The sequence below is a fragment of the Serinus canaria genome, chromosome 1A, assembly GCF_022539315.1.
Source record: "Serinus canaria isolate serCan28SL12 chromosome 1A, serCan2020, whole genome shotgun sequence".
NCBI lineage: Eukaryota > Metazoa > Chordata > Aves > Passeriformes > Fringillidae > Serinus > Serinus canaria.
The window spans coordinates 47,299,838-47,440,179 of NC_066314.1; the positions used below are offsets into that span (position 1 = coordinate 47,299,838).

The 140,342-nt window shown below is 41.4% G+C and overlaps 7 protein-coding genes and 2 non-coding genes across 16 annotated transcripts in view; 6 read left to right on the forward strand and 3 right to left on the reverse strand.

The window, feature by feature from the left end:
* The first annotated feature begins 633 nt into the window (after window positions 1-633).
* Window positions 634-53,843, forward strand: UBN2 (ubinuclein 2). Of its 3 annotated transcripts, XR_007776625.1 has the most exons (18): window positions 635-1,272; window positions 5,370-5,462; window positions 11,145-11,246; window positions 19,963-20,100; window positions 21,210-21,322; window positions 22,334-22,832; window positions 26,092-26,162; window positions 26,838-26,967; window positions 28,295-28,413; window positions 29,048-29,161; window positions 30,337-30,480; window positions 35,005-35,055; window positions 36,402-36,444; window positions 37,084-38,616; window positions 42,573-42,819; window positions 43,551-43,640; window positions 44,599-46,005; window positions 46,686-53,843. XR_007776625.1 is itself a non-coding variant. In XM_050970121.1 (17 exons), exons 1-17 carry the CDS (start codon window positions 853-855, stop codon window positions 44,646-44,648), a joined length of 3,954 nt encoding a protein of 1,317 aa, XP_050826078.1. In that variant the 5' UTR covers window positions 634-852; the 3' UTR covers window positions 44,649-53,843. The 3 variants fall into 3 exon arrangements, 2 of the variants coding, with proteins under 2 accessions (XP_050826078.1, XP_018765560.2); XM_050970121.1 differs by having other exon boundaries at window positions 634-1,272; window positions 5,373-5,462; window positions 44,599-53,843; XM_018910015.3 differs by having other exon boundaries at window positions 44,599-53,843.
* A 412-nt stretch (window positions 53,844-54,255) lies between these two features.
* On the forward strand, window positions 54,256-54,328 carry TRNAR-CCU (transfer RNA arginine (anticodon CCU)). The gene has a single exon. It is a non-coding gene; the product is annotated as a tRNA-Arg (tRNA).
* A 379-nt stretch (window positions 54,329-54,707) lies between these two features.
* On the forward strand, window positions 54,708-55,257 carry FMC1 (formation of mitochondrial complex V assembly factor 1 homolog). The gene is made up of 2 exons (XM_009086573.3): window positions 54,708-54,906; window positions 54,998-55,257. The coding sequence occupies exons 1-2, from the start codon at window positions 54,778-54,780 to the stop codon at window positions 55,190-55,192; spliced, it is 324 nt and encodes a 107-aa protein (XP_009084821.1). The 5' UTR covers window positions 54,708-54,777; the 3' UTR covers window positions 55,193-55,257.
* Window positions 55,258-57,524: 2,267 nt separating this feature from the next.
* On the forward strand, window positions 57,525-87,609 carry LUC7L2 (LUC7 like 2, pre-mRNA splicing factor). 3 transcript variants are annotated; one of them, XM_009086569.3, is made up of 10 exons: window positions 57,525-57,891; window positions 68,367-68,461; window positions 77,394-77,492; window positions 78,337-78,447; window positions 79,109-79,252; window positions 80,306-80,482; window positions 82,518-82,609; window positions 83,449-83,478; window positions 84,428-84,622; window positions 86,583-87,609. In XM_009086569.3, the coding sequence occupies exons 1-10, from the start codon at window positions 57,831-57,833 to the stop codon at window positions 86,773-86,775; spliced, it is 1,197 nt and encodes a 398-aa protein (XP_009084817.1). In that variant the 5' UTR covers window positions 57,525-57,830; the 3' UTR covers window positions 86,776-87,609. The 3 variants fall into 3 exon arrangements, with proteins under 3 accessions (XP_009084817.1, XP_018765556.1, XP_030093775.1); XM_030237915.2 differs by lacking the exon at window positions 57,525-57,891 and adding an exon at window positions 66,672-66,689; XM_018910011.2 differs by lacking the exon at window positions 83,449-83,478.
* Window positions 87,610-92,101: 4,492 nt separating this feature from the next.
* LOC103813317 (cytoglobin-1-like) lies at window positions 92,102-100,302 on the reverse strand. 2 transcript variants are annotated; one of them, XM_050970245.1, is made up of 4 exons: window positions 100,288-100,302; window positions 97,145-97,207; window positions 96,833-97,036; window positions 92,102-94,974 (listed from the first exon to the last, which is right to left on the reverse strand). In XM_050970245.1, the coding sequence occupies exons 2-4, from the start codon at window positions 97,147-97,149 to the stop codon at window positions 94,710-94,712; spliced, it is 474 nt and encodes a 157-aa protein (XP_050826202.1). In that variant the 5' UTR covers window positions 97,150-97,207; window positions 100,288-100,302; the 3' UTR covers window positions 92,102-94,709. The 2 variants fall into 2 exon arrangements, with proteins under 2 accessions (XP_050826202.1, XP_009084816.2); XM_009086568.4 differs by lacking the exon at window positions 100,288-100,302 and having other exon boundaries at window positions 92,120-93,568; window positions 94,743-94,974.
* Window positions 100,303-100,994: 692 nt separating this feature from the next.
* Window positions 100,995-106,568, reverse strand: LOC103813624 (heat shock 70 kDa protein 12A-like). Its single transcript, XM_009086957.4, has 4 exons — window positions 106,153-106,568; window positions 104,751-104,975; window positions 104,221-104,392; window positions 100,995-103,321 (listed from the first exon to the last, which is right to left on the reverse strand). Exons 1-4 carry the CDS (start codon window positions 106,432-106,434, stop codon window positions 102,261-102,263), a joined length of 1,740 nt encoding a protein of 579 aa, XP_009085205.1. The 5' UTR covers window positions 106,435-106,568; the 3' UTR covers window positions 100,995-102,260.
* A 48-nt stretch (window positions 106,569-106,616) lies between these two features.
* LOC103813623 (uncharacterized) lies at window positions 106,617-112,774 on the forward strand. The gene is made up of 8 exons (XM_009086956.4): window positions 106,617-107,155; window positions 108,464-108,610; window positions 109,064-109,117; window positions 109,409-109,498; window positions 109,975-110,155; window positions 110,784-110,867; window positions 111,427-111,504; window positions 112,526-112,774. The coding sequence occupies exons 1-8, from the start codon at window positions 106,761-106,763 to the stop codon at window positions 112,757-112,759; spliced, it is 1,263 nt and encodes a 420-aa protein (XP_009085204.4). The 5' UTR covers window positions 106,617-106,760; the 3' UTR covers window positions 112,760-112,774.
* A 16,093-nt stretch (window positions 112,775-128,867) lies between these two features.
* On the reverse strand, window positions 128,868-129,016 carry LOC115485274 (U12 minor spliceosomal RNA). Its single transcript, XR_003946034.2, has one exon. It is a non-coding gene; the product is annotated as a U12 minor spliceosomal RNA (small nuclear RNA).
* A 255-nt stretch (window positions 129,017-129,271) lies between these two features.
* POLDIP3 (DNA polymerase delta interacting protein 3) overlaps window positions 129,272-140,342 on the forward strand; it is a 15,375-nt gene continuing 4,304 nt past the window's right edge. Inside the window, exons 1-5 of one of the 3 annotated variants that reach the window (XM_009086566.4) lie at window positions 129,272-129,428; window positions 132,779-133,166; window positions 135,510-135,587; window positions 137,454-137,549; window positions 139,322-139,504. In XM_009086566.4, the coding sequence (XP_009084814.1) occupies window positions 129,370-129,428; window positions 132,779-133,166; window positions 135,510-135,587; window positions 137,454-137,549; window positions 139,322-139,504 (804 nt within the window). In that variant the 5' untranslated portion in view covers window positions 129,272-129,369. Of the gene's footprint in view, window positions 129,429-129,613; window positions 130,154-132,778; window positions 133,167-135,509; window positions 135,588-137,453; window positions 137,550-139,321; window positions 139,505-140,342 lie in introns of those variants that run through there. The other 2 variants (XM_018910005.3, XM_018910006.3) reach the window with 2 other exon arrangements.

Sequence of the window (140,342 nt, forward strand, 5' to 3'; positions counted from 1 at the left end):
CTCCTGCTCATGAGGGAAGTCTCGCTGCTGCTCAAACCCTGCCTTCCAAGCGTCGTCCCCTCTCTCTCTCTCGCAGCTCTTCCCAACAAGCCACAACTGCTCCCTGTAGCCAGAGCTGGTGCCCTACAGACCAGGCATGGCCGCTGAACAAGCTCCGTGCCTCCGAGAGGAGACCGGCATCCCGGGCAGCGGCTGCTCTTCTGTAGGAACAAGCTGCGATCAACTCCGCCATACGGCACGGCACGGTTTTGTAAAACCCCGATGTCCTCTGCTGTTCCACTCAGCGTGGGCTGATGCTACCGAGACTCCGTGCGTCCGCGCCGTTCTGGCTGGGAACGGCCGCTCTCCCCGCACGGGTGGCTTTTCTCTGGTGACTGACCCGCAGCCGCCGACTTCTAGGGACCTCAGCGAACCTTTCCCTCAGCAGGCCCGCGGCCCCCGCAGCCTGCCCGCGCTGCCCCAGGAGGACGAGCGCTGCGCAGCCCCCGCGGCTGCAGGCGGCGGCGGGCCCGGCGTGCGCATCGCCCCGGCAACCGGGGGCGGGCCCGGCGCCCGCGGCGTGTGGGCGGTGGCGGCCGCGCTGACGTCCGGGGGAAGCTGAGCAATAACAGCAGCGACGCGGGCCCGGCTGCGCCTGCGCGGGCTGCGGGGCTGCTCTATTTATGTGGGGGGGCGCCAAGATGGCGGGGGCGGCGAGGAGAACGTAGGGGTAGCTCCGACCGGGCGGCGGAGCAGGAGGAGGGAGAGGGAGGAGCCGGGGCCGGTGGGAGGGAGCGCGGAGAGCGGTGTCACCGAACGTGTGAGGCGGGGGCCGGCGGACGGCGGGCGGGGGGGGGGCGCCGGCGGCGGAGGATGGCGGAGCCGCGCCGGGTGCCGTTCATTAGCCTGTCACCCGTGCGGCGCCGCGAGGGCGAGAGCCCGGCGCTGGAGCGAGAGCCGGCGGGCCGCGACCCGGAGCCACCTCCGGCGGGCCGTGAGGCACCACCGCCGGAGCCGCCGCCGCACGAACCGCCCAGCGACAGCGCTGCTCGCCCGGAGCCGCCCCGCGACCCTGGCCGGCCCGAGCAGCCGCCTCAGCGGGAGCCCCCACGGCCCGAGCCACCGCCGCTGCCGCCACCGCCGCGCCAGAGCGGGCGGCAGGAGCCGCCGCCGCCGCGGGAGGCGCTCCCACTCCGCCACACGGTCCGCCTGGAGGTGGTGCTGAAGGACCCCACCGAGGAGGGCTGCGTGGAATTCAGCTACCCGGAGCTGCTGCTGTGCGGGGACTCGCGGGTACGGGACCTCCCCTTCCCCTTCTTCCCTCCCCTCCCGCCGGCACGGGCTCCGCCGCCCTTCCTCCTCCTCCTCCTCCTCTCGGCTGCCGGCGGCCCCGGCCTTGCCGCTAGTGTTACCGGTTACCCCTTGCTGCTCGGGGGTGGTCCCGGTACGGCGGGAGGGGCGGTGTCCTGGAGGGAAGTCCGGCTGCCTTGCCGTCGCTGCGGGCTCCTCCTGGTGCTGAGGCTGCGCCTGTGCCCGTGGGGGGAAGGGGAGGCTTCCCACTTGTCCCTGAGCTGGCCAAGGGCTCCTGGCTTCTGCTGCGGGCTGAGGCAGAGAAGCGCCACTGTCTTCGGTCCTGCTTACCCCGGCTCACCTCCCTGCCGGTCCCCTTCCCTGCCCCGAGAGGTGTTGCATCCTCCCTTCCTGGGAGCCCTTTACCGGCAGCTGAACGAAACTCTGACCGCGTCTGTCTGTATTCCGGGTTGTCCCTAGGGTGTGTGCAGGTAAATAAAGAAAGCTCGGCTCTGCTATAAGCCTCGAGAAGTAGGGAAGTGATCATTAGCAGACTTGGAGAGGAGTTTTTGTAGTCTTAGAGGAGACAGGGATAAATGAGAGTTAATATTGAACCGGTAACCACACTTGTAAGTGTTTGGAACTTAATTCAAGGAAAAAAACCTAAGTGTTCTTTCTTTGCTTGTTCCTCCCAAGCAGAAAGTGTTTGATACTTGAACTACTTTGTTTTTTTAAGGATAAAGCTTCTGCAGACAACTTTAGAAAGCAAGCAGTGTTAGCCAGGCAACAGGGATCCAAGCAGGAAGGAGAGACGCATGTCCTTAAGCTGATTACACTGAGTTGCTCATTCTTAGTTGAGTGAAGTTGAACTTGATTTAAATAGTTCTGGCTTCTCTTTAATCCAGTGTGCAGTTTTACAGAAAGCTTTTCTCTTACTGGAAAAGGCAGAGGGCAAGTAAGTAACTACTACTTAGAAGGTTGTGGTAGATCTGGTGATAAAAGCAAGTATCAAATACCAGTGCAGATACTGCCATGGGATTTTTACATCCAGCACAAACTTGAATATGGTTAAGGTTTTCTTCTGAACCAAAGTGTTTCTAGGAGATGATGGTAGTGTAGCTATACTTAGCGAGCTGCTCACTTTTTCTGCTGTAGGAGGGATATACACACTGGCTTGTGTTCAAATGTGGAAGGCAGAAAAATCAGTGACTGATTTTAATCCCTCAGATCTTGTCATGCAAGTTAAAAGGTTCCTTCTGTTCATCCTGTCCTACAGCTGTTGTGGGCAAACAGTGCCAGTAATGACTCCTCAGAATTAGTGTAGCATAATCATGCTGCTCTCTGAAGTGCAATATTTCTGAGCAGTTCTGTGAAGGTGAAAATTGTGTTAGTGTTTAGAAGTGGTTCAGTACTTGAAGGCTGACTTTTCCCTTTGGCAGTTCCCAGTTCCATAACTGCCTTTTATTTTGAAGGTTGCCAGTATCTTAATCACATACTCAGGGAAAACAGGCTCTTTCTGATGTAGTTCTGATGCAAATTCCATGTCTTCTGGGGGTGGGAGAGCATTGATTTAGGGGATTTTGGTACAAGTGGGATCAGAAACTGCTTTTACAGCACAGACAGTGATAGTAATGCTTTATAAGAAACTTTGTATATTTTTCAGCTCTGCAGAGTCCAAATTAAAATGAATGGATCATAATGGCACTTCTGTTACTGGGTTGGAGAATAATCAGCTGATTTACTATGTAAAACAGTGTCATAAATTAGGATCCTTTTCAAGTGATTCTGGACTTTTACTCATTTTTAAAACCTGATGTATACTTGGCCTGTCAGTTTAATTTCTTGCTTGTTATATGGTAGAACCTGGAAAAGCTACTCTAATATTAGGGAAGATTTAAAATTTTGACATTTACTTTTTCACAGTAGGTTGTAATTAATTGGTAGTTAATTTTGTGGTTTTAAAATAGAGTTTTAGATTTCAAAATTCATTGTTTTAGTAATGTTTCAATTTAAAATTAACAGTTCAGATACTTTACTATGCAAATTTTTTTGTAGGAGTAAAGATTGATTTGGTTTTCTGGAAACTGTTGTTGACTCCTCCCTTATAAGAAGCTGCTGAACTTTTTAATAGCATTTCCCATTAAAATTTAACATTACAAAGTCAAGAGCTTGTCTTTCTATCTTGTAGTATTCTTGGAAATGTCACAACCAAGAAAAGCTCTCCAAAGGAAGGCAAGAACTGGTGCACAGACATAACTTCAAATATGGCTTTAATGGGCCATGATAATAGTAGTTATATAATAATGAAGTGATAGAGAATCCCAAAACTGATTTGACAGTGCAACTTCTGTCTTTTTTTTTCAATTCCAAATTTAGGTTCTGATGCTGAATCAGAAGCTAGTGGAAATGTTTATTTTAAAAACTTGTGCTGTCTTTGTCCTTTTTTGCCTTGATGAAGAGAACATTCTTTGATAGAGTTGGTTGTAGAGTTCATCTTCTGGGAGGAATTATGTAAAGTTTTGAATGTGAGTAATAAGTTTGTGTGGTTGAAGGGTTTATTTGCCTCTTAAATGCTGGCAGAAGTAAAAGTGCGCTCCCATTTCTTTTGGGGTGACTGAGGCTTGGTGCATAAAACCCAAGTCTAAGTGGATGAGCCAGAAGCTCAAGTTGGCTTCTGTTGAACAAGCTCCAAAGGTGCTGAAGTAGTAATGTCTTAGTTCAAGAGCCATCCATCCCTTAGAAGCAGCCAAAACTAAAATTTGCTTCGATTTGAGTTTTCAGTACTGCTTAACTAAACAAATAGTCAGCTTTGAGTGTTTGATGAAGAGAGGCAAGTTAACATTTAAGTACTAAGTTTTATTGATCTTTAGGCTCAACCGTGTCTCCTTTCACAGTTAGAAAAAAGCTACAAATGCCTAGCAGAAGATGAGGAATACCTTTCCCCAGCTAAAAGTAGAGAAAATGATGTTTCATGAATTGAGCAGTATTTTGTATTTAATTATGCCTGCAGAAAATAAGTAAGTGGCTTTAATTTATGTTTTAGGAGTAACTATAGCCTCTATTAATTTTTTTCTCCAAATACTCAGTCTGGAAAATGTATTGTAATTATGTGGTGTTTGCAGTTTTGCTTAGCTTACCTTCCTCATTACATTGGTCTTGATGCTAATGAGCTGGTTTGGTCACCATTTAGTCAATATTCTGGCTTCTTAAACTCTGGAGGAAAGATCTTGCTTTTCTGAACTTAGTTTTTTTTATTCTTCATAAATCTTCATTTATTCATTGGTGAGTAGTCCATGTGCAGTAAAATCAGTTGCTATCCATAAAGTTCTGCAAAATGGAATTCCATTTCACCATATTTTAGCATCCTGGTACCTTCCCCCTTCTGGCAATTACTGTATTTATGTAAACTCCAGTTTGAAGGAGGGCAGCCCTGTTTTTCTGCCATCACCTATTAAAAAAACCAAAAGCACTATGTATACCCTATTCATTGACTTTGTCTCAGTGAAAACCTCTTTCCTAAAAAACACCAAAAAAGTAAGGGGCTACTCCCTCCTTGTATGTATAGCTCGATTATGAATTCACTTTTTTGGCTAACATAGCTATGATTACTGAAGTTAACTCTTGCACTGTATTTTTTTTATTTCAATAAAAAACTTACATTAATTATGGTTATAATTTACTGAGCTTTTTAGTCTTCTGGCAGCTTCCTTCCTGGTTAACACACCATGTACATCCTGTCTGTTGTATCTAGAAGAATCATAACAGCTGTTAGAGGGGTCAGTGAGTGGAAGCAGAGGTAAAGAGGAGTTGTGATTAGAGAGAGTTTTTTCTAAAAAAATAATCTCTCTTACGCTTAGACTTTTAATTGAGGTTGTTGTGGAATGGTTGGGAAAATACAAATCTGAGTATTTATCTTAATTCTGGTTTTTTTGTCATCAGAAGAAAAGTAGATGGTAATTCAATTATCAAAATAATTTTTAGAGATTAAGTATAAGTTCTGACTACTTAGTCATCAGAGTATTGTTTTTTGACATTGAATAGGTTTTGAGATGCAGTCTGTATTTCTTATGGAATGAATGTGTAACTTTTGCATTTTTCAGAAGAAATCGGTTCATTTAGAGGATCCATATAATGATGAACAACGCGAGCGACATGAAGTAGAAATGCTTGCCAAGAAGTTTGAGGCAAAATACGTGAGTTACTGCACTTTGTTAAAAAATACAAATATTTAAAAATGGTAACAGATAATGGTGGTGGTTCTTTTCCTGAATAAGGTTGCTAATGTAGTGTCAAAAAACTTCTGTACATTTGGCGATAACTGTCTCCCAGTATTTCATTTAAGTCCCTTGAAGCTGCCACAAGCTTATCACACAAGTCTGCTAAATAGATTTGTCTATAGATGTTATAGCTTGTGAAGCTATTCTTGGAAGAGAATAATCTTTGTAATCTTGGTAGTAGATGCGGGTCAATATTCATGCTCTAACACTGTGCTGGAGGAAAAAGTTTTTATGCAATGCTGTTGTGCATTATTGAACAGGTCTTTACTTTGGGCTAAATACTGATGAATCTTGATGTCCTGACTAGTTTGGAATGTTTCCATAGGAAGTTATTCGTTAAATAGTAAATCATTGCTCGATGAATGTCTGGTAGCTGCCAACGCCTAAAGATACTGTACTGGCTCTGGAAAGTGTAGTGTGAGTGACTTGAACAACACTAGCTAGCAACATAAAGAGCCTTTCACTAGTAAATGGAGGTAGAAATCAGAAAATGTTGACAAAAACCACACCCAAACAGGTCTTTAAGAATTCGTATGGGTAGGGTTGGGTGATTAAGTCTGAGCTGGCAATCAGTGCTCATCATCATGCCGAGGCATGTTGATACTCTGGATTAAGAATAGAACACCTCAATAATAAGGAAGGGAAACAAGAGCAGTCATTTGTATCTTTTGCTATTAATATACATATTAAAACCTTTTTTGTCTGACTTGGATTTTTTTTTTCTGGCAGAGGCAGATTTTTCTAAGTGCTCAGTCTGTATAGTCTGTAGAAGGAATTACTACTTCAAGGCATGTTAGCTGTGATACATAAAATCAGCTCTTAAACTGAAAAGAATCATTCTCATCTTTTGGAGAGCTTGAGAGAATCCAGTACTAATTGAGAAGGCTGTTACAAAATGCTGTTTGCTTTTAATTTGAATTATAAATAATTTTTTGAATGTGACAGTAAAATGTTTCATTCACACTTTTCTAGAAAACTCATTTCTGCTATTAAGGTGTTAAGGATTTTATAATGTCTGAAACAAGTTGCTTAACTACAGTTGATGAAAGTCAGTGGAAGGATGTAAAGCAATATAGGTAGGAGGGAGTGGTAGTGGAAGTAATCTCATTTTACATATATGTTATGCATCCATCAAAGCTGAACCTGTACATTTATGGACAAAACATGTTATTAGACTTAAGAAAACCACAGTTCAGTGTCTAGTCACAGAAAGGGGTGAATAGATGCTTGTAACAAAAAAATTACAATTTTCAACAGTTTAAATTTGTGGTGCACTTGAATCTTCATTACTACTTGCACTTCTGATTCCTTGCCTTTCTTTCTCTGCCTTTTGTCCCTTCCAACCCCATGAAAGGGAACCACTATATAAAGAACCTCTATATAAAGAACCACTTACTAGGTTAGAGCCACTAAGCATGAAGGGTGATGAGGGATTAAGATTCCTTGTGTTAGAAACTCCCTCTCCTTTCTCTTCCAATGTAAGAGCCATCAGCCTCTACTTGCCATCCATGCTCAGATGAATTGCATCTCTGAACGCTGACCCAGTACAATTGCTCATGTTCTGACAGCATCCAGCCATCTTCTGCTTCTTGTGGTGAGACATTCACTGCAGAGCTTCAAGTGGAGCAGGGATCCCATGTAGTAGATGGCCATTCTCCTCAAGTGAATGACCAGCTGCAGGATACTCTTTGTAGCTGGAGTTACACTGTAACACTCCTTAACAGTTCTTTATTGTAAATGTAATCAGTGATGTATGAGAAAAAAAAATAAAAGTTTTTTTTCAGGTTTGCAGGAAGTGCTATATCCTCCTTTAATTAGGTATTACTTATCTAAGATAGCTGTTTAAAATGGAGTCAAAAATTGGTTTTAATCATAACATATGACAGTACTTCTGGAAAATTTAATGCATGAAGAGCAGTCTGCTTTGAAGACTTTTTACTTCTTTTCAGATAAATTGCTGTACTCATAACCAGATCAGTACAGTTTGATATATTTTGTGCATACTAAGAAAAGCCTATGAAAAACTGTATTTTTGTAAAACAAAATGCATAAAGTACCATTTGTTTACCTGATTATTCAGAACTCTCCTGTAATTGCTGCACATACTAAACATCAGCATGAAAAACCTGCTGTGAAGGATTCCCATTTTCATTGTTTTGATTGCTGTTACTCTTTAGATAAAATCAAACGCTGTTGTGAACACATGATACTGAACCTGGGACAGTACTGTACATATGTCAGAGCTTTTCTTGGATCAAAACGAAGATCCATCTCATGGATGGTAGCCTAGTCTCTGACACTAGTAGAATCTCATACTTGAAAGTATAATAGAGCAAGTGTTGATTGATATTACTTCACTGTGTCTGTCTGGCAGTCTGTGTTGTATCTTAATTTCTCTCAAAGCCAAAGGTCACATGTTTAATCTTTTTAAAGCTTTCTGCCAGAAATCTACCAGATTGTGACCTTATTTGTGTGTTCCACAGCACTGGAGCATCATGGTTACTGTCATATAAAAACACACTGTGTTTAAACCTGATGAGTTCTTGTAGTGTTCCATAGTTTCTGTATTGTAAGAAACAGAGAAACACTTCCAGTTCTTCTGCACATTGCACGTGATTTTGATGTTATCATCTAAATCCAGCCCTTTAGTTCTCCAGCTGTAGTGTCTTAACATTATTGTATGGAAGTGGTGGTTTTTATCTTTAAGCATCCTTGTTGGCTTTCTGTTGTCTTTTTTGTTCTAATTGCCTTTTTTAAATGAAAGGATATTAATGGTATGGTGCCCTGATATTTCAGTGTTACAATGATGACTTCTAGTTTAGTTCTCTGTTCCTTTTTTATTCTATAAGTCCCAACTCATTTTTTTGACCATTCTTGATTAAGCAAATATCTGAACTGTGCCTTAAAACTCCAGTGGTTCCTGAGCAGCATAACAAATTTGCAGCATGCTATATATATTTTTTTTTCCCTTAGGTTGTACTTACTTTATGTGGATTACCTTGCTCTATTGATGCTGAATTTAACTGCCTGTTTATCATACTAAATTTAGAGCATCTGTAAGGTCTTTATTGATTCTTCAGTTGTTTTTTTTTCCTTTACTTTCCTCAGTAAATTGTCATTGTAGACCCCTGTCCTTCTCCAAATCTTTACCTGCTGTGTTGCTTCTAAAGGTGAATGAATGCATATTCCCTAATAATTTTGCTGATCACTCTTTGCCAAAATGAGATACCTATTCTTACCTTTTCTTTATTAGCTGTAGATCAGACATCAGTTTAAGTGGACCTTCCTTATCTCATGACAATTTCTTGTTTTTAAAGATGTTTGGCACATTTTTAAAGCATTTGAAATACTTCATTTTACCAACATTTGTTCCTGCTCTGTATGTTCTTGTGTCTGCTGGTTCTGTTGTTTATAGCTTTTATTAACTTATCCACCACAATGATCAGATCTACTGTTTTATAGATTCTTCTTTTCAAGATTCTTCAAGTATTGGCATTTTATTTGCCACCTACCTTCTAGTCCTGTTGGGCAAAGGTTGTTTAAATGCAACAAACTTGCAAACAAAGGTTTAATGACACAGTTAATATCCTAAAGTCATCTTTGGCTTTTCTGAACACTTGCATGTGTAGTATTTGCAGCTGCAGGAACTGGGCACCTTAATTTGCTCTAGTATTGTGACTACTTATGTTCTGGGACAAAAAGGTTGGAGGAAAGCTGCAGTTACAAAAGTTCCCTGAAGTGCTGCATGGTGGACACTGACACAGATAATCCCTTCATTCTTCTGCTGCAGTCTTGAATCCTTAACATCTTGATCATGTGAAATCTCAACACAGTTCCTTAAACAGAACTGGGTAGAGCCAGGCCTGAAGGAAAATCTCTTAATTATACACACAGTGGTTCAGATATTTTCATATGTCTGAATACAGGTAGTATTTGAAGACTGCTTTTGTTCATTCAGCTATTTTAAGACTTCTTTTTTTGTTGCTACTTTTGTTCTATATCTGGTTTTCTGACTATCGGACAGGAAGAATGTATTGGAAATTTAAATTTTTTGTATTGCCTTTGTATTATACTGAAATAATAGAATAACCATTGCTGCAAAAAGATTTTAGACTTTCAGACAAGGATGTTGATGGTTACTCGCAAGATATATGTAGTACAGAGAGATTGATTGCATTACACATTAGTGAGTTTAGTACAGGTGAGGTATGGTTTATGAAGCATTCTTAGCCTGCTGGCACCTGAGTCAGAATCATGAATTATATAAGCTTTTGCACTGGAGTTTAATAAAAATTATTAAGTGCTGCCTTTTTCTAACTTACTTTTTCTTCTCTCATCCATCTCATACAAACTTTCTTTTTTTAAAAAAGTACTGCATGTTTTGGAACTGTGCAGTCATTCAGAGGTTTTTCCAGATGAGTGATTGTAGGAGGGCATAGGAATACTTAGCTTGGAATGTAGCTTGGAAATGTGAATTAAAAGCTGAACTTACTTTTGAGGTTTTTCTCCTAGGACTATTGCATTTGTTTAAGTAAATGAGAGATTCCTGTTAGCTTGCAATAGCACATGGTTTACTTTGTTGCAAACTTGCATGCTCTCAGAATGTTGTTAAAATGGAGGTGTTGAGATGCTTACACCACTCATAAAGTACAGAAACCAGCTTTGGACAGTGGCTGCATTCTCATAGTAACCAATGGACTGTGATATTTGGATGTCACAGCTAGAAAGACTGACTTGCTCGAAGAATGCTCAGAGCTGTAGGGTGCAGACAGAGAAGTTTCAGGAGCAAGTCTTAAATTAATGGAAGCTACCATCTTAATGAAGGCAGTGCTTTTTTGAGAATTAAGACTTTTATTGATGATTTTGACAATATATGTGAGCTAGAAAACTATTCCTTATATCCTAAGAAGATTTTTGTGTAACCTTAAGTTTAGATTTCCTGAATATCTGAGCTAGCTGTGAGTCTTTACTCGACTTAACAATTAAATTTCCACATAAAAAGAATAATTGCAGATTAAAATTAATTTTACTGTCTCCTGGAGATAAGTTAATCCATCCATAGTTTTAATACTCAAGTATTAAAAGTAATCATCCATAGTTTTAATACTCAAGTAACATGTTTTAAAACTCAACTCTTTATGTGCTATAGAGAATTAATCCATTTTGTGTAGGGAAACACTTTAATGAACTCTAGGCTATCATCACTTTCCCTTGTAATGACACTGTAATATGACACTGAAAAAACTTCACACCTTCTAAATTATTCCAAGCCTTCTATCATTAGCAGTCCAATCACGATATACAATACACATAGGACAGGAAAACATCTCTAAATAGGAAATGTGAGGGAGATCTTGGTCTTTCAGAAGAAGGTAGCTAGTGACTGCCTTTCAGGGGTGATTCTGGTGAGGCATGTTTGCCAGAAGGTATCTCTGTGTGGAGGTTTTCATTAATCATCTAGACCATCTTCAGGGAAGCATTCAAGAAAGCAAAACTGCTAATTCCTTCAATGACTATTTCACCAATGCCTTATGCTTTGTAGGCTTTAGAACGTTGCTTTATGTTTCCCTAGTGATGTGACACTCGCTTTGTCTTCAGGGTGGCAAGCCCCACAAGCATCGGAAAGATCGCCTGCAGGATCTGATCGACATCGGTTACGGCTACGACGAGACGGACCCTTTCATTGATAACTCTGAAGCGGTAAGTAACCTTCACCACTGCAGCCAGAAACCATGAGGCAGTGCTTTATCTTTGCAATACAGAACAAAGGTAAGGGAAACTACTTTGTACCTGTCTGTAACTGATGTGAATCCAAAGGGCATGCTGCTTTGGGAGACCAATGAATTACTGTATTTGTAGTCTAACTCAAGATATTATGCACCAAAAAATTAAGAAAGATATTCCTATAAAATAATTTTCCAGCTTTAGAAATCAAATTTTTATTTGTGTGCTTTATTTACTGTTGACTGAAATGACACTGGCTCTGTTTAGTTTCTTGCACTCGCTCTCTGGATTATTAGTGGGTTACTGGCTTTAGATTTTCTGCTTTAGATCAGGAAGCTATTCTCCTCTTAAAAACCAGTAAAAATAGGATGGTTATTCTAAACACTGAATGTGTCTGAAAAATTTGAGACAAAACAGCTTAAACAGCAGTATATTGCTGCTTGCTTTGTCTGAATATTTTTTGAAATGAAAACACATCTTGAGGTAAAAGAAAAAAGGTATTAGTTTGGTGCAGGCAATATCAGGGATATCAGAAGCTTTGTACGAGGGCATTTGAAGATATCTTGGAGGTGATATATGAAATTACAAAAATGAGAAAAAAGCCTGGGAAAAAAAGTGGCTTATCTTAAAGCTCAGAAGCCTCCTATAATTCTTCCTTATTAAATGTCAGAAGTATGTGTACACTTTAGTCAAGTAAAAAAAAAAAAACCAAAAGTAAGAGCTGTCACTTGACAGCCTTCAATCTCCTCCAGTGCTGAGTGACACTGGACAAAACAGCAGTGATCTGCTGTGAGAAGGAGTGGGCTAGAATTGAGTGGGAGAGGAAAGATTATGAAAAGGAGTTGAGAGAAAAGAATAAGAAAAGCACATAAGTGCATTGCTTAGCATACATTATGTCAAGCCTTCATTTAAATTCTAAAACTGTACAGGAAAGAGCTGTAAACTGAGCTGTGAAGTTTCTAGCCCATAGATGTTGCAATGAGTGATCCTATGACCTGTGTGAGGTACACAGAAAGCGTCTGCAGAGTTGATACCTTTTTCAGCAGAAGTTGAGCAGTAAACCACAGTGCATAGCAGGCTGAGCTTATCTGTGTGCATTGGTAGTTTTTGAAGCAGGTCTGAAGTTGTGTGGAGAGAGAGCTTGCTGTCAGGTGCTTATTGTAACTTGCTAGTTTGTCATTTTTCATTGTCTAGAAACTTGAACCTGCCACTATTAAACTGTTCTGTCATTTTCCCACAACTTCTGGTTGTGCTGCTGGAGCAATATTGGGGTCTAAGCCTTCATATGTCTTTTCCAAAGGTCAGATTCAGCTCTCCAGCTTGGAAGGAACAGATGTGCTTCATTTCTGCTGAGAAACCGCTTGAGCCTATGGGTTTGTCTGGTTTCTCACTGTTGCTTAAGTTCATCATCTTTGCTTTTAAAATTTAATGGTACCCAACCCAAGTTCTAGCTAGGCTTGCCTGGATTTACTGTGACCCATCACAGATCTGATAGGAGATTTGGAACACTGGCAGTAATCATAGCACAGGTCTCTGTCAAAGTACAAGTCTGGTGTATTAGCATACTGTGCCTCCCTCCAGCACTGGTGGTGATACCAGCAGCAGATCTGGTAGATTTTCAGGAGCATGTACTTCTGTCTCTTGCCAGAATCCTTGCAAAATGTACAAAAGGCAGTTGTTGGAGGATCAGATGGTTGCATCATGTGCTAGCTGTGGAAGCTATTGGGGAGAAATGGTGTATTCTCTAAAGATTGCTCTCTCCTCAACAAATCGTGACACCTCATGTCTGCATTACAAATATGAACTAGTGAAAAAACATCTTTGTTTTGCTTCTATCCCCATTTTTATATAGAAAAGAAGAAAAAAAGTATAGTGGGCCACCTGCAGTCCATGTTGCTGTTGCAGAGCTTAAGGGTTTTGTAATGTAGGAGTTGAAGTTCAACAAAACCTCTAATTCCATCATTCTGCCTTGCATACAAGAGAAGTGTTCAGAAAGAAAAACTACATGGCTGGCTTGCTCATCTTCTGTATGGCCAGCTATGAAATTGCCGTGTACCCTGAGATGTGTTAGAGCCAGGCCCTGGACTACTTCTTAGAAGACACACTTTCTTACACATAAAAAGCTATAATATCCTGGGCACAAACACTTGAAAAGTGAATACGAGTGCTTCTTTAGTTGCTCCAGGACTAGCTTTTCTCTATCCCATAAAAAAAAAATTTGAAAGCTTCTTCAGAGTTTTAGTCCTTTTTCGTGTCATAGTTGTGAAAGAAATACTGAGCTCTTTGGCACTGAAACAGATTTATTCCATAGCTTTAGAGATACTTTCCTTTTAAAAACAGATTTTGAGGTAAATGCATTTGCAGGCAAGCAGGAAATCTATATGAGCAGCTATTCTTGAGTTGAGCATTTGGCTGTAGTCAGTGGATTGTGATAATTCCAATAAAGAAAGAAAATCACAACTGGCTAACTATTGTTTCTAACTGCTCTATAGGGGTTAGCCTAATGGCAAGTCCTAATCTTTGCTTATTTTAATGGACCTATACAAAATGTCCATAACCTGCGAAGAAAGCTGCCCCTCCTCAGTGTTTCCACTGCTATGATGTTGAAAATAGGTTTTGCTGTAGTTTAAGCTGCCCAGAACTGCATTCTTTGTGAAGTGGAATTCCTGTAGAATTTTTCACCTACTCTATTTTTCCTGCACACACATGCATGTCTGGCCAGATCAGGCTGATTACTTGCTCTTGTGATGACCTCTGATTATTTGGTCGGTTGAGTACTCTCCTGGCAATGGAAGCTTTATATAGGTAGAGACTTCAAGGGAACTCTGAGCTTTCTGTTATGCAATACAGAAGAGGGAATTTAAAACAATACATGGTGTTAATGAAAATCTATGCTGTTTTCTCTTACTTGATGATAACAAGGCTTGAATATCCAAACCAAAGACTTCCCCCATTTCAAGTAGATGAATGTAGAAAAAACTGTTGACCTACAAATCTATAGCAGTGTCTTTTGAAGCAGTGATACTAGATAGCCATACTGGCAGGAATTGAAGCTAAATGTGGATGCCAAGAGCAGTGGGAAGCAGGCAGTTTAGTTCTTCAGACACCCAGGCCCCTGTGTAAATATTTGATCTAGGCTGTTATATTCGTAGTTCCATAGTAGCCTTCTAAACACTGCTGTAAAAAGTCCTGTGCTGGTCACTAGAGAAAACCAGTGTATCAATGGTTTCTCGTACATGGAAAGTTTCTCCCAAAATGTACTTCACCTAAAAGGAAGATCTTACTTTTTCTTTAGCTACATCTTGCCTCAAGAGCTCAGATCATCTTTAAAGAAAATCTTTCAAAGATTTTGTGTTGGTTTTAATAATTCTGGACACACGGTTAAAAGCATTGCTCTGTTTGTATCTGGGTTCCCTAGAATACTTTTCCATAATTTAAGGACTTGGTCTCTGCAAATATTCTGTGTCATGAAACACAGTTTTCACATGTTTCCAGGATAAATTTGTCCTCATCTTGTATTCTCCAAACTTAAAAAGGTATGATAGATTTAATATTCTCTTCTCTCCTACCTTGGCTTGCCCCTAAAACCTGAAGCTGATGGGTTATCTTGGACAAAACTCTTGAATATCTGAGAAACTTTCTCCTAGCAAGACTAGTATCTCTTCAGGGAATGGCAGCTCAGTGTGTTAATGGAAATTTTACCATTTTTGAGAGGTTCTGGGCCAGATATAGTTTCAGGCCAGCTTGGTACTGTTCTCTCATTCTTCCTAACCTAAGGAGTTTGTTTTATGCTAACTATGGAAAGGAGTGTTGTTGTTTTAAAAAGATCACTGTCTCTTGAAAAATCCTAACAAAACAACCAAGCCGTCAACCTGCAAATGTTAGAGGCATTTACAGAAAAACGCTCCATAGGTTCCATTATTAAAAATACTTTCACGGTGTATTGAGAGAAGTTGAGCACTGTGGCATTTTTCATCTGGACAAGGCTGCCTTTGTTTACCTCAGTCGCAAACCAAACCTCATCCACACTGAATACACGAGGGTGCATGAAAGCTTCTGGTTTTAAGAGGTTCACTTGCAGAGTGTTTCATTGGCTCTGGATTGGTGTGTTTATATTAGTACTGTCTTCCTTGTTCATTGTCACTTTGCCCAGGCTTGGAAGTTGTGTGTTTGGGGAGCAGTGCTCGCTTTGCCGAGTGTGCGGTGTCACCTTTAATAACGTGCCGCGCAAGCTTCCCACGTGTCTTCAGGGGACACCTGCTGGCTGGCCCCTGACATATTCTCTGCATTCAAGTGAGTACAAGGACAAGTTACAATTTGGAGATTCTTTGCTTTTTATCCTTCTCACCGCAAAATACATCTTGGTATAAAGTGGAGTATCAAACCAGTAGATACAGATGTAAGAGCTACGCAGGTACAAGAACCAAAATGGCTAGAGGAACAAAGGTAGCTGAATTTGCAGAACATGTCTGATGTTTGTTAAAGCAATAGTAATGTTTTTGTGCTCCTTCTGCAAAAAGGCATGCCCTTCTTTAGGAAAGAATGAGAATAAACTGAATGAATTGAAAATTCAGCACCTGCATAGGTTCTTGAAAACACCTGAGACTTGTATCTGGCCTGTGTAGTACCACTCTTTAAATCTGTAGGAGAAGGAAATAATAATAAATAATAATGGTTGTTGCAGCATCTGGTATTTTGCTAGTTTTAATTTTTCAGAGAGCACAAAATCACTTTTCAAAGTAATCTGAGCTACTAGAGGAGTAGATCATGGCCTGGGATCAGCTATTCTTTGAGTAGATGAATTTGTTTAAGCAGCACAATGAACCTATGTGTTTCCCAAAAAATGCACAAACAATATGATTACTAATGTAATACAAAGGCAGGTTTATAGCATGCCAGAATAACATATCTTTGATTAAGAGCATTTGTCTTAAGTGTCTTGTATGGGAAATCTGCTCTTCATGTTAAATGAGGGGGAAAGGACAGTATAACTTCTTTTCTGCAGAATCTTCTAGTAGTTCTGTAACATTCAACCTGGAGAGCTTGAGCTCTGACCTGACCCACAATGAAAATCTAGTTCAGTGTTAAATAATTATGTAACATGTTACTTAAGCTCTCCAGGTTGAATGGCTGGTCATAGATTTTGTAACTTTGGCTGAAATATTTTCAAGGTGAGAAGAATGTAATCTCTGTGAAGTGAAGGTCACTTAAGCTAATAGCATAGCTCTGATGGCTGGTGGAAAGATATAAAAGGTGTTGGTCAAGATGGGAACAAAACAGGAGAGTAGATGTGTATTGGTACTTCTCTCAAGGTGCTCAGGTAGGCTGATGGATTATGATATTTTGACTACTAAACTGTGATTCTCCTTTGAGACTACCCTGGGCTAGGTATTATATATTTTATAATATCTTATGCTTTTTTCTTCTGTGCTCTGTCAGCTGTTGTTTTCCCCAGGGTTAAAAGAAAAACAAACCAGCCTGCCAACTTACCTGTGCATTTTGGAAGAGAAACCTTCTTTATCACAGGGAAGCTCCTTGTGCTTGCTTTTTGATGTCTCCTTGGATTAGCAAAGCAATGCATTGCTTCCCCTTAACCTTGTTCAAGATTTCCTTGTGGGTTTTATTATACTGTAGTTTTTGGAAAGATAATTATGTAGTTTTTTGAAAACTTAGCCTTAAAGGATGGAAAAGCCAAAGAGTGCATTTCAGCTCTGTGCATCTTGAAGCATAGAGATCAATCAATTCTGTATGTTTGAAGTATCTGAAGTGTGTAGTTTCAGGCCAACTTGGATATTTAGTCCATTTCACTGAAGGAACTGTATTTGACATGATTTCAGTAGCTTGGCCTTTATTCAGTGGGCTGCTGATGATCAGTATCAGTGAAACAGTTCCTTCTACCCCAAGCTGGTTAGACCTACCTCAAAAATAAACTAAGCAAGGTACAAAAATTATCCTTGCTAATCTTTTTTGCTAAGTATTATATGTTATACAACAAATAATAACAACAAGCTACATTTGTTAAACCATTTGGACGTGTTTGCACCAAATCTCATTTCCAAGACTTAGAAGTATTTAAAAACTTTTTCACTTCCAAACACTTTTTTGGAAGTTATTGTCTGGAAGGGAGGTGAATGAGGAGAAGGATCACAGTAGAATACCTGAGGATTGTGGTCAAAATACCTGGACTCGAGAGTAGACAATATTAATATAAGATACTGCTGTGGGTCTGGATTTCCGAACTAAACTGGTATAATCCATAAAAATTCACTGTTCTTGGTATAGTGATGAAGTTGAGGCCAGTTAACTTATTTTGTAAAAACTAAATTATTTTTCATACCAAAGCATTTAATTAGCTTAATAGCACTAAAAGCATAGTAATGTAGCTCAAGGATAATAGTTTAAAAATAACTTACATATGAACCTGCTTTTAGATGGTCAGACACTCAGTCAGTTTTGTTTTGTTATCTGCAGGATAGTTCCATAATCAGTTGTAGAACAAACCTGTGTTCACCGGAGTCAGTCAAGTCCTGTCTCTTTGTAGGACTGAGATTTTTTGATTCTTGCCCTTGAAATGTGTAAGGAAGAGCAAAACACTGTAAAGGGCTTTAAACTTATTTTTGTTCATAAGAGAAACTGTGTGGTTTCATACACAGAAAAACTAGTTTAAAGCAAAGGTCTTGAAAACAATAAGACTGAGAATTTGCAAGAGCCATGTTCCTTTTAACTGAGAGCTCTGGAACCACTTCAAAATGAAGCCTAATCTCTGTTACTAATACCTTATACAAACAGTCATTTTCTGTTTAGTTAGGGGACTAGAAAACAGTAAGCTTAGCTCAAAGAGGAGTGTACACGAGTTACACTGTGCTCTGCAGGCCCCTAAGTCTAAAATACAACATGGAGTTAAAAGTTATACCTTGTTCAGTAGGTTCAGGGTAAAAACAGATTTTGGTTAAAGAAAAATAGTCTTACTCAAGGGTTAAGAGGAACTGAATGTCAGAAAGGTCTCACTAAATTCATGGTCCTCAACAGAAGCTTTTGACACTTCATCTGCTTAGTTACACATCCACATCTTGCTGATCTTGCTTGCCTGTTGACTATTATGAAATACATTCTCTCTGTAAATTAAATGAATTCTGCCTTTCTTGTTGCCTTGTTCCAGTGGATCTGTGCCACACAGCATGTTGATCATTCAGATAATTTGCTGTGATTCATGTGATTCATGATTCCTCATTTGTGGACTGTCTTTAATCCTTACTTGTGAGTTACCCAGGCCTTCCTGTACTGCTCTGCATCTCAGTCTTAACTGTGTTAGCTTTTGCTTCCTCTGATAATGGTCCCAGCTTTGACTGTGTGCTTTTTCCTTCTAACCTGGCAACTGCTGTGTTCTTCAGTTTTGGGCTTTTTCTGCCCCACCCTTGCCAATTCAGTTCACACCCTGTCAGCTCAAGTGGGAAATGTCTGCTGTATCTGTTAAGCACTGTGGATAATAATTGCTTTTCTCTAGTTTTATTTTCCTTCCACCTAATGAAGCTGCTTCTGAGAGCTGTGGAAAAAGCATGAGTTTTCTCTGAAATTCCTGCACAACCTCCACTCTCAAGTTTTCTCTGCATGGTCCTCCTGGTCTTTTAAGATTAATGACAAATCCACTGTTAAGTCACTTCACTTTCATTTAGTTCTATTGATAGATTCTCTCACTTTCCTGTGCTAGCTTTTCAGATCATCTTAGGGTATTGTATAAATGCTGTCACCACTTTTCCCATTTTGTCTTTCTGTACTGCTTGTTAAGTTCTGTGTTCCAGGAAGATAAAAAGTGACGAGTCAGGGAAGTTTCTAACTACTTATTCAGATTAAATCCCTGGGTAGGACTCCAGATCAGGCTCTTTTTCCAGCTTCTTTGAAGTACATATTTACTGGTTTACTTTCCTGGATAATTCTTCTTCCTCTCTAAAAGTCTTAGGTAGCCTAGACTTTTCAGGTCTTAAACCATTTTATCTTCAGTATATTTTAGTATATTCAGCATGGAAGTTGTTGGTTGCATGTAATAATAGAATTAATATTGTCATCCACCATACTGATTGTTGACCACTTTTTTTGTCTTTGGATTTCAATATTTTTGAGATTCAGCTTTATAATTCTAACTTGGAAATTTCTTCATAAATACTAAGTACTTTTCAAAATAAACTATTTATAGTTTGAAACATTTTGTGGTTTTAAAATTGTCTGAACAAAGTGGGAATGTTTGCCTTCAAATGAAAAAAAGTCCTGGAATTGTGGTATTTAAGAGGTAATGTTGTATTAAACATCTAAGATTGGAAATAAGGTAAGAGATGCTGTGGTGAAGATTGTAATGTCTAGGATAGCATTTTAACAAAAGAAAATTTCAGAGGACTTTTTAAAAGAAATAGGGTTTTGAGCAGGGCACTGTGGTGAGTTGCCTTGAGAAAGCAGTAGTTTTAATGCTGTAATGCTGCTTTTTGTTAAAAAAAGAGCATTGTGTTGAAAGGATACTCTGTGTTATTAATGTTCTCTGCTTCAACCAGTTAATTTTCTCTAAAATTGCTCTCCTGTTTCTATTCTAGCAAGCTGTGCTGTGAATTGGTATATATATTTTTATATGTAGGGACTGGTGAATGAAATACATGTTTAGTTTATTAAGAAATGCTGATAAGTTCACCTTCCTTTTCCTGCCCAGTATGATGAATTGGTTCCTGCATCCCTGACAACCAAATATGGAGGGTTTTATATCAACACTGGTACACTGCAGTTTCGTCAGGCATCTGAATCAGAGGATGAAGACTTTGCAGAAGACAAAAAGCATAGGCCACCTAAAGTGAGTGATTTTAATTAATAAGGCTTTTTTACAGAAATAGAAGCTAGGTGGACATTGGAAATATTTGATACACTTAGAATGGCTCAGATGAAGAGTCCAAAAGCAGAATGATGCATGGTACTGTTCTTTGTATTTTCTGGTTTGTGGCTCATGTACTAGCGTTCAGTAACTAACTCAGGATGTCCACAGGCTGTTAAGTCTTGTAAGACTAAGCATCTCTTTAGGCAACCTGACAAGTTGTGCCCACCCACCTTGAACTGACAGATGATTCTGTAATTTTGTAAGAATTTTATTATACAAGATGAGACCTTAAATTCATCAATACTGTTTGTAATTATTTTGCACAAAGTTTGCATGATACAAAATTGTTCCCAATATTGAGAATTTTAAACCAAATTTAACCATACTTAACCATTAAACCATGTTTAAACTAAAACACCTGTTAAAATAAACTCAGTTAATAAGAATAGCTATATTGAAATTATATACACAATCTTTCCAAACAGCATGCAGTTCTATAAACTTTGACAAGTTACAGTCAATGCAAACATAATTGCAATATGACATTTACAAATTGCATGCTATTTCTGAGAACTTAGTGCTTCCTGGTGTCCTTTCCTGCTCTATAACACTTAAAATTAAGGTTCTTGTACTGACTGTCACTGTGATGCAGATAAAGTTCTTTCTAGCAGCCTGTATGATGCTATGGTTTTGATTTGTGACTAAAATGGTGTTGATAACTACACCAGAATTATGCGTGTTGCTGGCTAATGCTTGCACAGTCTGAAGGCTTTCTGTTTCCCTGCCCTGCTCCCTCAGATAACCTAAGGATCATTGGCCATACTGGCTGGGCAGCAGTCTGCATGTACCTTAGAGTATTTCTCTTACTGAAAACTCTAAATTTCATAAGTGTTTAAAAATGATTAACGATTAACACTTGTCAGTAACTGCACTTGCTGCTAGGAATCCATTGTAGCATTTGCCTTTACACATATTGAGGTGTTTTTCCTGGCTCTGAATTCACAAGTGTAAAGAAAACTGAATGTTTCTTGCTGTAGAAGTCCCTTAGGGTGGAAGAATCACTGTCCTTTATTTGATCTCTTTTCTAGATAGCAAAGTTGAAAGAAAGTGAAGATCGTGGAATGAAGAAACGCAAGCGAAAAGATGAAGGGACAGAAAAGGAGAAGAAGCCTCGGAAAATGAAAGTTCCTAAGCAGTTGGGGTGGGTTCTTTTTCTTTATAAGAACACTTCACTTACATTTGAGGTTTGGCTTCATGACTGTGTTGCCATACCAAGATCATTACAGCTCTTTTGAATTTTGTACTTTCAGACTGTAATTAATTGAATTTTGTACTTTCAGACTGTAATTAATAGCTTATAGATTTTGTTCCAGAATTTGTGTGAGAATTTTATATTACTCAGTCCTATGGACTAAATTTTTGTCCCCTGAAACTTTGCACCAGGAATAATAAGGAAAGACAAATCACAGAAAATAAATTTTGAGTATCGTGAATAGCATAAAGCATCATTGTCCTACCCACATCTAAGCTAGCACTAGGAATTGCATCTTCGATTGAAAAATAATTTTCTTCCTATCTCTTTGTTTCTCATCTGTAAAGCTGTAAATACAGTTTAATTATTATTACTACGTCTTTCTTATTGACTTTGTGCTTTCCTCAGTTCTGAGGCTAGCATAGAAAGATTAAGGAGGTGAGGCTAGATTAGGTGGCTACTAGAAAACTATTGCTGAGTGGATGGAGGCTGTCTTACTGTGAATATTCACATTAAATATTGAAAATTTATTGACCTCATTTTTCATCAAGGTGACAAACTGGTGGAATGTTCTCAGTTTAAATAAAATATAGATTTTGAGCCTAAAAATATAAATTTTTAGCAATGAAAAGAATTTTTTTAACATATATGCTGTACAGGCAACCTGCCAGCATTCAGCAGTATTGAGAGGCAAATTTAAGTATTTTAGTATTGTAAATCTGCTCTGACTTTTAACACTTGGGCCAACTTCTCCATAATTAAACAGAGAAATCAAAATGAAATAACCTTTGGCTTAATGTGTATAAAATGTAATTGATAAAATGGTCTGAAGAGAGAAGCAGGAAGTACTTGCTTCTTCCCCCTGATAAATTTTAATTGTACTAAACTTTGAGTTGTGCTGTTAAAGGTTACTAAGGCCTCAAAAGTCACACGCTAATGAAAGATTTCTTTCCTCTACAGAGTAATGGCCTTAAATTCACACAAGTCTGAGAAGAAGAAAAAGAAATTGTATAAAGACTCGCTCTCTCTGGCTGCCATGATCCGTAAATTTCAAAAGGAGAAGGAAGCCATGAGGAAGAAGGAGCCTAGTCCAAAACCTCCAGTGACTGTTGCAACCTCTACCCCTAGTAAAATTCCTTCCTCCTCTCTCAGTGCAGGAAATGATATCTCTGACTTGAATCTTAGGATCAATGATCCTGTCCTCTCAATTTTTGGTAGCACAAATGAACCTGAGCTCCTGCAAGAAACTGAAAGTGCCCTGGAGATGCTGGGGGACATTGACTTTGACAAGTTGCTTGATGGCACTTCTGATGGCAGCCCGGTCTCTGAGCTGTCAGGAGAGAATGGAAATGTCACTCAGGCAACCTACACCTCTCAGGTCATGACACCCAAGCAGGTGCCTGCCCTCCCTGAAGGTCTGCCTGTGCTACTTGAAAAGCGCATTGGAGACCTTCGAACAGTAAGTATGAATTCGCTGGTAGTGGATTGCATCCAAGAATCTGAGAGAACAAGGAAGAACAATTAGGACCTTGAGTGTCATCCTTGAATTGCTGGCTGAAACTTTAGAAATGAAGAACTGATGTTAATGGCAATCTTAAAGGCTGTGTTTATGCTCACATGAAAACAGGCAGAGATGATGCAGGTCAATTGTTTTAGCAGTGTTTGTTTCACATTGCAAACACGGTTTTCTAAATCTTTTATGTACAAAACTTGTAATTTTCATTTATTTATGGGTTTTTCTCCATAATGGAAATACCAGTGTTACTTTAACTTGAATTATTATTTGATAAAATGGAGTGGGTGTTCTCTTACTTTGGAGGAGGTTACCTGAAATATGACTGCAGCTTACAATTCCATGTATTTTGGATCCAGGTTTTTTGACATAAACTTGCCAGTTTAAAAAAAATTAAAAAAAAAAACACCAAAAAAAACCCAACCTAAGTGAAAAAAGCCACCAAAACCAGAAACCACCATCCAACTACAAAAAACAAACCAACAAACCACAAAACTGAACTTTTTCTTCTGGAAGGTTAGAATGGAATCTGAACTTGTCAAAAATGGGATGAAAGATGTTAAATTAACAAGTTATGAATATTCCAGTAAGTTATTGAAAGGGATCAGAGTTATTAAGGTATTACATACTCCTTGTTTCAGTTGTGGATGTTATCCTAAGTTGAGAATAAATCTGTTGCTTGTTCAGATTATTATATTAAAGCTTTTCCTTACTTAGAATAAAGTGCAGCTTTTCCTTATTTAGCATAAAGTTCAGCTTTTCTTTACTCATAGTTAACTGCTTTTTCAAAACTTACTTCATTTTTTGGACAAAAAATAATTTAAACAATTCCAGAGTTTGTTTTGCTCTTACCTGTATAGAAATGTCTTCTAGTTTTCTTCTTTATTTTTAAACATACCAAGCTAAATACAGCCAAGGAATTAATATTTACTGAAGTGAAGGGACTTCTATCTGCCTTTCAGTATGCAGGCTAATTTTGCTATGAATCGACAATAAGCTTCTAGCAAAAGTGCAGAAGTGGATTAGGCCAAAATTCAGGAAGTTAGTGACCTACCCTAAGTTAATTCATGTTGCTTCTCTGTATAACAATCTCAAACCAGTTGGGAGGCATCTTTAATTCAATGGCTCTTGGAAAAAATGACTCCTCATAGAATCATAAAATGGTTTGGGTTGGAAGGCCCTTTAGGATCATCCATTCCAATCCCCCTGCTGTGAGCAGGGACACCTTCCTCTAGACCAGCTGGAAACTCTTCCATTTTTGACAGTGTCTTCTGAAAGCTTCCTGGCTAAGCAGAGGAAGTTTAAGTTTATACTTGGGGAACAGCTAGACTGTATGTTGACTTAAAGATTGCAACTTCCATACTTCCTGTAAATTGCAAACTGACATCTTCAAAAAAGCACTAAAAATGAAAGTCTTGTCAAATGTTTACCCGACTCTTGCAGCTTTAGATCTCTTTAGCACAAAGAAAAAAAAAGTTTATAAAGCTGTAGGAAGAAGCCTATGCTCTGTGGGTGGGGTATAATATATCAAGATTAAAAAAATAAGTTTTGAAAGTCACTGACTAAAGGCAATAAAAACTTCCTGACTTCCTTTGGTAAATCCATGTGTTATAGTTCCCTGAGTGGATTATTCTGTACTACCATGACAGATGGCAACATTGTATACAAGCAGGAAAGTAAATAAAAGGGTTTCCTTCTATTTTGAAGGTCACTGTCAAGATAATCACTCTGGAAATAAAACCCAACCATAGTTTTAGTAATAGTGATGAAGTTTTTGAATCTGCCGGTGTTGCTCTCTTTAAAAGCCAGCAGTGCTGTCCAGCATAATAGTATAATGCTGGAATTGCCTTTCAAGGTCTACCTGGGATGAAAATGTCAAAGCTTTTTCCTTCTGCTTTATATAAACCAGATGAAACTAATCCTGGTGTTAATTAGGCATAAAGGTAGTGGGTTGAAGACTTTCTGACTTGTCTTTTTGGTACCCAATCACTTGCAGGCATCTATAACCTTTCTAATTCTTTTAGCAGGATAAATGCTTCAGTGTTCTTAAACAGAGATAGTACCTTCCCCTGAGCAGCTGTATTTGTGGTAGAAAGCAGTGAGTGGAATGCAGTCCTTGCAGGAACTTAAACTCCAGTATCACTGTTCATGACTGAAGTGATAAAGCATTCAGGCAATGGGCTACCATACAGCTTTGAGTGTCACACTCTTTTCCTGTGCAGTTCATACAGGAGGAGAGGTAGAAAACATTTATCTTTCAAATTTAAATGAGTCAGTTGCAAAGAGCAAGAACTGTAAGTATTTAATAGTAATAAATTAATCTAATCATGTTAACTCTTGGACTTAACTGTAGGTTTTAGTTATGTTGTTGCAAGTCACTATTCTATGGGATTTTTAAGGGCTCTTTTTTCTCGACTTCTGAATTTCTGCAGAGTAGATGTGCACTAGAGAAAGGTTCTTACTGACTTTTGTAAAATGGTACAGGGAATTGGCTTTGTCCAATAAGCTGTCATTCCTTGTGAAGAAAAGAAAAATGTATCTAGGTGATAAGAACAAAGATAAATGGATTCTGCATGGGAATTGCTGGGAGATCAGTAAAAACTTCTGATAAAAAGAACAAAAATGCCAGACAATACTAAAGATAGAGTCTAAAGATGGCAAGAATGCTGGACAGAAAAGAGGGATGAGGTATTCCTCTGGCTTATATAATCCTGTTGTAGAAATTGCAGTGAAGGTTTGAGAGAGCTCTAAGAAAGCTGGAAAGATGAAACTCGATGAGGCACATAACAGGTAGAAAAAGATGGAGTAAAAATGTGTTAGTTAATGCTGTTGCCTTCTTGACCTGTCAAACAATGCTTCTCTTTTTAAAACAGAGATAGTAGAGTGTTGGTGGTGGTGATGGTGATAAAACATCTACAATTTTCTTAATGGTTATTCAAAAGATGAATGTGTTAACATCAGTGATCCAGGCAGATCCTAAACAGAATGATTGTCTGCCCTAGAGCAAGGTGTGTATGTTTGAGGATAACAGTGACAATCCTCAACTTTTTCTAAACAGCTGAGAATAGCTTGGTTTTCATTATTCTTTTCCAAGTAATGTTTTCTGGGAAATAAGAATATGATGTGGCTGTAAAAGTAAAGATACAAAGATTGTTGGTTTAAAATACTCTGTGAACTTGAATGCTTTTTTTAATTGTATTTTTAGGCTGCCAAGATGTTTGATGAAGAAGGCAGGAAGAAGTTTTTCACACAAGACATGAATAATATTCTTCTGGAGTAAGTGCTTATCTGTAGAACCTTCCCTTTTTGGAAAGGGGGTGAAAGGAAAAGTACAGAAGAGGAAGTATTATTGAGGTTGTTCCAACAAATCCCTTAAAAGTCAATGAAGGTAGATCAGTCTAAGTGAGTTATTGGCTAAAGAGACTTACATATGCATACAATTCCTGTCATGCCTGTCTGTCTTTATCCAGTGTAAAGTGTTTTGTAGTGCACTGGTCCTTGCCTTTGTGTGTGAAATTCAACAACATTGCCTTTATTTACTCCTGTATCCCACTTCTGTTATTTAAAGGACCTTCAGCTTTCATGAGGGCAAACACCAGATTTTTTTTCTCTGTCATCTTCAATTAAGGGTTTAATGTAGAAAGTTCTGTGTTCATAATCTATGAAACAAAAGTCATCTCTAGAAGACTATCCCGAAGTGTATCAATTTTGATTCAGTGGTGGGTGTAAACTAAATTTGAATGAGAGTTCAATGTTGCTGGACAGCTGGTTTCTTGCCATTGATTAGGACTTCTCCTTTTATAAAAAAACTTATCTGAAAATATCCCAAGCTGCTCTTTTTAGTATGCATAACTAGAATGTTATGCTTCCAAAGCTTCCTTAGGGTTTTTGTTCAGATGTCATCTTTACCTTGGAGTGTGTTTGACTGAGTGTGTCCTGTTGGTTTGTCAGTATCGAGCTGCAGTTGCAGGAGGTGAGTCCTGCCATCCGCAGTGGAGTGTACTCACACCTGGAGGCTTTCGTGCCGTGCAATAAGGACACGCTGATAAAGCGCCTGAAGAAGTTACACCTCAATGTCCAGGTAAGCATGGGGAGAGCAGCAATTGCATGGCAGCAAGGAGGATGGACTGCAGCAGAGTAGAGCAGTAGCCACACAGCTTCAAATCAAGAAAAATGTTTTGCATCAGTTGCTAGATGAGTTTAAAAGCTTCTTTCCATATCGGTGATATTGTCACTATGTTAGGAACAAATATTTTAAGTATTTCAGAGTCTTTAGCTGAGAATTAAGTGCTTTCATCTTGAAAGCTGGCTACAGGCTATTAAGGAGTGTTTCTGCTGTCATGACTATGTATTACTGTACTCTTAGGGTACATATCAAAGCAGCAGAATTAGAAAGCCACAGTAATAATGGTTATGATAGGCTAAAAATACATACTTTTGTTTTCACTTTTGTGTCAAGAAAAAAGGAAGGCCGTGTGGATAATAGATGACCCAGCCTGGATTATTAGTTCAAATTTCCTTTTGTGGCTAGGTCTTACAAATACTTTGTATGCCATTTTCAGTTACTTTTCTTTTGAAGATTGTTTTCCTTTTGAATTGAAAAGTTATCTGTGCTCTGAAGTACCCTGACCAGATTTTTTAGGTAAAATCCAGGACTAAATCTTGCAGAGGACCTGAAGATGAATGCAGAGATCTTGGTGCTTGCTAATAAGGCAAACAGATTCAAATGCTATTTCTAAGCAGATAAACATAAAAGAATATTCTAGTTCTTTTCAATAAGCAATTAAAATTAATAATGTAAAGTCAGAAGATGTAGAAATTGAATTTAAAACATGTAGCGAAGTGTATAGTATATTACCTTAATGTTTGAAATTCTTAATATTTGAAGACAAGTCTAAGTACGTAGTCCTTACCTTTCAGGTACATAAATTAAATGTAATACCAATCTACTACTTGGAGAATATAATACATATTCATATTTTATTCATTACCTAGGATGCTTTTATACCACAGTTTTTGGAGCCCTGATTAATAGGCTGTTTATTTGCAAGTGTTGAGATATTGATTGGTCAGTTTATTTCACTTTTTCCCCCTAAAGTTTTTTTCCCCTTCCCTATTTTAATTTAAAAGCATTATTTAAAGAGATCATGCCATAATGTTTTGGGATGTTCATGACACATTTATTTGTGAATATCTTTTGTTGTTTCTCGTCTCAAGACTTACATGCATTTATATAATGCTGTTGCACCTAACAGGATTCAAGTGCCATGCAGAAGTATGTTTGTCACAGTCCATAAATAGTACTGGGAATGTTACCTTGGGAGTGATCCAGAAATTTTCATGAGACTATCTGAAATGCTCTTTATTTTACATCTAACAGGATTATTTTGCTACTCCTCTTTTCACAGGATGACCGCTTGAGAGAGCCACTGCAGAAGCTGAAGCTGGCTGTCAGTAACGTCATGCCTGAACAGTTATGCAAGTATCAAGAGGACTGTCAGGCCCGCAATCAAGCCAAGAATGCCAAGTAGGTTATTCTGGAGGCTGTGCAAGCCTGTTTAGAACCCAGCTGGAAGTTCGTATCCATGTTGTTTACTTCCTCACTTCAGAAAATCCCTCAGCTCCAGTTTAAGCGTGTCTTTTTTTTAATTGTACGAAATACTTAATTTTGTGTAAGTGTTATTGTCTGACATCAGAGAGAAATTTCATTAACTGAGATAGGTCTTGATAGAAAAAAATAACCTGAAGGATTATTGGTTGATTCCTAAAATGGTGGATTAATGGAGGAGGGTGGTATTGAGGTTATTGATATATTTTGTGCTTGTTCATTGTAATTGTTTTGATCATAGTTAAGTAATTTTAGACTTGGAGAGGTATTAATAGTTTGATAAGTTCCCTGCCAGTTCCCAGTAGACATTGTTTGAAGCTTATAGGGACATCAGTGAAAGCATCTGTACAGTGTGTCCTTTTCACTTGTCTGAGAACCAGAAAACAGTGGGGAGAGGGAGATTAAGCTGTTTATCCTATAAAGAAGTATAGTAAAATGTGAAAATAGGTTCTCTGTGGGTTATTTTTCCCCCCCAACACCTAGAATGACACTCTTTATGAAATATTTCGTCTGTGTAGTATAGTTCTAAAGAAAATAATTGTTCCAACTGTAGGTTGCAAGCAGAAGATGAACGAGAGAAAAATGGGTCAGAGGAAGATGATGATGAGAAACCTGGAAAGAGGGTTGTTGGACCCAGGAAGAAGTTTCACTGGGATGACACAGTGAGGTAAGACAAAACTAAATTTTCCACCAAGAATTTTCACTGACTTTATAAAGGGATCTCCAAGAGGATGTTATTACATGATGCTGTTGAATAAACAATTTTTCCCAGAATCACACCTTGGAGAAGTTTTGGAGACTGTAGGTGTAAAATGGGCAAACTGGAATTCTGTAATGGTGAAACATCTTCATCTTTAACTCGAAAGGAAAATCATCCTGTGTCCAACCCTTTTAAGTTTCACTGCTTGTTTTTCTGCTTTATCCAAATACATGACAATAATTGGAACAATTATTTTCTGACTTCAGGACTTTGAGCTTCTTTAGGCAAAGAACAGGTGTGTAAGCAGTGTAATAGCTGCTTCTCACCTTTCTAGACATTACAAAACACCAGTGAGGACTAGAGATTTCTGCCACAGAACAGGCCATCAAGATTGGTGATACTGATTTGGCAAGCCTCCCGATCCAACAACAACTAGAATAATGCATTAATCTTAGCTTCTTCTGTTCCCTCTGAACACAAATTGTTTATCTCTCAAGAGTAGCGCAGATTCTTATCTGAAGTGATCGGATACTAGAGTTTGGTTTCCTAGAACAGATTATTCTGAAAACTGAGATGACTACTATTTAAATAATCTAGATTTTTAAGCAAGTGTATCTTTCTAAATTAGAACTTTCTCATGCAAGATCTAAGATAATTTTAGTACAAGTGTGTGTGTGTGTGTATCTATTACTAAAAGGCGCTGATGGACTTCTCTCAATGAGTCTTTTTAGTATGTGAAGACAACAGGGAAGAAATCTTGATGAAATATGTACAAGCAATATAGCTTGGACTATATTGACCTGGAGGGGAGAGATAATAAATCTGTTGCTTTTCTCCTTCAAGAGGCTCTAATAGGATGATGTTACTTAACTGTGTGCACTTTTATATTTTTAAGAACAAAAGACAAAATCCCTGTCAGAAACAATCCTCTGAAGTACTCACTGTAGAATGGATTTCAATGGTAGAGCATAAGAGTTTGTAGTAGCAATACTCTGTGTAGTGGAAACTTCCAAAAAACATGGTTGGAACTGAACACTTCCTACAACTATCAGAAGACAGCAGCTTCAATTTCTTAGCCTTTTTCTTCTGAGTTTTTGAAAGGACTGTGTCTTTCAATATATTTATTTTGTTTCATTTTGCAGGTCTCTGTTGTGTAATCTTGTCAAGATCAAGCTGGGATGTTATGAGCTAGAGCCAAATAGAAGTCAGTCTGCAGAAGATTACCTCAAAACCTTTATGGAAACAGAAGTGAAACCACTTTGGCCTAAAGGCTGGATGCAGGCAAGGTAAGATAACTGCTTTAGGTCTCTACTCATTTTGGTGTTAATGATTTCTTCAGTTCCTTTTTGTCTTACATTGACTCAACCATGTACTATTGATGTTGGTTGGAACTTAGGAGTATGTCTGTGAAGTGAAATAGTTCAAAAGAACAAATATTTTTCTGAAATTAATTTTTTGTCTTGTTTGTAAGCCTGAGAGTGAAAAAACCCACTGTTTTCCTTGGACAGCTATTTGCTTTTATCATCTCCTAGACACTGAATTTGCTGCTGCTTCTAACACAGCATGAAGCTTCATTTGAGGAGAAGTATGAGGTGGGAGGGTAACAACTTGGAAAGTTATTTGTGATATGGGAAGTGATTGATAATGATCTGGAGATCAGTTTTGCCTGTATGTTGGAACACTGCATTATCAGACTGCTCACAGGCTTTAAAATTATAAGCTAGAATTTCGATAGCAGTGTTCACAACAGACTTAAGGTTCTTGCTTTCCATTTCTTGTTTGCAGTTGGGATGCTCTGTTTTACAGCAGTTAAAAATACACCACTTTCTATACTTGCTTCTTAGAGATGTAAGAAGAAACAATCACACAAAAGAGGGAGAAATAAAATGGGAACAATAGTAAACTATTGTGAAACACAGGTTTGGCAGAGATTTCTAATGGCTTGGAGTCAAAGAGGAGCAAGTATGGTTTGGCCTGCATTCTTTCTTTCTGTAGCACCCACTGCAAAAGATAATTTAATCAAACCTCAACCCCACTGTAAAAGCTTAATGATACAGCTACGTAACTTGCTCATTAATAGCTTGATTTTAGTTTAGTCAAATCTGTATCAAGCTGTAAAAATAACTCTACTGAGCTATTTCTAAGATCAGTTAGTGTAGAAATAGCTGGTTAAATAGTAACAAAAAGAACAAATAAAGTTTTACACTTCTGGCATATAGCTGACTTATTTTTGTTCAATTATTTAGTTTTTGTGCAAGTAGGCTAATGACTTTGATGTTATCTGTTATGAAGATTTTATTGAATTAGATGAGACAGAGAATCCCAGTTTAGTTTAAGGACAGAAAGATCACTGATGATAGTGGAGAAATAGTCAAGAGATAGTGTGAGGTGATTCAAGAATACATAGAAGTGAAGCACGCTGTGATGGTGTGGGCAAGCCAATCGGTGTTCAGATTTAATATTGGCACCTGGTTTGTCCACTGAGGGCATGGATACGCCTCTGAGAACACAGGGGGTTAAAAGCTGTGATCTCCCAGGGGAACTTCCTCTTTGAGTTTGGCTTGAGACTGAGCAGACCTCCCTGCCCAGCCAGAGCTGGGCGGGGGGGGGGAGGGGAGCCATGTGGCCGGAGAGAGAGAGGTAGGCCAGGCCTGGGCCCAAGGGTGGAGGAGAACATTGCAAGGGCTTCGGGCAGCCATCCTCCATTCCCCCCCTCCCGGAGAGAGAGGAGAGAGAGAGAGAGACAGGGCCCGTGCCTGTGATAGTGGGCCGGAGTGAAGGAGAAGGGGGTGTGGGGGTGCCCAGCAGGGCAGCCAAGCGTGGGAGTTGATGAACTAAACCAGCAGAGAGCCTGGGACTTTTAACCCCTCTGAGGAAGATGGGAACCTTGCTAATGCTGATTCCTCCTGAAGTTGATGAGATTGAGAAGATGTTGAGATCGAGAAGATGTTGAGAAGAATTCTAGGTGGGAGGAGATGGAGTGGCTTTGGGCTGGACTTTTCTTGTATAGCCACAGCAGAACCACTGGTGTTCCAGTGACACAGAGACTGCGTTCTAGGGGGAGGCGATGGCTCAGAGCCAAGAGAGTGCAGTGATGTGGAGGAGTGTGAACAAGAGACGATGGGTGAGGAGGGTGGTGGTGGTGCCCTCCGTCTTTGAAGAAGAGAGAAGAAGAAGATGATCTCTGTTCAAGAGACCCCTTGGCCCCAGGGGGTGAAATTTGGGGGGGACAAGTGTCCCAAAAGGAGAAGGACTGTGCTCTCTTTGGAACTGGACAAAGTATCCTTAAAATGAAAAACCCTAGAAGCAGCTCTGATCCATGTGCAGTGGTGAGAGCACTGGACATGGAAAGAATGTGGTGCAAGAGGGACTCCTCTCTCCTCGAGGAACTGAGAATTGGTTATCTAAAGGGTGGCAATGGAATTGGAAATTTGGTGGGGGAGGAGGAAGAATTTGGAAGGTTTTCATCTTGTGTTCTATGTGTTTTGTGTGTCTTCCTTTGTAGTTGTAGGTTAATAAATGTTTTTTCCCTTTTAACCTTAAGTTGGAGCCTGCTTTGCTCTGTCTCTGATCACATCTCACAGTGGGTGCCAGGGAAGGAGGTGATCTCGTGGGGGCACTGGCATTGCGCCAGGCTCAAACGATGACACACGCTAAAACTTTGAATTGGAACGCTATAAAACATGCAGTTGTCTCCTTTCCATTGGAAAAGTCTGCTGAAAATTTCCGTGAGCTTTTAAACTGTCCATACAATTAGCTTCAACAACAAAAGGCAAAAACTAAAAAAAAAAAAAATGCCCCCAAAACAAACCAAAACCACCAACAGACCAAACAAAACCCAAGAGGTGACAGATCATAACTTCCTGTTGACTAGCAAGACTTCATTTACTAACTGGGTGGTTTTAGTGCCATAATGATTTACAAATTGTCCTATATCTACTGGGTGGCACTTCTCTGCTCTCTGTTAAGGAAGTGATGTATTGTAATTTGTAGGCAAACAGGTTTGCATGGAAAGAGGAAAAGCAAGTATTTCCTGAAGTCTGGTAGTGGTAATTCCTAATACAGCACATAATTTGTGTTCTGAATGTTCATTTTGTTGGGATGTTAAGGATAATGCTGAAGGCTAATAATGTTTTCATTTTTATGTGGCCTCAAGTGAGAAGGAGCTATATAAACTTGAAAAAAAAATTAGGTATTTATTGCTAAAACTGATCTATTGACCATGTGTTTTTTAAGGAATTCTTACTGATCAGGATAGGTCTGTGGTACCAGAACTTTGTGCATTCAGCTTAGGAGAAAATTTCTTGCACTTTCAAAGTTAACTGTATTTAATGTTTCTTATAGCTATATAAGGAAGGAAGAGGTAAGGTATTGATCAAAACTGGAAATTACAGAATCAAAGGATTGTTAAAGAGTGGAAGGGACCTTATATATTGCTCTGTCCTTTCTTTGTACCATGCCTGATTTCTGTCCTTTTGTAGTACTTAAAATTTTGCCTTTAACCTTGAAGGATGATGCTACAAATTATGGGGGCCTGTGATTAATTTTGAATTTTCATTTCCAAATTGAAAAGATTAAGGAATGGCTAAAGCACCAAGAAGGAGGTGGGAAGGGAAATATTCTGAAGAAGCTGTATAGGTCAGGAGGTGGCACATTAAACATGTAACAAGGAATGTTGGTTTTGCTCCTTGATGTTCTTCATAGGTTTTCAGTAGTCTCTGATGGAACAATGCAATACAAATTTGGAGGTTAGTGTGGTGAAGAAAATGTGAAAATGGACCAGGAAGTAGAATCTGAGAAGTAAGGCACTGAACTGTAGTGAGAGGATCAGTGTTTTCTTACCAGATGACATGAGATTTTTGGATACTCAGATTTTTTGTGATTATTGCAGCTCTGCAGGTTGTATTATGAGTAGTGAAAAGCTCTTGTTTAGACAGCTGTTCATGATGTGGTCAGTGTCAATGTGATGGCAGTGCTGTAATAAAATGTTGTCTCTCCTAGTTTGCCTATCTGGAAACAAGGAAGGGGACCAAGTTTTCATTGTCTATTCATAGCTGCATTTGAATAGTAAGCTGTAGGATAGATACAGGTCAGCAATTATTTTCACTTTCCACTTGGCAACTAAGGAGCTGAAAACATTGAATAAAAGCACGGCAAGTATTGAGATTTGTCATACTGGCTCTTGCCATTCCTTGGCTCTGTAGTAATATGTATGTGTCAATCCAGTGTAACTGAAGTCAGAGAAATTACACACAATAACCTCAAGTTTTTCTTTTACTAAACTTTCAAAAACTTTTAATTTTTTTTTCAGTACTGAAAGTACTAAAGAAAGGTAGAAACAAGCTTGGCTACTGTGTTCTAACTTTTATCTTCTGTGCTTTAAAAAAACTCCACAAGAGATTAATAATCACAAACCCAAGCCTATGGATCAGTGTGTTGGACTGTAGTGAAGAGATTACAATAATCTTTTGTTTTATATTTGAACTATTTCATTAGTCTTTGAGGGGAGAGCATTCAAAGTGTATTTCTTCTGTCCAGTTGAAGAAAGTAATATTCTCCTTTGTTGATTTTTGCTTGGACGTTTACTGAGGTATTTTGAGCATAAATGCAAATTATAATTTTTTTAGATTTTCTGTTAATGGATGCCAAGACCTATACCACGACAGCACTGCAAAGTAATCATTAGTTCCCTTGGGGACAGATAATCAAAGGCTGGTTCTGAAAACCAAAGGATATTTGGGTATTTGGTGCTCATAGGCTGTTTGTCACTGTAGAATCATTTCATGTTTCTTTTCTCACCTCTCTTTTAGGATGCTTTTTAAGGAAAGCCGAAGTGTTCACAATCACCTCACTTCTGCTCCGTGAGTATAACAGGGACAACTTGCTTTACAAGGTCTTTAGGTTGTGTAGAGCATCTTTTCTGATCTGCCTGTTTTAGACAGAGGGAAGGAAAGGGAGGTACTTTGTGATTTGTTTGAAGATACTTACAGGGATGCTTATAATAGCTTTTATGCTTTAATTTAGGCATATAGATGTAACATTCTTGTGGCATTATATTTTAACTCACTTGTGTAGTGGCTAGATAACTCCAGGGGTATTAACTCTTGAATTAATACCTTTTACTCAAAGCATTAGACACTGCCTAAATTTTGACATCCAGCCTATTAAACTGAACTCAGACTGCAGTACTTCTTGCTTTTTCTTTTCCTCAAAAATCTCTAATCACAGAAGTCTGTGTATCTTAGTGGGATTTTATCTTCTTCATTTTCAGACAGCACTGTGTGCCTCTGGAGCTGTCCACATTCAGTCAAAATTCAAATAAATTGTTATGACTTTAAATAACACCCTAATTGCAACTTCTGTGATAAATATGATTAACATAGGATATTTTTCTACATAACATCAAAACTGAGTCATGGTCCACCTACAGTAAATCTTTTTTTAACCAGGTGTATTTCTAGTTGCTTAGGAAAGATTCAGAAATTACCTACAGATGTAAATTTGTTGATTGCCCTTGAAGAAATAAAACTGAACCTCTCAGTTGAAGCCAATAAGTAATAATCCTTAATGCTGTCCTTGCTTGCATAACTGCAGTCTGTGTACATTGCAGAAGAAAATATGAGAGTTTGCTAAATTACTTCTTGGTACAAACAAATTATATACAACTGTTTTAATAGTTTATAAGCAAAAAAACACTCTTGTGGGGGGAAGAAAAAACTGTTTTTATCCAGTTTGAAATAAATGAGAAGAGGAAGCATCCTCCTCAGGGAGAAAAATGTCAATGTAAAAAGTGAAATTATATTGCTATTCTAGAAGACTTCAGTGTAGACGAAGCTCTGATATGTAGGCAAACTAATAATATTAAGAGGCTGAAATTAATTGATATTTTGAAGTTCCTCTAAATCAGAAAAATAAAATCAGCTCTCTGGATTTACCCTGATCTATATGTCAGGTTATATCATCAATTCAGTTGATTTTGCAACTAATTTACATAGAGGTACATGACCAGAAAAATGAATTGATAGTGTGCTATTTTTCCTTCCCCCTATTTTTAAACCATTTTTCATTTCAAGGATGTTTTATTATTAAAGCTGGATTCCTGTAGCCATCATTCTAGTTTATTGGGGTATAATCAGGGTAACACTTAAAATGAAAATTACTTGCCCTTTTTTCGTCTTCTGATGTACATTTATCCCTTCTGTTTTAGGGCAAAGAAGAAGGTGATTCTGGCCCCTAAACCCAAAGTGAAGGTAAAAGCCTATTAAGATATCTGAATACCCATTTAATGGTCCAGTGTGACCATTTGATACAACCAGTTTCTGCCTCTGATGCTGAAGGTTTGTCAGGCAATGCTTGTATTGGCTTGGTGGTGCATTACTTCAAAGAATGTAGTACAAAATACCTCTGTATAACTTTGCCACTTTAGGCTATATAGTTTTTTTGAAAATTGGCTTTGAAGAGGTACTAGTTGCAGTGATGTTTCACATTTTTGAACGTGTGCTTTGTGCGTTTTCAGTTTGTGTTAAACTTAGCAACACTGGAAAACAGTGTGGTTGGACGGATACCTTAATATAGAGGTCCTCATTTGACATGACCAGGTGTTGTCTTAATTCAGTAGCAGTTTTACTAAGTGATTAGCTTACCCTGTTCTTCACGGTATGGGACACTTTTAGTTATGTGGAACAACAGTGCTGGATTTTTAAATCCAAATATGGAATTAGCACCAGGGCTCCAGCACCTAGATATCATAAGTATCTTTATATGAAAATTTCAGTAGTAGATCTTTGGTTTGTCTGAATTTACTGAATAAAAGTATTACACTAAAGATTACCTTAAATCAGTTTCAGAAAGACTGTTAAACCTGATGTTTCTTATCCCTTCATTTTCAGGACTCCAGTCCAAAAAAAGAACAGAAAACTTGTATGTCTTCAGTCAATTCAAGTTGTGCTCCTGTACTGAGTTCCAGTGCAGCTGTGTGCACCCCAGCCAGCTCTAGCTGCACAGCAGCTCCAGAGACCATCTGCTTGGATGACTCACTGGATGAAGACCTCTCTTTCCACCCACCCTCACTGGACTCTGTTTCTGATGCTCTGGCAGTTATCAATAATGGTGCCAAGGGATCACCTCTTGGGTCCACCATAGACACACCAACATCCAGACCTCGCCCTGGGCTGAGGGAAGAGAAACTAGCAAGCATTATGAGTAAGTTGCCTCTGGCAGCTTCAAAGAAAGTAGAGCCCACTCAAACATCCCATTCATCAAGTCTTATTGCTGGTCACACAGGGCCAGTACCAAAGAAACCCCAGGACTTAGTTCACACTGGTATCTCTTCAGGCCTTATTGCTGGATCTTCAATTCAAAATCCCAAGGTTTCTTTAGAGCCTTTGCCAGCCAAACTACTTCAACAAGGACTACAGAGGTCAAGTCAGATCCAAGCTGCTTCCTCCTCTTCTCAGACTCACGTTTCTTCCTCTAAGACTCAAGCAGCTATTTCCACCTCCTCTCAAAGAACCAAGGATATCTTGGTATCATCTGCTGATGCTCAAGGTGGTACTTCCTCAGCATCGCAAGTGACAAAGGTGCACCAGCATTCAGCTGTACAACAGAAATACGTATCTCCCTTACAAGCAACTATTAGTAAATCACAGACCAATCCTGTGGTGAAATTGAGTAGTAATCCCAAACTCTCTTGCTCATCACCAGTCATCAAGGCTCAAGAGAAGTCTGTAGTGTATCGCCTGCCTTTGTCTAATCCCTCATCCGGAAGTGGCTCTCAAGTGTCTCACCCACTGGTTTCTCGGACAACATCCAGCACCTCTACCTCTAGTAACTATTTAGCCAAGGCTATGGTGTCACAGGTTTCTTCCCAGGGTTTCAAGCCTCCCTTCTCCATGGCTGCCTCTCCCAAACCTGCTGCCTCTCCCAAGCCCAGTTCATCTAAGCCCTCTGTGACACCCAAGCCCAATGCAGCACCCAAGTTTTCATCCAAGTCCACCTCATCCCCCAGGCCTGCAACAACACCCAGTTCTTCCAGTTCAAGTGCACTAGTTTCCCAGAGTAGTCACTCCAGCAACAACCCCCTTCATAAACAGACCAGTGGTGTAAATATCAGCAGGCAGTCTCCCACAGTGAATTTGCTGTCCTCTAATCGCACCTCAGGCCTTCAGCCTGCAAAAAACCCTCAGGCTTCTTCAAAATTGCCCAACTCTTCTCCTTCTGGAACTGTTGGTAAAAATAATCTGGGTGGAGTTGGAATGAATGTACCTGCCAGCAGAGGCAGTAACCTTAACTCAAGTGGAGCTAGTAGGACTAGTCTGTCTGGGGGAGCAGGAAGTGGAACACAGGGTGCTACTAAACAATTGTCAACTCCACACAGACCATCTTCTGCCTCAGGGTCTCCAGTTGTAGCAGCCAGCGTGCAGGTATGCATCAAACAAGTTTACATTTGAGCCTTACATTAATGCTTATCACAATTATTTTGTAAACATTCTTAGGATGTTTTATCTTGATTTGTAAGTGCCGTAAGTTTAATTTTTTTGCTTTTCTAAGCATAATGCCAATACTGATGAAACTATTTCACGCTAAAGAATATGTATTTCCAACTGATGTGAAATGCAAGGAATCAGTGTGGAACAAATCCTCACTGTAAACTGTCAGTCTGTACTGTGGAAAAGAATTAACTTTTATTTTCTTTTAACAGCACTGGAAAAGGTAAGCTTTGTGTGACCATATTTTCAGGGGATGTGGTATGTACTTGCATTATTTGATTTGTGTATTCTCTCATATTTACATATTTGGAATGATGGTGGTCATTTAAAAGGTGTCTTTGTACATTTGTTGTCAGGCTTCATGATTACCCTCAAAACTAGAGTTCAGTTGTCTGTGGTTGAATGTAATTCAAGACTTGTAATTAACACTTGCAAGGGCTTTACTTTTGTATTGTGACTGTATTTTATTTTGTAGGATCTAGTCAAACTGAATGAGACACACCTTTATTATATAAACACCCTAGAAACTGCCAGCTTATACTATCACTAGAGATAAGACAAATCGAACAAAACAAATATTTTGAAAATACTGTTGTTTTAAAACATATAAACCTATTATTTACCCAGAAGACAACCTGCCCAGGTTGTGTTCTTCTTACTGGGAATGCTTAATTACTGAGATGATTTGATGTTTTCTTCTCTCTTGTGCTCTTTATGCTGAAGCCATCAATACTTTAAAAAAGTAGTATTGCTTTAAATTATATTCTTGGTGTACAGAAAATGAAAAACTTAGTATTATTCTAAATAGTGAAACATTTTGAAACATTGCTGTTGCATGGGAGGGATATATACTTGACTTCTGGCAATATTTTATAATCTTTTAGTTTGCCATCAAATTCTTCTTAATGCAGCTGAATAACAGGAGGAAGATGATTTTTACAAGACACTTCCATGGTCTTTGATCCTACTGTACTGACACAGTCAGCAGTAAAAGTCTGGCAGGCTCTGACACAGCATTCATCTACTCTGGGTGCTTTGAATGGCAGAAAGATCCACAGCCTGTATGCTGTGTACAGGCCACTGAGGTACCACACAGGGTCTGCAGAAGAGCTGAACCAATTGAGTACTCTTGAAGGTGCCTGGAGGAGACAAAAAGGGCTGCAATGAATGGACTGGGAAGACAGTTGTTTCTTCCTGGCGCAGTCAGCAGAATTGAGTAGATGCAATGGCTGTGATGTAGAGCAAAATATGAAATGGGTGTGGTAGTGTTTAAAGATGATGGAGAAGGGAAGTGAGCAGTGTTGTGCTGGATGATGAGATGAATTCTGGCAAACCCTCCTGTAGTTGAAGGCAAGTATTTTTTTTTTTTTTTGTTAGAAACACTGATCACCCGAGTAATGAAATGCATTTTGGCCACAGTCCTACAAAGGAGCACTGAATTGTGGGGGTGTATGGTGAATAATAAGTAATGTGAGTCTATTCTAAAATAAAGCAAAATAAGGTGTGTTGCTATATAGAAAGGGGTAAATCAGCTAAAGGTACTGAGCAGCATACGGTACCACTAAAATAATTATTGAGACCTTTCATGTGGGCTTTCTGACACTTCAGAAATTACTTTCATAACCTAAAAATGATTAAATCAAAGAAGATAAATTGTGGAATAAGGCTGTTGTTACTGTGCACTGTGAAGCTTAGTGGAGTACATTCAAGGAAAGATTAGAATTAAATTACCTCCCAGTTCAAGTATACTAAAGGGGAAGAGATTTGTGATAACAGAAGTTTTTATTTGGCTATAAAGGTCTAATGGCTGGCTGCTGAACCAACATCACTTCCAGATTAGTTTTTAGGAACAATGTACTAAGGACTTAGTTACTCCTCTTAGAACTTCACATAAGACTGAAAAGTGAATCTCCTTTCTCTTAAGGCCATAAGGATTTAATTCCTGTTTGAGATGCTGTTAGAAGATGAGAATGGTACCTGCATTGCTCCATTATAATATTCTGGTCTGCTTACATTAAAGATGAAATTAGACTATTTCATGTGATAATAAAGGTGTACTTAACTAGGAAGCTTCCAAGAAGTGCTTCCCTCCTTTCCACTTCTGACACCATTATTTGCCAGAATGAAAGTTTATACCTGCTGAAGCCTCATAGAAAATTACATCTTAAGGACACAAAGCCACAGAGTACATATGTGATTTCCTTAAAAAGCTCTACTTACCATTAGTACTCTTGAGCAGAATCTAGCTTAGACTTCTAAAGATCTTAATGACTCAGATCTACATGACCAGGATGAGCCCTTTTAAGAACTATTGTACATGAGTTAAATAGAAACATCTGAACTGCAGTTCCTTCAGGGTGTGCTCTGTAGCTCTTTCCTTCACTGTATTTATCTCTTCTTTTTGAGTGAGTAAGCAAGATGTGGGCAGAGCACTTTACATAGTTTGTTTTGAGCCATTTTTTCAACAAATTCTCAGTTGCAAAACATTACTGTATTGCTTTTATTTTGTTGCCCTTTACTAGATTATGTAGACAATGAACAGTTTTCAATTTTTTTGTACATAAGCTTATTATGAAATTAGTACTTTTAAAGGCAAAACAGAATAATAATGTGTTGATACTTTTCATTCTTTTTTTTTCTACTTGTGGGCTAGAGTATGTTGTGGAAGTTGGTAAGTTTAAGATGACCACATAAACACTTTCTAGGAACATCACCTGTAGGTAAATGCCCTTTATAGGGCCACTGTTTTAAATTCCTGTCTTTTCTCATAAGAAGAAACTGTCCTTTCTTTAGCTGCTTTCATTGGAATATCTTAAGACCAAAACTGGTAATAAACATTTATCCATGCTAGGAGATTTCATCACTTTGCTTTTTCTTTAAGTTATTACAGAACTCAGTGAAATGTTGTTTTCATTTTAAGCTCATGTGTTTACTTAAAGGATTCTAAATTTTGGGTTTAGTTGAGGCTTACTTGTAAAAGTGCCTTGTAAAAAAAATCATGTAAAAGATTTGAAATCCTATTCTCTCTGAGTCTTTTTAATTCAAATACCTACAATATCTGAGTTGGAGTCTGATTCAAAGTGCTTTCCATACTGTTTTGTAGGAGATCATTTGAGAACTGAACATCAGCATATGAAATTACTGTATATGCGGTGAAGGCAAGATTGTTAAACAAGAATGAGCTGATCTAATATTAGAGGAATTAAAGCAATTTGGGAGCTGTTGTAGCTAAAATGTTCTGGCTAATCTTGCATTTTTATTTTAAAGCTGCAGTGAATTTAACTTCATTTTGACTTTTAGAGTGGAGAGATTATTAGCCTTTGCCTTTTCCTCTGACATGTGCATACACACCTCTACATGTATGTATGCATTTTGCTAACCTGACTTCTTAAGTTTGGAGATTCTTACATATGAATCTTAATTTTCAGAATTCATTGTTTCTCTGCAACCTCTTTAGAAATAATGTTCTGTTAAGACCCAGATTTGGAAAGGGGAGAGGTGTAGCACTGTACTTCTGAAGAACTTCAGATCTGCCTTGGATAATTTCATATTTTTAATCTAATAGAAGATATTGCATTACGTTGTGACTGCAGGCCCAGTGCATAACAAGAAAGGAGATCAAGGAAATTAGCTGTAAGGCTGATGAGAAAAACATGACAGATGAACCATACTTTTATGTCTGAATCTGCAATATAATTATGCTTGGTTAGCAAATGAGCACTTGGAAGACTTCCTGGGTGGATAAGTGGATATTCATTAATAGTTTAATATACTTCTCAACAGAGCAACACTTAACAGAGAGTAGTTGATTTTTATACCCTTAAAGAATACAATTCAGATCTTTAAAAATCTTGAAGTATTGCCTTTCTTTTCTTTTTTTTTTCCCACAGTCAACAGCAGGAGCATCGTTACTGGCTAATGCCTCACCTCTGACTCTCATGGCATCACCCCTGTCTGTGACCAGTCAGAACGTGACGTCTGCACCATTAACTCCTTTTGGGATGCTGGGTGGCCTTGTTCCTGTGACTGTGCCCTTCCAGTTTCCCTTGGAGCTGCTTGGCTTTGGGACAGACACAGCTGGAGTGACAACCACCTCGGGATCTACCTCAGCGGCTTTCCACCACAGCCTAACTCAGAGTGCGTGCAATTTTGACACTGTGCTATGAGGAAAGATGCATCCTTAAAATGGAAATTGAGTAGGGAAGCAATAAAGTCCTGAGACACTCGGAATTGGTTCATAAAAATCCCTACGGGAGAGTAAATGGGATTCCTTCACTAGTAAAAACTTCTTTTACATAATAACTATGTGTTATAAATCACCTTTGATAAGCTTAACTTCGTTGTTATATTCATGGTATATGTTTAGTTTTAATTGAACTTTTTTTGGATTAACTTCTAATACCTTATTTTTAGAAAGGAGTATAGTTTAAAAGTCTTCAAATGTCACAATTCAAATAAGAGACTTAATATGGTGATTCCTCAAAGTAGCCTTAACTCAATCTGAGCTATCAAACAGCTCTCTTATGAAGAACTATCAACCACAATGGCATTTACTTTTTCTGATTGCTTATAAAGAAGCTATTTATGTTCTTAAGCCATATAAAATGTTGGTCTTTCTGCCAAACCAAATTATATGAAGTTGCATCGCAGTAGCAAGGCATGGTCCTTGCTCTGACTTTTGAATAACTATATTTGAATAGGTTTGTCTTTGTTGACTTATTCCGGCCATCAGAATGCTATCAGGTTTTTATTCTTTGTTGTTGGATAAGCTGCTACAGCTAGACTATAAAAACAAAAACTTGCTTCACAGAGACTGCCCTCTCCTCAAGATTTATTTTTTTTCTTTGCTCTCCCATTTTTCCCCCCAGACTTACTGAAGGGTTTACAGCCAGGTGCTCAGCATGCAGCAACGCTGTCTCACTCACCTCTGCCTGCTCACTTGCAGCAAGCTTACACAGGTAAAGACATGATATATTTCTTATTTTTAACTTATTTTAACTTAAAAGTCAGATTTCTGCCTTAGACTGAAATATAATGTACACTAGTACTTAATTTAGAGAAGACACAACACTTTGGGAGCAGCTGGCAGAACATACTCTATTGTAGCAGTATTTTTGGAACCTGAATGATTTTTTTCCCTACTTCTCTTCAATGTCAGGATCAAAAAAAAAATTCAAAAATTCAAGTGCTTTACTGCAATAATTATAGAAACTGAAGTGTACAAATTCAGCTAGTGGGGAAAAAAGAAATAGTACTTACTGGACAGTAACATGATTGTTTATAGGCTGCATAAAGTTTTTTTCCACTAAAAATTTTCATTTCCCCTTTGAAGGGGAAACTGACCTTCCAGCTAAAAGCTTTTTTTTGTGTGTGTTTTTTATAAGACTATATTCATGTGTGAATGGTGGGATGGTTTCTTAATGGAATGTCTGCTTTCCTTAGGAATTTTATGCTTGATAGGAGATAATTTAATTGAGAAGAGAAACTTGAAGCAGAACATTTTCTTTTCCTGTTATAAGGCTTAAAGCAGGAAAATTTTCAGAAAGCTTTAGAAGGTGCGGTTAGAGTGCACACTTTCTTTGTCACCTGTATGTGTTTTCTGGGAGCCAGGAGAAGGAATGGGAAGAGTGGCAGCAGCTTGGTGGGCATTCTTCATTCTTTGAGAGTTCTCAGTACCAGAAAAATAATTGGGCAGTGCTTTGGTATGAAGCTTGATATATCAGGTTTCAACAATGCTATTTCTAATAAATGAACTGCAGAAAAGATGCAAAGTATTCCACTCAGTAAAGACCATGTACTTTTTGGTGATGCTAAAGCTGAACCTGCCAAATTCCTGTGTCTCCTACTGCAAGTTACAAAAACAAAAGTTCGCTCATGCTTTTATTCTTCCTTTTTGTTTCTGTCTCTCAACTACAGATGGAGGCCAAAGTAAAGGGGACACTAAGTTACAGCGGAAAAACCAGTGACTTCTGGACAAGCAAGGGAGCTGAAGCAGTTCTGGTTGGCTGACAGAATCTGCCCAGTTGGGAAAGTGCTTATTGTCACAGGGCTGCTGTTTCTGTCAATGTTTACATATTCTGATCCTAAGCACTGTGGTGAGAGGAAGAAGAAAAATAAAACAATACTTGATCAAAGAGAGAAGGAAAAGGAGGACTGGTCCTCCTGGTCATGCAGACTGGTCATAGTTTGATATTGCCTAAAGAAACAACCTTTTTTTATCTGCTCTGATTGGCTCTTAAAAGAAATTGATCGTCAAACCCACAGCAGCACCAACATTTTGTTTCTGGGTGAAGTCCAATGAAAATTGGAAGTGGTGAAAGGTGGTAGAATAGGTTTCTCCATTCATTGCATAAGGTGGTATCATCCACTTCCTTAGTGCCCAAAGTGCCCAGTATAAGATTATGTGTAGGTCCTGAGTGTACTATATGGTTGTGGACCAAAGGCTATGTAGAATAGAGATGGTGCTGGGATACTTTGCATTATAATTAAATGTTCAGACAAAAGCAGTTTCTGATAATGGGCAGTTATCTAGCTTTAGAAGGCTGTTTGGCTTTAGGGAGCCTACAGATGTATGCAGTCTCAGTAGAGAATTGTCTTCAAAAACAGATCTCCTGGTATATCAATATGTGAGACACAGGCTATTTGATTTATTTTCAGGAGTTTTTTAGTACAAAAGTTCTTATTTAAGGGAGGAAGGGGATGGAAATTCATTTACATTAAAAGAAACCCACATTTTATTGGTCAGACTAGCATTTCTTTCCCACTTTTTTTTTTTTTTTGATCACACTAATGTTTCAGAATTTCCATTTGTTAAACTTTCTTTTACCTTGTGCTTATTTGCTACTGGAAAGATACTCTAGTCATGTCTTTCATGAACCACAACCAGTTCTTTTCTCATTATCAGGCTTCATCTTTTATCTAACTCCTCCCAGAAGCCATGCATTATATTGATTTGCTAGTTAAAGAAAGCTGATTGTGACCTATTCCAGAGTCAGATTAATACTGCTTCAGGCATTAGCCAAAGAGGAGTCGTTCAAAAGCGACCAGAGGTGCCTTCTCTTCTGGGGGCTGAATGGGTTGTCTCCAGCATTTCCAGCCCCTGCTGGCCTGGGGAGTTTGACCTGAACTCTTTCTTACATGGTAGCACAAGACTGCAGAGCTGGCTTTGTTGTTTAGTTGGTTTGTTTTTTTTTTTTTTTTTTCCCTTTGACAGCAATACATCAACCAGTTCACATGTAAGATCAGGAAGCATCCAGCACGTGTTGCACTTTCGATACTAGGACAGAACTTTGCTGTTGAGTCCCTTGAGCTGTCAGATACAAGGTGAGAATGGCAGAAACTAAAATAAGTCATAGGGAAAAGGAGCAAATAAATCAGTACGATGCCCTTCTCCTTCAACCCTGAAACATTCCTTTGACCAGAGATGCTGAAATTCTTAGTAGATAGTTTTTCTGGTAGTTTGACTCAGAGACTGAACCAGACTCTACTGGTTATCTCAACCTTTAGAGAGACTTTGACCCCTGAATAATGACTCTTCAATGTATTTTGCTAGATTACTTAGAGCTTGCAGGTTTCTCTTACATGTGATTTATTTTTCTTAGATCAGACAACAATTTCTTTTCTATTTAGAGCTCATTTTAATTTTATATAAATATATATACATAAATTTAAAATAATATATATTGTGTATTTAGTATAAAAATGTTGGGTTGAGCTCAGCAATAAATGTTTTTGCACAACACTTCTGTGAAAGACAGATTGAATTAAGATGCATTAGTTCATTAGTTTCACTCCACAGCATCTGCCAATTAAATGCTTTTGAGCTGGCATTAATGTTTTGTATGTGGTGTGTTGATCAGACAAGCTTGCATCTCCATCAAGGTTTAGAGTTGAAACACAAACACTATGTAGACCTTGGCATTAATACTGCACCAATTCTGTCAAAATACCATAAACTATTTAGAGTGCAAGCTTCATCTGATTTTTTTTTTTATTTTCTCCAGGAAGGGTTGAAGGAAGCCAACTTTGTTTTTTGAGGCCCAACAGTTCTGACAGGATGTTAATTCTCTGAACTCTGTCAAACCTGAGAACTTTAACAATGCATGTAGCTAAGGGAGTTGTGGCAGTGAGCCACTGGGCAGCAATATATTTAAAGGACCCTGTCCTAAGAGAGCTACCTCTTCCGTGTTTTCCTCATCAAGGCATCCCATTCAAATTGTCATCTTTTGTCTTCATGCTGAAATTTTAGATTGGGAGACTTGGAGCCCTTTATAACTACAGCACAAATTCCCTTTCAACATTCCTTTTTTCCTGGAAGTATGCTTCATCTTCAGTTGAAAAGTATCCTCTCTAAGTCTTGAGGGTAGGAGTAGTCCTACCTCTGTGTCCTATTGAGCTTCTCAGTCTTGGGAAACAAGTAAGCTAATACTTATTGTGGAAATAGATACTAGGGTGATGAAAATAAAGATGCCCATACATTGTTTGTGACATCAGTTGAAACAACTCCCCCAGCTGGTAACTCATTTCAGTCATTACACTCCTGTTAGTCATTCTGCTCCTGAGTGTCTTTTGAATGAACACTGGGGATAGGGACCCTTTACTTGCTGTGTTCAATTCTCCTTGGTTAAACCTAGCAAAGCCAAATCAAAGGAAAAAATAGGGTGGTTCCCAGAGACCTTTGCAGGTAGCATAGACAGAATGGGAAAGATTACTGCAACGTTCGAATGCAAAATTAGGTTAATGTTTTACTCTTTTCTGCACAGCAGCTCTTCTGAAGACTTTCCCCCCCAGGTTTTTACTACTTTTTAAGGGCCTTTGTTAATAAATAAGCTGTAGTTGTACTTACTAAATAAACCCTCAGTATTCACAAGCAATAAGAAAGCCAAGTAGAGCTGTCTTTTCAGGCAGCAGGGCTGAACTTGGTTTGGGGATTGTATATGAGCTAACGTGTCAAGCTCTCTGAAAGCCCCGAACAAATGCAAGCAATAACTTCAAACATAGGTTTTAGATGCTGAAACTGTCTGGGTAGTATTCCCTGCTACATGATCCAAAGTCCAAAAAACCATGGTAGCTATGTGAAATCATTAGAGACTCTTGCAAAGAAAGGTAGGCTAGATGAAAAACAGGCTGCAGTTTCCTGATACCTTGAACTATAACTGCAGTGTTCTCCCATTCCAGGACACAAATGGCCAAAGTCACTTTGTCTGGCCTTCTCTGTTGATTTGAGAAACATGTCTAAATACTGACCAACTGAGTCACAAGTGCGGATGCTGTGGGTTTCACATCTGTTTTCTGCTAATCAGAAGAAACTTTTAATTACTTGGGTTCTGCTTTGTGTTTGAATCTGATCAAAGTTGTCTGATGCATGGATTTAGGGATGGGACAGGTGTGCTTAAAGCCTGTCCCTTCCTGCAGTCCCATCACCTGACCCTTCCTCCACACTCCTTCTCCACTTGGTGCAAGACCCTTGAGGACGTGCAAACAGAGAAATCTGCAACTCTCCCAAGCTGCCATCAGTTGTGCGAACCAGTAACCCTCTGGGAGTCACCTGGGACTCCAACTAACTTTATCACATTTGCTGCTACATTTATAAAATGAACTTTTGGCTGTATTTATTAGCAAATTTTAATCTAGTTTACAAGGGGGTTTTGTTTTCTTTTGATTAGTTTTTGCCCACAGTTGGATTAGAAGCGTTCGGGTGTTTGGGTTGATGGATTTTTTGTTTTGTTTTTTTTTTTGTTTGTTTGTTTGTTTGTTTTTGAGTGAATTGGTGAAAGTACAGTGATCCCTCTACTGCTTTTGTTCTGGATTTTTTTGAAGATGGCATTGCAGGGAAAACCTACAGCCAAGCCAAACTGTGGAAGGCCTTCTCCCATACCTAACTTTCATCTTTTGCTGAACTGGGAGGAAAAAATCATTAAAGGGACACTTTGTTTTTCGTTTGGGCTTGTTAGTTGTTTTGGTTTGGTTTTGTTTTGTTTTGTTTTTTTTCCATAAAATGAACTAGAAGGTTAAAGCAGTAGGCAAACAACTGATTCATTAACACTTTATGCAATTTTAATTTTATAGAAATTTTTAAAAAGGTTGGTAGACTTTGGTCCAAGCTCTGGTGAAATGGCTGTTACCCTTCATGACTTACTTGATTCAGGCCTTTGTCCTTTGTTTAAGTGCCTTTTTTTGTTGTTTGGTTTTTTTGTTTTTTTGTTTTTTTTATTTCCCTACCTTCTTTAAACTTTTCTCAGCGATCCTGAAGTGCTGGAAAGCATTTTGGAGGAAAATCTTAAGCTTGCCAAGATGGCTTTATGCTGTTAAACTGGGGTTTATTTCCCTTCTGTAAAGAAAAAAACAAAACCAAGTGTGTAATGTGTGTAACTTCATAGCTGCTGTACTGTGGCATTGGTTCTGTGTGCTTGTGCATTCTCTCTCACACGTGCACACACACACACAAACACACACACACACAAGCAATATTCCTGAAACCTGTTCATCTTTCTCCATTCTCCTGGCTCTGTTAAATGCTACTTCAAGGTTGAACATTTGTGCAAAGATGACAGTACAATAAAAGAGTGTGTGCATGAGTGTGTGTAAATGTGCATGAGAGAAAGGAAGTGGCCAACAGGAATGAAACTTACTGCATTTTTCTCTGAAGGTTTTGAATTTGTTTCTTAATTAGGTCATGAGTAAAACATGGGCCCTGTAGGCAACCTTATTAATGACGGGACTGTTTCACACAGTCACTGAGTCTGAGGCAGAGATGTGTGGCTGACAGCCCCAAGGAGCTGGGGGGTAAATAAAGTTAAAATAGCAGCTTGCAGCATATTTGAATTAACTGCAAGAATCTTGTGTGCAGCTGGTCATATCTGCTTGATACCTGTTACTGCAAGGATTCTCATATTTACCAAAGTTGTCACTTTCCACCATGCATCCTAAGTAAGAAAGAATTCAGTAAAACCTGCAAGAGTGCAGCTGCTAGTTGAGTTTAAAGCTAGCTATGCTTCACATGCTGCCTAAGTCACTCATCATGACGTACTTTCCAATTTGTACTTCTCAATTTGTTGAGATTTCATTAGTGGTTTCTTCTCTTACTATAATGAACAGTAAGTTCATGTGATCTTAGCTGCAGATAAACCCACATAATAGTATCCGTGCTTGTTTTCTTCTTATCAGACAAAATTAGCTATCTGCAATAGATGATCTAGTGATTTTAACAGCTTTGTGCTGACGATCTGTCTAATTTATGATTATTATAAACATGAATACCTGAAATTAGCACTTCATTTGTGGACGAAGTGCTAAACTTAAGGTAACATGCATGTGCATCACTAGACTGTTCTAGTTCTGTGATGTGCTTCCCCTGGGGAAGATCTAATTTTGAGTTGCAATATGAAAAGGAAGCATTTATTTTACAGAGTTGAAATGGAATGATGAGTCCTTCATGGGTGGAGAACCAGTGTGGAAGACAGAAAAGACGGTACCAAATACCTTCTGTGGCAGAGAATAGCCTAACTCAGTTCTTGGCTTGTCTTCACAAATTCAAGTTAACCCATTAGGCAAACTTATGCCATAAGTGGATTTCTCCTACCAATCTCATGGTGCCAGTCAAAGATAGGACTAACTGCTTGTAGCTCAGCCAGTTGGAGTGGTAGTTGAGGGTGCTTCTTAATCTGTCGTAGGTGCATCAGTGAAGTTACTTCAGTAAAGTCTACCACATTCACCAATTATGTTGTTTAATTCCTTTTGAATACACATGCTCTTCATCCTGGGCTGATCTGTGGGATGAGGAATCTACAGCTGGTGATGATGGCAGACTGTTGCAGTCTTTAACAAATGTAGCTGTTGTAAAAATCTATGTGTCTACTGCTTAAGAAATCACTGCCAAAATAAGCAGCCAGAAGTATGCTTACTGGGCCACTGGAAAAATAACATTGTGTAGGGGAATGCTTTGTTTGTGGAAACTTCTGGTGAGGCTTCATCATCCTTTTTCTATGATGCAGTGATCCCTTACTGCTGTAATAGCCTTTTGGGGCTCTAGAAAGCCCTGGTGCTGCTGTGAGTTATGCTGAGAGATCAACATGGCCTGGAACTGGCCCAAAACTGGGGAAGTACAAAGATTCCCTGCAACTGTTTTTGCACACTCATAAGTAAAACTGCTATTCTTGTCAGTAGTCAAGGATATAGTCCTGTCTTTTGTAGCGATTTTTGACAGTTGTAGTTCTACCCCCAACCACCACCAGGTTTTGTATCTAGAAGTGTGTGTCAGTCTCTTCCATTGCTGTCATCTGCTGCTTAAACAAATAACCATTAGCTACTAAGTTTTTCTTTATGGTGAAGTAATCCCAACCAAGCAGTGTACGCTATATTTGGCTCCTATCATGCGCAACACTAAAAGGGTTTTTTGTTTCTTCCTAGCAATGTGTGCAGATGCATTTTATCAATAAATAGTCCTATTTGCTATTGTCTAGTACCAAGAGAAAAAGAGTGGGAGAGAATCAACCAAAACCAGTCAGACGATGTCAATATCATACGCCAAACTGAGCAGTTACTGAAGTAGACAGAGCTTCATTGAGACTTAGCAGATTTCACCAGAGTGGGGGAAGAAACTTCTTTGTGTTCTCAGCTTTTTCCAGCTAAGGCCTTAGTTTGATTAGTAGTCACTAATATCAACTATGCAGATAAGTATTTACGTGTTTCAGTGTTACATGCATTCCTTTCCCCAGCTATCCCTCTTAACACATATTGAAATTTTACCCAAAGAAAATGGAGTATTTTTGAATGTCTGTAATCCAGAACTTTTTGCTAACATGAAAAAAAATATGTATTTTAAAAAAGAAGCCCTTTCACTGGTGCAACATGTAGTGTCAAATGTCATGAAGTTGCTTGAGAGGGAAGCTAAAATCACTTCTTGTGACAGGTTTTAGTCTGAGAGTTTTGTTGAATATTCAGCTCTCATAATTGGATTAAGAAGCTGCGGAAATGTTTTTTAATGTACAGATTGGATTTGGGAAGAAACTCATGAGACGTCCCAGGTTTCTTTCCAGCATCAGAAGTGAATTTAATTAATTTCTCAGTGAAATGAAGTTGCTTCTAAACAAGGGGAGTTACCAGCTAAATAAAAACTAAATCCCAGTCCCCAGCTATTTCTCACTGGTCTTTTAGTCTTGTTGTATGTAACTACGAATAACAGTTTAGCTCAGAGGTGAGAATTGTAGTATGTGTTTTATTGCCGGTGATTCCATCATGTAGCAGTTAGTACCATGTTCTTGCATAGTTATCAAGATCTGTACTGGAAATAGATGGAGAAATTTTATTTTTGGACTACTGTTAAAAAAAAATTAACTACTACTTTTTACCCCCCAAAAGTCTACTGAGGAGCACTATATTTTAGCAGTTAAACTAGTATCCTCGTTAATGTGATTTGTCTCTTGTAGTCATTTACTGAGAGTTAGAAGCATTTAATGAGTAATCCTTAAAAAGTTGGCCATTCTCTAGCTTAAGGTCAGGTGCTAATAATAAAAGGGCATCTGTGATGATAACTTCTGATGATACAAAATCTCTATGTTCAGAACACTTCATTGGGGAAGAAGAACCAGGTGAGGGTACAAGTCCTTTTACGCCTGCCTGTTAAAAGAGGGTCAGTGAAGAAGAGTTCCCTGCACAGCTAATTGCAGTGGGGAACAAAAATCCCCTCAAAAGCAGTTTGGCCTCCATATCCTTTGTTTGGTGTAACTTTTTATATATATATATATATATATATATATATATATAAGCACGTTTGGATATTGTTTAATTCTACCTGACTTGCTTTGATTGCCCAGACAGTGAAAGGCTGAGAAACTATTTTGCTGCCTTTCAGAACAAAAAGCTGGAGGAATTTTTTTTGTTACTAACACGTGTTAAATCACAGCTAGAATTCTTTGCATTCCTCAGCTTCAAACAAAGGAGTGCACAGTTACTACGAGATGGCAAACCTGTTTGAGTTGGTGATTCCTGTGATGCTTTCCTCAGTCCAGCACAAATTTGTACAAGGTCACCTTCCTCCTTTTAACACATGCGTTCCGGATCATAGGGCTTAGCAATGGGGAGAGGATCCCAATAGCCTTGTGCTTACCTGATGAGCTCTCCAGGAAAACTGCCCGTGAAATGCTCCCCTCTTGTGACAACAAGCCTGAACAACCAAATGCAGCCACATTTGGGTGGTAAGCACCACTTTCATTTGGATTTTTTAGGGAGGTGTGTTCCAATAACTTCGAGGGATACTGTGTTTTAAATGTGTGGTTTCTTTCCTCTCTCCTTATAAAACTGGACCTGAACACAAGTTTTGAGTTGTTGGGGTTTGTTTTTGTTTTGGGTTGTTTTTTTTTTTTTTGTAATAATCTCAGGACCTGAAAGATTGTAGCATTTAGTGTGTCTTAAAAATGATGTACTGTACCAGCCATGGATTTTGTAAATACACCTGTCTCCCTTTTTTGTATTTTAATTTTTTAAAAGTGTGTAAGGCTCTTTGCCAGAGGAACTGGTGCCTGCTTTATCTCCATCCTGAACTGAAGCAGGAAAAGGAAGAAACTGCTGCCTCAAAAGCCTGTGTCAGTTCCAATGCATATATTGTTCTGGTCAGTTTAATGGCTGTTAGTCTTTTGTTAATTGGGAAGCTGGTTAGTTCCCTGCACATTCCCGTTGTGGCTAGCAGAGCCCTGTCAGGGAGGCTAATTTTAACTCTCTTCTGTGTGACTACTTGACGTCTTCACTCCTTCCAGGTACTCAGGTTTCCTATCCCTGAGCAGTCCAATGTTTTCAGAGGTCAGGACTATTGGCCCTCTGTGAGAATAACTGGAGAGCATTTCATTTTATCAGTGCTCTGATCCAAACACAGTCATGGGGTTCGTACCCTGCAAACCTTGCGGGGAGCGCTGCCTTCCCCTGTTCCGGAAGGGACTTGTCCTTTTCTGCTTCCCTGAAAGGAGCGTGAGCTTTTTTAGGCAGCAGACTTTGCTCTGGGATCCACCCTTGCCGGCAGACCCCTGTTCTGCAGTAGGAGCCTTACTCAATTTGGCGTAGCTGTTCCCTGTCCCTGACTGCGACAGGCTTTTTCATGAGTGTACTTTTCTGTTTTTCTATGTGTCACGTGTCTGTGCTGTATTAAATAAAGAGGAATGTACATATTAGCCCTGCGTCTGTGATTTCTCATAAAAAATAAAAACAGGAAAAGGTTTCACTTGAAGGGCTGGCCCTCTTGGGGCTTTTTGTCGGGGTTTTCTGCTTCGGTGTGGGGGCCTCCTTCGGTTAAGGCAACCACCCGAGCAAGGGTGACACTGTGTGCAAAGACCAGCGCTTACAAACCGCCAAAGGGTCGGTATGGAAGGGAGCGCTTCCCTGTGGGAACACAGCGTTTTGCCCAGGCACAGCCTCGCAACGCCATTGAGGGACCTCGGCCCCGCCTGGCCCCGGCTCCCAGGGGGCCGCGCGGGACCGCGCCGGGCGATGCCGCCCAATCACGGGCCTCCAATACATGCCATAAAAGGAAAGGGGGCTGGGATAGTAGTTAAGTAAGTACACAGACAACACTTTCTCGCGGCAGCCCCAGTGGCCTAATGGATAAGGCATTGGCCTCCTAAGCCAGGGATTGTGGGTTCGAGTCCCATCTGGGGTGGGTTTTTTTTTTTTTGGCACTCGAACCGCGCCGCTTATTCTGACGTCTGTAGGCCGCTGGCTGTCTCAGGTCTACGGCTCCTGGGCTTCTTCCTGGGCGTCCCCTTCTGGCTCCAGCGGGACCCGAAGCGCCTTTTAAACGGAGAGCCCAGAAACTGGCGGGGACGCGCCCGCAGCCCAAGCCGGTTTCCTGCCGTATGATGCGCCTCTCGGACGGCTCCCGGTGCTCCCGCTCCGTTACCACAGGCTGGCTACGAGGCGTAGAGCCCAGGCCTCGGCGCTCGACCCCCGGCACTTGACCACCGCCGACTGCAATGGCGGAGGAGGGCGGCAGAGAGTAGGAGGAGGCGATCGTTCGCTCGGCGCTCGACTGCCCGCACTGCCGGGGCGCGAGGGCGAGGCCCGGCGGCCGCCCTCGATTGGCCGGCACGCCGGCGCGCGGCTCGGAAAATGGCGGCTCTGGGAGCCCCGCTGCGGACCTTGCGCGCGCTTCTGCGCGAGCTGCGCCACGCCGCCGGCCGCTCCTATCGCGACAGCCCCGCCTATCGGCACGTGCTCGCGGCCTTCCGCGCGCACCGGGTACGCGCGGCCTTCCCCTCCCCGCCTCCTCCCCGGCAGCCCCCGGGGCTCGGCGAGGCTCCGGGGTCGTCCTGACCGCCGCTCTCCGCAGGTGACCAGCGAGAAGCTGTGCCGGGCCCAGCAGGAGCTGCACTTCCAGGCCGCCACCTACCTGTGCCTGCTCCGCAGCGTCCGCGAGCACGAAGCCCTGCACCGCGAGTACCACGGCAGGGGCGAGCGCTCCCCCCAGGAGGTCGCCGGACTGGTGGGCTTCAGACTGCCTCAGCAGCCGGGAGGGAAGGGCTGAGACGGGCCTGCTGTGCTCAATGTTTATTTCTCAATAAATAAATATCCTAGAGCTACAGGAATGGGCTGGGGTCTCTAGCAGGTGTCTTTTGTCAATTTTAGGTTATGGTGTGAAAGGCGCAACTGGGGACAGCCACCCCCCTCTGCCTTTATCAGGCTTCCCAGACACCCACCCCGACCTTGTGAATGTGTGTTATGACGGGCACCCTTCCAAGGGTTGGCAGAGAGGTTGTTTGTAGTGGGAAAACACGTCAGCCTTCACTGATTAACTGCTTGTCCAAGGGGTGACTGGGGTTCGTGGTTCCCCCACGTGGTTCAAAAGCGGTAGGTGAGAGAATTTGTCCGGTGTTTACTGCAGCGCTTCCCAGCGATGTTCTGTGTATGTGGAATTCCCTACTCTCCCAAGAACAAAGGTCTCTTCTGTGAGACCTCCTTCTCTCATCTCTGGTGAGCACTACAGTAGCACAAACCTCTTCCACCTTAAAAGATTTTTTTGGTTTTTACGGTGGTGGTGAGTGAGCCGTAGCGATTCAGAGAGAGGAATTCTTAATGAGTTCCATGTTTCTCCCTGTCCCTGAGAAGTTGACTGTGCGACTGCCGCCTTCCTGTGCTTCCCTCTCCCTCTGAATCTCAGAGAAGCTGAGGGGAACTGGCTGTAGCCAGTCACAGGAGGCACAAAAACGGGACTGCGTTTTCTCGCTCACCTCACAAATCCGGAGCAGTGACTTTCTTTTTATAAAAGGCCTTGAATTGTTGCTGTTAACAGGAGAGTGTTGAATTGTGTGCAAGATATGTAAGAAATCTATAACAAGAATGAGTGGCTAAAAATATGTTTATCTGGGGAGAAGCCTGAAGCAATTCTAAGAAAATTAGAGTGTGTTTGTTGGTTTTTTTTTACTGTCAGGGAAAATGGTGTCCTGTCAGAAAAGCATTGCAAAGAGAATCAGTTCATCTAAGTCTACCAATTCCTTCCCCTGAATTTAAAACTTGGGGATGGTTTAATCCCCACCGTATAGTGGATAGGCACAGCAGATTCTTAAAACAGGGAAAATTTGGGCTGCTTAGGGAAGGCAAGGAGATGTGAACTACAAGTTTTATGGTTCTGTTGACCAGAATTCCAGTTTCACAGCGTCTCAGTAGTTAAATGGTGGGTTTTCTTTGAAAGCCTTGATATAATGGGTGGAAAAGTATTAACCTATTTTCAGCACAGTAGATCAGAGTTGTGGGATGTCACCACACACTGAGAATGGGTGTGACACACTGCTTGTTCAGCATTATTTAATGAAAACTGCTACATTCTATATCATATTGCTTGAGAATGGAAATTAAAAAAAAATTAAAAATAAGAAAAAAGCGATCATTTGGCCAGACAGAGATACTCTTTAAAGAGCAGAAGGAAATAAAGTGTGGATGGTGTTGGTGTAAATAGTCACTAAAATTTCTCAATTTCCCCTAAGCATACCAAGGTACTAAACAGACACTTCTAACAAGCACTGGTGACTCTTCCATTTACTTCCCCTTCAATCCAACTAACAAAGTAAATTTAGTAAATTTTGATTACTAACAAAGTAAATTTTTTAAAGAAAAAGCAAAGCCAGGACATAGTCTTATTAGCTGAAGAGCACTGAATCTTTTCCTGAATGTGTTCCAGAAGAGCATCTTCTCTGCAAGTCCTTTTGAAATACAGATAATTGGGGTGAGGGGGGTTATTGTTAGGGGAGGATGCGTATGGCCCTTTTTCACTCATATGGAGCTAACCTTGAACACGACAACCCTTGTGGACGATTGCAACTGATCTTTGTGACGGATTTTGGGCACTAGATGGCAACACGACGGTTGACACAGGAAGAGTCACAACATGCAGGGGTTAGAATGGGTAATTTTTTTTTAATGGATTTTGGCGCCCTGTAAGTTGCATTATCAGCTACACGTGCCGATAGCCTCAGTTTTAAGGGAGGTTCTCCAGTTAGCGGGGTATTACAGTGACTCCTCTCACCACGACTGTCCCCGGCACATGAGGGAAGCAGGGGTTCGTGGCAGTGGCGCTGCACGTCAGCTCCCAAACGGGAGCTGTCTCCACGCTGCGCTCCCGGGGCCGCGCGGGACCCCAGCCCCGCCCAGCGCCACCGCTGACCCGGAGACCGTGACGTCACACCGGCCACGCGGGCCTTCCTAGCCAATCAGCGCGCCCCCAAGGCCCAGCCCGGCGGCCCAATCAGAAACTTCGCCGCGTGGTGCGTCACTGGCCGAGCGGCGCTGGCTGTGGCCAATGGGCGAGCGCCGAGGCCCGTCCGTGCTGACGTCGCGGAGCGGACGAAGGAGCGCAAGGCGCGTGCGCGTGGGTTTCCGTTCCCGCCGGCGCGCGAGCGTGGCGGGCGCGGGAGGGAGCGGGCGTAGGGGCGCCTGTGGGGGCGCGAGGCGGCGGCACCGGCTCCGGCACGAAGCGAGTTTCCCGCTCCGCTTCCCACCGGGAAAGCCGAGCAGGGAAAGCGCCCGCTCTCTTCCTCCCCCCGCGGCGGCGGGGGAGCGGCCCCGCCCGTGACGCGAGGGGCAGGGCCGAGCGCCCGCCGCGCCTCGGGCCTTGTAGGCCGCTGTCGGCGTGACTCGGCCGGGCCGCGCCGGCCCCCCCGGTGCTCAAGATGTCGGCGCAGGCTCAGATGCGCGCCATGCTGGACCAGCTCATGGGCACGTCCCGGGACGGTAAGTGCCTCCCCGGCCGTGGTGGGGCGGGAAGGAGGGGGCGGAGCCGCCGCAGCCCCGGAGGTCACGGCGGTACCGGGCGGGCCGTGCGGTGTTCACCGTGATTGGCAGGCACGAGGCCCGTTGTTCGCACCCCCCGCAGGGCGGGGCTGCCGGGACCGTCAGCGGCGGGGTGGGGGGAGCCGGGCACCGCCTCCCCCGCGGAGCTGGCGGCGCCGGGTGCTGTCCGGGTGGCCGCGCTGACGGTGCTGCTGCTACTGGAGATCCGCTCCTGGCGGTGTCCGCGGCGCGCAGCCTTTCCGCCCGGTCACCGTACAGGGGCACGCTTGCGAGATTCTGATCATCGAAGGGAGGACATAGCGAGTCAAAAAAATCCCCCCAGACCACCAGCCCCTTCGGTAGAGCAGGGTGGGGTTTTGTGTCGTTAAAGATTTGTCTAAATTCTGGCCCGAACCATCGTGTTAGCCAGCAGGCGGGTATGGCTGTCGCTTTCTGAAAGGCAATGTGAGATTGACCCAAGTGGACAAACTCTTTTAAAAACAAGCGCCCTAATCAGCCAAGTAAGCGCTTAACGTCTGGAGGCAGTCATACCCAGAGCGAGACAGGAGATGTACGGTCAGGTTTCGGATCGCTCTGCGATCACACAGTGGACAGTATGTCTGCGTAAAGCTTTCTGTAGTTTTTGTCGGGGTGCATGGCGACCAGCTTGAAAGTGTGAACTGGCACTCGCCCATAAATCCAGGTAGTTGCGGGGGCTGCTAGACAAGAGCAGTTCCGCTTAGGCTGTGCAGTTCTTAACTTGCAAACAAGAGAATTCTGCACCCGAGGGTAGGCAGCAATTAGAGATAATTTACATGTTCTGCATGTGGTACTCATACTCAGTCTGTACTCACTCTTGCAGACGTGTTATGTTTGTGGAAGCTTCGTGTTGAATTAACGGTTACCCGTTTCCCCGTGCAGCGAGTAGGATGTGGGAAGTGGGACATACCTTGTATGTCCTGATCATCTCTCCGTACCAGGCTAATGTGAAATGACAGCTTCTTTTAGTGTAATCTAGAATTTCGAAAAATGTAACTGGTTTACGCATACTCCTTGTATTGTGAATGCTTTCTGCTGCGTTCTGAATCACTGTTCTGCAAAAATTGTCTTCCAGAGTAAGGCTGTTTAGTGAGTTGTCATCATACAGGATCTAATTTGGGGTGGTTTTGTCTTGCTCCAGAAGATTTTCCAATGCTTCCTGTTGTGGCTGTGTATGTCTGAGAGCCTGGCAAAGTAACATTGTGCTTATGGAACTCAAGTCTTCCCAGTGTTGGCTCCTAGATCGCTGTCTCAGTGCTACCCTAACACTACACAGAAGGTTTAAGGGGGGTGGAGGAGCTGTTTCAGTTTCTGAAGGTATTTTCTGTTGGATGGTGGGAGAAGAGTGTCATTTACTTGAGACAGCTGTCCAAAAATGTGAAGTGACTAAAATCTAAACCAAGAAGAGCCATTTCAGGCTGTATTTTCTCTGGCTGTGTAAGAAGGCAGTTGTTGTATTGATAATTGTATTCCTCCCCTCCTGCTCACCCTGTAATTCCTAAACCACATGTGCTGAACTGTTCAGAAACTAAATGGCTAGAGAGGAAGCATTTAAATAAAATGGGCAGGATGGGGAAGGATAAGGAAAAAAGACGATTTGTAAAGCTGGCTTCCATGGCTGAATTGAGGAACTCTGTGTAACACCATTCTAGTTAAAAAAAAAAAAAGTCCAGTGGAGCTGGAGCATCAGCATCATTTATACTGAATTGTACACAGGGATTGAAAATGGACCTTTTTTGGCAGAGCTGGTACGTAGTAAATCCAAGGCCAGGCTCAAGGTCATTGAAATATTGCTAACCTTGAGAATAGTGGGGTTTGGGGTCGTTAGGTTTTTTTATATTCCTGTTACCTTTGACAAATAGTCAATTTCTGTTAACATCCAGATTTTAGCTTTTCATTAGAATGTGTCAATTTTTAAATTTCTTAGTAGATCAGAACTTTAATTTCACCACTTGTCCCCATTGCCTTTGATTTTGCTCTCCCTGGCAACACATTGGAATTTAAAATGCAATAGAGTTTCTGTAAAAATTATCTTTCTTGGGCAATGTTTTTGTTTTATGCTGTTCAATATTACCAAAGTGCTTTTTAATTTTATGCTTTACAAAGTCTGGCAGGTATTTTTGTCTTGTTCAGGGTTTTTTTGAGAAGCCTAGAATGTAAAGGTTTAAAAATCTTTCCTGTTTTAAAAAAGGTAGATCAAACATTTGATAGAATGTGGGAATAGAAAAAACTCAGAGGTAAATTTAAAACCAGCGGCCGTGCCTGAATACATGTAGGGGTTTTTTTTGTTTGGTTTTTTTTTTTTTTTTTTTTTTTCCTTTTCGGTTATAGTATCATTTGTAGAAAATATGAACATGCTCTGAAAATTATTTTGAAAATTCCATAGTCAGATGCTCAAACATGGTTTCAGGAGGTGAGCTGTAGGCTGTAATTTGTGGGACAATGTGCACACTCATTATGACTGGCGTCCCTAGGGTCAGAAAGGAAAAGCCTGGAAGGTGTAGTGATTAAGTGTTTTTATAGATTTGCTGTTCAGCTCTGAGAACACCTAGAAAGCACAGTTCTGTATTGATCACAGTGATTCAGAAAATACCCACTAAGCTGTAAGAATATTAATGAAAAATCATCTGTGCTAGACGGGAGACTTCTCTTGTCAAACGGGGCTGCCCAGCATGCGGCCACCCAGGAGCAGGTGTGCTGCTCCAGGCCTGTCCCTAGCTGTACCCTTTCCCAGAAGGCCCTCTGCTTGTGGGCGGGGACAGCTGAGAGCTTCCCCACTTCCTTGGCAGCCTGCTGCCTCCCTTGGCTGAGTTTCGGCAGCAGGATGGCTGCACTTGCAGTCACAGGGCATAGCTGGCTGGCTGGTACCTGCCAGGATGTGGGGTTGGTAGCCTCTTGGCAGCTGCCAGGCCCAGTGCTCCCTGCCTGCCTTTGCTCATGTGACAGACACCTGACAGAGAGTGGAACTGTGGGGACTTGGCTGGTGCTTCTCAGGACTTGCCAGTGAGTTGCTGTTCTTAGAATACATTTGGGTTAACTGAAACGCAGTTGTGTTGGTGATGTCAATACAAAGAAATGTCTGAATGGCAGGAGTGGTTCTTTTACACATCTGGGAAAAACATTTATTAATTCTTATTTAAAAGCACGTGGGTTTTTTAAAATACATTGCATATTACACACTTCTCTGACAAGTGGAAAGCTGAATTGGATGTGAACTGTGCCAAAATTTAAAAAAAAAAAAAGTATCTTTGATTTTGATGCTGGTAAAAAGCTGGGCTTTTTTAATATAGTCATGACTGCAGGCTGAAAAAAATCTCTGAAATGGCTTTCCAAGTACTGATAACTTGCCATACCTAGAGAGGCTTTAAATATAAATTACTGAATATATAATCTGGGTTTTCCAAATATTAAGAAATAAATAGTGCTGAAAACCAGGTGCTAATCTTACATGCTTATATAATACTGATTTTGGTTTAGTTGTTTTTTTGTTTTTTTTTTTTTACTGCAAACACTTGAACTAAAAGAGTTTTTATTCCATATATCAATCTTTAAAAGGTTAGTTCAAGTTGAATTTTTTGTTGTTGACCAGAGCTGTAGAAACTTGTCATTTGGAACTACATAGCACATAGAAAAGTATTACTCTTATTTTTTAAAATACTGGTTTTGAACTGTAAAGTTGAGTAAGCTTTTTTTAATAGTACACTTAGGTAAACCCTGCTTTTGCCATCCCTTCTCGAGAAAACAGGAGTGAACCTTACAGATAGGATCATAACTATAAATTGAGTCATTTCCAAATTAACTGAAATGTTAAGAATTTATATTAGTATCCCCAGGTTTGGGTATATTTCCATAATATAGTTTAAATGAGCAAAGATTGAAAACTTTTCTGAAAAAGGCCTGATGAGGAGAATCCCATTTAATCGTGAATCAGTTTATCTTGCCCAAGTGTTTCATTTTCCACCAGGTCAGTCATGTCCTTGCCTTGCTGCAGGAGTGAATGCTGGATTCAGCCTGAGGAGCTGGTTGGAAGCAGAGGGTGAAGCAGGATCATTACTTGTGACAGTAGTGCAGACACAGCAGATCCCAATGGCCCTGGTGCCACACAACATCTTGAAGCTGCTGAGACTCGACTATTGCAAAGAAATTTGATAGTGGTTTGCATTTTTAAAATAATTGCCACCACTTCAAAATTAGACCACAGTCTAGAAATATGAAAATCTAGCAAAGTTAATTAGATTCTTGTCTTGGTTTGGAAAGATAGGAGCCTGCTAAGGAAGGCAGGAGCCTCCCCTGAAATGGAAAATGTAAACCCCCCCTCCAAATTGCTATAAATTTTAAATTAAGAGGCTCTTAGGAAAAAAAAATGGGAGCAGGAAACAACCGTTCTTTAATAGGGAAGAAAATAAAATTATAAAATAAGCAATGCAGTAAACTAAAACAACACTGACAGAGTCAGAACACAGCCTTATGCCCTGTTGGTCAGGGTGTTGGTAGCAGTCCAGTTGGAATTGTGGCTGCAGTCCTCCTGGAGTGTCAGGTGTGGTTCTGTTGGAGCAGGGATCCTGTAGAAGAGGGTGTAGTCTTCCTCTGAAGACCCAGTGGAAGAAGAGGCAGATGCTGTTCCTCTGGGATATCCAGTGGAGAAGCCGTGCTGGTATTCCAGAATCTCCAGATTATATCTTGATAGGAATGCTTGGCTCCTCCTTCTGGGCAGAGCATCTCACAGTGGGGTGTTCTAGTTCTTATCAGTCATGCAGTGACATTCAATAGCCTGTCATCAGCAGATGTCCCCTGAGGAGGGAGGAGTGGTTGTGGAAGAGATAAGGAAAACTGCCCACTTAACAGAAGACAACTGCCACACAGATGGCAAACAGAACACATCTTGCCTTGCAATCTGGGACAGTTCTCTTAAGAAACAGGTGAATTTGTGCATGCTTCTGAGACTGTGATCAGGAAAAGGTTCTCCCAAGCATCTTAACAAATACTGTGCTATGTGACTAGCAGAAAAATCTCCAGAGCCTTTAGACAGAAGTATGTATTGAAGTGCCAGTCAGCACCTCCTTTTGCTTCACCTGCTAGCTTTTTGAGCTGAGCTGCTGTGTTTGAAGTCTTAGGGTCAGTTCTTCAGCTGTTACTAGCAAACACACTTTTCTTGTTGTAGATCATCATCTTCTACCTTTGAAGCTTATAATACCCCTTTTGCATCTGTTCACATCCTGACTGGCTTTTCTGGGTTATGCTTCAGTTATCCTTAGCAGTGGTGTTAGTAATGTGTGACTTTTCTGTCCTTGTTTTGAAGGAATTGAAGTGACACTGCTGTGCTTGTTTTACTCATCCAGTGTTTGGTGGCACACTTTGTATGCTAACAGAGGTGAAATCTAGAACTTGTAACCTATTTTCTAATTTCTTTGTTTCAGTATGGGATTATTGAAGAATTTAGTATGGGATTATTGTCTACTTAACAATAGGTGGAGGGTTTATGTTGCTATTTGCAGGGTTAGGTAGATTTTGGTTTCCACTTTGCTTCGTGCTTGGAGGTAGAAGGTGGTATGTGTGTTCAAACTTTGATAGATCACTGTTGAGGATTTTGTAGCCATTTTGGGTAGCTTCAGGCTGAGAGCCAGGCTAGGGAGCCAAGAGCCTCTTCCAAGAGCTCTGCTGTCAAATAAAGAGCAGCAGCAAAGGCAGAGAAAAATATCTCATATACAGGAATTTCTGCAAAACCTCCCCAAAATGTTGAACTGAAATTGGCTCAGAAATCTGAAAGTAGTCATAACACATGAACTTTATGAAAAGCTGCTTTATTTGTGTTCCAGGACAATTTGTCAATCAGGGTAGATCAGGTTTTAAGAGCAATGACTGTGTTTAGTGAATTATCTGTATTTTCTGGCTTTGTTATAAAGTTCAGATAGTTAGGCCTTAAAAATGATGGGAACAGTGAAGAATTTGAGGAATTATTCTCTACTTGGGATGCTGTCTAAAATGTCATTTATGAAGAAGCAAATGGGCATATTCATACCTCAAGGAAAACCATTCCTGTATTTGTTCGACTTATAATGCGTTAGCTAGAGGATGCTCTCATTATAGTCTGCATTCATTAGTGTTGCTTCAGTCATGGTGTAAAACAGAAGCAGTCCTGGTTAGCAATATGTATTATTTTAAAAGTGTTAGGATCAGGACATGTCCAGTGTTAGTGAGAAGAGGACCAGAATTAGCTGCCCATTCACTGTGCAGCTGGAACAGGATCTTCTGTGCCTGCATAAGCCTCAGTTAAATAATGGTGTTGTATACTAGTTAGACAGGGCTTGCTTTGCGGGTGGAATTTGATACACAGTTTTTAACACATACTCCACCCTGCTGAATAAAGCTTTCAGAGTCCCTTTCCAACATGTTGGGACTCATGCTTCAAAAATTTGAGTGGAAAGTTAACCATTTTTTGTTGCTGAATCTTAGTTCAGGAAGTCAACAGCAGGAAAATGAAAATTCGCTTTGTTTCCTTTGCATGGATTGCACCAGTGGTTTACAATTAGAGGTTACAGTTGGATTATAAAGGGTAATTCTCACCAGTGCTCTGGGATTGTTGACAGTAGTGTATTAGGGTACATAAGACTAGAAGAGATGCTGGATGAAAGAAGTCATTGTTATGATTGTGTTACTATGCTAAGCATTGTTGATCATTAGTGCTCCTTCTGCTGGTTTGTCATTAAAATATACTGAACAATGACATTGTGGTGGCCTGCTAATAGATTAGACTTGGGAGTTCAGAGTGAATTGTGTAGTACAAGTGCACATTGTAAGTTTAATTTCTGGATGTTTTGTAATCAGGAGTATGCACTGGTCTTAAATATTGATGTTAATTTTGTAGTCAGTACGTTTTATATGAAATAGAAAATTTCCTTTAGAAAGTTTACATTACTGCCATAATCTCTTGAATATTTGTATATCTAGTGTGCAGTTTCCTTATGGTTGTAAAGGATATGAAATGTGCAAGTATAGAAGTTTCCTTGGTGTTTTGCTTTTTTTCTTTTCAGTTCTGTTTCAAAGTTCTCTGTTTACTGGGAAAGTAATCTCTTAGTGAAATGTGGTTTGGGACAGGTACTTTCAGTAAAATTAAAGCTGATGCTTCTTGGGGAAAATTTAATTTATCTTTTCTCCATATAAATTTTATCAACCATATGAGTTTTCTTTTAGTGGAAAAAATCGAATTCGAAACACAGGGATGGCTTACAGTAATAGATGTTGACTCCTGTAATGCCCTGGTAAATTACTTTCATTTCTGTAATGAGCATAAGTCTGAAAGATCAAGTAGTTGAATATTGTGCTATTCTTCAGAGGCAGAGTTAAATAAACTGCTATTCTGAGCTGATTTAATTATTTACCTATTAAAATAGAATTTGTAATAAGGTCTGAAATATCAGTGATCGTGTCCTCTTTATAGATGTTCAAGAACACTACTTAAACTTAGGTGGCTGCAGCTACTTGGTGCCTGGGTATATTACTTTCTTATTACAGAATATATAAAGCTTTTTTTTTTATATATATACTTATTATTTAGATATTTAGTATTCGCTTGTTTGTTTGACCATACAAAGTTTGACAAGCAGAAGTAGTGTCTTGGTTACCTGCTGTACTGCAGACATCCTTGTCTTAAGAACACATCTGTTTGTGTTGTTTTAGTTCTTAGAAGGCATCTGCATAAATCTAATTTGCTGTTGTAGGCAGAGTGTCAGGTGCAGAGTGGATCCACAGATTTTATTCTTCCCTCCCCCCCTCAGCAACTTGTGTAGATCCCAGGCCATCACCCTCACAAGATGATTTGTCTGTAGGTCAGCAGCAGAATAAATCTTCTGTCTTTGCCAAAAGGTGTGCACTGTTTAGGAATATTGGAGCTCACAAAATTCATGAAGAAATAAAAGCATTTTCTTTTGAGGCTGTCAGACTTATAAATGAACTGCCAGAGGGACACAACAGTCGGTCACTGTTAGAATGTGATATTTGACACCTTTTTTTTAATAAACTTTTCCTTCTGAAACAGCATATATTAAAAAGAAATGCAAATGTATAAAATTGCTTTTTGTAGAAAAAAAATGTAGATACCCCAATGATATTTGTAAGGGAACCTTTCTAAAAGTTTTTAAAACGCTTAAATAAAGGCGCAGTGCAGAAAGAATAAAAGTTTAAAATACAAATACAAATGTGTAAAGTATTCTTGAGGCTGTTGTTGATCAGTTTCTGCCACTTTTTTTTTTTCCCCTATGCTGTTTTCCTCAGGTTGGTAATTGTGATTATCATTCTAGCCACTTTGATGAAAAAGGACTATATTTCAGCTGTATATCAGTACCTAGTTGTGATAGAGGTGTGAAAAAAGGTATTTGGAGGTAATGTCTGTGAAAATACTATTTGCGAACTTTACTTAAGGAACATGAGTCTTTCAGCAATTTTCTGGTCTTGGTAGCTCCTTGACTCCTATGGCTATTAGGCCATCAGCTTTGGGGTTTTTTTTTTTAAATACTTAATTTTGTTGATGTGTCTTTATATAGAAGAATCTTTACAGTCAACATGTATTTCTAGATGCTGTGTTAAAATTGCTGGCAGAGTCTATTTTTCTATACAAACTGAACAATCTGGCCCCTTGTTTTATTTATAAAGGTTCAATGTATCTTTGCCTGCCTACATCAATCTGCAAGGGAGTGTCAGAAAGGCCCCGCATTCGCCGAGCCGTGAGTTATCAATAACTTTTCAGATGTGTTAATGAATGTGGAACAAACGCAGTTATGTGTTTAAAAAAATAAAGATCCACCTCCTAAAAAGAAAAAAAAAAAAAAGAGCAAAACTCTTTTCTGCAGTAGTAGGCATGATTATAAAGGGATTACTCTGAATTTTTAGTACTGTAAGTATAACCAAGCAGTAAGGTTGCCCTCTAGAAAACCTATTGTTGAACTGCTTTGAAGCTTTTTGGTGTGTGGGTTACAGGCTTTACCTCTTGTATTCTGCAGGCAAATTAAGCATGTGTTGTTTATGAAAGCTTTTGTTTATTTAATAAATTGAAACATGCCCATCTGAAAATGTTATATATTAGCATCCTGTACATAGAACGGATATTTTAAATCTGATTACATAGTAATAAGAAAGGTTTGACTAAAATGATACAGGTTTTTTATTCCTCTCTGTTGTAGTTAACCTCAGTAGTGAATATGGCTTCTTGAATTGTTTAAGAGATTCAAATCTAGAAGTTTAGAGTTTCAAATCATGAAGCCATTTAAAAAAATCTGAATAACTGCAAAATGTATCTACGCTCTAAAATATTTTATGAAATGGAAGCGGCTGCTATCTGAGGTCACTGTATGTCATTTTTTCTCCCAGCAGCTCTTTCTGCTTGAGTAATTCACCAGTAGGTTTTCAATTATAAGAGATGATGTCAAATTATGTTAAAAAAAAAAAAAGGCTGCATCCTTAGAGAGATTGAGGTGTTTTATCATGCCTGTGTCTTAACAAGAAGAGAGCCATTGCAGTGATTTCTCTTCTGAATTTCAAACAGTGACAATTATTTTACTCAGAGGGAGACGTGTTCAGCCCTCATCCCCAGAATACCAGCTGGTTACTTTGTTCTAAAGACTTCAGGTCTTGCTCCGGGAAGGGATTATTTAATCTTGCAATTGGACTTCAGTGTCTGGGCAGGTTGATGCTTCTGCTGATGCAGGAGCTCCAACCTGCCACAATGAAGATATAATTAAGATGTTCCAGCCCAACAAACAACACGTAGAAGAAAAAAGAAAAAGGTTTATCATATGGAGATATGCAAACACCTCTAAAATATTTTGCATATAGGCTATGCCTGTATGTTTGATTTTTTTTTTTCCAGGTTTGTAAGCATTTAAAATCATTCTTCTGCCAACTCTTTATGCTACTCCCATCAGATGTTAAAGGGTGCATTGCATCCAAGAGCAAAATCATAAAATGAGTATCAGGTGGGATTTGGTGAAGACTCTGTGTGTTTCATTTTGTGTTTATGAGGCTGCTTTGATATGCTAATTCTTGCATAGAAATATGTCACTATTTCATGCAAAGTCTGAACAGAGCATTATATAGCTCGTTTAACAAATGCTATTGTATCAAAGTGGTTTTAAGCTAATACTGACTTTCTGGTTTCAAGCACTTTTCCTGCTGCATTTTTGAAGGGGAAGTGTGAAAGGATTTTTAAATAGCATTATAGAGCATTAAAACACACATTTGTGGTTTTGGTGTTGTTTGACAAAGAAACATAGAGTGTTTTGAGTTCTAGTTTCCATAGACCTTCAGTATGTGACAGGGCGCTGTAACGCTTTGCATGTAACCTGCAGGACGCGTCTGACTGCCACGGATTTCTGACCTGGAATGTGCTGATTTCTATATTGCAGGTGACACCACCCGTCAGCGAATCAAATTCAGTGATGACCGAGTGTGCAAGAGCCACCTTCTCAACTGCTGCCCTCATGATGTGCTCTCTGGAACTGTATGTAGCTATATTTCATGTTTTATTTAGATAAGTGGAGAAATTGAGTTATATTTGTTCTTTGTAGTATTTCCTTAAATTTCATGGGTTTCAACGACTCTCTAGCACCCTCTGGTACTTCAGAGGAACTTTCACAAACAATTAATTTAATGGTTTTGAAGTTAATTTTTAGAATTCTTCTGTTCTACATGCTAATTATTACCTAAATTTCATTTACATGAAAAGCCACATAACGGATGTGAGTCGCGCTATAGCAGTGGCCGTACAGTGGTCCAGTTGCAAGTCACAGAAAGAAATAAATTATATTGTATGTGTTAGTTATAAAGTTAGTTTCTTAAAAATGTTATATGTATGTTATAGTGGGAAAGTATTCCACAGATGTATTTTTATAGAGAAGTACAGAGATTTTTCTCTCTTCAGAAATATTTTAATGAAAATAATTGAGAGTTCAAATAATTAAATTTCTAGAAGTTTAGATATGTTTAATATGATAGTGACACTTACTATACAATATACAGTTACTGTGCCATTGTCATAAATTCTAAAGCAATTTTAAAATCTCAGTTTATGGCCGATTAGTAACTTGTTTGACTTGGACATTTGTGCATTCTCTAGTAGAAGTTCCACTATGTGAGGATAGGAAACAAGGGGCTCTGACACAGGCCAGTAGCTTTGCTTTGTCAGTGAGCTTTACCTTGTGATCCATGTTTAAGGTAGCTTACTATTTTGTGAAAGGCAGGTGAGTAATATTTCATTGATTATTTGATCAAATGTTTTATGATTAGAATAATTAATAGTAGAGAGATACAGTATGATGATACAGAGTCCCATGTGCCTACTGTTCTTAATGCTGCTAGGGTAGCTTTTTTCACTCGTGTTGGCACATTTTGTTATCCTTTGGCACCAGGGGAAGTAGGTACTGAAAAATCTGTGTAAAGGGATTTTTTGAAGTAGTATTGTGTATCAATGTATATATAGTTTTATTTTGAACTGTTTTGTCCATTACTGTCCAGACAAAATGGGGGGAAAGGGAGAACAATGTATTTCTTTTCACCCATCTGTTAGGTTGGATGGTGCTTTGGTTATGTGGTGAGCCAAATTACTCCTGCTTGGGACATACTGGTATGCTATCAAAACTTACAAAATCATTGGTTAGAATCCACAGGAAGAAACTTGTTAAAGATTCATTTGACAGCTATTCATTGTGGTCCAATTTCTGTAAACAAAGATTTCTGTATCAGCTGTAAGTAAAGAAGTGTTTATTTTCAGAACTGTTAAAGTCATAGGTATCATGCAGTAGCATCTCTTACACTGTAGGTCAGTCACGTAAGCTGGGGCAGCTGACACAGTTTAAGTCCTCAATGGAAGTTTTCTTCAGCTTCATACCAGATTTTGCTGCAGCTCTTGGAATACTAAATGAAACTGCTTCTTTAGAGAATATCAGTCTTTTCCTTCCTCTTGCAATTAGTCATCATACCAGAAAATGTGTTCCACAGTGTAAATCTGGATGCAGAAAAGCAGTGACTAGTTTAATCCTTTTAGTGGGAGTAGTAGAAAGGGGACTCAAAAGAGACAGACTTTACCTGGGCTGTGTGATGTTCTGCTGTTTACCTGGTTGTAGATCTACAGGAATGGACTTTCTCTCTTAACAGCAGTTTTTAAAAGGGCAGGAAGCATGAAGTCTTACTGAACAGTTTGTCACTGATTTAGAAAATGACTGTGGAATTTTCTCCAGAGTTCTGTTAGGAAGATCTTGATGCATCTTCCCATTCAAGACCTATAGTAGAAAAAGCTGAGTGACTTTTTTTAGTTCAAATCCCTGAATGTTCCTGAAAGAGTAAGTTCTCTGGGGACATTTGATGAGGTTTAGTCTCTATATTGACTAGATAATCAGTAAAATACTGGATATGAATTGCCTTTTTTGTGTGTGTCACAAGATGATCTACAGTTCCTAGGTACTGTTTATTACTGTTCCTGTGTGCAAAATGCAGACTTCTATACATCTCTAGGCCACCCACTCTTTCAAACCACTCAAGAAGGACATTCACAGATAACACAAGACAAACAAAGTGACTCATATGAGTAGGCCCTGTTATTTTGGTGTGTTCTTTCCCTTAACGGCCAAATTCCCAAAATTCTGCATAGGCTTTGATTTCCCTTGGCGATAAAAGCCCATGTCCCTCGGGTTGCAGTATGTGTTGGTAAAGGTGTAGTGTGTTTATACATATATTTTTTAGGGATTTTATTTATGGATATGTTTTTGTGCTAAGACTTGGAAATTTCAAGTCAAGCAGTGAAGCTGTTTTTGTGTTAATGATCACTTGGACACCACTTTGAGCTGAAAATTTTACAATAAGAAATTAGTAAGACTTTGTAAACCCTGGCTGATGAGACAGTGAATAATTTTCCTTCCTACAACTAGCAATTTTTTTTTTTTTTCTTACAGGGTTAACACTCTTACTTTTATGATTGCGGTCTTTTCGTTGTTTTGGTTTGGGGTGGGTTTTTGTTTGTGGGTGTTTGGGTTTTTTCTTTACAAAAAAGTTTGTTAATCCATATTCTGACATTGGGGACTGAAGCTGCATGTGTAGGAGTCAGATGACTCCCTCATAATGGTATGAATCTTTTAAGCAGTGTTTTCTGAATGTAAAGAATAAGATATCTGTGTTTCTCTGTCTTGTATGTTTCTGAATGATAGCAGAGTACTAATGAAAATGACAAGGTGGGAAGATTTAAAACTAATACCTTTAATAAGGCTATTATTAAGTAGCAATGTCCTGAATAGGTATAACCCAGTAGCTGTCTTTGAAAATCCCAACACTTCTGCATTGATCTGGCTTTCTTACCAACTTGATGGTGCTTCCCTGATGAAAAAAGTTTCACAAATACTATACATGGTCTTACAAACTATGGTTCAGAAACTCTTATCTGCTCAATGAATTAAGTTTGTGTTTATGTGTATTTATTGAGGGGAAAAAAATTACTTTTTGCATTTTATTTATTATAGACCTGAAAATAGGCTCTGTTGGCTCATCCTGCAGTTGAGCATATCTTTATTTGCTCCTAAATTTATTGCATGGAGCTCTTCGGGGCTCTTACTGACTAAACACCACGTTAATCAAGACCGTGGTATAGCAATATACCTGAACACATTGCTAACTTTTAATCTTATTAGCAGTGGAATTCAGCTCCAAATTAAGATATCTAAATTTAGATTTCAGCTGAGGAGCTGGGTGTTGAAGCTTGCACTGAAGTCAGAAGTTTTCTAGGCAGTGGAGCCTAGAAAAAGCCGGAGTTCACCTGCCCATGGGTATCCCTCTCACGGTGGGCTGAACTACTGTCTCCTTTTACTGTATACGAGAATTTTGGATAGTTCACCCATGTGCAGATAGATGTTAGTAAGGAGTTTTAATCTGTACCTGTTTTATTTGCCAGTAGTCCCACTGGCTCTGGAGCTCTTTGTATGCTTAAAACTTGTGGTTTGGGGTGTGACTGATTTTATGCTGTACGTCTAGAAAAAGCATTGGAAGCTGTTAGAAGTCATTGTGTCTGAGGGTATCAGCTTTTCAGTTCAGGACTGATTTGATCATGTGAACTGCTTCAGCTTAGCAAATCAAATTAAATTAGGCTTGCATAAGCTATCTCATTTGAAGCCTTCAACCCAGTGGTGATGAATTGTGAAGTGCACTGCTGTCCTCTCAAAGGGATCGTGTCAGTCTCCTGAAAAGTATTCTTAGTTTCTTTGGCCAGCACCAGGAAGGTGAACTGATTGTACCACATTCCATTTTAAAGGGTTTAATTTATTGAGGTGGAGGGCGGGGTTGTTACTTTCTACATGGTTATCAACCTCAGTGTTAATATATTTTGTAGTCAGGCTAGAAAAACAAATACAATATAAGCAGTGAAATAGCTCATTTAATAAGAAAGACTGCTGCTAGTTTTGGTAGTGATGATTTATTTTAAGTTGAAGTCTTTAGAAATGAGAGTATGGTTACATGGAGAAATGTCTTTTAAAGTATTATACTTCAGAAGATACCTGGAATTCAGTGATTACTAAGGACTTCAACTTACTAATTTCTGTGTCTTTTTTTACTGAGCATTTCTTTCCTGCTAGTGAAGTCCTACAAAAGTTAAAACTGTTAGTGGAGTGAGAAGACTTAAATCCCCTTCTAATATGTGTTGCTTACAAGAACGGATGGGTTTTATCACAAGTCTAGAAATCTGTTCAAAAACAAATTGATAGCGCAGCTGAAGAATGAGTTCCATAATAAGGAAGATTTCAGCAAAGAGTCTGTCTTCAGCTTCTTTTTATCAGTAGTAAGTGTTCTCTTACAGACCCTGGTAGTGCCATGACAGTTTGATAAAGGAAAAGATCTGGTTCCTCCAATATAAATTTTTCAGTAATGTCAGCTCTTTCTAAGCAAACAAACAAACAAAAAATTCTTCTCTTGCTGAATGTGAACTGCTTTGGTATCTTTATATCTAAAAAGAAACATCTACATAAACACTGCCCAGAGTAGTTTCTTTGAAAAACCTGTCACAGATACCTGCTGGTTTTAAAAGTATTTGATAGTTTGTGCTCCTGTGTCACTTGGCTCAAAATCAGCCCTTTGTGTTTTAAGTACCTTTAGCCTTTCTGTGCTCTTTCTGCAGTCTGTATAGAGTATATTCAGGAATCAAATTTCTGCTGTCAAAGGAACTTGTAGCAGTTGTAAAAGTGCCAAAATGAGAATTTTGCTGTATGTAGGTTGCTCAAGAGCTGAAAAGGGGCAGAAAAACCCCACCTTAATTTCATGTTCCAGAAGCAGCATCTCATCAGAGTTTAGTTTCCTATTCAGTTATTTGTCTGCTACACAGAATGCACATTTATTTTGCAAATAAACTCTACAGATGCTCTACTGCTAGATTCTTGGCCAGCTCTTCCTTGTTAACTTGTAATTAATTCATGTGTTAATTTTTTTTAACCTGATTTGATTGAAACAGCACTATGCAAACAAAATGTAATCCATATTTCTTTATTATACCAAAGAGATTGTATCCATTTTGTGGATGGGATGACAAAAATTATTCCTAAATCATTTCAGTACAAAGTTTTGTTTTGTTTTTAATGAAAGAGCAGTTTTTTAAACCTCAGCTCTGGGAAATCAATCAGCTTTAATGACCCATCTAACAGTAAGAAATAAAAAAAAATATTTTAGAAAGTGTTCAGCAAGTACTAGAATGCACTAGTTTCTTAAGTAGAACTCAGCAATAACAAAAGGATTCCTGATATCCTGCTTTATATGTGGTTACCTAGACTAATCTTCAGCAAAAACTTTCATTTGCAATAAAGAGTCTCCAAATATATAGGCTTCTCTTCAGGTTTTAATCTCAGTAAAAGTGTAGAAAACTGCAGAAAGACCCAAAGCATGGCTTAGCTCACTCAGTGAACTTCAGTTATGTCTGGACTGGGGACTTGGATGATTTCACCTTTCTTTACTTGTGTTGTTCATCTGAACTGCTCTGTAAATCACTTTTAGGTAGTGTAATTCCATCTGAAAGTCAGTGTATTGACAGTGAAAAACACTGTGTGTTCTTTTTAAGCCTTCCATTAACTCAGTGTCTGAGCATGAGTTTCCCTCTTAGCCATCTTCTATTTCAAATGTGATTGATCTTTAAATGACAGACTACCGATGCTTATTCTTTGCCTCTGGGGAGAGAGCATGTCTTGGCACCAAATTGCAAGGTGCACTTGTGGAAAAGGAAAATACTGTATCTTCTGTCCATTTTCATCTGCTGTCCATCTACTTTGCAGCTACCCATATCAGCCAGATTATACTGCAGGCTGCTCTGTGCTTGTTAAGGTTCTCAGCAGTCATGATCCAGCATAGGCTATTGACAGAAATGAATCATCCCCAAAATGAGTTGTCTTTGCCTGATGTTGCATAACTTACACCAGCAGAAGTGCTTTTTAGCCTGTTACTGCATTTAATGTGCAAACTTATTTAAGAGTTTTAAAAGTGATGGGGTTTTTAGATCTCTTTACATTGGGGTTTGCTAATGGAACTTTTTTGAAGGACAGTTAGTGGTAATATTTCTGTGAAGACTTTCAAAGGATTACCCAAGACTAGTATAGGCTGTGTTGAGGAGCAGTTCCAGCAATTACATAATTTTTCAGCAGCAAAATTATTGGTAAAGAATCCTTTTCTCTTGTACCTGCTTGTTCTTGCTCCTTGTTAGGCCACCTAAGTATTTATCAGGCCACCCTTTTGGGTCATAAGGGGGAAGGGGAGCCAAAATTTCTTCTGTTCTGATTGAGGCATCTAACAAAAAGGAATCATAACATACTCCTTGCCCCCCAAAATTTCCACTAACATTACTGAAGTTTTTCAACAGCTTTTGAATTAGCCATCTTAATACTGTAAGAGACCCCAGCTTCTTAAGTTCACTACTGTGTTGTCCCCTCCATACTCTCAGCACATTGTTTGTATGGCTGCCCAACAAGTTGGACAAAGGTACGCTGCTGAAAAATTTGCCTCTCTGTTTGGTTTGCTAAGATATTTTTTATTCAGTCACTGCCCAGATTGTGTTCAACAGTACAGGCACGTGTGCCAGCATGGAGTGGCACAGCACAGGGATAAGGGGAAGACAGAATGTTTCTCAGTAGTAATGCTGGCTCAGACTAATTAGCATCCTTTCAGGATTTGGATCTACAATTCCCAGTAAGAGGCAAAGAAATCAGAAAATGTACTGTTTTGTGGAGGTTGAATCCAACCCAAATAGAGAGAAAGAAACATAAAACACATGTAAAGTGAACAGCCTGTCATGGTAGTGTTATGTGAATTCTGGGGGGTTTTTAGTGTGTGATGGAATTTTATTTCATGCATTTATTCAAAGTGTATGCAGATTGCAGGTTAGAATAGCAGGGAGTTTTGTGTGTGGTGGATGTGTTTCAGGCTTTTTGTCACTGTATTCAGACCTATTGAAGTGTGTCACTAACCTTATCTATGCATTTGTAATTTCAGTGCCTCACTTCCCAGAGAATTGTCCTTGAGTTTTACAGTTTTAGCCTTAAAGACCTTATTCAGTACAAGAGATGAATCAGCATTAAGTCACTCTTTTCACAATTTTAGGATAATTTTCAAGTGCCTAATTTTCAGATGATTTTTTAAAGTTCTTTCACGTTGCTCTCCTAGTATTGAAGTACTTTCCTGAAAAAATACTTCAGTTTAAATAATGTCAGCATGACTTGGAAAGAGACCTCTATAATGCATTGCTCAGCTTCAAGGTCTTCATGCATTTGCATCAGTTAACAAAATTGCTGAGGTCCTGTATAGTTGCAAAAGGAAAAGCTCATCTTTTCCTTTATCGTTGCAGTCAGATGTTCCCTGCTGCAATCAGATGTTTTCCGGAAAACAGATTTGTGGTAGCCGAAGGGGATTTAAATAACTGCAGTTTATAAAAAACCTTTTCAATTTCAAAATTCTTTATTTTATCAATGTGTTTTTTTTCCTCTATCTGAAATTTCTGTATGAAATAAACCAACAGCTTCCATAAAAATTACTTTAATGGTTTCATTGGAAGTCTAAGTGACAGTTTGAGAAGACTAAAATAATTGGGGTTTGTTTATTTTACTGCACTTATGAAGCTTTAATTGTTTACTTAAATCCAAGTATTTTATTAAAAACGAGCAAACAAAAACCCAACAAAACCCTCACTCATTTGGCTTGCAGCATATTCTGAGTTAACATTCATCTTCTGTTTACAAAATTCACAGTGGAAGTTATTAATTATTATAGGTTTGGATTTAAAATTGTTATTTAACTACAACAGTAACAACTTTTTCCATCAGAGTTCAATTTTCATCATGTGCTTTCAATGTTAAGAAAGGATTAATTGTTCTTAATATTAATTGAGCGCTGCCTTAAGAGCAGACTTAACTGAAACTGCTGGTTTTAAGTGCTGTAAATACCAGTTGCTTCCAGTGATTCTACATCAGCCTGTGCTGTTGCAGAGAGGCTGCTTTGGGTTCATTCAGTGTTGTTTCCATTACAGATTGGTTGGGGGTGGTGGTTTGGGGTTTTTTGGTGGTTGTTTGTGGGTGGAGTTTTTCAGTTTATTTTCTGTCAAGTGCATGTTGCTCTGTCACCAGACCAGACCTGCCATGACCAGATTGAATTAGAATTTCTTACTTTGTCTCTTACGCAAAATTCAATTTAAAAACAATAGTTGTTACACAGTAGGATTCTGGGCACTCTCCTCAGTGGCATTATATGCACGATAAATGATGCAGCCTATTTACTTTTTACATTGGTGCTTCCTTCCTGCCCCTTCTAGAACAGTTTTAGATTACAAGTGAAATATCTGTACTTTTTCTTCCCTGGTTCTTGAACATAGTCCAACATTCAGCTCATCTTCCCTCAAAAAATGTTTTGCAGGGATTTGATTTTTGATTGTGTTACTTGAAATGCTTCAAGAATAAAAGTGCTGCTTAAAAAACAATGCTGCTGTGGTTGTAGCTCTTTCAGGTGATGAGTATAATGGAAACACATTATCATGGAATGTGTGAACAGGTTCAGGTCAAGAATTTGACCATTTAATTGCCAGTTATTTTCATGGAACTTGACTCTACTAAACTGTTTAAGTTCAGGACATGATGTTCCACTTCAGTCACTATTTGAACTTCTAGTAAAACAGCATTTTTGCAGGACATCAATGATACTTTGTAATGCAAACAGCCATCATGATAAGAGAAGCTGTTCATTCTCTCTGTTATTATTTCTTGATTCATGCATGTCTATCAAAGACCTGGTATAATCTTATAGCTTTGTTAAACTCTCATTACTACAGGGGAGATGACTTGCTTCAGAATATTTGACAGTTAAAGAAAATGCTACCCTTATTCCTTGTAACACATCCGAAAAGTTAAGTCACATTGCCTTTGTCTTTTCAGAGAATGGACCTTGGAGAATGCCTGAAAGTGCATGACCTGGCATTAAGGGCAGACTATGAAATAGCATCCAAAGATCAAGATTTCTTCTTTGAGCTTGATGTATGTATTTTGCCTTAATGGTTGAGAGAAAGCATTAGTTTGTGTACTTAGGTGGATAAATGGAGCAACAGATGTCGTGTTACAGACTGAAGGAAGGCTTTTGAAAAGCAATTTTATGAAGAGGCAGAGAAACTCTTGTCACAGTTACATGAAAGATACTTGCCTCTTCATGATTATATGCTAATTTGTGTTGGTAGTCATCTCTAGGTAGAACTGTTAACAGCCTCTCAAATAAATCTGAGTGCTGTCTTAGTGTTGTCAAATAGCAAGCAAATACTAAAGCTGTGTATGCATGCTTTGAAGAGAGTTTTAAATTCTACAGTTAACAAAGAAAGTAATTTGATATTGGAGATAAAAAATCATATCCTGAGCCTCCATACACTATAGTTTGTTTTGAACTCCCAGCTAGGAAGTTAGTCTTTGCTAACACAAAAGGGTTTGGGTTTTTTAATTGTTATTTGGAGGGATGGTTAATACATGTATTTAAACCCTAGTGAAAAAAGTTTCAGTATTGCATGTCATGGCCAGATGAAGTGATCCTGAATAGCCTTCCAAGAATTTTAATGCCACTAGAAATACTCACTACTACTACTTCTTCTGTCTTAAGACAGATTCACTTCCAAATTTCTTCAAATACTTAGAAACTATAGCAATGTGTAGACTATAATTTTTTAAACCATTTGTATGAATACGTGTGATTAGTCAGCATAAACCGGTAGATTATAGTTTCACTAATCACTAATAAAAACTTGTGAAAGTGAAGCCTTAATAAACTGAAGAAGCCTTACAGCTAATTTATTTATATTCTTGATAGCATTGATCCTTGTTCTTACTGATGTTTTAGGCAATGGACCACCTGCAGTCATTTATTGCAGACTGCGACCGGCGGACAGAAGTGGCTAAGAAAAGACTAGCAGAAACCCAGGAAGAGATCAGCGCTGAAGTTGCAGCCAAAGTAAGCATGGCAGACAAGTTACTGCTGTCTTTTTGGAGGCCAGTTTTTCTAAGGAGCCAGTTTCAAGTTTTGAAAATGTATCAAATCTGAGAATTCCTACTGAAGAGGGGGAAAAAGTAATAAATTTTCTCTGTCCTTCCTAAAATTGCCTTTAAGGCACAGAAGAGAACAGAGGGGAGAGACCTTTCTGATGTTTTTGACCTCAGGAAACTTGACTCTGAATCCATGTTATAGAAATGTTAGTAATTCTTACACTTTTTGATCCAGCCTTCATCTATAAAGTAAACAAAATCAATGTCCTTTTCTCTGTATCTTTTTTGAATGAAAAACATACAATGTTTCTGCATATATATGCAAATGCTAGGAGAAATGGTTGTAGAAATATTAATTTTTCAAGACTGCTGTGGATAAGTGTGTATTATTTGCAGTTTGCTGAACAAAATCTTTTTTCTGGAATTTTACATAGGCTTGGTAACTTGGCCTTTTTCTGTGCTCTTTGCAGAGAGGCATTTTCTGTTTCGGTTCTAACTGGAGAAGTTCTCTCTGTATGTTTCTTTTAATTCTGTCCTTCTAATTTTGCATATCATAACTCAGTAGTAGTTCAGATTGTTCTCCATAATTAAAAGTATTTCCTGTGTTAAGCCTTTCCTTGTCTTTCAAGGCGGAAAGAGTACATGAATTGAATGAAGAAATTGGGAAACTGTTGGCCAAAGTAGAACAGCTCGGAGCTGATGGGAATGTGGAAGAATCTCAAAAAGTAATGGATGAAGTGGAGAAGGCTCGGGTAAAGAAGAGAGAAGCAGAAGTAAGTTGATTGTGTAAGGATTGGGGGATGGCGAGGGCAGGGTCAAATATTAAATTGCTTGGCCTCTGTGTAGTGTAAGACGTCTTACGTCTGTCAATTCCTTAGCTAATTGCTACATATAAAACTAAAATTGCTTTGTGGCATCTAGTTAAAGTTTCTACCCTTCAATACACTCCTATACCATTAAAAATATATATTCCTTCCACAAATTATGCATTTATCTTAGTTGGGCTGTGTTGGTCAGTTGTATCTGTGGATATTACCTTTGTGGCTGTTATGGGTGCACTGACTTAGCTGGTTTGGTCTCATGGCTCTTGCAGTGGCATCCCTGTTGTAATCTCCTGCTGGAAAACTTCAGGGAAGTCATCCATTGTCCTCACTAAAACAGAGTTCCTGTCTTGTGTATCAGGAAAGTCAAAATGATCCTTGTAATGTTCAGGTGACAGAACTCACCAAGAGCTTTTCCATACTGTATTACACAAAGATACTGAAATTTCTAGAAACCAGTATCTGCAATTGTTTCAGTTGTACCAGAAGGATTGCTGGCAATTGATGACAGGTCTTGCTGATCTGTCATCTGAATGTCTTTAGGTAAATTTTGCTCAGATAATGTGTTTAATTAGTGTCTAAAAAGCAGGTAAATTTCTCAGGAAACTAATGCTGATCTAAATGGGGTTTAGAATTAAAACTGGCATTATATTTTCGTAATATGTCAACATCGTAATTGTAGTGTTTATGTGTTTGCATTGTTGTACATGAAAAAGTATGTCATCCTTCTATGTAATATAATCTTAAGATAGCAATTACCCAACTTTTTATTTTTTTTAATTTGCAGAAACAGTTTTGATGCCTTGCTTTTAAATATGTTCAGTTTTCAAAATAAGGAAACATGCTCTGTATCTTAGTGATACAGTTGAAATATGAATTGTGTGAATTAACTAAAGGGTGTTCTGGTGTACATTGAATTTGGTTATTTGTAGTGTATCTTCAGTAAAGTATCATCCTTGTGTTTGTGTGCATTTTGAAGTAACAGCAAATGTTTTTCTTTTGTAGGAAGTATACAGGAATTCCATGCCTGCCTCTAGCTTTCAGCAGCAGAAGCTACGGGTTTGTGAAGTGTGCTCAGCTTATCTTGGTCTTCATGATAATGACCGACGACTTGCTGATCACTTTGGAGGAAAATTACATTTGGGATTCATTGAAATAAGAGAGAAACTTGAGGAACTCAGGGTAAATCGTTATTACATTTTGTGTGCTCCTACTTAATTATTTGCCGGGCAGCCTTAATGGAATATTTCTTTCACTGTGTGTGATTATTTTTCATATTGCTTTAAACTTTGGGAGTTCATTAGCCTAAAGCACTAAACATTCTAATTTAGCATCAAATATCTCGATAGATTTGTAAGATGGCCTCTTTTGCACTGAGGTGGCTTAAAACATGCATTCAAAGTAATGCATCTTGGGAGCTAAAAACTTGAATCTCGTTTTAAAATGGAGAACTGTATTTTGAATGAACAACAGCAATGTTGAAACAAGTTACTCTATTTACAAATTCTATATTTAGCCATTACAGGAGATAGCCAAATGAACTTTGCTTTTGGCCAGATGATTGACTAAAAGGGATAAGGAGACTCTTGACAAGAGCATGGAGTAAGGGGGATGATAACACTTGGAAAAGTTTTCCAAAAAATGTAAAGAAATGCTTGAAACTCAAACAACCTGCTGTATGGGGAATGACTAAAACTCAGTTTGTTTATTTTACCTGGATGAAGATTAGGAAATGATTTTGAATAGAATCCACAACTCCAGGCTGTAGCTATCCAAAATGGGAATAGCAAATTATGTATATCTTGAAGTCAGAAATAATTGCTATAGGGAAGTTGCATGTTCTCTGTAGCTTGAACATTAGAAATCCAGTTGGAATATTATATCCTATCTTGACCAGAAATCATATGCCAGAAGAAAGACTTACTGGAATGATATTCTGGACCTCTGGTTTTCAAGAGGATGGATTTGAACACTAATGCCATTTATGACCTTAATTTATGACAGGTTATGGAGTTCACAGTTCAGTTAAGCATTTTAACTGTAGAAATCACTAAAGACAGTAGCTAAATTGGTTGAATTCCTAAGAGCAGAAATTGCTGCTACTGGATTTGAATAAATTGACTGGTTTATGTTCTATAATATTCCAGCTGTTTTGCATGGATACTGTGACTTGCCCTTCGGAGAGCCAACTCTTCCTGTTGATGTTGCCAATTTAGGATCCTAACTATAGCTGGTGTAACTTAAATCTTAGATTCCTAGAACAGGTCATGTGTACTTCCTCTCATCCCTCCATGAAATTATGCAAAGAGTCACTTGAACAAGAAACCTTGCTTGTAGTTAAATTGCTGATGTTGTACAAAGAAGTATAGATATAATTTGACCAAAAGGGTTGAAATAACTATTTATTTACATCAAATGGAACAAAATATGCATGGATAACTATTTCACATTCCCAGAGCATCAATAAATTAATCTTTCAAAGTGCTTTGCTGATAAAGAAAGAAAACAATAACTATCCCCTCCTTCCTCAGAGCTCTCCTCAGAGATCTAATCAAGATGCTGCTGGGGCAATTCCACCTCTCAGAAGAAGGTCTTTACACAGAGTTGAATTTCTTGCATCATGTCCAGAAGGTGGCAAGACTTGGGTTTGGCCAGATCTCCAGTTGTGAGTTCCACATCTGAGGGCCCTCTACTGAGCGTGCCTTGTCCCCAGTAGTAGTGAGTTCACCCTGGGGGCTATCAGCTGAAGCATCTGCTCTAACTTTATCCCACAGTCATAATACAGAAACAAGTAGCCTCAAAACTTAGGTGTTGGCCCAACCAAGTCCTTTAAGAAGCAATTAACTCTCCCGGTTCTGATTCCTTTCTGCCTTTCCCCAGTGTCCAAAATATGATAGGATTGGCATGGAAACTCTCACATTAAAGGCATGACTTACTGTTCTGAATTCCCCTTTAATAAAAACTTAATATTTAACTCTGCATATTTCAGGTCTTCGTGTAAAACCCACATGCAGCTCTTCTGCAATAACTTCTGTTTCTTCAAGAAAAAAAATAAAATATATACATACATACTGAGGAAGAGAGTGGGAATAATATACACAAGGGAAAGGGGATATGCCTGAGGGAAAGAACTGAATGTTAACTGTCTAGATTATTTTTATAGCACCTTCATTTGAGAAATCTTTTAATGTAACTTAACATATTCTTCTGTTTTCAGAGGATTGTGGCTGATAAACAGGAGAAACGAAATCAGGAACGTCTGAAACGTAGAGAGGAGAGGGAAAGAGAAGAAAGGGAGAAACTAAGGAGGTAGGGATGTGTTTTAATTGCATGTACATTATGACCTATTTATGTTTCATAAGAAAACTGATTCAGTTCATACACATTTCTAAATATGCAGAATTAAAATAGTTTGCATTCCTTGGAAACTTAAAGGAGTTGAAATGAAGTTTCATTCTAAATCTTAAAACATGGAATTGTTCTCATAAAAAACATTTTTAAAAACTGCTGATAGTATTGTCTCTAGATATTTGAGCAAAGGGCCTTGAGGATAATTTTCAGGCATGTACCTTGTTTTGACACCTGGTAGATGTGAGCTTACATGCACATGAGCTCTTTGCATCTCTTAGCAATTTTCTTCAGAGATGTTAGAAATTTTTTTTACTGGAAGCAGTTCCCTGTTCTTCTATGGAAGAGTGGCTTCCAGGCCTGGCGGGGCTGGAGGGGAATGGAACCTGAGTTGCAGTTCTCTTGACATGAAGTTTCAGAGGTTAACAGTGTGAATTTCTGAAATCTGTTGCAGTTTGGTACTATTTGCCTATCAGGAAATCAGGGAATACTGACTTCCCCAGAAGCTTTTTCTGTGGGAGGGATGCAAGGTAAAAAGCTGGTTAGATAATCTTCTGGGCTTCTAGTAGAGTAGTCTCAAAAATAAATTTAAAAAAATCCCAACCAACATGAAACAGGGATGTGTTTCCTGATACATGTGTTAAAAAGATGTTGAAATCAAATAAAAGGCCTTTAAGTACTTGCTGCTAAAGCAAGAAGTACAATAACAGGTCAGTTAGTCTGGTTTATTATTACTAAATTGCACTTTATTTGATAGTGAGATTCTCCTAAGAAAAATTACTATTTTCCATTTATTTCAGGTCCAGATCCCACAGCAAGCATGCCAAAAGGTATATAAATCTGCAGACAAGGAATACCAGCGGTGAAGTTAGCCTTTCACAAGCTGGAACATTTTAAGACTGTCTGGCACTGTTAGTTTAATGTCTGGCACTGTTAGTTTAAGAAGTCCATCTTTACAAACAAAGCTTTCTGTTACATAGTCATCTCTCTGTGTGTTTGTACACTATTTATCACCATGCTACTCAGTTTATACATCTACATCTATTTTGTGGCTATTACAATGCAGCTTCATGTCCCAAATAACACTTAAAACACAGAGAATTGCTTTTTCTTTACAAAAGCTTCTAGCTAATATCTTTAAATGAAAGCCCATGTTTTCAAAATCCCTAAGCACCAGGTTAACTCATCAGATCACCCATTAATAGTATGAGTGTAGTTTCAAATCTGCACAGTTAAAGGTCACCAGTGAGGTATGATTGCAAAGTGATTTGGGGAGGGGGGGGAAATAAGAAAATGCCAGATTTGTGTAGTGTTTAGAACCTGCCAGATTAGTTTTTTTGTTGTAGCTATGAGGAACTATATAGTCCAATTTTTAAAGAACATCATAACACACAGATTCTGGCAGATGATCCCTGTCACTGCATCATTAAGTTCTTCTTTCCCTGATACAGATACTAGTTTAAAATGTAAAAAGAAGAAATTTTTTTCATATTTTTATTTGCTTTCAGGAGCCTGAATTTGCTATGCTGCAGCCATACAGTTATGAATTAACTATAAAATTGTCTGCATTAGTCAAAAAGAAGTTTTTGTAGGCCTTCTAATGTTGCTTTCCCCTGTCTGTTTGCCTGTGAATCAGACACTGCAATGGCTCTGAACACTGCAGGCCATTCATTCTCTGTACAGATGTGCTCTCATATATAGAGTGTGTAATGTTCACAGCACTCTGGTGAGAGTGGCTGGGTGAGAGCAGTGTGTGCTGTAATCCCTCCCTGTTCCTAGGTCTAGGTCCCGGGACCGCCGCAGACACCGCTCTCGCTCAGCCTCGCGGGAACGGAAGAGACGGACTCGATCCAAATCCCGGGAGAAACGGCACCGCCACAGGTCCCGCTCCGCCAGCCGCAGCCGGAGCCGCAGCCACCATAGAAGCAGGCACAGCTCCAGGGAGAGGAGCCGAGAGCGCAGCTCCAAAAAGAGGTGAATGTTGCCCGAGAAATAAATGGCTTTTCCCAACACACAGTGAGAATTTTCACACTAAATTAAGTTTATGCTTACCACTTGGTAATTTCAACTCATTTTGAGTCTGTCTCAGATCTCAGTTACAATTTCAGCATATTTATGATTTGACACACCAGAGTGCTTTATTCTCTACTTCTTTAATATATCGGTAACAGGATTATATATTATTTCTGTTTTGGATGAGTGCTACAGAGTATTGGTGTCAAGTTGATACCAGTTTCATGCAGCATAGAAAGTGAAACAAATGATTTTCATTTGAACCCAGGGATATCGGCAGTCATCTTACTGTCAATGCCTTCAGGTTTTCCCTTGGGCTCTTGTTCCCAACACCCATCTGTTCTGAACTGCACCAGATAAAAGTAGGTTTAGGTATGCCTGAAAGTAAGCTTCTTGCACTGCATCTGAAGATTGTGCTTTGCAAGGATCTCTCATGGAAAGATTACTGCAGGGGGCAGGCGGGGGCTGTTGCTTTTGAATGATTCAGTTGTTGACTTTTTTACATGAATGAGGAGAGCATAACTTAAAAGGGTTGGGGTTGTACAATGAGGCATTTGGTAGGGAGGTCTGCTCATAAACAGGATTCTCTTGCATAGGTTACCCACTGTGGCATACTTCGAGAGCAGTTCAGTGAAAGGGTGCCCAGTCTTAAAACCCTGAGACTGTTGACCTACAAGAAGATAAAGGTCAGGTTTTGAAGGGGCCACACATGCAGAGCTTACAGTTCAAATTATTTCAGGAGTTAAATCATAGTTACTTCTGCAGGGGACTTGGGCACAAGGTACTTGATGAACCATTGTACTAATTCCAGGATGAGGCTCTTATTTGGCATATAGTTTCTCTTCTTCTGTGACATGTAGTTTGTGGAATAGGGTAATGCCTGTGGATCCCAGTGTTTTTTGCAAGTACTAAGTCTTGCAAAACACTACATTGTAGGGAAAGTGATCTTTTCAGATAAGCAACTAACGTGAAAGGTCACTTCTTTGTAAGCTTACAAAAGGAAATTAGTAGAGGAGCATTTTGCAGACCTTATTTTTGAAGCTTGGAGGTTAAGTGACAGTAACTTTCTATAAAAGGAGAGAGTACAAACTCACAGTCCAGAGTACCAAGTTTTTCAACAAGAAAATGACTGGCTAGCTGTTAAAATTTTTCTGTAAAAATCTGTATTAGAACATTTTGTGATTGCAGGACATGGTAAAATACAGATGGAATGTTTTTCCAAAACAGACCTACGTGCATCTCTAAGGGAATATAGAGGAGGATGTCTAATCCATTTTTCTCTCATACAGGTAGCTAATTTAGTTCAAAACTACCTCGTTTGTTTAACAAAACAGGTCTTTTCTGCCTCCATCATAAAGGTTTTCAAAATGCCTATTTATCAGAGTAAAATATCTAAAAAGGAACACTACCCTAACCTTTCAAAGTCACACAAGGGTTAATTCTTATAACAAAATATGGTTGTAGAACAGATTCTGGATTCGGTTTGTATTTGTCATATAAAGCCTCCCTTCCAGAATTATGCAAGTTTATTTCCCACTGCTTTTAAGCAAATTCTGGTTTTTAAATGTGTTTTAAAGTTTGTAATTTATAGTCCGAGAAAGGCTAGACACTGATGAGAAAGTTCCACTCAACTCCAGTTAATGTAAACTTGGAGGTGGAGGCTGAAAGTAAGAGATGTAGTGAAGCACATTGAACTTAATCTGGGCTCTGTAATAAATGTAAATTAAATCCTACCTCAAAGTACTTGTCTTTTAAGTGGGAAAGAGAGAAGGGTAGAATGATTTGGTGTCTTCTCATACACTTCTGTTTATATAAATCTAAAGCTGGGCTGGAAAAAGAAGAAAAATATAAAACCGAAGTTCTGTTCGATAGCTACCAGTTCATGTCTAACCTGAGTTCTCAAATGCACTGCACTTTTCAGATCCTCTAAAGAAAGATCTTCCAGAGACAAAGAGCGCTCAAGAGATCGCGATCGAACATCCCGTGACAAAGACAGAAGCTCGAGGGAGAGGTCACCGCGGGATTTCAAAGACAAGAAACGTTCCTACGAAAGCGCTAACGGCCGATCGGAGGAGCCAAGGAGCTCAGAGGAGCGTGAAGCAGGGGAGATATAACTGGCTGTATATTCACCTGATCTCTAGCTTCCTATGGAGTTGCATACTTTGGTTTAGTTTACAGTTGTTCAAAGGGACACCAGTGAGCAGTTCCAACACTGATACAACTAGGGTAGATGTACAGTATATAAAAGTGGTTATAACAAAGTCAGAATTAAACCCCATGAAGTCATGGTGCCTAAAGCTGGGTCCTGGACTTCCACCAAGTTGTAAAACTTTTCTGAAAGATTTCTCTTTATTCAGGACAACAGTTTTATGTACCAAGATGCAGATCTCAATGTTTTTAATCTCCTTTCCAATACAAGTTAGTGAACAAATTATATTGTACTACTTGCCTTGGGTGCTTTTGAACCTTTATAAATTCTCCAATTCTGCTCCAGTCAAAACAGCAGCATTGAAAGGTTGTATTTGGGGGGGATTTTTTTTGTTTGCTTTTTTGTAAGAGGGTGGGTGGATGAATATTAACTTTTAAGATTATGTTCCCAGTGTTGGGTTTTATTTTTGTTTGGGATCCTAGGAGTTGATTACAGTGGGAGCATTTAGACAGGAACGTGTGCTGGAGAAAGCGGAAATGTCTTTTTACAGTGCCTACTTAGACTCGGAAATTGAACAGCTGTTGCATTACATCTTTTTTATTTCTACTTAAATTTTGAAATCAAAGCCAGTCCCATATGTACCATTTGATTGGTATGTGTTCAATATATTTGTTTTTTTCCAGAAGGACTCTTTCTGCTTTTTCTTGTGGAGTACATCTTTAATTGTATTAAAACAAACAAAAAAAACCAGCAACAACAAAGAAAAATTAAGAACAAAAGAAATAAAAAAAAATAAAAAGAAACCATATTGTCCAATAACTTAACAAGGATATACTGGTCTGTTAAGGTGGTTAACTTAGCAGTTCAGTCTTTTTAAAAATATCTGTTTATTAGAGTTTTTAACCTACAGATGTGCACTAGGAACAGCAGTCATTGTGCTTACAATCCTGATTATTCTAAAATCTTCAAAAGCAGAAACGTGGAGTCAGAATCATAGAATCCTGGAACAGTTTGGGTTGGAAGAGACTTTAAAGATCACCCAGTTCCAACCCCCCTGCTGTGGTCAGAGACACCTTTCTCTAGTCCAGGTTGCTCAGAGCCCCATCCAGCCTGACTTTGAACCGTTCTAAGGGTGGGGCATTTACAGCTTCTCTGGGCAACCCCTCACCACCCTTACTGCAAAGAATTGATTCCTAATATCCAGTCTAAATCTACCCTCTTTCAATTTAAAGCCATTCCCCCTTGTCCTGACACTACATGCCCTTGTAAAAAGTCCCCCTCCATTTGTAGACTCCCTTTAGGTACTAGAACATGCTGTAAGATCTCTCCAGAGCCTTTTCTTCAGGCTGAACAACCTGAACTGTCACCTTTCCTCAGAGGAGAGGTGCTTAATCCCTCTGATCATCTTTGTGGCCTCCTGTGGGCCCACTGCAATAGGTCCATGTCCTTCCTGTGCTGAGGATCCCAGAGCTGGATGCAGCATTGCAGGTGGGGTCAGTGGGGGTCCCACCAGAGCAAAGCAGAAGGGCAGAATCCCTTCTCTCACCCTGTTGCCCACACTGCGTTGGGTGCAGTCCAGGACACGTTTGGCTTTCTGGGCTGTGAGTGCACATTGCTGGGTCATGTCCAGCCCCGCATTCACCCCAAGTCCTCCTTAGCAGGGCTGCTCTCCATCTGTTCATCCTTCAGCCTGGATTTGTTTGGGATTGCCCTGGCCCAGGTGCATCACCTTGCACTTGGACTTGTTGAACTTTGCACACACCCACCCCTGAAGCCTGTTGAGGTCCCTTTGGATGGTATCCTTTCTTCCAGTGTGTTGACTGCACCAACTTGCTGAGGGTGTCTTTGATCTGAAGGGGTTGCTGTCCATTCTGTTGGATTGAAAGTGTTTTGGGGTATTTAAACTACTCTCACTTGCAAGAATTTAGATGTTGGTACGTTTTCCTCCTTGTGATCACACCAAGTTACCTAGTAGTGATGCATAAGAGCAGTGTTTGTAATGATCTATTGGCATTTCCATTAGGTTCTGCAGCCTGTCTCTCCCTAGTGCAAGTGCCTACGAAGGCCTGCTAGCATCATTGTGTAATACCATTCACTCTGTGCATTCATCCTTGGTATTGTTTCTGTAGCATCTTCGGTATGGTCAGAGCACATGGGTGATAATTCTGACACTGAAGATCATTTAGCATTGTATTGGCTGGCAGTGAAAGCTTGAACAGGACCTTTACACCTTTGCAAGGACTTGGATCCAGCATTGCACATTCCACTTTGAATTCACATCATTTTAAGCTGCCAAAGTGATGATGACAGCTAACTACTTAACCATTTATTTATTTATCCATTTGAATTCTGAGTATGAGTTTCCTTCCTGGGACTGTTTCTTGATTTCCTGGATGGCCCAGGTGGTTGATGAATGGAAGTTACCAGTGTTTGTCCATCTGCTACAGCCAGAGTGTAAGTGCTTGAAAACATCTGTCATCACATAGTTGTTAATGGAATTCTAGTGGTGTGACAAAAGGTGACTGGTCATTTCTAGATATATCTTATATAGCACAAGTGCCAGTGATTACTTTGGAATTCCTTTCTGGAATGATATTCCAGAAATACTTAGGGCTTGTCTCCCCCTGCAGCCAGCAACTAGAAATTTTGTATTGTAAAAAGGGGGAGGAAGGGAGGGTGGGTGAAACTTGCATACTATGACAAAACAGTGCCTAGACTCCACACTAGCAAATTCTGGATAATATGCCATCCATTTTACAAATTATTTTTTAATTTAATTACAAAAGGAGGATTGGCTTTGGGCTTTCCCTTATGTAGAGGAAGTACCACACTAAATGTTAAGCAAGAAGGTATCTCTGATTCCCTCATAAAATAATCTGATTAATTTGTGGAAACACAGGACTGAAGTGCAGTTGGGAAGAAAAAATGAAGATGACTGATGAAACATGATGAAACACACTTAGGATGCAAAAGATTTGGAGCATCTATCAGAAGAGGAGAGTTGTGCCTAAATACAGATCTTCCACTCATCAGAACCCAATGACCTTAATTTCCAGGAGTGCAAAACTTAGGTATTCATCGCCTGTAAATTTCCTGCTGGACAGCTGAAGTGTAGTATGGACTGACCTTGGTTTTTATGGTTAAATAGATTGTGAAATGGAGCTCTTGAGGGAGCCTAGGGGTGCTGTAGCTGAGCATCAACTTTTGAGATCTTGGAAATTTTGCTAATGCAGTTGTAGCTCCATAGCAGTTTTTCTCAAACTGAAGAGGAACAAAATGAGCAGAAAAAGTAAGTTACTGAACTGATTTAAAGTGTTTGAACTTCAGTGAACCTGCATCGTTCCCATATCTCATAATCAGTCCAGATTAGTCAGGGGAGTGCAAAACAAAAAGGTTAAGATGCTAAGGAGCTGGAGAATGGCACATTACCAGAAATGAGATCCTCTCCTGAACATGGAATGGTAGAATTGGTTACCTTGAAAAAGCCCATCAAGAACATCAGATCCACCCATTAACCCAGCACTGCCCAGCCCACCACTAAACCATGTCCCCAAGTGCCATATCTTCCTGCCTTCTGAGTACCCCCATGGATGGCAACTCAGCCACCTCCCTGGGCAGTCTGGCTCAGTGCCACTGCAGACTGTGTTGCTTTTTCCGCTGCAGCAGGAGGAACCACACAGTAAAATGGTGACATTTCCAAGCAGAAGTGCTTGGCCTAGTGCCACTGTATCCTCTTACCCAACAAAAGACTTGCCAGTGGAGCTGCCATAGGAGGCTGTTCCTCTGTCCCTTTGCCTTCCATCAGCTGTTGAATCTGGGAGTTACCATCCTGTCACTTCAATGATAGCCCTTCCCTGGAGCCCCTCTCTCTGTCCAGCCTGTCTTGCACCACCCATCCCCAGGGGCAATGGGAGAAAATAGGTAAACCAGCTCTCTAAGCCAGTGAAAAGTGATGATTGAGCAAATGTTAAACAGCCTTGAAGCAGGGATTATCTATGTAGCTGAAGAGAGAATGGTAGCAAGACTTCAGACCCCAGGGGGCAGTGCACGGCAGCCAAGGACATGGGTGGCTACATCCAAGCAGATTGGTCTAGCTGTAGGGACACAGAAGATGGGGGTTGCAGTCAGCATTAAACTAAGTATGAATGCAGACTGAGCCATGCTTCAGAGGCAATGGCAGTGTGCAGAGTGTTGTGTAGGGCATGCAGCACCTGATAACCCTTCCAGTTTACTGCTCTCTGTCCCATATTTCACATGCCACCTTCCTCAGTATCTTTTTCCTTTGTTCCAAGGCAGTAGAGATTAGTTTCTTCTGATGTAGGGGCTTATAAAAAACATTAATGCACTCTTCATCCAGTCCTGCATGATGGTTCTTGATCTTTGGTTTTTTGCTTTGATGACTTTTTTCCACTTCCTTAATAAATTCTTGTCCTGTTACTACTTACATAATTTTTTATTCTTTTCAGTAAGACCTGAAATCTGTCTTTCCCTGCAGTTTGCAAAACTGGGAAGCAGCAGACTACTGGGCAGGAGTTGTATCAGCAGCTGGAAATACAAGGAAAGGAAGAAATGTTTGCTTCTAGCCCTGGCTTTCCCTGCTTTCCCCTCCGTGGGCATGTAATGGAGTCGGTGGGCAATTAGAGAGTTCTCTCCTGACATACCTCTCCTGGCTCTGGCTTTTCAGTTCCTGTTGCTGGGGAAACTGCAGTCCCAAATCCCTTCCCCTAGGCTCAGTGGTGCTGCCAGAGCACTGCAGGCAAGCAGAGATCTAAGAGATGCACCATGAGAAAGCAGCAAAGCAGGGCTGGACAGCAGCAAGGTCACAAAGGGCCTGAGAGCAGCAGGAGCTGCCTTAGCTGTACAGCCCTTTCCCAGGCTGAAAATATCTGACAAATGCTGACTGTGGTAAAGTATTGATGGTGATGCTCAGTTAAGTGCACAAGAGTTAGAAATTGTTCCACGTGCTGGCTCAGAGAGGCTGCAAAGAAGGCATTTTTACAGCACTGGCCCTTAGGCACCTTCAGCCCGGCTGGAGCCTCTGTCTCCAACTCTGGAAGGTGGTAAGTGGGTGGGGACTTTGCATTGGAACCACTGTACCTTTTCTATGGCTTGCCTTCAAATCTTCTGAAGCTCAAACTGGTTTGCAGCAGAGCAATGGGAGTAAAGAACTGTCACCACCTCTTTTCTGAGCTTTAACTACTTGTACTCCTTCAGAGGGATTTGAGACTATAAATAGTTTTTTAAACATCTTGCTCTTGATTTACAGTCCTTGCCAGTGCTGTGCAATATGCTTCCCTTTCTCCCTGAGCTGAACAGAAAACTGAAGCAAATAAAGCAGCCTGCCCCATCTTCCCCTCTGGCTAGAGTTCCCCTTCTGGACTTTGGGATGTAGCATCCTTTGCTAAATGCAGTGGGTGATGAAAGCTACATGTTAAATGAAGGAAACCTCTGCATTTTTACTTGTTTACAAAACTGTTGCATTATGGTTAAGGGAAACCCATGAGAAGCCTGACTGCCACAAGTGTGATGAGTGCCTGGGTGGGAGCTGGAGCTGGTTTTGGAAATCCCCCAGTACCTCCAGTAAATGTGCACTTAAACCAGCTGCCACTGCTGCACATCACCTTTTCTGTGAAGCAAATGAGAGGGTACATCTGCTTTCTCTGTTTATTGCATTACACTGAAGCAAACCAGCATGTGGTTATTTGCAGTTACTAGCTGATTATTTCACCAAGTCTAAGGAATACAAAGAAAAGCAATTGAATAGTTCAGTTAGCACTGAAGGGAGGCTCAGGCTGTGTGACTGGACAGAACGAGTCCCGTGCCAGGCTGAGGCTCCCGTGCAGCCCACACAACAAGGCAGCAGTCTCCATCAGCTGGGTGCATTCTGAGTGCACAAGAGCCAGTGAGCTCTACTCTTGCTTCATGTGGGAACTCAGCCCAAGTAATTTCCTGGGAGTAACACAGTGAAATCCACACCTGGAGACGTTCATCCCAACCCAGAGGAGTCCAGTGGTGACCACACTCAGTGTTGTCATCCCTTGTGCTGAAAGCTGCTCTGAGAAGCCAAGGCTGGGTGAATCTCCTGGCTCATGCAAGATGGGACTTTCCTCAAGTCTCTCCCAGATGCTGGGCATTCCCATACACCACTTCCCCCTTGTTTAAGTTCAAACACAAAACAAAACTCAAGCCTCTTAAATAATGACCTCTACCAAGATTCTGGAGATGCTTCAGATGGTCTCCTTCCTGTCAGTCATGGGGATAGAGAGGTGGTAGTTGAGCCAAAGGGCTGCTGGTGCTGCTGGCAGGAGCAAGTCTTTCTTTTAGGAATAGAAAGCTTAAAGTCATCATCTTAAAATGCAGTCTTCAAGGACAGTGGCCAGAGGAACCCACCTGAAACAAACTGCAAGGCGTATCAGGATTTGTTGGTTGACTGATGTATCTGTGGGTTTTGTTCAGCTGTGGAAACTCAGTTTGCTAAGGAAATTATTGACATTGATATTCTATATTGTATAAGCCTTTTTTCTTGCTTTTTTTATTGTTAAATTTTAATTTTTCCAGCTGTGGCTGGGGGCCCAAAAGCAGCAAATCAATGCTGGCAAGTTGTTTGAAGAGCCTGGAGGTGCACATCCTCACCAACCCTCCTCTTTGTAGATATTGTTCAGGTGGGTACAGATTTCATTGGTCACCTTTTCAAAGGAAGCTTTGCAGTCTCCGCCAAATTTCTCCTCCATCAGTTGTAAGATAATGTCACAGATAATCTAAACAAGGAGAAGGGAAGAAACAGCTAGTGTGAACTTTCTCCATATTAGAGGCATAAGAACTTACCTATCTTTAGCTGGGATTCTTGGAGGGCGGAAAGGGGTACAAGAACAATTCAGAGCACATGACCTGCAGAGCTTGTAACAGGGCATGGAAAATATCTGCATTAGAGAATTCACAAAAAAACTGCTGCTGGTGTTTTTACCCTAGTTAATGTGGACTGCACCTATCACTTAAGGATGGCTGTATAGGACTGATGTGCTTCGTCCATCCACTGCAATCCTTCTCCAGGCAGGGGACTGTCCCAAATATTTCAAGGCCATGATGAGCCCTTTGCTGGACACCTATGGAAAACACGGCTTGAGGGCTAAGTTTTTCCCTGACCTTTCTTGCTCATTAGCTATCCAGCACTCTGTAGCAGAGTTCTTGCAGTAAGTCAGGTGGTATATTTTGCAATGCCAACTCCTTTCCTGTACAGCATTTATTGTTTTGTGTGCATTTTTACCCTGAAGAAGTATTTTCAGCCAGAAATCATCCCTTATTTTCCCACTCATTGAAAATTGGGCCCACTGCTTTTGAAATCACCTTCATTTGGATATAACTTTGCCAGAAAGTGCCTCTTTTTGCTGTGTAAGGCAGACAAAAGAGTTATAAATGCACTCTGCTAGTGATCTTAGGTGGATCTGGGCAAGTAATTTGATCCTGTATTTATTATTTGAGTTTGTTTAATTATGACACTGCTGTTGTCATTGTTGCTCAATAACAGCTGGTTTGGTTGTCCTGGAAAAGCTCAGCTCCTGTTACAAGATAAAAAATACATCAGGGACTGAAGTCCAGTATTAAAGTGCTTTTCTGTATCTTGTTATTAAATGGCAGGTGTGGGAATGGTATTGCTCTGAGAAAACCCTCTACAGCTCGTGGGCAGCTGTGCAGCTCCCACCACATCACCTGCCTGCACCACATCTGCTGTCCAGCCATCTTCCCCACCAGTGCCAGATCTCTCACTCCTGCCATCTTCCACCACCAACCTCCTCACCTTCCACCACCTCCATTCTCTGAGGCATATATATGTATTCCAACATACAAAGCCTATGTTCCGCAGTTCTACCCCTCAAAGGGGAAAACATGCCCTCCTCATAATTACACCCTTTGGGAAGAGGGCTGCTCACTCACCCTAAAGTTTTTGGGGTCAATCTTCAGCTGGGTGGCATGTTTCTTGCCAAGTGGGGTCACTATCCCAAGAAAAGCCTCAGAGTTGTCCAGGTGTTGCACCATGTCGTTGATGGCACTGAAAACCTTCTTGCCATGGCCCCTGACTTGATCTGACTGTTTCATCTCTTCGGCAGAGTCCATGCCTTTGAAATGTGTGAAGTAGGACTTGGTGTCTGGGTGTTCAGTAAACATCCTGTTGAGGAATGAGAGACATCCTGACTTGTGGACCGAGGTATTAATGCAGACATAGCCACACATTCCAGACCTTGCCTTCCGCATTTATGTCCCTTTTCCCCTTCTCTTTATTAGAACAGCCACTCCTGCATTCCTTGTTTCTCCTTTGTCTTTTGCACCTATGCATAACCCCCATGCACATAGCAGCCAGACCTCTCTCCCTTGCCTCTCCACAGGGCATTTCCTTTGCTCATTCCACCTTAAAACCTATAATGAACTTACTTCACTCCTTCTAAAGATAATAGAAGGAGTGGAATAAGTTCTCTGTGTTACTTTCACAAAGAAGTGGGAGCACGTTCACATGGGGTGACTGTGACAGTTTAATATTCCCAAAGATGTTCTGGACAGCAGATATGACCTCTATGATACTAATGAGTGTTTTCACAGATAAGCCCTACTATTAGTTTTGTTAATTAATCCCTTCCTAGAGTCCACTGCAAAGCTTTCTTACTGCCTGTAAGAGTTGAGTATGAGGTACTGCTTATTCCACTTATTTACAAGTAACACAATTCAGTGTGTATGAAATTACCTTTGATCAATTACAGTCATCTTGGTCAAACTCTTTTTAAAAAGCAGTTTACTCCTGTGGGTAAAGTGGTTATCCACCTGAAATATCCATAGCAAATTCCACATTGCATTTCACAGAGTCACTTGGGGCTTGAAGGAACCTCTGTAGGTCATCTGGGTCAGTACCACTGGTCAAGCCAGTTGCCCAGGACCATTTGTGCCAGTGCTCAGTTGCACTCAGAAGTCAAAAAAAAAAAAAAAAAAAAAAAAAAAAAAAAAAAAGTTTCCTGATGGGAAAAAGGGAACCTCCTGTGTTTCATTCATTCAGCCAGACGAGCCTGGCTCTGCCTTCTTGCCTTCTTTGGCTCTGCCTTCTTTGGCTCTGCCTTCTTTTCTCCTTTCAGGTTTTTATGTACACATTCACAAGAGCTTTCTCTTCTCCAGGTTGAGCAGTCACAGCTTTCTCTGCCTTTCTTTTTTTGGAGAGATACTACAGTCCCCTCATCATCTTCCTGGCCCTTTGTTGGGCTCTTTCCATTATGGCCACATCTCTCTTGTCATGGGAAGCCCTGACCTTCTCTATAGGCAGGCCTGGGGCTGTAGGACACTAAAGCAAAACCTCCAAGAGTAAATTAGCCCAGGGAGGCAAGCTACTGGATGCTTCTAACATTTTCTGGCTGCATTTCTGACCCTAACTGTGCTCAGACTGCATTGCCTGCAGAAGAAATGAGCAGTATGTAAGGCTTTGTGAGGGTAACCAGGCACAAGGTGTGATATACAAGAAAGCTGGAGGGAGGGGTAAATGTCTGATAGCTAGAAATAGTATTTGAACTGATCCATGCTTAAGGAGGTGGTGTAAGTCCCAGATGAGAGTGGAATATGTGAAAGGTGAACAGAAGAGAGGGAAACAGGATGGAAACTAAGGGAGGAAAGTCCACAGAAAGGCTATAATCCAGAGGAACAGATGGACTGAGGCTGAAGGAGAATCAGAAATAAAATACTGAGTTTTTAAAAAGCATTAAAAGAGTTTAGATGTAAAGAGAAAGAGAGAAATAACGCCCATGTTTTGTTCCCATTCTCTTTCATACCACACTTTCTTTCCTTTACTTTACATGGGTGAAGATATTCTTGTCTCTTCTTCTTTTCCCACCCCCCTACCCCTTTCTTTTTACTTTTCCTTGTGTGGATTACTCCTCTTCCCAGCAAGGACTGCATGAAAAACATCATGACATGCTCCTAGGCAGTAACTCCATCCTTGCTGTTCCTCCTTCACCCCTCCAGGGCAGCAGTTGGATGGGCTCTTTCCTTACCTGACCAGCACAGCTGTCCCATTGTCCTCAGCATCCACATACATCTTCTCCCAGGCACCACGAGCACTTTGCACCTCTGCTTCAGAAAGTGACATGGTGGAGAAGATGTTGGCAACAGAGGGTGCAGCAGGAGGGAGAAGGACAGCGAGTTCCTGCAGGGTCCTTCTGCTCCAGTTCTCTCCTCGGGACTCTCTAAATACTGCCCTGGGGATTTAAGAGATCTTGAAGGGTCTCTTTGTCTCTGTTACCCTCAGTAACATTTCTGCAGGTTTTAGAGCTACCTAATCACTTTTAATCAGGAAAGAAACCAACCACATGAGGAGGACGACTAGCCCTGTAGTCACAGGTCAGGTGCCAAAGCAAAGGTCTCACTGTCTGAGGAGAGAAGGGAAAAAAGGCAGTTTTCAGTGCGGGAAAAAAAGATCAATTCTCTTCCCCTCTCACCCCTGCCAAAGCCAGTGCTTGGCTCCTTTTCTTGAAGGTGATCCTTGACTGAGCACTAATTTTCCTGGTTTTCTCCCAAGAGTGCTGCTGTGCTGAGGGCACTGTGGTGCCCTGCCATCCCCTCTCCCTGGCACTCTTTGGTCTTTCAGTCAAAGATCCTGTTTCTAGTCCAGCAACTCTCTCCAGTCCTGCCTTCATGGCACGGTCTCTGCTTTCCCCACAGCCCTCTGGTCTTACAGGGGCTCGCCCCACAGCTGCTCCCAGCCTTGGTCCCATGAGGGTGGGAGGCTTCACCTGCCCAAAATGCCAGCATTGCAGGGATGGTGATGGCAGCGTGGCACAGCATCCATGGCCATAGTGCCCTGCAAAGCCACCTCATTTTAGCAGTGGATGTAAAGGATGCAGCACAGCCAGGCCAGGAGCAGAGGCATTTCACTTTCCTAACTTTCTTGGCTTGCAGCTGGGATCTCTGTCCTGTCTCTGGGCTCCAACTGCCTGGGAGAGAGATAAGGGGTGGAAGAAGGGCCAGAGAGGAGCTGCAGACAGCATCTCTGGACTTGCTACAGTCACGGTCACTTGGAACTGGAGGCAAAAAGTTTTCACGGATTATCCGTGCAATGCCTGGGCTTAACCTCTGGCAGGAATGTTCTGGTTAAGTCCAGGGCACACACGCAAAATAAGGGGCTAAGGGGCTTGGGAAACTGCTGCTGGATGCTGAGGGCAGACAAAACCTCATATTGTTTGGGATGGTTTAGAGGAGGGAAGGAACAGGTGCAAGGGGAAAATATGCAGCATGTCAAGAAAAACCAGCCTGATACCCCAGGACAGGAGGAAGGTGATGGATGAAAACTCACAGAGGCTGACTGGTCTTGGTGAAGTTGTGTCCCAGTGCTGCTGAGGGATGCCTCAAATGACCTCACTGCAATCTAGCTCCTCTCCCTTTTTACCATAGCAAACAAAGAGCAGTCTGGTAGAAAGCTGCAAAGCAGTTGTGGGTGCCCCATCCCTGGCAGAGTTCAAGGCCAGGCTAGGTGGGGCTTTGAGCTACTTGGTCTAGTGGAAGGTGTCCCTGCCCATGACAGAGGGGTTGGAACAAGATGATCTTTAAAGTCTCTCCCAATCCAAAATATTCTACAATTCCCTAGTAGACGTCTCCTCTCTTCTCCCCCATTCTCCTCTGGGACACTGCAGTATGAACATGCTCCATCCCTTGATATATAGTCAGACATCCTGTCATGGGACAAAAAATACCTATTTTGAGTAGAGAAATTTCAATCCAATTACTTTATTGCCAAGTAACAAACCAGCCAACCAACACTTGGATGCCTCACTTCCCCCTGTCCTGTTTGCCCACCCCATGCTGCAGGTTACAACCAGACCTTTTGGTGAGACCATGGGTGGTGCAGGAGCTGGGGCTGGTGTGTGGGAGTCCTTTGCTCTTGCTGCTCCTTGTGTCCTACTCAACTGCTCCAGCATGGGCTCTTCCACTGGTCATCATCCTGTTGGATACTGTACCTGCCCTGAACTTGTCTCTCCCTTTTCAGTGTTCCCTGCCCTTTGTTAAACACATTTCCATGGAGGCACACTAACCTTACTTGGTGGGCCCAGTTCTGGGGTGCAGTGTGACAATTTTGTCTGTGACCAAGCCAGGTGTCAGCAGCACAGGGCAATCCCTGACCAGGCAAAGCAATGACAACTTCCCTCAAGCATGTCACCATGCTCTCTCTGTGACATGCTTTTCTGTTCTTCCATCCTCTGGTGTTACTTCTATTGTTTTGGAAAATTATCTTCTATTTCCCCTTTGCATGATTTGCCAGTCCTTGTAGGATGAACACAATAATCCCTCATAAAGTTTTGACATTTCTAACAGGGCTATATACATTTATGCTACATCTCAGCAATCTCTAGCAATTGGAAAAAAAAAAAAAAAAGCTCCAGAAACCCATTTATTTTGGTCTGGAAATGGAAAAGCTATGAAAAATGTGCTGTTTAATCATGAAGTCATTGCTGATACCTCCCCACATGTGAGCAAGAGGATGAGTGCTTGGTTTATTTCTTTTTCCTCTCCTGTGGTTTGTTTTGTTGAGTAGGCCGAAGGAAGTGAATCCTCTCAAGTATAATTTCTATTGCATGAAATTATACTTGAGAGGTATATTTTCTAATGGGGGTGAAGCTCCTCTGGATGCTATCCCTAGAGAAAGGAATCCTTGTGTGCAAGAGCAAATCAACACATTGAGTCGAGACATGATTTTATTACAAATCTGAAGAATAGGGTGCCGGGCCAGGCCAGGCCTTTTCCACCCTTTTGGAAAACAAGCAGAGTCCTTTTTACAGAAAGGTAACCAAAAATGAATCATACAGAAACAGGAGATTGGTCACTCATGCTTGTGTAACAAAATTGTTGATGTGCATGTGCTGATCTCAGTCCAGTTTATTATCCTGTCATTTCCACATACAAATTCCCCTGGGGATGTGTTCTTTAACATTATAATTATCTAAGGTAACTTGAGGTTTTCTTTACATCCTATCACCTGTTGCTAAGTTATCGCTTAATTTCATTTTGTTAAACCTCTGTTGCAGTTTCTGCTTGAATCTGTTTGAACCATCACTTGTCAAGCACATAAGGATTTATAGCATTCTGTTCCTAGGGTCTCTTCATGGTTCCATTGCTCCAGCACCCCACTGTCATGGTCTCAAGGCTAACTTAGAGTTACTGGGAACTTTTTGTGAATCTTTAATTTCCTCTGACATCAAGCAAGCAGGGTGAGCGAAATGGTGCTGGGAAATCTGGAGCAGAAAGCACAGCCATGGTGTTTGGGCTGTGACAAAGCTGCACCTCTCTCTACCCCCAGCTGGGGGAGAAGAGGACGTGCCTCTCACTTCGCTGCCAGGAGGTGGTGTCAGTACTGCAGAGTGGGGGCTGCTTTCTCTGTTTCCAGGAAATCACGTGTTTTAGGCAGAAGGCAGTTGGCAAGATCCAGCCACAGAAATGGGGGTCGCCTTCTACTCACCCAGCTATTTAGGATCCAGCAGCGATCACACCTCCAGAGCTCACTGATGTCCTGGTTACAGGCACTGCAAACCTCGGTGTCTTTTCTTGTCCTTGAAACTTGGGCATCTGTGATTCTGTGATTTTTAGCATAAACACCCTATTTGTTGTTCAGCAGGGTTGATCCCCAGCTCAGCAGACACACCTGTTTCAGAGTTTGGCTGCCATGGTCTCAGCAGCTGTAACTCTTATTTTCCCAAAACCCATGGGGGGTGTCAGGCTGAGGGTAGAACCCCCCCATACTGCCAGGTTTCAGGGATGCTTTCGGGGACCCTGACACTCAGTGCTGCTTTCACAGAAAGGACAAACACCTGCATCTACTCATGCTCAGTGTCTGAGGTTATCAACATAATAAGCTCATCAAAACAAGCAAAACTAGGAGTTGCAGTCACGACTGTTGGTGTCAATGTCTTAATCCCAAAGTCCACTAGCACATGGGTGGGAAGGGCTTTCCCTGCTGCCACTGTCCCAGACCATACTTCTCTTCCCATTCCAGGGCCTTGGTGAGCTCGGGTGGTGTTGTGTTGGGCTTTCCACTGGTGAAAATACCAAATGCAAAGAGTAAGGAAAAAGCAGGATTTCTCAGCTTCTTGGGACCTAGCCCCCAGAATAGCCCTTATGAAGTGTTCAGACTGGTACCACCTGACCTGGTAAAAATGCACACAGGTATCTGTTGTAAATATTTTTATTGCATGGATAAATATTTTAAATTTAACATTTAAAATTTAAAAATAATTTCACTCTTATATATCATAGGGCATAGCACATATGCGGGTTAGTCCTCTGCAGCTCTCATGATTAACAACAGCCAGTACATGGCCAGCAGTGACTCTAACGTGATCATTCAACTAATAAGGATTACAGTGCTGAGTTTTCTTGCACTGTATCCAGCTAACCAAGAATTGGCATTGGTGAAGGCTGATGTTCAGCAGAGAAACTTTACATCCTTAGTAAAGGGGAAGAAAGCCAACTCCACAAACCCCAGCCCACCCCGAACCGTCAGTGTGCTATCAGCATCATTCTGGACCCAAACCACACACCAACATAAGGGCTGCTATGAAGAAAGTTAACTCCACCTCAGCCAGACCCAGCACACTGCAGGAATGCATTCTTTTCGTGGACAAATTTAGGCTCATGAAACCTTCACACTGCTCAACTTTTGCACAGGGGCTGCAGGCAGGAGGAAAGAGATCAACTTTTGGAGATATAGAAAATATCATGCCCAAATCAGAGATGCAGAGTACCAGGGCTGGACAGAGGCATCAGGCAGCAGCATATGCACTATTCATATCTGTAATGTTACAATCTGGCATTTATAGATGAGATAGAACCATCCAATCATTTAATGGAAGCAGGACTACCAGAGGTTTTGGACACAAGCCCCTAGACTGGTTCACTCAACTCCCTTGTCTGGGACACTGGAGCTTTAATTACATAGAGTTTATATAAATTATATTCTGAAGAAAACAGAAATCCACTGAATATCACCCCCAGCAGAATTAAACCTGGACTCCAGATAAAGTGACCTGATGTCAGAGGAAGAGAAGATGTAGCTGCAAGAAGACATCAGGCTAAAATAATCAGCTATGGGCTGCTTTATGTGGAAGTTAGACACCAGTCCAGAGGCTTTCCATCAAACACAGGTAGGTCACAGATGACTGTTTTGGTGGAATGGACTATGGTGTTCAGAGATGCAAGCTAAAAGGGCATGAGATAAAGCAGCAGGAAAACCTGCTGTCAGATACAAGAGAAAATGAGGTGTTGGACTGAAAGGGTGGTTGGTGAGGAATGGAAGGAACCAGAGAATCAAACTAATAGTTTTCCTGTGTAAATGGAAAGTTGAATGATGGACTTATTGGTCCAATTGTCTCCTCTGTTGTAGAAGTCATAGAATTGTTAGAATCATAATGGTTGAAAAAGGCATCTAAGATCTGTTCAATATGATGAGTAATTATAAGATAAAAAATCCATTATAAGTGTCCGACTTTCTTGAGAAGTAACATCAGTACATGTGGCTTTAAATTCAGTGAGCCCAAACTGAATCTTCACCTTCAGCCTGCGATTTAACCCCAGCCGTGTGTCTGGCGATGGCACTACACAGAAGCCAAGCAGTTCCATCCCCTCCTCATCCACATACCGAGCATTCTGTTTTTTTGTACAATAGAAAGCAAATTTTCCCTCTGTTTGATCTGGTTCTATTGGAAAGAAATCATAGTGGGCAGCTTCGTGTATGTTCACTGACTCCCCAATTTCCACCAGTTTCTGGAAGAGATCTGTGCAATAAATGCGGTCACCAGCTTTTGAGACCCTCCGTTTACGGGCGTCATGGACAGCATCATCAAATTTCTCACATACTCCTACACCATATGTCCTACAGCTGATTCTTGAGGTAATGATGTGTGGATTAACTCCAAATAAAACAGCCCCTTTTGCAATGGCTGCCTGGGCCTCCATGGGACAAAGGATGTGATACTTGCTGCTAAAGGCCTTCCTGACTGCATCTCGCAGGATGATGCTGCATGCAAAGCCTCCCACAAGTAAAATGTACTGGACTTTCTCCATCTCAGGTTTGCAAAGAATTTCCCTCAAAGCAGAAATGATACTGTTGATACTGTATTCAAACCAGCTCTTCATTTTCTCATATGTAATCTTGATTGTCCCATCACACCACACAGCTCCTACTGCATTTTCAAAGAACTGGGAGATGTCCTTCTTGGACTCTGCCACTCTGGTCAGGTTGTAGTAGCAACGTATGTAGACTGCCTCCCTGCTAGCAGAGCATTTCTGTAGGCTGAAGTTGTACATCATATTTTGTAATTCAGTAGGGTACTTCTTCACATATTCATCCCATACGCCATCATTGAATATTTCCTTGAGAAAATTGCTGAAGTTTTCATCCACTCTGTTGCCTCCCCATGCACCTCCACTTGCCTTATGTAGCTCCTTTAGATCATGGTTTTCTTGGATCTCATGTACTGTGATGTCTATGGTGCCACCTACTCATGCACACACACACACACACACACACCAAGACAGAGACTCAAATTAATTGTGCTGTTTGCTTTAAAGTACACGAGTTTCCACAGAATTCAATCTTATCTTCTGAATTCCCGAGTCACAGATGTGCTTTTCTGCTGCTTTCTTTCCTCATCCTCACTCTTCTGCTATTGCCTGTACTTCTCTAGATTTCTTAAATTTCTGCACTTTTGTTTAAAAGCCTGGTCTCACGAGGCTCCTACAGTTATTTCTGATAAGAGCTGGATGCTCCAGCTTGCTCACTGAACAAGCCAATCTCCTGTCTGATCACAAAGCGAGCCTGGCTCCTCACATAGGTGGTTGACTCCTGAGCAGGAGTGAGAAGACTCTCAGGAACTTGTCGTCTTCTTGGTGCCTTTTTGGTATTTGTTCACAACCATCGGACTGCTCTTGGCAGAAAATTCACATCACACAAAAAAACCTTGGGAACCTAGAGAAATTACTGCAAAGTGCTTCATCAAATATTCTTAATGATTTACTCTCCAGTGCCTGCTAGCTCTTCTCTTTGGTCACTTCACTGGGCACTAACTACAGCTGCTTCTGGAGAGGAGGCTGGGAGCTCGGGCTACACAAAAGCGGGTGGCTAAAGCGGGGACACCGTGCCAGCTGATGTGGTGCGAGGGCAGGGCCTCGTGTTGTGACTGTCTGGTCTGAAGAGAACTGCAGTGTGAGACACAACCCTGTTATTCCCTCCTATTTTTCTGCCTGCTCACAGGATCTCATTAGGTGAGAGATAACATTTAAAAAAGCCATGACAAGCACAGCAGTGGAATCCAAGCTCTGGGACTTTCACCTATTGTGAAATAGCCACGCACCACACCCAGCAAAGATGGTACCTGTTGAACAAGGAAAATTTTACCTCCACAGTCAACGACAATATACTGGATCCCAGGGGAGTCTTCAAACTTCTTCTTGTCACTGCTGTCTGACATAAACCCCTCATGTGGAAGCTGCTTGCACCACAGCGATGCAGCTTCTGGCTCCAAGGCAATGATCAGGTTCCTAGAGAGCATGTCAGAGATAATTCCTGCCTAAAATCACAAAAGAGAGGAGTCAGGTCAAGGAAAGGGGGTGAGATTACTGCTGCATGAACTCCACCTGCTAGGGAGACTGTTCTCACCCTAGCAGCTCATGCAGGGATGGTGGTTCTTGCACTGCTGATCTCTGTGGGGCTCATTTCTACCCAGCAGTGGGGAGAGAGGGCAGAGCTGTTGTACTTCCATTTGGGGACTTCCTCTCCCTCACCACCCTCAATGTGGAATATTTCTCTGCCCAATGGACTGATATTTGAAATACAGGTTGTTTACATATTGAGGAGTTCCTGTAGCTCAATTGGGCAAGGAAAGCTCCAAAGGTATTTTGAGGAAATGGGGCAACCCCTGCTTTTACCTTTTTTGCTGCCAGACGCATGAACTGCTTGGCAGCAGCACTCCATATGGCCGGGACAGTAATGACCCAGGTGATCTCCTCCTGGTTGTAGACAGTTTGGAAAGAGGCCTCCTTGATGGTGTTCAAAGCATGTTTCTTCATGAAGCGCAGGCTTTCAGAGAAGACTGTCAAGGCAGGAAGGAACTTTCCATTGGTGGCTTTCAGCTTCATGCCAGCTGTGACATTCTACCAAAAAAACCAAAAAGCCCAGGGTCACATGGTGCAGTGTTGGTATGAGACCTGTCCCCTTCACACCAAGCACTGCACTGCATAAGGCACCCAGACACCCCTGTCTCCAAACCAAACTCCCAGCACTGGCTTCACTACTGTGGCTGAGTCTAAGTGGCACAGGTCAGCTACCAAACTGCTTACCCACCACACCTGTGATTCAGTAGGCAAATGTCAGTGTGGTTGATAATTCAGCTGTTTCTCCTAGGCCAAATTTTGTAAAGACCCTTTAGATCCTACAGATTCCTGAAGAGCCAGCAGGGAGTGATTCTGTAATGAATTTTTTCTTCACCATTTGCTCCTCAGATGCAGAGAAACAGTTCTGAACTAAAACCTCTCCAGCCCCTGCTGAAAGTGAATGAGAACCAACTGCTCCAGAAGTGGCATTGTGACAGACCACACCATTCCCAGCTGTCCTGGGGAGGAAAATCTTCAAGGAGGCCTCCCATCCACCAAAGAGAGGACCTGAGGCTTTTCCTCTGGCTTATTCTATGCTTGAGAGGCCCTGTGGGACCCTGGAGCACAGACAGGAAGGCCCTAAGGTAACCTGGTGTTTGGCTGAACAAGCAAACACAGATAAAGCTGTGAACCATTCTAAACCAACACGGAGCCTCCAGAGAGAAATTTGATAGAGCCACTGCCGGCTTCAAGGACAGCTGGACATCGTTACATTAGTTTCAGCATAACATTTTAAGGGAGGGAGAGACAAGCTAGGGGGAGCTGTAGAACATGGGATGAGATTTCAAGTAATCCCGAGACTGCCCATCTCCTTTGAATTACAGGAAATTTCACTTGATCCGTGTTTCTTGCTGAGGACTAAGGTAGGGAATACCAGAGGGAGACCAGTTCCTCTGTCAAGCTCCAGGGCAGCTTTTTATTAGGAACAGGTATTTGCCTTCACCCGTGTATGCAGTCACGTTTTATTGTCTTTAGACAAAAAACATCATAAAGGAAGGACCTGGGAAGCTATTGGCAATTAAAAAACCCAAACTTCTTCTTTTGCTCATCAAAATACTCTCTGACTTGCGTTCATTCATTCTCAGACTTACTCAGCCCTCTTAATGGATTTGCTAACCCCCACTCCTCAAATAAATGAACAGCCCCGACCCCCATTGGTAGTAACTCTTCCACCTACCGTGTTGTACAGCTGCATCTTGAAGTTCTGGAAGAAGTACCAGCTGTCAGCTTCACTGGGATTCATGCTCTTGTACTTCATCACAGCATCATAACCAAAATATTTGAACTCCTGCTTCTGGTTGAACAAGATGCTCGTAGGAGTCTTTGGGGTCTTTAACCCGTGCTCTGCTCCCCAGTAAACCTGGCGGATCTGGTCTGTACCTGAAGCAAGAGAAAAACAGTACCCGCTGTAGGAGGTGCCAAAATCTATAGCAACGACGAAGACCGACTGGCTGGCCATGGCCACTGCAGGGTAGAGGCGTGCAGCTCTGGGAGCAGAGGGGCGCTAACGGGGACTGGACTGAAACGAAACTGAAAGGTCTGATATTGCAGAGGGAAGGGCAGTGTCCCCTGATTTTACTGGCTGGAGATAAATGTAACTCTAGACATCCTGTAAATGGTATGTTTTCCTGTAAAGACGCAGGGCTTTTTATAGCAGGGGAAAAAAAAACCAGGGCAATCCCCCCTGATTTTATTGGCTGGAGACAGATGTAACTCTAGACATCCTGTAAATTGTACGTTTTCCTGTAGAGACCCAGGGCTTTTTTTAGCAGCCTTTTTTAGGGAATGGTCTTATCAGGAGCTTTCTGCACTCCCAGCACCATCAGCAGTCCTCGGCGCTGCCCACACATTTCAGCAAACATTTTTTACTGCTGCATGAACAGACGAAAGGTTTCTGGCTCCAGCAAAAGAAAAATGCACGGTATGACCAACATTTTAGGTCACAGAAACGCAGAAGTGTTGGATACACCTGATATTCCTCACTCCAGCAAAGGAGATGTGTGGAGTCCACCCAGTGGTTCTGGCTCCAGCGGAGAAATGTGGTGTAGACCCAACGTTTCTGGCTCCAGAGGAACTGACTCACGGCCAACATACCAAGTTTCTGGCAGCAGAGGAAGAGAGGTATTGGAAAGACAGCATGAGGATACTGATCCCAGAAAGACAACTGCAGAAGGCAGCAGGTAGGTTACACAAGGGGATATCTCTGGATAATCTTATTTAATCTTCCTAGGTCTGAATATTTCTACAAAGTTTCTTGGAGGGTTGCATGAGTGCTGAATTGCAAACATTTTCTGACTGTGAAATATTCAGTAAGAGCTCTGTTTTCTTCTTCCTAACTTTTCTAGCCATCACAGAGACAGTTACTGTCCCCAAATTCTGCTCAAGTTCAACTCCAAAGTGGGAGGCAGACCTTAAATTGGTGCAGGAGGAAGAGAAACTAGAAATATCAGTATAAAGAGTGTGACAGGATCTGGGATTTCATGGCTCTGACTCTGAGCTCATCAATTTTACAGGGAAAGGTGGACTAAAATGTAAAATTTTTAGTGGATTGTTTAGCTTAAAGAGAAAGGTTGTGTCTTCAGTGAAAGACTGAAAGTAAAATGATTTAACTGGAAAGAAATCAATCCAAGTAAACAAAACCAAAATGTGCTTCAGTGGGAAGGAGTAATGCTGAGAGGGGCAGCAGGTTTTTTGGCATAAACCAAAGGTAAAGCCTCATGCTAAGGCTTGCTCTGGCATCTGGTTGTGGGGATGAGCTTGCTCTCTGTTCTACCTGGATCCAGGCTGCAGGACCACCTTAATCTGGGACTGTTACTCTAATAATAGTTGATATTTACAATCCTCAGGAGGAAACAGAACACAGCAGCTGTAGAAATAAAAAAATTACCTTGAGAACATAGAGCTTTGTACTCCTCTGTTAAAAAAAAAAAAAAAACAAACCCAAACATACATTGCAAAGTTGGTTTTAGCAGAACAGCCACCTGCATTTGTTGGGACAAGGTGTCTGGGACATCTGGTAAGAAATAGAGTTGGGTTGGGTTGAGTTTGTTTTTCAGGAGCTGTCCTTGTACCTTGCCCACTTTATCCAGACCTAATGATTAGTCAAACCCTCCTGGTTGAAACAGTAAAAATAAGAAGCTTTCTAGAAAGCTTTAAAAGCAGGCCTTAGAAACAGGAAGAATAGAAAACTTAGAGCTAGCTGCAGCTGCAAAGTCTGAAAGTAGAAAAAGTTACAATAGTTTTAGGCTTGGCTAAGATAGATAGCCTGTGGAGTCCTCTGAGCTGTATCAGGCATTATCCAGGAGAGTGCTAATTCCCTTGTGCCACGTCTGCACCCGTGTGCCCTTTGTCCTGTCTCTGATCCTTCTGCTGGCATGGATGTAGCCATGAAGCCTCTGCTCACAGGACTGGCAATTATAAAGTAATTTTTCAAGGATGTGTTCTTACCTCACTTCATTATAAGAATTTCCTTTTCTTTTTTTCCTCAGACATATATCTGACACCTCACAGCAGCCATCAGCCTATGGAGACCTGACTTGTAACATGAAGGGAACAACTGAAATTATAAAAGAGATGCTCGATCAAATCACAAAGAAAATATTTGAAAGGATGGACAGGATGGAAAACACAATAAAGTGAGAGTCCCGTGACCAAAAATGACACTGTTTAGTGTCACCTCTGAAAATGAACTGTAGCTGGTGCACACTAGGGCGGTGGGACAGAAAATAAGCCAGACACAGGGAGGGCTCTGCATTAGCAACAAGTTTTGTCCAGGCTGTACTGGGAACCCAGAGCCAATTTACAGAAGCTGTTGGATTTGCACCATGTAACGTGCAGATCTTACACTTTGGGTATTTTATTTGCACTGTTGGTATTGACTCACAGAATCACATACCATGCACCTGGCAAAGAACAGCCTTGACTAGTTTTGGTCTCTAAATTTCTTTTCCCTATGGGCTGATCAGAAATTGGAGGGAGGAAGTTTGGCTTGTGGATTTTTTAAGACTTTATTGCATACTTGCCCACTGATTGCAATGTGATTTATTGTTTCTTTCTTTCCCTTATGGATGGATGGACAATGCAAACAGAAATTTGTGTGACACTGTTGCTACTCAATATCACCTTCCAGACAGTCACAACAGGTAATGTGATTCTTTACATTAATAATCAATGTAAGAGGGGAAAATCATTGTGATCCTCACAACCACACCTCTATTTCTTCTGATGTAAATAGCTTCCCACTTGATTTGAGCATAAATTCTGGGTGGGAGCTTTTAGAGGAGGCGTTCAACTCCCCTGGAGTTTTCCTGGATGCTCTTGCACTTTCCCACCTCAGAGCTTTTTTCCTTGAACTCAGATTATTCAATAGGGGCATTTCCGCTGTTGTGCCAGAGTCCAAGTACAAATAAAGGCATCTCCCAAACCTGTTTCAGAGCACTTCCTGAAAGGGTAATCCAAATGCCGCATAAGGAGAAAGAGGAAAATGAGATGCTGAAAGAGAAGATCAAAAAGCTAGAGCAAAGGTAAGGCATTTATTCATATTTCAGACATAGTGTGTGTTTCTACACTGGAAAGCCACATACTTCTTGCTTCCTCCAGTCTTTGGGGACTCTATTTCTTACCAGATGTCCCAGACACCTTCTCTCCAGGCTTTCAACCTGCAGCACTCTTTGTAGCTGACTTCTGGAAGATGGCTTGGGTTGTTCTGCAAAGGGAAGAAGACATTCTCGGGGTAACCAGTTAAATAAAGAGTAAAAGAAACCAGTCTACAACGACATCATCAAGATGGTACTCTGATCAGATTCTACTATGATCATGCAGAACTGAGCTGAGAAAGCACTATTTTCCACAAAAAAGCTGCTTGCCAGCTATATAATATAAATGAGAAGTGCATTGTAGAAAACAGGGATTGATTAAACAGTGTCATAAGTAAGATATTTACATTTGCTCATTATTTCATCTTGACTTAGATATGTTTTTCATATCCTCCTTGACCTAGAAACCAAGAGCTGTTGGCTAAAGCGATGGCCATGCACCAGCACTCTGAGGACATCAATGACCCCTCACGTTTGTCTGCTGTGCTGGAGAGGTACGAGATGCTCCGGCTGAAGGAGTGGGAGAAAGTCAGGAGCTCCATGCCCTACCCCTGGACCTATGAAGAAGGCAGTCACACCATCAGGGTTTGTTCAAGTCCATTTTCTCCATCTGATTCTTATCACATCAATTATGGTGTAGCCATATAGCAGCCTTTGAGTATTTGTATTTCTGTACCAGACAGGGTTGGGGCCTATATTTGGGTCTCTGATTTTGCAGCCCAGCAGGGCCTGTGGAATGTTACAGAGATCAAACTGACAGAGACCTTCCTCCTGCCTTTCAGAAGGGCACAATCAAATACTAGTCCCATCTCTCACACCTGTTAAGTACAAGTGGGAAAACAATCCACTTTCCTTGTGTTAGTGCTTGAACTCATAGCTGGGAGACCTCATTTTGATGTCTGACTCACTGCTGTGATGCTGGAAAGATCTAAAGGAAGATACCGAAGTGGGACTACCTTAAAGGAGAAGACTGAGATGAGGCCATTATTAGCATTGACTGTGATGATAAGGCCCCACAGATGCTGAAGAATGGGCTCCAGTATGCAAGCAGTTTGATGAAACAGTTTGTTTCACAGCTATTGGAGACATGTTTCAATCAATTAGCAGCCCTACAATTTACTACATTAATGCAGATGTTTTCTCAGCTTTGCACCCTACACCTGTGGTTTCACTGTGATTGATGCTGTAATCAGCTGTTGTTTTTCCACTGCAGAAGGTGTTTGATGCCTGTGAAAAAGATGAACAATGGAGAAGAGAGAAACTACTTCATGTTATTTACATTCCACCTTCAAATAAGGTAAAAATACCTTTAACCCAGCTGTTTTATGTTTTCATAAAAGGCCTGTAAAAGGGCCTTTTATGGCCTGGAAAAGGACCACTGGCACCTCCCATTTCATTTAGAAGTGTATTTCTGCTAAGGACACTGCTCAAAATATGTCAGCAGTGACCCTGGGGATAACTTCTGAGCTGAGAGGTCTGGGGCCAAGCTCTAGCAATCCTAGGTATGAGAGCACCACTGAATAAAAAATAGGCCTTTTCTCTAAGAGTTAAGCTATTCCATGGAGAAGCAGGGAGCTGGACTTGAGGATCTTTGTGGGAGCCTTCCAAAATTAAATTATTCTGTATCCCATGATAAACAGCCATACACTGCATATCTGAATTGTCCAGCTGGATGAAACACATATATGAGCGGAGAAAGCATTTTCCAGACCTGCGTCGCTTTTATGGGACCTTCCTCCAAAGCCTGAAATGAGTGACTTCCCCATTACTGATTGACCCAATATGAGAAACAAAAATTCCCAGAGTTTGCCTTACCACATGGTAACAGGCTGCTTTGTGCTATGATTGTTCTGTAGGTGATGATGCAAGATGTAATGAAGCTGTTGAGAGAACACTATCACCAAAACCCAATGGTTTATGACCAGATTGTTCAAGTGAGTAAAGATACAGACCAGGAACCAGGGCAATGGTTCAATTGTCTGTGCAGCTTGTTATTTAAACATGAGAGGTCTCCCTTCTGCATGAGGTTGTTTCCCACTTGAGGCCAGGTCCTTCCAGCCCATATACTCCCAAAATATTCCCAGGCACATGTAACCTTGTAAGGGGAGTACAGCAAGACTGGCAGGGTCATGCCCCTGCCAACAAAGGCACAACCCTACTGGTCCCAAGCAAGGAGCCAGTGGTGGTGATCAGGGTCAGCCACAAACCAGTGACCACTGGGCAAGCTCACAGTGACCAGCCAGGTCAAGACCAAGCTGTGAAGTTGGTCTGTGGGTCAGGACCAGCAAGACTGGGCACAGGCATCCCAATACCACAGCTCAGTCAAGCACCCAGCCACCACTCAGCTCCTGGATCAGTCTGTGGGTGAAGATGAGGCTTCTCCTAACTCCTTCTCACACCACCCTTTTTGCCAGCTTGGCTGTTATTGCAGGAGCTGAATACAAGGTCATATGGTTGTGCTAAATCTGAGCTGACCTTGAACACAAGCAGCCACACCCCTGGGAAGGCAGAGGAAAGTGTGCAGAGGCTGTTAATGTGCACAGAGCCCTGACACCTGCTATCCACATGGACAAGTCTCTAGTGGGCTTTTTTTTGTGGAAGATATGACATATATATCACAGATATATGGAACTTCCAAAGAGGAGCTTCCTTCTTTTGCAGCTTGCTGGGTTTCTCCAAGAGCTTGGTCTTACCAAACTCCTTGCAGATCTCTCTCTGAGGAAATAGAGACAGGGGCTGGACACTGGCACAATCCAGAAGTCAGGACTTGGTAAATAAAAGAACTTTTAAATTGACCCTGGGACCTCTGCATGTCCCACTCAAACAGTACCAGCAGCATTGACAAGTGAAGTTATTGAGTGCTTGGTTCCTGTGGAATGAGAGTGGGGAGGCAACATAACAATACATCAGCATAATATTACAAAGCTTTACCAACTGTTCTCATTTGATTTTCAGGAAGCTGGCATTCACATAAGAACTGAAACACTGCAGTTCCTGCGGCAGTGCTGCCAAATTTATTGTTTGCTGCTTCTTCAGGACCCACCAGTTAAAGCTGAGTGGGGGATGGACAGAAGGCATTTAGAGCACGTGGACAAGAAAGATGTAGTGCACTGGAATAGTGCATCACTTCTGTGGCCCATAATGAAACGTGGGGAAGAAATTATTGTGAAAGGTGTAATCTGGGATTAAAAGAAAATTACTTTAGAGTCAGACTAATTACTTACTTAGCCATAAGAAGATGAAACAGCTGCCATGTAATACTCTGCTTTTCTTTCTCCCATAAATTGCCTACTTTTCAGAGCTAGTAAGTTAGACATCCCCCACTTGGGACACCTAGGATAAATCATCATTAACAAACCTGTATTCAAAATTGAAGCTATTCCAGTTGTCTCCTCACAAAGGCCACCTGTCTGTTAGCACTCCTCTGTTTCCCCACATCTGTACAATTCACCTCCCCCAAAGTCCTTCAGCTACACATGTGCCACAAAGAACTCTAAAAGTTGTATTCTGATGCATAATGCAAGGAGGTAAATGCATGTTTATGTGATTTGGTGTGACACAGTAGTCTGTGGGCAACTTGAGAATTGCCAGAAAAAAGACTTTAGATTCTGCTGTGTGCCTGCTGTTAGAATGCATGGAATAGAAGCCTTTCTGAGTCCCTCAGAGAGGAAGGAATGTGGGGATTGAATTGGAACCTTTAGAGAAACTGAAATATATTAAACCACACAGACATGAAGTAGGACTGTAAGTTTTAGTTTTAAGTAAGTAGAAATATATCTAAAATGCCTTAAGAAACTGTATTAGCTAGTAAAAACTCTAAAATCTAGATTAAAGTTCAGTAGTGTTACCTTTCACAAAACTAACTTGGCTCCAGACATAACAAAAACATAGCAGAACATTGCTTACATTCCTAAATAGAACCGACAGAACTATTTGCATGAACGGATACAACTGTATGGGTAAATTTTGTGGAAAAATGAACACTACTTTCACACATTAGCATTAAGCTTGGATAAGCATAGAAAGAATACTTTAGAAACGTGGTTTTAGATGATTAGATTATTTATGAATAAATTTCCCCTATATTGGGATACAAAAAAGGTGCTAATTGCTACTACTACTACTACTGCTTCTACTGCTTCTACTCAGAACATCAAGACTCTATACCAGAAAGCTTTTAGCACAAATTTTAATACTGTAAACTCTTCACCTTCAATACTGATGCATTCATACAATAAACAACTTTACAACAACCAACAACTTCTCCTATCTCTTTGAAGACCCAAGACCCACACATGACTCAACACCTGCCAAGTCCTTTTCTCCAGTTTTTCTTTCTAATCCACCAGTTTCCTTGGCTGCACAAACTCCCTGGGATTTTCTTAAATGGACCTCCAGAACGAAAGGCAAATTTCTGTGCAGCTGTCTGCAAGCAAATTGCTCTGCTTCTCTCAGGAATTTAGTATTCCCTAAGCATATTGCAGATCACTGACACCATGAGCTGGGATCCAGGTGTGTTCCTTTATTGGAAATACCTATCATGGAATAGAACAGGTGAAGTAAAATTACATACGTACCATATTTCCTACAATTTTCGCAAAAAGAAAGAACTACCATAGTTGGTTTTCCAAGCCTTTTAAAATGTTGCAGATTCAGATGAGCAGTGCAATAACATTTTATTTTTCCAGGCCTTAGAAGGTAAATGAGAGGGAGGTTGTCCAGTACAGGCAAGTAGAGGTTTCAGCACGACCCTGAGCCAAATGCCATGTGATTTTACAGGTATAATACTACCTATATGGCAAGCTGCCATGCTCTCTTTGTTACCTGCTTAGGAAATTTTTAGCCTATTTTTTTTTAGTAGCTCCCTGAGTCTGTCTGGATCCTATGCTATGCATCAGTTTTATCTCTGAAGCTCATCACTTCTGCATCTCCTCAGGTGTGTCCTCTCCTTTGATTTTTCTCTCCTTAACATCATTTTTGCTAGTCTAAAATACTCATCTTGCATGGCCTTACATTCCAAAGACTGATTTAAAACTCTTCAGAAGGCTAAAAGGCCTAGGGTTCAGTAGTCCTGAAAAAGAGAACAGAGTGCTCAAATCTGAGGATTTTTACCCTCTCACTACCAACCAGGTACTTCCTCCACTATCAACAAAGATCCACTGATTGCTACTGTGCAGTGTCTCTGTGCATGAAATTCCCCTACTGCCAGACTCTCACATCTCCTGGTGCAAAGGACAACATCCAGCCCATGATCCAACACAATTCTTTTCCCAGTTCTTGATGTTTGAGGCAATATTTTAAATCAGATGCTGTACCACATACTATTCCAAGGCCAACATGAGGTCCTGATGTCCTTTGCGTAATTTCCTAAGCAATATTTTGTAGCCACATTTCTCTTCACAGAGAAAAGCAATGCACAACTTCCCAAGGATATTCTGGGATTCACACTCCATGAACCTCAGAGAAAGGAAAGACAATTCTTATCTCATTTGCTGTTTGTGGCAAAGTAGAATGTAATACGAAGATTGTTTACCCAGAGAGATGGTGTATTGTTTCCTTGGCTTATCAGGGCCAAGCGCGTGTGTGTGTCAGTCATGAGATGCTGTGCAGTTGAGTGCTTGGCATATTCAGTTTAGATGCAATGTAATATAGCATAGAATAATATAGTATAACAAAGTCATTATTTAGATTTCTGATACCTGTTATGAACAAGAAAAGGGTTACCCATTTTTTTTTTTCCAAAAGTAGAATTACAAGTTTAACCAGTTCTGGCGAGGAGTGCTTTTGTTAGCTGCTTGTTGTAATCACCTGTTAAGTATCAGGTCGTTAGCCATCTATAGTTGAGAATTCACTCTATTGTATCAGCATCACCCTGCTTGTGGCCAGGTGGGAGGATGGCATCCCCCCAGACGGTGGAGGGGAGGGAACCAGGAGTTGATAGGCAGATCAGTTTAAAGCCAAAATGCAATGGGGCAAGCCCCTATTCCAAACGCAATTAATAAACCCCTAAACCAGCGAGCCAATATAGAATTCAGAGATCAAAGTGGTCTCCAGACATCAGGAGTGAGGTGAGAAGCCAGCAGAGACTCTGAAAACCTTAATGGCTCATCACCACAACTTAAGAAAATGTTGGTTAGAGCCAAGACCCGAGACTGCCAACTCAAAATTGGGATCCTGGGGGTGTATACCCCTGCCTGCTCTTGTGAGGCCGGACCCCCAGCTCTGTCCCCTGGTGGACAAAGCTGCATTTGCCTCCTCCTCTGAGTCACTCCAGGGAGCTGCGACAGTGAACCCGCGGATCCGTCGGGCTTCCCAGCCTCGAGCTGATCACTTTTAATAAAGGCATCAAAAAGGGAGAAATATCTCCTGCCCTGTTTATTTCAGCTGGGGACTCGTCCGGGATTGCCACGCCTGAAGAGGACACCAAGACTGGGACGGCCGCCCACCCTAGGACCTCCGGGACAGCTGGCCATCAAGACCAAAGAAGATCAGCTCAAGATCAGTGACACCGAGGAGCGCCGGATTGATGAGAAAATACCGGCGGCGGGAGTCGGGGCGAGTGAGTGGTGTGTGAATGAGACGAAGACTGGCTAGTTCCAGATCTTCGAAGTGAGTGGGACCTCCCAGTACCGCGGTTTTGGACTCCCGCAAGGGGGCCAGCCGGGAACGGAAGGAAGCGTTTGGAATTAGTGTGAGTGAGAGCCTCCGAAGGGGGAGTCAGGGCCCCCCCACTCCGGGCGTGCGGAGAAATTTTGGGTGAGTGGCACGCACAGGTCTCAGTGAAGGAGGCTGGGGTTTCTTTTAAGTCCTGACGAAGGAAGTCAGGCAGATTGTAAGTCTCGAGAAAGATTCGAGCCATGCAGGCAAACTTAAGTCCTGACGAAGGAAGTCAGGCCTCAGCGAAGGAGGCCAGGTTTTAAGTCCTGATTCATAGAGAAATCAGGCAGTTGTTTTTCCTGAAGAAGGAGGTCAGGTAAAATCCTGAGCTTCAGGCAAATTTAGAGGCTGTAATCCTCAAATAAGTACCTTCTGGTGGATTTCTCTTCAAGAAGAGGCACCTTTGTGAATTTTTGTATTGAGACCTGAAAAAACGAGAAGATGGAATAGCAAGAAGACAGGCAAGAGGCTGAGGAATATACCTCCCCATAGTCCTTTAGGGGAACTGTTAGAGAGATGAGATTCTATAGAGGCCACGAAAGGATTAGATCAGGTTAAGATGATCCATTACTGTGTAGAAGTCTGGCCAGAATTAGAAGTGCAGGGAGGATAGCCTTGGTGTGAGACAAGGGACAAGTGGATGTGTCAGCAACTGAGTCAATATCTGACAGCTCGGGAAGACACCGATCCTGAGCAATTATTGTATGTAGCTTGTTAGTTAAAAAATGCTATTAGAGATGAGGGTGTGCAAATTTGCAAAGCGCAGAGGAAGAAAGAGGGGAATGAAGAAGGAGATGGTGGAATTAGTAAAAGATGGGACCCCGTAGATTATTTGCCTTCTGATGCCCCTCCACCTTATAATCCTCTTCCTCTGGCACCTCAAAGGGCAGATCCGGGGAGCTGCCCCCGCTGCTATCTCATTACCACCTCCTGTAATTCCTTCTTCTACCCCTTTGGCTTCCCCTACGGCAGACCCAGTATCTCCCATGGTAACCACTCCCTCACCACCCCCTTCAGCTCCCTCAGTTCCTTCTGCACCACAAGTGCCTACTCCACCTGCTGCATTCTCCACCTCTTCTCAAGCTCTGATTAATATGCACTCAGGCTCTGCTCCCCCTGCATATGCTGTCCCTTTACCTCCTCCTAGCTGAGACACAAATGCCTCCTTGTCTGGTAAACTGTTGTCACCGAATACACCTGGTAACCTGCAGAGAGTTCAGGGGAATCCTGATGTCTCTCAGATTAGTAGTTCAGTGTCTGAGAACGGGCCATACTGCAATACCCGATCTAAGACCTCCAAGGTAGAGAGACTTTTTCCCCTCAGAGACGTTCCTATGGGAGGGTCAGCAAGAGGTTTTGGCTTTGTGAACGCTCCTCTAACTGCTTCTGAGGTGAGAGGATTCAAGGAAGAGTTAAGACATTTAGTTGAGGACCCAGTGGGCATAGCTAACCAAGTGGATCAATTCTTAGGTCCAAATATCTACACTTGGGGGGAGATGAATTCCATTCTGAATATATTATTCTCCCCAGAAGAAGTCCAGATGATTAGGGTGGCTGGCATAAAAATTTGGGAGAAAGATAACCGTCCGAGACCCCAGGTGCCATCAGGAGAACAGAAATTGCCACTAACAGATCCCAACTGGAACCCTAATCAGGAGGAGGGGAGGAAGGCCATGATAGAATATAAGTCTTTGATAATTCGAGGAATCAAAGAGTCGGTTCCCAAAGGAACTAATACCAAATTGGCATTTGAGAGTGCTCAAGAGAAAGATGAAACTCCTGCTACTTGGCTTAATCGCCTAAAGCGGAATTTCCAGTTGTATTCCAAAATAGACCCAGACACCACAGAAAGTCAAGTGTTACTGAAGGTCCAATTTGTTACCAAATCTTAGCCTGATATACGAAGAAAACTAGAAAAGATTGAAGACTGGCAAGAGAAGGACATTAATGAGTTACTGAGAGAAGCATTAAAGGTGTATTTAAAGAAAGATAAAGAAAGAACAAAGGCCAAAGCCAAGATCATAGTTGCGGTAGTTAGAGAAAGTGTAGAAGCAAACTGCTCTATCCCACGATCCAAAGGTCCACCACCAAGAAGAGGCAAGGATTGGGCAGTACTGTCAAGTGCAAGCGGAATAGAGAGACCTCAAATCAAGTGTTGCTATTATTGCGGAGAGATAAGTCACATAAGGAAGTTTTGCAGAAAGCTCAGTACTGATGAGGCAATAGCCAGGGAACAAGATGACTTAGGGAGGATTCTTAGGGGTGATTATTAAAGGTGTCAAGAGCTCTATATTTTAGGGGACCCCATGCAACATCTAGAGGAGCCCTTAGTATACTTTAAGAGACCCCCTAAATGAAAGATTTAAATTTGTGGTAGATACAAAAGCACATTAAGCCTGTCTTAAAAATGTAGCAGAAGATATAGTGCAATGCACGAAGACATCTAGGGTTAGACAAAACAGCTGGGTGAAGAGATATCCAATAGCACCAAGATTAGGCAGTAACACCTAAATTTGTAATAAGTGATGTGAGATCAAAAGGTACCTTATTGTTTTCTTGTAGTGTGTGTGAGAGTGAAGTCACACAAAGTCGGCCTCAACTTCCTGGGCGGGTGGGAAGTGAGGGACAGTGGAAAGAGTGCATGACCCACAATCCAAGTTTTAGTCCCCGGGCAGGTGAGAGCTTTAGCCAAAAGGTGTGTGTGACCTGCAAATCAAGCTATGGTCCCTGTGTAGGTGGGGGCTTTAGCCGAAGGGGTGTGTATAGCCTGCAGAGATGCACTACGTGTCTTGAGAGTGTGAAGGAATGTGAGAAAGTGAATGAGAAATTGAGTGAATGTAAATGAATGAAAGTACGAGTAATGTGGATTGTGCACATCTCCTGAGAGGGAAGTGTATTGTATTGAAAAGTAGTGTGTGAAAAAGTTTGTTATGAGTGTGAGTGATTAAAAAGGTAGTTATTAAGCTGTTAGTGAAACTGAGAAACAGAGGCAAAAGATGAGTAGATAAGATCTTGAAAATAGAACAGAAAACTAGTAAGTAAAGATAAAAGAAAAAAAAAAAAAAAAAAAAAAGAAAAGAAAAAAAAAAAGAGAAAAAAAGAGAAAAAAGCATACCAGAAGAGAACTCCCAAAACACTATCTTGGAGTTAAGTTAGTTAAACAGAGATAAATATGGCTCCTTGCAAATTACAGAGTATGAAAAAGTTGAGAGAAATATGCAAGCTATAGAAAAAAAAGAGAAATTAACCAATTATACATAACATTAACCCAAGAAATTTGAGTTTTAAAGATATCATTAATGCCTATACTTGCAAGCCCCTTTCAAGTATTCCTCATGGCTAATTCAACTGTACAGACCAGAAGAAAGACTTAGACCCACTACCCCAGATCCCGAACCACTCTCCCTTCCTGGCATTAGTTCGCCTTCTAGCATTGGGCCAGAAACCACACCACTCGCATCCTCTGGCACTGGGCCAGAATCTCCACTGCTGTCAACTTCTGGTATTGAACCAGGATTCAACATCAGCTTCTCCCTCTGGCATTGGGCCAGAATCTGCACCACCATCTTCCTCTGGTATTAGACCAAGATTCAACACTGCTACCTTCCTCTGGCATTAGACCAATTCTTCAACCTCTGGTATTAGACCAAGATTCAACACCGCTGTCTTCCTCTGGTATTAGACCGAGATTCACCTTCTCCCTCTCACCTTCTAGCATTAGACTAGATTCCAAATGACTCACCCCCTAACTCAGGACAGGAGTCAACCACATCACAAGTTAATTCACCAGGGTATACTGTTACAAAAGGACTAAAAGACTTAAAATTGACTCTCAGAAGGAAGAGTCAAAAAGACTGAACTGTATGAGGAAATAGATTGGTATCAGAATCATAACAAATCTTAAAGTGTTTTAAAAAGTTCTGTGCTTGAAAAAAGTTGCAAAAAGTTAGGGCTGTTAATGAGTAATTTCAGTTAAGTTCCCCCAAATTAGGACCAAAGACACCAAGTCAGTCCTCTACAGAGTACCCTCCCCGGGACAGACCAAATTAGTAAGGACAGACCAAGAGAAGTTTAACCAGAGGAATGAGTAAAAAGGACTCTAAAGGGCTGGAAAAACCCCAAGAGGCAAGGCCGGGTGGGCAGGCTGTGTAAGATGACCCATACCAGACTCCTGGGAAGGGTAGTAATGATGGCTTTTATTCCTAGTAGTGCTCAGGGGAGCCCAAGAAAGCCATGCAGTAAATGCTACCAACTCCTCTAGGAGGAAGAAATAAGTTCCTTGTCCAGAGTCCACAACAACTTTAACCCTGATTCTGTTAACCTCTCCCAACTGGTCTTTTTGTCAAAAAGATGAGAAAATGTATTGGCCCAAAATACCACCACTTTAAGCAGACACTCCTGGGAGGATGCCCTGTAGGAGAAGCCTAGTTGCACTTTGAACGTGATGCTACTGAAGCAAGCCTAGTAAACTCTATGCTCATAATTTGAAAATTGCAAGTTGATGCGAGCTTAAGTTAAAGCTTGATCAAAGAAAAACAGGGGGGAACTGTTATGAACAAGAAAAGGGTTACCCATTTTTTTTTTCCAAAAGTAGAATTACAAGTTTAACCAGTTCTGGCGAGGAGTGCTTTTGTTAGCTGCTTGTTGTAATCACCTGTTAAGTATCAGGTCGTTAGCCATCTATAGTTGAGAATTCACTCTATTGTATCAGCATCACCCTGCTTGTGGCCAGGTGGGAGGATGGCATACCCCCAGACGGTGGAGGGGAGGGAACCAGGAGTTGATATGCAGATAAGTTTAAAGCCAAAATGCAATGGGGCAAGCCCCTATTCCAAACGCAATTAATAAACCCCTAAACCAGCCAGCCAATATAGAATTCAGAGATCAAAGTGGTCTCCGGACATCAGGGGTGAGGTGAGAAGCCAGCAGAGACTCTGAAAACCTTAATGGCCCATCACCACAACTTAAGAAAATGTTGGTTAGAGCCAAGACCCGAGACTGCCAACTCAAAATTGGGATCCTGGGGGTGTATACCCCTGCCTGCTCTCGTGAGGCCGGACCCCCAGCTCTGTCCCCTGGTGGACAAAGCTGCATTTGCCTCCTCCTCTGAGTCACTCCAGGGAGCTGCGACAGTGAACCCGCGGATCCGTCGGGCTTCCCAGCCTCGAGCTGATCACTTTTAATAAAGGCATCAAAAAGGGAGAAATATCTCCTGCCCTGTTTATTTCAGCTGGGGACTCATCCGGGATTGCCATGCCTGAAGAGGACACCAAGACTGGGACGGCCGCCCACCCTAAGACCTCCGGGACAGCTGGCCATCAAGACCAAAGAAGATCAGCTCAAGATCAGTGACACCGAGGAGCGCCGGATTGGTGAGAAAATACCGGCGGCGGGAGTCGGGGCGAGTGAGTGGTGTGTGAATGAGACGAAGACTGGCTAGTTCCAGATCTTCGAAGTGAGTGGGACCTCCCAGTACCGCGGTTTTGGACTCCCGCAAGGGGGCCAGCCGGGAACGGAAGGAAGCGTTTGGAATTAGTGTGAGTGAGAGCCTCCGAAGGGGGAGTCAGGGCCCCCCCACTCCGGGCGTGCGGAGGAATTTTGGGTGAGTGGCACGCACAGGTCTCAGTGAAGGAGGTTGGGGTTTCTTTTAAGTCCTGACGAAGGAAGTCAGGCAGATTGTAAGTCTCGAGAAAGATTCGAGCAAGCTCAAAGCCCTGCAGGCAAACTTAAGTCCTGACAAAGGAAGTCCGGCCTCAGCGAAGGAGGCCAGGTTTTAAGTCCTGATTCATAGAGAAATCAGGCAGTTGTTTTTCCTGACGAAGGAGGTCAGGTAAAATCCTGAGCTTCAGGCAAATTTAGAGGCTGTAACTCCTCAAATAAGTACCTTCTGGTGGATTTCTCTTCAAGAAGAGGCACCTTTGTGAGTTTTTGTATTGAGACCTGAAAAATGAGAAGATGGAATAGCAAGAAGACAGGCAAGAGGCTGAGGAATATACTTCCCCATAGTCCTTTAGGGGAACTGTTAGAGAGATGAGATTCTATAGAGGCCACGAAAGGATTAGATCAGGTTAAGATGATCCATTACTGTGTAGAAGTCTGGCCAGAATTAGAAGTGCAGGGAGGATAGCCTTGGTGTGAGACAAGGGACAAGTGGATGTGTCAGCAACTGAGTCAATATCTGACAGCTCGGGAAGACACCGATCCTGAGCAATTATTGTATGTAGCTTGTTAGTTAAAAAATGCTATTAGAGATGAGGGTGTGCAAATTTGTAAAGCGCAGAGGAAGAAAGAGGGGAATGAAGAAGGAGATGTTGGAATTAGTAAAAGATGGGACCCCCTAGATTATTTGCCTTCTGATGCCCCTCCACCTTATAATCCTCTTCCTCTGGCACCTCAAAGGGCAGATCCGGCTGCTATCTCATTACCACCTCCTGTAATTCCTTCTTCTACCCCTTTGGCTTCCCCTACGGCAGACCCAGTATCTCCCATGGTAACCACTCCCTCACCACCCCCTTCAGCTCCCTCAGTTCCTTCTGCACCACAAGTGCCTACTCCACCTGCTGCATTCTCCACCTCTTCTCAAGCTCTGATTAATATGCACTCAGGCTCTGCTCCCCCTGCATATGCTGCCCCTTTACCTCCTCCTAGCTGAGACACAAATGCCTCCTTGTCTGGTAAACTGTTGTCACCGAATACACCTGGTAACCTGCAGAGAGTTCAGGGGAATCCTGATGTCTCTCAGATTAGTAGTTCAGTGTCTGAGAATGGGCCATACTGCAATACCCGATCTAAGACCTCCAAGGTAGAGAGACTTTTTCCCCTCAGAGATGTTCCTATGGGAGGGTCAGCAAGAGGTTTTGGCTTTGTGAACGCTCCTCTAACTGCTTCTGAGGTGAGAGGATTCAAGGAAGAGTTAAGACATTTAGTTGAGGACCCAGTGGGCATAGCTAACCAAGTGGATCAATTCTTAGGTCCAAATATCTACACTTGGGGGGAGATGAATTCCATTCTGAATATATTATTCTCCCCAGAAGAAGTCCAGATGATTAGGGTGGCTGGCATAAAAATTTGGGAGAAAGATAACCGTCCGAGACCCCAGGTGCCATCAGGAGAACAGAAATTGCCACTAACAGATCCCAACTGGAACCCTAATCAGGAGGAGGGGAGGAAGGCCATGATAGAATATAAGTCTTTGATAATTCGAGGAATCAAAGAGTCGGTTCCCAAAGGAACTAATACCAAATTGGCATTTGAGAGTGCTCAAGAGAAAGATGAAACTCCTGCTACTTGGCTTAATCGCCTAAAGCGGAATTTCCAGTTGTATTCCAAAATAGACCCAGACACCACAGAAAGTCAAGTGTTACTGAAGGTCCAATTTGTTACCAAATCTTAGCCTGATATACGAAGAAAACTAGAAAAGATTGAAGACTGGCAAGAGAAGGACATTAATGAGTTACTGAGAGAAGCATTAAAGGTGTATTTAAAGAAAGATAAAGAAAGAACAAAGGCCAAAGCCAAGATCATAGTTGCGGTAGTTAGAGAAAGTGTAGAAGCAAACTGCTCTATCCCACGATCCAAAGGTCCACCACCAAGAAGAGGCAAGGATTGGGCAGTACTGTCAAGTGCAAGCGGAATAGAGAGACCTCAAATCAAGTGTTGCTATTATTGCGGAGAGATAAGTCACATAAGGAAGTTTTGCAGAAAGCTCAGTACTGATGAGGCAATAGCCAGGGAACAAGATGACTTAGGGAGGATTCTTAGGGGTGATTATTAAAGGTGTCAAGAGCTCTATATTTTAGGGGACCCCATGCAACATCTAGAGGAGCCCTTAGTATACTTTAAGAGACCCCCTAAATGAAAGATTTAAATTTGTGGTAGATACAAAAGCACATTAAGCCTGTCTTAAAAATGTAGCAGAAGATATAGTGCAATGCACGAAGACATCTAGGGTTAGACAAAACAGCTGGGTGAAGAGATATCCAATAGCACCAAGATTAGGCAGTAACACCTAAATTTGTAGTAAGTGATGTGAGATCAAAAGGTACCTTATTGTTTTCTTGTAGTGTGTGTGAGAGTGAAGTCACACAAAGTCGGCCTCAACTTCCTGGGCGGGTGGGAAGTGAGGGACAATGGAAAGAGTGCATGACCCACAATCCAAGTTTTAGTCCCCGGGCAGGTGAGAGCTTTAGCCAAAAGGTGTGTGTGACCTGCAAATCAAGCTATGGTCCCTGTGTAGGTGGGGGCTTTAGCCGAAGGGGTGTGTATAGCCTGCAGAGATGCACTACGTGTCTTGAGAGTGTGAAGGAATGTGAGAAAGTGAATGAGAAATTGAGTGAATGTAAATGAATGAAAGTACGAGTAATGTGGATTGTGCACATCTCCTGAGAGGGAAGCGTATTGTGTTGAAAAGTAGTGTGTGAAAAAGTTTGTTATGAGTGTGAGTGATTAAAAAGGTAGTTATTAAGCTGTTAGTGAAACTGAGAAACAGAGGCAAAAGATGAGTAGATAAGATCTTGAAAATAGAACAGAAAACTAGTAAGTAAACAAAAAAGAAAAAAAAAAAAGAAAAAAAAAAAAAAAAGAGAAAAAAGAGAAAAAAGCATACCAGAAGAGAACTCCCAAAACACTATCTTGGAGTTAAGTTAGTTAAACAGAGATAAATATGGCTCCTTGCAAATTACAGAGTATGAAAAAGTTGAGAGAAATATGCAAGCTATAGAAAAAAAAGAGAAATTAACCAATTATACATAACATTAACCCAAGAAATTTGAGTTTTAAAGAAATCATTAATGCCTATACTTGCAAGCCCCTTTCAAGTACTCCTCATGGCTAATTCAACTGTACAGACCAGAAGAAAGACTTAGACCCACTACCCCAGATCCCGAACCACTCTCCCTTCCTGGCATTAGTTCGCCTTCTAGCATTGGGCCAGAAACCACACCACTCGCATCCTCTGGCATTGGGCCAGAATCTCCACTGCTGTCAACTTCTGGTATTGAACCAGGATTCAACATCAGCTTCTCCCTCTGGCATTGGGCCAGAATCTGCACCACCATCTTCCTCTGGTATTAGACCAAGATTCAACACTGCTACCTTCCTCTGGCATTAGACCAATTCTTCAACCTCTGGTATTAGACCAAGATTCAACACCGCTGTCTTCCTCTGGTATTAGACCGAGATTCACCTTCTCCCTCTCACCTTCTAGCATTAGACTAGATTCCAAATGACTCACCCCCTAACTCAGGACAGGAGTCAACCACATCACAAGTTAATTCACCAGGGTATACTGTTACAAAAGGACTAAAAGACTTAAAATTGACTCTCAGAAGGAAGAGTCAAAAAGACTGAACTGTATGAGGAAATAGATTGGTATCAGAATCATAACAAATCTTAAAGTGTTTTAAAAAGTTCTGTGCTTGAAAAAAGTTGCAAAAAGTTAGGGCTGTTAATGAGTAATTTCAGTTAAGTTCCCCCAAATTAGGACCAAAGACACCAAGTCAGTCCTCTACAGAGTACCCTCCCCGGGACAGACCAAATTAGTAAGGACAGACCAAGAGAAGTTTAACCAGAGGAATGAGTAAAAAGGACTCTAAAGGGCTGGAAAAACCCCAAGAGGCAAGGCCGGGTGGGCAGGCTGTGTAAGATGACCCATACCAGACTCCTGGGAAGGGTAGTAATGATGGCTTTTATTCCTAGTAGTGCTCAGGGGAGCCCAAGAAAGCCATGCAGTAAATGCTACCAACTCCTCTAGGAGGAAGAAATAAGTTCCTTGTCCAGAGTCCACAACAACTTTAACCCTGATTCTGTTAACCTCTCCCAACTGGTCTTTTTGTCAAAAAGATGAGAAAATGTATTGGCCCAAAATACCACCACTTTAAGCAGACACTCCTGGGAGGATGCCCTGTAGGAGAAGCCTAGTTGCACTTTGAACGTGATGCTACTGAAGCAAGCCTAGTAAACTCTATGCTCATAATTTGAAAATTGCAAGTTGATGCGAGCTTAAGTTAAAGCTCGATCAAAGAAAAAGAGGGGGGAACTGTTATGAACAAGAAAAGGGTTACCCATTTTTTTTTTCCAAAAGTAGAATTACAAGTTTAACCAGTTCTGGCGAGGAGTGCTTTTGTTAGCTGCTTGTTGTAATCACCTGTTAAGTATCAGGTCGTTAGCCATCTATAGTTGAGAATTCACTCTATTGTATCAGCATCACCCTGCTTGTGGCCAGGTGGGAGGATGGCATCCCCCCAGACGGTGGAGGGGAGGGAACCAGGAGTTGATATGCAGATAAGTTTAAAGCCAAAATGCAATGGGGCAAGCCCCTATTCCAAACGCAATTAATAAACCCCTAAACCAGCCAGCCAATATAGAATTCAGAGATCAAAGTGGTCTCCGGACATCAGGAGTGAGGTGAGAAGCCAGCAGAGACTCTGAAAACCTTAATGGCTCATCACCACAACTTAAGAAAATGTTGGTTAGAGCCAAGACCCGAGACTGCCAACTCAAAATCGGGATCCTGGGGGTGTATACCCCTGCCTGCTCTCGTGAGGCCGGACCCCCAGCTCTGTCCCCTGGTGGACAAAGCTGCATTTGCCTCCTCCTCTGAGTCACTCCAGGGAGCTGCGACAGTGAACCCGCGGATCTGTCGGGCTTCCCAGCCTTGAGCTGATCACTTTTAATAAAGGCATCAAAAAGGGAGAAATATCTCCTGCCCTGTGTATTTTAATACCCATGGAGTCCTCCTCATCATTCCTTCGTCAGGGGTGCCCTGCTTTTCTGATAACATTTTAACGGGAAATTGGTGTAAGATGGTCTCCTCTGGTCTGACTTCCATGTTGTTGGGATCCCAGCAGATTCGGGAGACACATGTAGGGAATCTGCCTCTGGAAAACAAGGGCAGGCCTGAAAGTTTTCCAGCACACTGGGACAAGGAGCCCTTTGTAGAGACCCCTACACTCAGAGAGATCTCTTTGCTGCTGCTCACACATTTACCCCTTTCCCAGCCACAGGGAGGGATGCAGGGGCCCAGGCCCTTCCTGGATCCACAGCTCAGAGAAAAAGCCATGAAGAACCTGTGAAAACTGAGCTACACCTTGTGTCTAACAGGAAGAGCAAAACAGTAAGAAAGAGGAAGGGAGAGGAACATCCCGACCTTTAAACCCTTCCTTTCCCGCAACACCATGACTCATGCCCTCTAATCAGCCTCCCACAGACTTAACATGGAAAGGTGGAAGCCTGCAGAGGGAAGGGAGCTTCACTGTAGGAATGTCTGAGCAGGCCTGGAATTCTTTGCCTGCACAAAAGAGGACTTCAGGGATCACAGCTGGAAGAGAGGGTGGGTGGCAGCTACACATGCACTCTTCAGCTTCAGTTGCAAGAGCTAGGCTGATGGAAGCAAAACAAACAGGAGGATGCAGAAGAAGCAGACAGAGGAGGTACTGCCTGAAGGAATCGTGGCTGCACAAACAGCACTAAGGTTGGTGGGGTGTCTGGAAGCCACCTCCACAGGGGTACTTGCAGGCTGGAAGCAGGATACTGGCTAGGTGGCCCTCTAGTCCAGAACCACTTGGGCTGCTCTTAAAGTCAAATGAATTTGCTTAAACAAACATTGCCTGTTGGTTTTGCAACAGCAAAACAAAATCACATATTACCCACCCCATTGCCTCAGTTTGATCAAGTACCTCAACAGCTGCAGAAAGGCAGCACAAAAAGGGATGTATTTTGTGTACCTTCTTTTGCAGCACTGCAGCCGTGTGCCACCCTGGAGCTGGATCAAGCACCAGTGCACAACCAAGCAGGGGCCTGGCATCACCCCTGGTATGGCTTTAGGCTCACAAAGACTTCCTGAGAGGCAATCAGTGCTGTGGGAGCCTCTGCCTGTATGGCTGTGAGCAGCTGAATCAGCTGCAAAGGTCTCCTCTGCGTTTGTCCCCAGCCCTCCCTGGCAGTTCCCGCACTGTTGAAGTCCAGGAGCTTCCCCGTGGATCTCCTGGAATGCGCTTGGGCCGCCAGCTCCACAGGAACGCGATGGGTGCTGCAGCAGGCACGGCAAAGCCCCAGGGCTACTGCGGCTCGGATACCGTGCTGGGGAAAGGGCGAAGGGGAACAGCGGGCAGGCGAAGGGGTCACAAGCGAGCCTCGTGACAGAGCTGCGGGAGGGAGCAAAGCTGCGCTCTGGAGAAGCTGTGGCTGTGACAGGCAAAAAGGGCGTTCTGAGGGAGGCCCGGCAGCACCGGGGCCCGCAGCGACACCCAGAGCGGCAGTCGTGCCGGACAGGGCAGGTCCCGGGAGCTCAGCGCTGCCCGAGCTGCGCAAGGCACCATTTCCCTTTCACTCTTAGCTTGATTTTAAACGGTGTAATTGCTCCCTCAGAAGAGCAGAAAAGGAATTGCTTCCTGCAGACACATGAAGTATTTAATACGCAGGGTTGGTGATTTATTTTTAAACCTCGTGATGACCCATGGGGCACCTCAGCGAACAGAGCAACAAGAGAAAAGAACAGGTTCGGGCATTCCTGTTGTTTGAGCCGGTTGGAATTTGTTTCGGAGGCGCCCCCGTGAGGCCCTGCCGCTGTGCCGCCTCGCGGGCCGCCGGCGGAGCGCCCCGGAACCGGCAGTTCTGTTCTTGGCACGAGCACCACGGAGGTCGGGCAGATCACAGCACCCGGGCATCCCGCGAAGTAAGCGGGGCACCCAGGGGCGACCTGTACCCGCGCAAAAATTCCTCTCACATTCGGAGTGAGGACCCGGGCGTCACCCCGGGTCGTTATTTTCCTTACTCATAAGTTTAAGGCATGACCAAATCATCGCCGCGCCGCTGTGACACTGCTCCGCAGTAACTCCATAGGTCAGGGCGAGCGCCGTACAAAGTAGGCTCTAGCTGGCCTACAGTGTCCTCAACACTGCGCTCGGCCCCTGTCCCCTTTCGCGCCATGGAACCGCTGCCGCGGGCCGAACCGCGCCGGGACGTGCCGCGCCGTATGCAAATGAGAGGCCCGGCGGCCGCAGGGAATTGTGGGGCGGCCCGTCGCAGCGGGCGGAGCCCGGGCGGGGCCCGCCGTACTTCTGGGGGTGGGGCGAGGAGCGGAAGTCGTATGGTGTCATCTCCGGGACTCGCTCGCTGCGTCTCATCGTTGGGGCCGCGGCAAGATGGCGGACCTGTCTCTGGACGAGCTCATACGGAAACGCGGTGTGACGGTGAAGGGGAGGTGAGCGGTTGGGATGGCGACGCAGCGCCTCGGCCCGGTTGCCCCCGGCCGCTCTTCGAGTGTCCCTTCGGGTGGCTCCGCACCCGGGGCTGCGGGCCTCAGCTGTCTCGGCGCGGCCCAGCCCTGCTCCCGCCCTCGCGTTCCCATTGGCTGAGCCGTGGGCCTGCTGGACCGCGCTGCCATGCGATTGGCGGCGGCGGCCGTCACTCAGGGCCGGGGCGGGGGTCGGGCCCCCATCTCGGCCCCTGTGCCTGCCGCTGCCCCGGTGGGGCAGGAGCGTTCAGCGGCCCATCACCTCTCGGTATTTTCGGGATGCCTGGCGCCGTTCCTTGTCTCACTGAACCCTCCGACTGGCCCTGTCCCCGCTGCCTCCTGCTTGTCCCCGCCGACTAGCCCAGCGCTGCTCCCTGGAACGGGGTGGGCGCCCCTGAACCCCGTCGGTTCCCGGGCCGCACGTGTTATCCAGACAGTGCCCCGCGGTGCCCGGTGCTCCCGGGCGCGGCTCGGTGCATTGTGGGAGAGCCGTGGGAGGGCTGCTGGTGCTCGGGGAGCCGTAACCGACCGGGGCCGCCGGGCACTCGCGCGGGCGAGGCTGCCGGGGCTTGGGCCGCAGCGCTGCCCGGGCCTCGGAAGGTGCCGTCCCTCTGGCCTAGTTGGTGGTGCCCCGGCTGGTTGTTTGAAGTGGCTGAGAGGACGTGGAGCATGTTGCAGATCGGAGCTGCAAGGTCAGGTTATTTCTTTGCATGGCAGATGACTCCAGCGTAGGCTGGGCCATTTACTGCCACAGTTGGCAGTTCTTACCTGGGTTCTCCTTCGATAGATTTTCATTTTCGCTTTTGCCGTAGTCTCTTAATGCTTCTGAAGAACTTGTCCCCCATCTCTGTTAGCTCAGTGTGCTCTTGCTTTGTTGGTTTTTTCCCTTCTGTTTTTTTTTTTTAAGCTATTAGTTTTCTATTTTGACCCTGAATGTGTATACACTCACATGTCTAGAATAATATTCTGAAGTTACCTGCTAACATATACTACCAAAACATTCAAACATATTTAAATCCTAGTCTAGACAAAGCCTTGGCTTTGCACTTTCATTCATGTTATCTTGCATATTTGGAAGAGTCTTAGGCTGCTTACTATCTTACTATGCCCCAAGTACCTCCTTTATCCCTTTTCAAATCCCTCCTTAACTCTCATTTCTTTCAGGAATTCTTCCTGCTTTTTTTTTTTTTTTTTTTTTTTTTTTTTTTTTTTCTTTTTTTTTTTCTTTTTTTTCTTTTTTTTTTTTTTTTTTTTTTTCTTTTTTTTTTTTTTTTGCTGAGCAATAATCCTTCTGCAGCACTGTAAGAATTGTTGTGCCACTCACTCTTCTTTTATGTTATGTTTAGCTCACTTTATGAATTCCTGAGGTAGCAAACGTGGCTTTTTGAAGCCTGGATAAACTGAATAAACTTAAATCATTATGTTCATGCTACTTAGCAGTCTAGATGAAATAAAAGAAAAATTTTCACTAATAAAATGTACTGGTCCATAACATATTCAAGCCAGAGCTTGGAATCCTGGAAAGTGAATTAGATGTTTGAGATCTGCTTTTATTCCAGGTGCTGTGGCACAAATACCTGAGCAGTAAATGCTCTTGTAGGGTAAGCAATTATCTGTGAAAGAGAGTTGCTTATTAGGGTAAAGACACCAGAAATGGTGTATCTTCAGTCCAGTTTCTTAATCTATCTCGTTGGGTTTTGTTATCAACAGTCTTGACTAATTCTAGTTTAAATGTTGATAAATACATTTCTGGTTTTACTTTGACCTCTCTCATGAGCCTCTCATCCAGCCCTTTGCAGCACTCCAACTGCATGCTTCCAACATGGCTAAATAAATGCTTTTTAAAATTGCAAGGAAAGTCTTGCTCTGTGTCTGTTGCCTAATGGTACTGTTAGTCTCCTGTGTTCTGGGTTTATTTTCATAGATGCTCTTCATAATCCTCCTGTTTCTTCTAGCTGTTTTGCTTTGGCTGTATGAGAGAGCTGCCATAGGACGCTTAGGTAATAAAATGGGACTGCAGTCCCAGCTTTCCAGACATCTAGACACAAGAATGAAAGAGGCAGAAGCAGAGGTTAAGTCTTTCATCTCTTGGTTGGTTGGGGGTTTTTTTCTGAAAGACCTCTCCATTGAAAGTACATGACTGTAAGTAATGTGAAGGTTATGGAGTTAGATCAGGAAATACTAACATAAAGGTGCATGAAGAATTGAAATAGCATCATAATTTGATTTTGATACTAACCTTTTGATTATTACAGCAAATTCCAGGTATCTACTTTTAGACTTTATAATACTGGACAACACATTTCTGAAAGCAGATGAACTTTGTAGCCCTATATTTTGACTTCTAAAAAGTCAACAGCAAGAATATTTTTTTCTCTCTCTTTCTATTTTGTCTTTTTTTTTTTTAATACGAAGGATCCCAGTGAAAAAGAAAAAACTTTAAAAATACTCATCAGAAAAACTCCATTAAGAAATTAGATAAACTGTTTTTGTTCTTTGGGCATATTTTGAAAAAGTGTGTCAGACCTGTAACAAGAAAGTAGTTCTAGCTTTCACCCTGTATTGTGCTGCTTTTTAGGAATACTTGTCTACAATTAGAAATGCTGTAGTTTTTGTGGGCTGTTGTTTTTTTGTGCTCAGTATTGTAATAATTATATGCTTAAAAAGTAAAGGCCATCAAGTGCAGTAGTTCTTTTATTAGATTAAAGAAGAAGCAGTCATGTTAAAAAGTAATTTGACTAATGACTATTCTTGCTAGAAGCTAATCAACCTTGAAACTGGCTTTAAACTGAGATTGTTACTGGTTCTTGTACATACTAAAATTCAAGTGGCTGTGCTCCCACAAATCTGAGCTTGCTGCCCAGAATTCTTGAAATAATGTGTGGTTGTATGTTTCCTTCATATCAGGATGTGTTATTGTATTACAGAAGATGCTTTAGCAGACCTGTTCACTCCTAAAGCTAGAAAGTCTGTTCCTGTTCCTCTTTGTCTTCAAAGGTTGCCCCAAAGTACCTGAGTTGCTGAATTTTGTGTAAATGTAGTATGTACTTAGCACAGCTGAAGTCAGACCCTTTAGTTTCTCAATGTGAGCTTAAGGATGGATTTTAGAAATTAGTTCCTTAGCTGATTACATAGAAAAAAAAAATCCAGCATAAAAGAGCTTAAGAGTTCTACTGTTGTCCAGCTGGAGTGGATTTCTGTGCAGTAATAATGAACTTTTGTTTGCAGCAACACAAATACTTTTATTGACACTGTATTGACAGATCTTATAATGCCTGAAACTTTCTTTTTTTTTGTTTGGTTTTTTCCCCCCTCAGACTTAACACAAGGCCAGTGTTTGGGGGTGTAAGATCTCGCATTGGGATCCAGCAAAATCTTCTGAATAGATCATCACCAGCTGTGAACTTCCAGCAGACGTTTGATGCCCGACAGAAGATAGGACTCACTGATGCCCGGCACAAACTGGGGGTGAAAGATGCCCGAGAAAAACTGCTTCAAAAGGATGCTCGCTTCAAAATCAAAGGGAAGGTGCAGGATGCTCGGGAGATGTTGAATTCCCGTAAGCAGCAAAGTGTTGCTGCTGAAAAGGTGACCAAAGTGGTGGATGCCAGAGAGAAGATCAGCTTAAAGAGGAGCACTCCAGCTGCAATCAGCCCAGCTATGGGGACAGTAAATCCAGCCGTGAAAATCACCAAAACTATCCAAGTAGGTGAATGAGTCACCTCTGAGCCCCTCAGATACTCCAGGGCAGTGTCGTAGAGGTGGTAAGACTTTAGTATGTTCATGTGGTTACAACAGAAACAAGGATGATTCAGTTCATTCCAGCCTGTGGGGTGGGATTCTGATCCTTTTGTGTGTCCTTGCAGCTGCTTGGGACTTTTTGTAGAATTGCTCCTCACATTTAAATTTTCATTTTAATTATGGGCCCAAAAAGACTAAGGCAGAGCTCCTGTCAGCATTAAAGGGGAGGACTTGAATGGTTAGGTAGTCTCTTTCCTACCTGAATGCAAACAAAATTATGCAGATTTTTTGTCATTCTTATACTGCCCCTCTTTGCAAGTCTGATGTGGTGGATTGTCCTGTATAGATAACTGGTTTATCCTAGTGGTGGAATAACAGTTTAGAATATGCAGCTGTGTTTGTATCTAAGAAAATTTAAAATTCAATGAGCCGTTCTACAATTTTCTCTTTTTATACTTGTCTGGTTTCCAGGGATTTGCCTGATCACATGAAGCATTCCTGCTGAGGCTCAAGATTTATTTCAGTTGTATTATAATCAGTTGATCACCCTGACCTGCTGATTTCCTGGGCCAGTATTCTGATTTCCCTTTGCTGTGTGCATAGCAACTTTATTCTTAGCCAGCTTCTCTGAGAAACAACTGCTCTTGAGCTGTATCTATTAGAGACAATGTGTAGAGTGAGAAGAGAAATTTCCAGACTGTTGGGATTGTTGTCTGAGTGGTTTTGCTCCTTACCTCTACAAGCAGTTACAAGTAACTGAAGTTCCTAGTCTACCTCTTCCATTTTCAACCTACCAAAAATCAGCAGTGTGCTCACTCATACCCAGTAATCTATTGTCATCTGTTTGACAGCCTAGATGAGTCTGCTTTCTGTTGAGCTGTGGGTTTTGCTGAAGAGAAATATCAAACATGTTCCTTCTGCAAATTGGCCTAGGAAGTTTACCACTAGTCTGCAGGTTTCCTGCCAGGCTGATGTAAGGAGAAAGGACTCTTGAGGCAGTAAGGGCTAATGGCAGAGCAGTAGAGCAGTCTGTTCAGCAGTTGTTAATTAGGAGGGTGATCAGTACTCTTGCTGTCCTTCTGAGGCAAATCACCAAAATCAGCCATGAGGAATTGAACATCTTCTACAAAATTTCTAGGAGTTAAAGTAGTTTCCAGAGACTTGGTGCAGTAGCTGTTTGTTCTGACCTGGTGTTTTGTGGGTTTTTTGTTTGACTTGTTTTGACCAAGACTGTTTTCTGTTTGCTAGACAACATAGTGCAAGGGAACATACATATTTATACATAGGGTATCATGGTGATTCAGACTGTGGACAGAACCTTGCATGTAAGAAATTATCTAAAAGTTTTTTGAAATATTTGTACTGAAATTCCAAATTGCCCCTGACCCTCCTACCTTCCCAAACATTGGAGTGGCATCAAACTAGTGAATCTTGATCCATGGTACAGCACACAGCTCTAAATGTGCTGTCCTGAGGTCTTGTTTGTCATAAAGCAAAGAAAAACCTTTGAAACAAAAAAATCACAGTAAGTCTGCTGCTGTTTCTGTAGGATGGGTATCCTTGTTTCTTTGATTAGCAGCTTGAAACATGAGGTCCTGTGGTATAAGTTGCAGTCTAGAGAAAATGCAAATTGAAGATTTTATTATCTGTGTGGACTATTTTTGTAAGAATAGATATTCTTTAATGGACAGATTCCAGCCTTTTCAAAAAACAGAAGGGCATTTTTATGGGTGCTGTGGCATGATTTCAGTTACCGATTAGTACAGGTACATTCCCTACCTCCTTCTGTTGTGGTTTCTGTGTTTCATGGTCTGATGGCCTGCACATTACCCTGTGCAGCATTTCATTCCACTACAGCTTCTTCCAGCTCTAGTGCTAAGGGGCAGTGTATACTTCTCCTTTTGCTTGATGGAGATATGCATGTTTAGTTCCCTGTAGCATGAAAGAAGACACACACACTTTCTGCCTTACCCCATTCATGGTTTTGTATTGCTAGAAATGTAGATCTAGTCAGTCCTGACAGGACTGAAGTTAACTTCCCTTCCCAGTAATCTTGGACTAAACCCTAAGTAATTTGAATCTGTTTCTTCATGTGGTCTTAGATTTTAATTTAAGTGAAGCTGTCTCATACTGGACATATCACAGGAAGTACATGTGTTACCTAAGAGCATATTGTGGTAATATATTTCAAAGCAGGGAAGGTAAGTTTCGTAAGTGATCTCTGTATTCACCTAAAGCTTTGATCTTCTGAACTTAATCTGATGGACTGTAATGCTCAATGCTTTGGTTCTTTATCTCTAACTGCAGCAGAAGGCTCCAGTTCCTGGACACTCTCATCCAGCAGGAATGAGGATCAATGTGGTGAACAACCATACACATAAACAGGTCTGTACCTGCTCTATACTCTTTGTTACCTTTAACAGGGAAGCAAATGTCTCCATAAACATTGGCAGGTGCAAAGAAAACTCTTAAATAAGAGAGAAAAACATTTGAAAGTTCTCCATCAGCTCAGCTTCCATGTCTTGGATGGTTAAAATAGTTTCATGGTGATTGAGGTTTTCATTTAGTATAATTTATCTGGATTCCTAGTGTATTATCTGAATGAGATAGAGGAATGAGAAGTAGATATTCCCAGTTTTATCTGTGGGCTAATGGTATATTTTTTTCCCTAGAGGCTGACCTCTAGCTCTGATATTTTTGTATACATTTCTTATGACATCACATCAGATCAAGTTGTTGGCTGTTTTGATTCAGCATGGTGCCAGCCTCTTCAGAGAGAGGATGTGACTGTGCATGGTCAGATGGGCTGCAGTGAGGTGGGAGAGGGTCCAACCTTCCTGTGAAATCCCAGCTGTGAGCCACTGCTGGAATCCTGATAGGGAATGATGTTACTTAGTATTCTGATGTACTTCCAGAGTTCCCTCAGCCCTTATCAGGCAGATTTTGAGAAAAACCTTAAAGTATTTTCTTTCTGGGATCACTTTTAATGGATTTTGTCACAGCCCCCAGTCATTCAGCCACCCTACTACCCTGGGTACTTTCTGAGAGGAATTGGATATTTTTATTACTTATGCTATTTAGTGTGAATACACAAAGTATTGCATGAAATACTGGAAAACTGACATTCACAGTGTCATGTCAGGTGACTTTTTTGCCATGATTGTAGTAATTTTAGCTATTTTTATATGTTACCTTTATGCTGGCCTGCTACCTTCACCTATCCCAGATGCTGTTGTTCAAGGAAGTGTCTTCAGTATTCTGACCTCATCACTGTAAACATGGCATCCATTTCATTTTGTCTCAAGCTCAAGTCCATTGTCCTGATATCTAGTGTTTTTCCCAGCTCTTTTATTTTCTGCACAATTCTCCTCTGTTCTCTGTCCATTTTTGGTTTTTTTCCCCTTCATAGCATTTCTGTCATTGGAACAACTTCCCTGTTTGTAAACCAAAATCTTGCTGACTGTGGATTTTGCTGACCCACTGATTTTGCAAGCTCTCATTGTGAATCCCTCCAGTTTTCTTTACCTTTTTAGTGAATTAATGGGAAGCTGTTTGCAGTTGTGATTTCTTATGTTTTGGGCACTGCTGTATGTGTCTGGGCTTTTTCTTAACAATATTTAGAGTCAATGCAAAAAATGAGCTCCTTGTGTAGGAGCTCACCTCAGTATTTTAAGGCAAGGCTATGAGTGTTAAGCTGAACTGGAAAATTAATTATTCATTCAGTAAAGCTCTTAGTGCAGTGTTTCTAGGGCCAGATGGATATGTCCTGTGCTAAGGAAAGCAGGCTATTCAAAATGAATGTTCTGTTTAGGTGCATTCAGCAGGCACTTGTTTAGTTTAAAAAAAACCCCAATGATGAAAAACCCCAAACAAAAAAAAAAAACCCCACCACACACCCCCAAACTAATTTCAAAATCGCATGCACAGGTGTCAGCTGAAAAGGGAGGAGGATGGTAACATGTAAGACACGGAGGCTTTATTCCAATAATGTAGCTTCAACAGACCTAATGAGGTCCAGGAGAAGAGGAATCTGTATGTGATTTCAGTATATCTAGGGAAACAGTTTTACTGTGGTGTTTTTGGAAAGAAAGTCCAATAGTTTTTATGCTAATGTTTTGACATGGACTTATATACCTGAAACTAAAATGTGTTCATTAGCTGGAGATGGTTGAAGGCAGGGGAAAACTACCTGGTTTTGAAATGTCTCAATGAAATCTGCCTGCATGTAAACAATTGCCTTCTTCACTTCAGGGTCTGTATGACACAGAAGATGATGAGGAAAGCGTCTCTCCCCTTCCTAGCAAACAGATGAAAATCACCACCACAAACAGTTTCCTGCACAACTCGGTAAGGGGTCATCTGAGCAGTCCCCACCATGCCATGCTCACATTGCATGGACACAGAGGCTGTGTCTTTACAGGACTTAGCTATCAGACAGTTCTTTTAAAGTCTGTACATGAAGTTTTCTCCTCAAATATTTGCTTTTCACCCCTTTGTGTATTGCTTTTCTTCCTTTGTGCCAATGCTTCTACTGTTATTTTTGGAACAGAGTTCTTCTTTTAGGGTAACTGGTTTTATGGGCTCAGAATGTGTGCTTTCTGCCCTACTGGCAGGTTGCTCTATCCTGGCTCTTTCTTGTTGAGGAAGTGCATTGAACCTGTTTTGTTACTGTTTGAGTAAGCCAGCAAGGGAAGCTTTCTGCTGCTTCTGGAGACTGGGCATCAAAGCAGGAAATCTCTTGCTGTGCAAAAATCGTAGTAAGCATCTTGTTGGGGAGGACTGTTGCTCTGGAGAAGATGGAATTTCAGTACAGACAAATGTAAGGTCTTGCTTTTGGCATGGAATGGCCCTTTGCAGCTTAAACTGAGAACTGACTGGCTAGAAAGCAGCAGTTTTGTAGGAAGGAGCCTAGGGGGTCCTCTTGTGTCATCTGCTAAGAATGAGTGAGTAGTGCATCCTTCCAGCAACAAAAGCCCACTTCAGATAATTAATCAAGAAAGATAATTATTCCTGTTTGACATTTTGAGAATGCATCCACAATTCTGGATGTAGTCTTGGGGCTCTGCAATACGAGAAAGACATGACTGGAACCAGCTAACAGGGTGAGCAGAGGGCTGCACCATATTATGCATGAGGAGAGGGTGAGTCCACTCTCACTGCCTGGAAAAGGCAAAACCCAGGTTCTTTTCAGGAGTGACCATGGAGAAGACAAACCAATAAATGTTCTGCAGCAAAAGAAATTCTAGTTGGTGAAATTTTCACAGTATTGATCAGCATCTGGCACAGGGACCAAGAGAGGTTGTGCAGTCCTCATTCTTGAATATTCAGTGCTTAGCTGCATAAGGCCCTCGCCAGCCTAATGTGTGTATGAAGTTAGCCCTGCTTCAGACGTGGGAGTTGGGCACAGGTTTGGCCCAAGTTATTCTCTGGTCTTGGAAAAGCAAATTCATGTGGTTTTACCATCATGCAGGCACTGTAGTACAGTGATTAGCCCAGGAATTTATTTCCTCATGTGGATATTCAGAATAGAGCTTCTGGCTATTTGTGATTCTCAAATAATTTTATGAGGGTTTTTTGAGGTTTTTTTTTCCAGGAGTAAATTTGTTCTTTGCAGTGTTCACAGCAGCTTTCAAGCACAAGTTTTAGTCTGGCTTTAAACTCAACCTAAGTTCCATGTGTTTGTGTGCCCTAGCTTGGTGATTCTGAGGAATTACTGCTTTTTGTTCTGTGAATTCTCAGTCTTACTGTTAATGAGCAATCTTTGTGAATTCTTTGTAAAGTACTTGAAAGTCTGTGGATGAAAGGAGCTTTTCAAATTCAGATCACATTGTTAAAGTTCATTTATGAAAAGTATGAAACCAAAAAGTGCTTATGAGGGAAGTGCTTTTTCTGGATAAGCATACCTTTTTATGTTTATGCCCAGAAACCTGCACTGATTTTTTTTTTTTTTTTTTTTTTCTCTCTGAGCCTTTTGAAAGTCTCCAGCACTGTAGTGGTTTTGACACTGGGAAGGACATGCAGTGCATACTAGTAATACTCTGGTGGTGGTGCTTGAAGAAAACTGATGACTTTTGTTGGCTGTAGCTCTTAGATACTTTCTTTCTTTTTTCTTCCTGTAGACTGCTTTGAGCAGCAATAAATTCTCTCTGTCCAAGACTGTTCCCCTGACTAAAGTGGTCCAGAACGATACGTACACAGCTCCACCTGCAACTCCCCCTCCTATGCGGACAAAGGCCTTGGCAAACATGTCCCGGACCTTAGTGACAAAGGAAGTGCCTCCAAAAGAGCCGGCACCTGTTGAGGTAAGCTCAGAGAAGGGGACAATGCTCTTTATAGAAGTCTCTGAAACATCTGAAACTTGTTCATTGGACATGTGAGCAGCTCATTTGTGCCTGCCTTTCATCATTAGTTCTGGGACGTCATCAGGGTTATTCTGATAACTGCAGTCCATGTCCCAAGAATTTGAAGCCTGTCTAAACATCCTTTCCCTGCACGTGATCCTGGCGGAATCCATACTATAGGGAGGTGGCAGTTGTTGTTTGGACACTCCCTGGTGGCTTTCATGTCCCTAGTAGTAGTGTTTTAACACTATTTGATACATTGTATGTTGTATGTCCACTCCAGCTAGCAAGGAGAAAAAAAGAGTTCTTCCAAATGGACACGTTTTCATGTACACATGAGACCTCCCAGGCAATTTGTAGACAGCCTGCCTGGAATTGCTTTGCCAGACTGCCTGAGGTGTGGTACAAATAACCCACCAGGTATTCCTAGGTGTGCTGAGTTCAGCATGCTCTTGAGAGGCTGGAGGTGTATTTTGGGGTTTGCTGGCTGGTGTAGAGTACAACAGAGACAGGCTATTAAAAGTGTGGGCATGACCAGAGTACTGTGTATGCAGATTAACTTAATGTTATTCTTGGGAATAAGAGTGAAAAGTTACTTCAGAGAAAAACTAGCATAGAAAAGAAGCTCCTTTTTGCTGTCAGATGAGCTGGGCTTTAGTAAACATTGATATTTCCCATTACTTGCTGTAGCTTCCTCCTTTGTGTGTGTGTACAGACGTTCCCAGACATATCCTTAGTGACTTTATTGCTTTCTCTGCTGTGCTGTATTGTGTGCCATATTTCTGTGATGCGTTTGTTT

Coding starts and splice junctions, on each gene's coding strand:
- LOC103813624 (XM_009086957.4), bottom strand. CDS start 106,434: ATGGCCAGCCAGTCGGTCTTCGTCGTTGCTATAGATTTTGGCACCTCC. Junction 104,976..106,152: donor AGATGCAGCTGTACAACACG/GTAGGTGGAAGA, acceptor TTTTTTTGGTAG/AATGTCACAGCTGGCATGAA. Junction 104,393..104,750: donor TGCGTCTGGCAGCAAAAAAG/GTAAAAGCAGGG, acceptor TTGTGATTTTAG/GCAGGAATTATCTCTGACAT.
- UBN2 (XM_018910015.3), top strand. CDS start 853: ATGGCGGAGCCGCGCCGGGTGCCGTTCATTAGCCTGTCACCCGTGCGG. Junction 29,162..30,336: donor CACTGGGATGACACAGTGAG/GTAAGACAAAAC, acceptor TTCATTTTGCAG/GTCTCTGTTGTGTAATCTTG. Junction 35,056..36,401: donor AATCACCTCACTTCTGCTCC/GTGAGTATAACA, acceptor CTTCTGTTTTAG/GGCAAAGAAGAAGGTGATTC.
- LOC103813317 (XM_009086568.4), bottom strand. Junction 94,975..96,832: donor GGGACAGCTGTGCTGGTCAG/GTAAGGAAAGAG, acceptor ATTCCTCAACAG/GATGTTTACTGAACACCCAG. Junction 93,569..94,742: donor TTGACCCCAAAAACTTTAGG/GTGAGTGAGCAG, acceptor CTCCTTGTTTAG/ATTATCTGTGACATTATCTT.
- LOC103813623 (XM_009086956.4), top strand. CDS start 106,761: ATGGTCTTATCAGGAGCTTTCTGCACTCCCAGCACCATCAGCAGTCCT. Junction 108,611..109,063: donor AGGATGGAAAACACAATAAA/GTGAGAGTCCCG, acceptor CAATGCAAACAG/AAATTTGTGTGACACTGTTG. Junction 110,156..110,783: donor AAGGCAGTCACACCATCAGG/GTTTGTTCAAGT, acceptor TTTCCACTGCAG/AAGGTGTTTGATGCCTGTGA.
- FMC1 (XM_009086573.3), top strand. CDS start 54,778: ATGGCGGCTCTGGGAGCCCCGCTGCGGACCTTGCGCGCGCTTCTGCGC. Junction 54,907..54,997: donor CGGCCTTCCGCGCGCACCGG/GTACGCGCGGCC, acceptor CGCTCTCCGCAG/GTGACCAGCGAGAAGCTGTG.
- LUC7L2 (XM_009086569.3), top strand. CDS start 57,831: ATGTCGGCGCAGGCTCAGATGCGCGCCATGCTGGACCAGCTCATGGGC. Junction 80,483..82,517: donor AGAAACTTGAGGAACTCAGG/GTAAATCGTTAT, acceptor TTCTGTTTTCAG/AGGATTGTGGCTGATAAACA. Junction 82,610..83,448: donor GAAAGGGAGAAACTAAGGAG/GTAGGGATGTGT, acceptor CATTTATTTCAG/GTCCAGATCCCACAGCAAGC.